At 44.2% G+C, this 135,612-nt stretch overlaps 1 protein-coding gene and 1 pseudogene across 1 annotated transcript; one reads left to right on the top strand and one right to left on the bottom strand.

The window, feature by feature from the left end:
• Positions 1 to 16,645: 16,645 nt before the first annotated feature.
• On the bottom strand, positions 16,646 to 109,086 carry LOC147420528 (uncharacterized). Its single transcript, XM_086503986.1, has 7 exons — positions 108,550 to 109,086; positions 89,180 to 89,317; positions 21,714 to 22,079; positions 21,395 to 21,637; positions 21,220 to 21,312; positions 20,893 to 21,093; positions 16,646 to 17,128 (listed from the first exon to the last, which is right to left on the bottom strand). Exons 1-7 carry the CDS (start codon positions 108,841 to 108,843, stop codon positions 16,913 to 16,915), a joined length of 1,551 nt encoding a protein of 516 aa, XP_086360112.1. The 5' UTR covers positions 108,844 to 109,086; the 3' UTR covers positions 16,646 to 16,912.
• Positions 109,087 to 126,392: 17,306 nt separating this feature from the next.
• On the top strand, positions 126,393 to 126,708 carry LOC147420527 (PHD finger-like domain-containing protein 5A pseudogene; annotated as a pseudogene).
• The last annotated feature ends 8,904 nt before the right edge of the window (positions 126,709 to 135,612 follow it).

The raw sequence follows: 135,612 nt of genomic DNA, 5'->3' as shown, positions 1-135,612 counted from the left end.
ACGTCCCCGAGGCCACGGGGAGAAGTAGTAAAATTTTATGTAAGCTCGTGTCGAATGTTAGAATCCTGATGAACAAAATGTGCTTTGCAAGAGTTCCCAAAAGAGGGGAACAGGGCATGCACTACATCCACACCCCTTTTTGCATGTGGAACGGGTTGTCAAGGAGAGGAGTTGAGACATTGGGAAGGGCAGCTTGCACAGAGGAAGAGGTGGACATTGACTCGTGTGGATTGGCCCACAAATGACATGGACAGGATCCCGAGCTCGATGGCTATGTAGTGGCGCAGGACAAGGTTTTCCCAGCAGCCGCTACGGTAAAAGCCGCCATAAGCGGACAAGCTCTTGTGACAAGAGGGTACCACCCCCTTGTCACAGGAGCTTCTCCGCTAGGGTAACAACCGCCATAAGCACACAGGCTCCTGTGACAAGAGGGTACCACCCCCCACCGAAGGAGAGAGGAGGTAGACTTGATTAAACTGAAGGAGACAAGACGAAGCTGCTAAGTTCACACTAGTGGAAATTTTCATGAGTTTGTTGTGTGGGATACCAAGCATCCGCAAAGCAGGCAAATGATCCAACACATTCACGAGAAGATTTAGAGATTTTCTCATGTAGGAAAACAAAGTCTTTTTCAATGTTTTTCATATAACATCATGAGCTTCTACTCGAGAGGCATCGCATACCTAGCTAGGTACGAGATGGGGCAGCCCTCCCCCCCCCCAACCCGGCCGGTGGTCCCTTGCACCCAATGGTACCTAGCTAGGTATGGGGTGCCTCCCTCATAGAAGCTCATGATGTTGAGGTAAGTCACAATGTGGGAATTATGGGAGAATTTATCCAAAACTTCTTGTGATTACTCAATGATGGATACGAATTCTCTTCTTGTAGGCATTCATGGAGAGCAAATATACACCTACGATCTGGTGAGAAAATGTAGTACTTGTATGTGGGGTTCTAGTAGTGAAGGATGCGGGAGGAAGTTTGATCCATCTTTTACACATCACTGGAAGCAAAAGCATTGTTCCAGAGTGTCTCAATTCAAGATAAAACTTGGTGATTGCATGGCTGTGTATGACCATAAAGTGGTGCCTCAAAGAGTGAGGCACAGTATGCAAGGAAAATAGTGGAATGCAACATGAATGGAAGTACAAGGTTGTGCCAAGGTTATGGCCCATTGGGTAGTCAAGATGTCTTTAGGATATTCCCCAACATGTGATGAGATTTGTAGCAGTGGGGGTGATGGTGAGGTTGCAATGGGTAAGAGTACGAGGGCTAGTTGGTATATGGCACTAGCCGATGTGTATTTACAACGATGAGCAGAAGTAAGACCGAACATGTGGGATCGGAATGGTCTCATGTTAGCGACACGATAATTGGAAAGTCTTAGCCATGTGGATGCTTCTATATAAAGATGTACAATAGTGATAACAGGACGCAAGTCGATCATGTTGTATGTTCCATGATGCGACGGGTTTGGAGTAGACGAGGTAGTAACATGGTAAAAGCATGTGCACCTACCAAAAGGTTTTGCCCATAGCAAGATCCTTTGGATACCACCATTTTTGAAAACTTGAAGGTAATGAATTCCTTTTTATGCATTGTACATCCAAATAGAAAAGCGACCCTCCTATAATAGAGGAGAAACAAATGTGACCCTTTGACATTGGAGGAGAAGCACATTGTAACCCTTCAACATTGGAGGATGAAAAAAGTATAGAGGGAAGAACACATTGCCTACGGGTTATAATAACAGGGTGACAATGGTGCCACATCTCTACTATGCATACATATGTTATGATCACAGGATAAGCTTTAAAAGGGTGAGATGATCACTTGGCTCTAGATTATTTTTAGCAAATACTTGTACTCCATGTATAGCTACGAATTGAGTTGAACCATTCCATGCAAAGTGATCATATAGAATTCTAAATCACCTCCCTTTTTCGGATATAATCTACATTCAAAGCGATCATTAATGTACATCTTGCTCAATGCTAAAGCAATCATGGTAAATAGACACTTATACATGAAACTTATAATGCTTTATATGCTTACTTTCTGCAACCTTTTCTATAATTATTTATGTGCCATTTACCAATAAATTCACATGGACAAACTATATCTAGGTTCACTTATGCTAAATCGATCATAATATTGCTTGATTAAAATGATTTTCTGCCTAGATAGTATCAAGTCCTCTTCTTTCAACTAATACAAAATCCTTTTATCTGACTTGATTCCATATGGTTGACAAAAGGTGGTGCTAAACTAAAATATAAAACGTCAAGTTCTAGGGGGGTCAATCTTCAAAACTCACACAACCCACTTATAGAATCCAACAAACTTTTTTGGCTAGATAGTATCAAGTCCTCTTTTTTCAACCGAAATATCTAATATAGAATCTTTTTGGGCAAGTACATTCCATATGGTTGACAAAAGGCTGTGCTCAAGTATAATATGACATCAAGTTTTAGGGTCGAATACCAAAACTCACACAACTACTTATAAAATTTAACAATGTAACAATAAAATAAATTACAAACATGTTAATTTTTTTTGCTTGGACTTTGCATGTTACTTTAGTTGTCAATCACTTTTATAAGGGACCATATTCATTCATATTACAAATCTTGAAAACTTGTTGCAGATGGACTTATGTTTGTTTGTGTTGTATACAAAAAATCTCTTTGTTGTGGGGCTTCAAAGTACATGATAACACACTAAAAAAAGAAATATTAGAGAGTACCTACATGTTTTAATATCTCTATAATAAGACAAAGCAAGCCTTTCCTAGCAACATGTTCCTTTAAATAGATATGTGTCCTAATTTGTATGTGCGTAGTAGGAAAATGTGGCACATTTCTCCACAAAATTGACTCACTTTTTGTTGCAATTAGGGTTGTACATATGCGCACACAACTTGGAGAAGATGAAGAAGCTCAATGCACACAACAAAGAGTGTATTGCTTAGTGCACAAATAGAAAGATAAGTTAGCCATAGAGTGATGGGCGTATATACAATGCATGAGGAAAAAGCCTCCTAGTGAGAGAAAAAGTGCCTTGGCAGTCCTAAGTGTGTTCACAAACATCACTACTACATATAGGGTAATAAATCCGGAGTGATGTAGTGAAGGAGAGTTGGCACATATTGTATACGGAAGTGCCATACCCTAAAGATATGATCAATCCACAAAGGGAACCAAAGCTTTGTGGAAAGCTTTGAACTTCTCACGAGGCACTGCCTTTGTGAATAGATCTCCACGGTTTTCCTGTGTCGGCACATAAGCCAAGCTGATCTCTCTAGCTGAGAGTCTCTCCTTGACATAGTGATAATACACCACAATGTGTGAGCATATAAAACTCGATTTCTCGCAAATGTCAATGCGGTCTGATTGTCAGTGTAGATGATGTTGGAAGTGTCATGTCTAACACTCAAATCAATCATGAGGTATATGAGCCATACACACTCAAGGATAGCTGTGAAGACTGTCTTGTATTCAGTTTCACAATTGGAAGTGACCACAATAGGTTTCTTCTTGCTCAACCATGATATACATGAAACATCGAGCATGAAATGAAAACCACGTGTGGACTCTCGTGTCATAAGAACCAATCCAATTTTAGTCTAAAAATGTATGCAAATCTGCGACAATGACCCGTAAAACAAACCAAGAGGTAAAGTACCACTCAAGTAGTGAAAGATTCCTTTAACAACCTGCCAATGCTTCGACCTTGGAATATGTATAGTTCTATTGACATAAGGAACTACAAATTGAATATCCGACCTTGTATTGCATACATAAATAAGGCATCCACCAACAACAATCTTCTAAAGAGTGACATTAGCAAGACCTCCAACATAATGAAGAATCAATTTAAGGCATGTCTTCATTAAAGTAGCAATAAGTTTGAGTCCTCAAGTTCAAACTTACATGGTACTGTCTCTATGTATCTTGCTCGACACGAAGCAATATGTCCATCATAGTGCTTAAACTGTATGCCCAAGTAACGACGCAGAAATATCAAGTCTTTCATGTTGAAAGTAGCATTCAATCTAGCCTTGACTTTAGCAATGTGCATTTTATTCTAACCAATAATAAGCAAATTGTCTACATTAAAAATGATGATGAGATATACATTACCCTCACGTTTGACATACAAAGTGATTTCTTTGGACTGTTCGAAAGCCTTGTTTAACCAAATGAGTGTCAGCTTTCTGATACCAAGCACGAGGAGACTGCTTCAACCCTTACAAAGCCTTCTTGCATTTGCACACTTTGTTTCTTGTTCTATCTTGATAAAACGCAAGGCTGCGTTACATATATCTCTTCAAATATATCACCATTCAAGAAAACAGTAACAATGTCTCATTGATGCACGTTTTATTCAAAATGAGCTGCCAATGCACATAGAAAACAGACAGCAATCACATGAGAAGTGGGAGAAAAAGTCTCTTCACAGTCAATGCCTTTTTGCTGTGCATAATATATTGCAACAAGTCTAGTCTTGTAACGATCAATCTCACCATTCGGCTTATGTTTCATTTTGTGAACCCACTTTGTACCAATGGCCTTTACATAAAGTCCATGTTTCGTTCTCTATAAGTGCATCATATTATGATCGCATTGCAACCATCCAATTTTTTGAACTCTGTGCTTCATCAAGAAAAAGAGGTTCCTCTTTATCACATAAACTAGAAACAACCAAAGTATAACAATAGGATCCATATGATGCATGGCAAGAACCTGAGCGAGTATGACTATAGGTGCATCCAATTCATTCACGCAAGTATGCACTAGCCATTTTGGTATACCTCTAGCCTCTTCATTCTCAGCCCTTTCCACATCAAGTATGTCATGTACATCTGCATCAGTAATAAGCTAATTTGTAACATTTTCAAAACCCCCCATAAGTTGTACATGTGCCTTATTGAAACATACATTCATGTTTCCACCATTAAAAAGAGGCAACAAATTGTCATAGATAATCTATGAGCTTTCATCATTGTATTGGTACATAATAACAAAGACTGAATAGAATCTTTCACAAATACATCATCTTATGAAACAAAGATACGTTTTGTCTGCAGATGGTATAACTTGTAACCTTTACTTTCAGGATTGTAACACAACAATAATGCCTTTGATAGCCTTATTATCCAATTTTTTGTGTTGCGTTTGTGGCACCAAAGAAGAAATTCAAACAACCAAAACGCACATGTGATCAATAGATGGCTTCTTATCATGCTATGCTTCATAAGGATTCATGGACTACAAGGCTTTGGTAGGACACCTATTTAAGTAAAAAAGCCAAAACGAATGTGGTAAATCTTGACCATACATTATGCCATCTCTGTAAGCGACCTATTTTTTCTTTCAACACCACCATTTGGTTGCGGTGTATACGACAATGTGCATTGGCGGTTTATCCCATAACAAGCCAGAAATGCATTAAAGTCATGAGACATATACCTTTCTCCTCCCCGCCCTCCTCCCCCGATCTGAACAGAGGGTGTCCATATTACATTTAGAGACATTTTCAACCATAATAAAAAATTGCTTAAAACACATAAACACTTCGAACTTAGCTTTAAGCGGACACACCCGTGCATGCTTGGAGTAATCATCAATGAAAGTCATGAAGTGGATGTAATTACCCAAGGATGGAGTTTGCATAGGCCCACAAACATCACTATGCACAAGCTGCACTGTGCACTTAGCTCTTACTAAACACGCCTTTGGAAATTTTGAACGCTACATCTTATCCAAAATACAATCTTCACAAACATAAGGGATCTCATTCACGTCTTCACGTGAAGTGTGAAGTGGTAATAACTCATGTTATTCACATCCCATGGAAGTGTTAATAACATCAAATTCATATTGACCTACTGAAACTAGGAGTTTGCGTTTTCTCGGCAGCATATTTGATTTGCCAGGCTGGGCCCCAACGGGCCACCTTCGTAGCCCGACGGGTGTGAAATTCCCTCCAAATTTTCAGAGAGGCGCCAAGTGTGGAGGGGCCTATATAAACAATGGCCCATCCTCTCAAACGCCCTTTTTGACACACTCGCTAGAGTCATCACTAGAGCTAAAACTTAGGTTTATCCTTGAGCTTTATCATGTAATTTTTTTTCGTGTTTTTTCCCTATAAAAACGGCCATGTATAGTTAGCTCCCTTGGGTGTTTATCCGCATGGAAGCAAGTTTGGATAGGAAGCATTCTCGTGGAGGGTTTAGGCAGTGCAAGTTCCTGGAGCTCATTTCTATTGTTGGAATGGAATGCACCTCATCACTACACCAGCGTAGTTGTATTTTACGACTAGTTACCTCCCTCGGGTGTCTATCCGTCACTGCATGGAAACAAGTTTGGGTAGGAAGCATCCTCATGGAGGGTTTAGGTGGTTCACGTACTTGGGGCTCATTTCTATAGTTGGAATAGAGCGCTCATCGTCATTATACCAATTTCACGCTATTTTGCTTCTTCTTCTTTTTTGCCTACATATCACTTTTGTCAGGGTATTAATGCTGGCAAAGGAGCCCTTGATGCTTCCTAGAGGGCCCCTCATGTTGCCCGGAGGGCCAGGGTTGTATCTTGAGGGCCCGAAGGGCTAGGACTATTTCTTGCAGGGCCTTAGAGGGCCCGGAGAGCTAGGGCTGTTGCCCGACGGGCTACATATCACTTTTGTCGGGGTATTAATGCTGGCAAAGGAGCCCTTGATGCTTCCTAGAGGGCCCCTCATGTTGCCCGGAGGGCCAGGGTTGTATCTTGAGGGCCCGAAGGGCTAGGACTATTTCTTGCAGGGCCTTAGAGGGCCTGGAGAGCTAGGGCTATTGCCCGACGGGCAACAACGACCCGACCATCTAGTAGCGTGCAAGCCACATGGGCCTTTTCTGCGAATTTGAAGAGTTGTGAATTGACAATTTCGTTAATTAACATTGTGATCACATAAAAAAACACATGATTTCATGAATTTGAAATCCCTGACAAACATGCTCAGAAGGTGCTTCAAGAGGTGGCACAAAAGCAACCATATCAGATTCTTACAAATGTAGCAAACTAAAAAAATTAAGATGCCTAAAATGTGTATGCCAAAGTTTGGTATTCAAAGCAACCTTTAAATCCACACGTACATTTACAAAATTCAGCCCACTTGTTATATAAAATGATCTTATATAGTCCATAGCACAAAGTGCCAGATGCAACAATTTCATCACCAAAACTGAGATCATGAGTTTTACATCTATCGTCCATAAATTCGACAACAAGACCAAGTCTTATAAGTGCGGATACAGATAAAAAGTCATTTTCTATCCTCGGTACATAAAGTGCAACAACAAGTGTGAAAGAACTGCCATTTGCAGAAATTAGCACAATCTTCTAACTCCCTTGACCGAATAAGAGGCATTGTGGTACAAGTGAGCGCATGCCCATGAGGGACAGCCTCGAGAGAGAAACAAATCATGATGGGAAATAACGTGCTTTGTAGCATCACTATCAAACGTATGACTCTATAACAACTTACGTACATCATGGACAAAAGAATCATAAGTACAATTTGCACTAAATGCCCACTCTGCATCTACATCAACATTGCAATCTCCACTAACAGAAGATTTTACGATAGCTACCCTGGTGGTAGATCTAACCTCTCTCTTGTGGGCTTCTTTTGCTCTCAACTTAGAACATTTCTTTATCAACCTTTGCAATAATGGCAACATATCTTTTTCTTGCCTTTTTCACTAGAATTTTCAAACGAATTGATGCCAACAAAATCACTAGATACATGTGATCTGCTACTCATAGAACAACCACGAGAAGTGACTGCATTACTGCCTTTTCTTTGAAAAGCAAACAAAAGCCTATTCAAGTGCACGCTATTTAGCATTGTTCTTTCTTGAAAGTGACTCCTGTAACAATGATGTGCATAATGTATCAAACTTGACAGCTTGAGGGTTTCTTGGGTTATAAGTCTCTAGGTACTAACAAAAATTTGGTAAGAGTCTCACAACACATCAAGAACAGTATGCACAAGTAAACTATTAGAAATACCTTCACCTGTGGAAATGAGTTTCTCATTGATATCCTTGATCCCAATAAGAAAAGTGTCCATGTCATCTTCCTCTTGCATTTTGACTCGAGCTCTTTACGTAACAATGCATGTTTTGCCTCATTGCGACTTGCATAAAGGCCAGCCAAAGTATTACAAACCTGTTTTGCTGATTTTACTGAGAAAACGTGAGGAGTAATAGTGCACTTCATAGATAATGCAATCAATGCATGAGCCTGCTGATTTTACTAAGCGAATGTGAGGAGTAATAGTGCACTTCATAGATAATGCAATCAATGCATGAGCCTGCATATCTCTTAAATCCCAACAAGATTGCTCAACTGTAGGCAACACAACTCTAGCAACAATAGACCTACTAAAACCAACAACATCCTCAACAGAAGCCGTATACACAGAAGATGGACGTACATCAATACCCTCCACAACATTCTAAACGTTCTTTGACGTAAAGACATGCGTCATCATGTAAACCCACATTGAGTAGTTACCCCTATCCAATTTGTCTTGAGTAGCAAACATGTGGTGTTGTTAGCCATAACGAGTGATTGTAGCTGACGTGAAAATTGATTCGAAAGAGGAAAAATGAAGTAGGAATAACATTTGCTATGTAGCATAATCTGAAGAAAACTGTAAGGGCTCTGTTTTGCAAAAATCGCACTTAACAAAATACTGCACAAAAGGACGAAATTGTTTGTGCAGTATTGCCTATAGTGGAAATGGAGCCTGAAATGAGCTCGAATCAAATTCTGAGCACACAGCTCTATGATTTCGCCCGAAGTATTACTCGATCTACTGACGCTCACCAAAGCTCACCAAATTCGAAGTGAGCGAGTGCTAACACTTTTCTACATCACCCTAGAAAGACTTGGATAGATAATGCACATGGTCTTTTCACAAGACAAAGATATTACACATGTTTAACTCTTTGCGCCAAACCCATGAGATTGACGTTACGTATTGATAAGCCTTCCTCATCAAGAATCTAGCCATAGCTTAAATGTCATTTACCCACAAAAATTGAGTCATTTGTGTAAATGATTACACATGTTACTTACATGTGTGTATATGTGTGTGTGTGTGTGAGAGAGATAGAGAGAGAGAATCTTCCAATTATTGACACCTCATTTGAAGTGATTAACACAAAATACTAGATAGCTTCATTTAGGAGAATTATTGTATCCAGTTTTGTACGACAAAGTTTGTACAAAAGGAGCATCATATAGAAACCCAAAAAAAAAAAAAAGTAAAGTATACATGGTAAGTCTATGTAAGAGCCATCAATCTAGTTTATCATAGAAACCATGATGCTCACTAGATGAGCACTATTCATAAAATGATCCCATAATAGATAGGACCTGTAAACTAGTTTGAAGTTTTGGAAACATGATGATGGTGAGAGAAATCAAGGCTCGCTTGATCTAATGCTAGGTTTATACTCCTAGAGTGACCTTAGGGTACTATTACTTGTAACAAGGCACTTGGAGACAGACGTTGCCACTACCTTTCACTTTGTTTTGGGGGGGGGGGGGATTGGGGGGGGAGAGAGAGAGAGAAGAAGAAGAAGAAGAAGAAGAAGAGAGAGAGAGAGAGAGAGAGAGAGAGAGTAGATTAAGGAAGGAGAAAAATAAAACTTGATTTTGAAAATTTGAAGGGTACTCCGTTGTACACAAGCTAAAACTCCCTTCGCATATACCTCCCTTCCTATCAAAAGGTAGTGCCAACAAAGTACACAAGATAATATTCACCACATTTTGTTCACGGGGTGCACTTTTTCCAAATCGAGTCTTCTAAATTCTTATCATGTATAATATTACTTGCAACAAAGTGACATACACCACGTTTTCTTCATGTTGTGCACTTTTTCCAGATTGAAGCTTGCCATAAAAAATGAAGCATCTTTTCTATGACGTAAAAAATCCTTGAAAATATTGGATATATGTTGCATTAACCCACATGCCAAATTAAATGTCTACCTTTGCATAGGGCATGGCATGTAACTCGACACAAGAAAGCATCCCCGAAGCTTTGCCAAATGACCCGAGTTTTGCAAACTCCATTTCATCCCAACAACCAAGGTAACCAAGGTTAGGGATCACACTAGCACTAAGGACCCTCGTATAAAGTAGTGAACAAGGCCTAGTCATTCCATAATGGATTCCACTATTCATCCTCTAAACTACCCTTCAAAATAGTGAGTGGAGAAACCATTCGACTACTTGAAATATCCTTCAACACTTCACAACACTCTTGTAGAAATCCATTTCTACCATTGTCATTGAACCTCCACATACTAAAATTATCATTATTCGCTTGAATGGATCTTCTTAGTTTTGCAAATGTTCGGACCTTTGTACTGGTTGGTGGGCCCAACCTCAAACATCACACACATGCAAACATTTGTGCATGTGCACGCACCCACCCACATGCACCCAAACCCGCCATGCATTTGTGTGCACACAGATACATCAATGCACGCACAGATGTGTGCCCACACCGATGCATGCATGCTTGTGCACACGCATACACGCCCACACCCACACGCGCACACACTCATGCACCCACACCGACTCGTGAGTGCGTGCACACATACACCCCCATGCACACGTATTCACATCAATGCATGCACGCACGGGCACATGTAGGCACAAATGCGTGCACACACTTTTTTTAATAGTAATGTCAGATTGAATTACTAATGGGAAACCTCAAATCGAGAGAAACCCATGGAAAATATTACAAGCCGTAAATCAAAACCCGTGAAAGTAGAGCTCGTAATGGCTAGAGGGAGCTCATCCAAGTCATAGGCAACTTTAAGAGATTGTCGAAGAGATGTTTTGAAGAAAGAGACACTCCACTTGAATCTGCCAAAACATGAGGAAATTATGTGCTCTCCACATTATCCATAGCACCCAGAATCTAACCCAACCGAAAAAGTATGCATACGGCTGAAGTAATGGCGGAAGCACTCCAAAAATCTAGAAAAATCAACCAAAATGTATCCCAGGGAGATGCATGGGAAGGACGTAGAGATGGAATCCACAAACTATTGCATACGAGAACAAGACCACAATAAATGTGGAATATTCTCAATGGCTACACCACAACGCACACATCGTGAGGAGGCTTATCTTTTGGAGCGCAAATATTTTGTCAGTTGAAAGAACCCTAATGATGCATATCCACATAAATAATCGCTCTTTTAAAGGAAGCTTAACATGCCACACTTTCATAACTTTACTTTGCCACCATGTAGCACCCTTATTCATATTCCATACCTTATTAAGTGCTCTTGTATCTAGGAAGATGACTACAGATGACAATACACTTTCTTTGCAGATATGGAGTGGATCGAAAAACCAATATAATGCCAATCACAAATTTGATCTTCTGTAACCAGCGACGAAACGGGAGATATGGATCAAATAGATCCTTAATGGTGTTCCACGTGTGTTTGTAGTGCATTCCAAGCCCAAAAGTAAGAGCAGCTTATCCAAATGAGAGCACCTATCCATTTGCGTAGATCACATCTTGATATCCTTTCAGTACCTTTCTGGGAGACCGTTGAACAAGAGTCTGATAAAAAACTCGACTCCAATACAAACTCTCCAATCTGAGTGAATTGCCACTCGTGTCATCTCGACCACGCCACAACAATTCCTTTATAACTATTTTCCAATGAGCTACAAGACTGGAAGCAAGGGGGCACTACGTATTGTAGCTTCAAATTTACCAAAAACTACATACCAATATGAAGGCTGCCAACGGCCAAAAGCTGGTGTAGAAACCAGCAAAGGTGTTTGAATTGATTTCTACGCATGAAATAAATTGGAGATTTACTAGTGGTTTTAAGATTCAGGGATTTATCCACTTTGGTTTTACTAGAAAACTCTACAGTTCCCTTCCTTTGTCTCTGCTCGAAGCTAAATCCCTAACTAAAAAGGCTCTTATCTTACCTACCCCTAGTGTCAACGTTATCAATCATATATACGATGTCGTATAATAAACGCTTATGTAGCTGCTACCTTTGGATAGAGCATTCCCATGTGAAACGGCACCGGTTCAAGTCCGAACACTAGAACACAAAAACGCAAACATCTGTGTCCACGTCTGCTTTTGCTCTACCAGTACCAATAACAAGGTGGCCTTCCTTGAGAAACAAATGTAGAATATTCAGACCACCACAACGCTTTGGAGTAATCGCACCCTTTTTTCTGGGAGCAAGCAGACAAAAAATGCCCCAAAATCCGAGACAAAGGCACGAAGACGACGGGGTGGCCAATGCAATAATGGCATGAAAAATTGTATATATGCCACCAAGATAAACTACACTATGCTCAATCTTACATGCAACAGCCAAGTCGACAGTTTCCAATAGTGCAATTTATACCTAAGTTTATTCTCAATCCAATCTAAGAATTTGGCATTGTTCATTGACTAAGCTAGCGGGTATCCAAGATGCCTCACAATTTGATCAACTTTCACTATCCCACCTGACCATAATACAGAATGCCAATCAATTTGATGCAACGACAACAATTTGGATTTTCGAAAGTTAACGTGTAGATCTGCAGCCAATCCATAAACATGTAGAGCTTCCATGATACATCGAACATCCATTGGTTGATTTCTAGGTCAAAACATGGAGTCATCAGCATACGCTTGCGCCACAAAATGATTACGAGAAGGTTAATCCAATCCATGTAGTTGGCCAAATACTATCAATGAGTCCATATATAACTTAAAGGGCATCCTTGCCTGATCGATCGATCAAGATCCCATAACTAAGTAAGCTCACCATCAATTATTCTCATAGATTGACTTTGCTTATAAAGAAAATAGACCACACGACACATTTGGACCCAAAGCCCAAGGCCGTCATTATCTGTGCAATGAAATCCCAATGAACAATGTCGAATGCTTTCTCTATATCAACTTGCATAATAAGTACATCTTGTCTAGTATATTTTGCATACTCAATGCGGATGAAAGCATTAGCAGTATTATCCATAATTTGTCACCGAAGAATGAAGCCATACTGAGCAGGATCTTTAATACGTGTAGCTATCATTTTCAACATCAATTTGTAAATGACCGGCATAAGTATAATAGGACGCCAATGTGAGAAGGATTCACAGTGCTTGCTTGGGCAACAATTTCACTAGTCCTTCTTTGTACGATTGCGGCAAAGATTGTGTAGTCCGTGTATGATTTATCATGAAAAGCAGAGGCTGCTTAAGGGACTCCCAAAAGCGGAGGAAAGATTCAACCATAAGACCGTCCCATCCAAGTGATTTCCAATGACCAAGATACAACAAACGACTGTACAATTCGACTTCAATAAAGCTAGCCTCAAAAGCACCTACATCATCCATTGTCAATATAGGATGTACATGTGACAACAATAACTGTCTGGCTTGGAAAACCTTACTTGAGAAAGCCTCAAGAGTGGCAAAAACCAGTTAAAAATGATTCACCATGGAATTTGCCAATTGAATTTTATTGGCCGTTTGTTGCCCAATATCGCCCTTAACTCTTTTAATAGCCACAAATTGCCTTGAAGGGTGCAAATGCTTAAAAAACTGTTTTGACAAACAACCTTTATCCATAAAAACATATTGTCTCAATCTAACCTTCCATTTTTCAAGTTTCCTCTTGTTATTATGCATCAAAGAGGCTTTAGCCGCCATAATTCCTCTTGTTCCAAATTAGTCAACGGTCTAGAATTTGCAAGACTTTCTAAGGCTTGACAAGTTGCCTTATCTTCATGCCTTTTGTCTCTTTGCTGATACATGTACCACGAACCATAATCCTTTACGACTGTCAGGATCCGCATGAAAAAACGATATCAACATCCACATCAATAAACATATGAGAGACAAGTGGGAGAATCACCGCTTCAATCAATCTTTGGAAGGCAGAAATATATGCATTATTAATATGTAATAACCGCTTACGGGGAAGAGAAGAAATTGCAGCCAATGCCTCAAGATGCACGAAAAACCAAAGACGAAAATGATTAGATAGAGTAAAGGAACGATCAATCCTCATATCACAACAAATATATCATATTGCGAAGTGCCCAGCAAATACCAACGATCCAATCGTGTTCTATATCCAGAGTGAGCATCATGAGTAAGAGTATAACTCCGCTCTGAAGAATGAGTAATGGCCCACAAATCCAAAACACATGTAGTACTGACCATAATATCCAAAGAAGAATGTTTAGAGCTCAACACATACAAATGACCAGATGTATTGTCTATGCTTGCAGGTGCATTATTAAAATCCCCACACCAAAAAGCATGTAAACGTGAGATGTATTTGGCTAAATGTTGCCAAAGGTGAGTTCTTTGTGCTGAGGTAGTATAAACATAAACACAAGCAAATTCTAGAATATTCCCTGGTAAAAGACAATGACAATGCCTCGCCAGGTCATTATGGGCTAAGACCGGCTGCAAATCATATCGCACTATCATCAAAACACCTAGAAAAAAACTAACACCAGCATAAGCAATCCAAAATCTTGCATAGTGCGAAGATTGACCAGTGACCTTGTGCTAATTATGCTCCTACAATACTACTATGTTTGCTTTGTGTGTATGTACATAATGCCAGGTTAGCTTCCACTTGTCGTGATTGCACAACCCGCACACATTATATGCAAAACATCTAAGAGGAGAATGCATATGTACAATATTTACAGGAGAACCACAAGGCATAATTATCAAGAGGAGTTGCCAATAGACACATCTACCGCCATACCAACATTCAATAAAGCAGACTCCACATGCGCTCCTTGCGAAGGATTTTGATGCATAGGCAATGACACACATGTGAATACAAGCTAAGCATCTTTATATGAGTAAACCACTCTATCCTACGCTTCAACTAGCGACTTGTGATCATGATAGGCAAATGCAAAAATCCACTACTTCTCTTATCTGAAACATGCACATAATTTCTTGCGACAGGTGAAACACGAGGTTTAAAAGCCTTCTTTAGAGTTTTGCCAACCATCAATGGAATCTCCCATTTTGGCTTTACCTTTGGTATAAGCCTTTGCACTAGGATGCACATTAGCCAAATTCTTAACTTTATCTTTATCCTGTTGGACTTGCATGTTTCCAGTAGAATCCCCCAACTTTGTCTTTATAGATGAAGAGGAGGGAGAGGCATCATGAGTTCCAGAGGTAGGACCAACAGAAGGTGGCAGTTTCAACAAAGGTTCTTGGCATTCAGTTTGCATATGGCCAAATTACCACAACTAAAACATGCACCCAAACTTCCCCCATGAATTTAAATGACCATTTGTCTACTATTGGATCACCAGAGTCAATTGTGATTCTTGTAGGCGTCGGTTTATCTGCATCCCACCATACACAAAATCTATTGAAATTAGTATCCAGCTTTGCCCAATTGAGTAACTAAAAGAGGTAAGAAATGCTTCCAAGCCCGTGAAAATCCGACTATTTCCACCTAAACTGAACACCTATGTCGTATCAAACTCTCAGTCTTTAGTAAGCGGTCATGGCAATATATGTGTCATTTGCATGTTCAAAAACAAAGGCGACATTTCCAACAATTGCAAACGAGCGTCCATGGCTGCCAGTAATACTTCATAAAAACCTTGGGCACCAAAATATACTCCTCGGATTGCCTGTCTTTAAAAAAAAAAAATCAACCCACTGACCTACGTCTTGTGCTGAGGACATCTTGCCAGGGAAAAACAAGATAACTGCATTCAATGCATATTGTGCAACCAGATCCATAAGCTATTGAACCGGCATGACCACTTCAATAGTGGATTGCTGACCTTCCCAAGCATTCTGAGCATCCGCAAAATCCTCTGACAAACACTCTTTAATGATGTTTGCAACATCCATCAAGGAGAGATCCACCTGTTTCCTACGCTTGTATACAACTTCTTCTGCCATAAAACAACCAACACGGCACCTTCCAGAATGCTTCAAGGACACGTTAACTGAGCACTCACCTTTTTTTTTTCCAAACTTTATCTCTGTACAAAACCCATAGAAATATACACAGAAATATTTACATAAAGCCTATCACTGCTCCAACAGAGGTCTGTACAAAACCAACACTGCTTATGCTAGCAGAGTACTTTTTGATAAACAGAACTTGCTGTAAAAGATCTGTTGAACAACAAACGAACGACTGCCAGAAGGAAGCCTTACTAACTGTTCTCAATGAAAATACTAAAGGGCTCGCAGCCTGTACAGGAACGCTCAACACAGACCAACACACGCGCGCGCGCACACACACTGACACATGCAGAGTCGCCAAAGGCTGAGTGTCCCTGCTGAAGTTCGCCCGCTGCAAAGCTTACGTGCGCACGCAAAACTGCTAGCTGATGCTGAAAACCCCTGCTGAATCTCGCCCGCTACTGTGGCTCGCGTCAGCTCTGATGGGCCATGTGCAGGCGAGGGAAATCTGCAGTCACTGGCACGCTGTGCAGAGGACGCGCAGGGCAGAGTTTGCGCGACAGAGGAACGGTCTCACACACACACACGCACATACACCCCCACGCCCACACCCACACCCAGGTTTGGAAAACTTTGGTTCCCTTATGTATAATGCATATAAAATTATTTTGAACTATCAATACAACGGAGTATTTTCCCACATCATCATCCTTACTACTATACAAGGCATCACATGCAAGAAAAAATTAAGAGGGCATGGGCAGGATGGCAATAGTGCCACTGCAACAATGGATCGCAGTTCAACATAGAGGCCCTTGGATTTGTACAAGATCATGCCTTTTCTAAGAATCAATGTCAAGCAGAGTTACAGGCCACACAAAGTTCCCCATGCACTAAAACTAGCACTGGTCTGGCCTGAAGTAATCGGGTGCTAGACTTGGACATTTTTCATTCATTTGGGCATATGGCTTGATAGAGTTGTAGCCAGGAAGCTCCATCAGATATTCACCCAACAACTGGCAGTATGGTAGATCGTTACCACTCTTAGGACTACACCATGCCGGCAATCGCAACTTATCATCTTCATAGAACTTCAGCATGTAAGCGTCTCTTATCTGGAAACAAAATTTCAAGATAAAAAGTCTTAAGTTGCAAGAGCATGAGTCCAGAAATGGGAATTGAAGATGAAGCGGAATGAAGGAACCATCAAGAACATTTCTCTCTCTCTCTCTCTCTCTCTCTCTCTCTCTCTCTCTCTCTCTCTCTCTCTCTCTCACCAAGCAATTGAACTGGGAAAATCCAGGCGCCCACGACTGCGAAGAACTACACAGCATCGACGAAGGCTACGACAGAAAATTCGGAGCACGCTGGCCAGGCATACACGACGCCCAGTCAGACTACTAACCATGGAGGAAATTGATGAGATTCGCCAACGACCGATGCTAGATCTCTTGTGATTCAGCTATCCCAACAAGCCGCCCATTATTCTGCTTAGTTTTTTGCCTGACTCACATCGACCAACTTAGGACCCCATAGTATATATCTTTGTTTTGTACCGTTGTTAGGTTATTTTGTTACTCTGACTTTGTATCAGATCCACCACTTTGTAACTTTCGGGTCTCATAGGTCATTTTGGCCTTTTGAAGACGTTAATATAACATTTCATTTCATTTCATTTCTCACACACACACACACACACAAGAAAAAGAGGCTGATTCTATTACTTTAGCCTCCTCGCTACAGGCTCCCATGCTCGAGGGTCATCCCATATAGGTTCTATGGCTGGGAGGTGAGCTTGATGTTCGTTCTCTACACTTGTCTGTGTGAGTATGGCTTGTGTCATGTCATGTGTGCATGATGGTACGTAGAAGAGACGGTGAAGATACTTTACCCTTAGCAGATCTTAGCACATAAGGAAAAGAAAGTTGAGGGAACGCTGGCCCAAACACACGTGATCAAGTTCAAGAATTACCCTGCTCTTAATGCCAAGTGGACGTAGGAATCAGGATATTCCACAGTTGAAAGAGCTTTATCTCACCGCTTTTGGTTTGACACCAACCACTCCAAGAGTTTATGCGGATTTAGCAGTTGAGTTTGGTGCAATGCCTTTTGCATAGAGGAGAGCCAATCCACTCTCTTAAAAACAGATAACTAGAATTGTGAATAGCGTCACCCAATAACGTCTGACATTTTTGGGGCCTTGAGTTGACAATACTCTATCTATGCCTTCTATATGTGCATATGAAGATCATAGTTGCGACAAAGATGTTTACTTTTCAAACTGGTGGGTTTAATTATGTGTGAGAGTAATATGTCTGCAACATTTTATCTATGTGCACCACTGTGGTGATGATGATGATCTATTGCATTGAAGACATCCATATAGAGGTCAGCATGGACTTGGTTGTGATAAGTAGATAGACCGAGCACGGATCAATGATACATTTGAGTTCTAGTGTGGACCAAGTCTCAAGATGTGAATGTGATTGATATTTGTTGTCCAAAATCCAATGTAAACTAGGATGCGCTCGTGCATGCTTTGAGACTCTACTGTCTTGAGTGGATGATCTACATGCCTGCATGAAGTCATTGTCTACTGATTTTTCATGCTATGTTACTTTTGCAAGCATAATCGAGGGCCATTACCCTTTTTTTGACGTGGAAGAGGGGGGGGGGCGGGTGGCTAATGTGGCAAGGGACCACTCTACGGACTTGACTAGAGCAAGCATAGAGACCTGGATGGTTGGCTGACTGCCGGATTTCATGCCACAAAACGTAGGCCTTTGTACAATGCTTACATGGAAGTATGTACCGCTGCTGACGTAGCATTTTTTTACATGGGTTTCTTATTTGGGGGCCAGTTCTACTCCTTGAGCTGATTTTGTGAAAAGCACATTATTTAAGTGCTTTCAAGCACAGTTCTAAATAGCAGATGATTTAAAGTTGCTTTTGGGGCCAGGTGCCAGGGCACCTTAAGTTGACAGATCATGTGAGTGGGCTCACACAGAACAATTGTCACCATGAAAGAAATACTGCAAGGAGCTCGTGTTGCGGGGCCAATCCGTCTGAGTGGAGAACTTGGCCCCTCCTTCTGTCTTGACAGAATTGGTATCTTCTAGTTCAAGTTTTCCGTTCAGTCAAGATGTTGTTCCATTATTTTACCGCCTTGTCAGGTGACTCGCTGATTTGAGTTGTTGATGTTGCCTGAAAACAATGGAGTAGATCTAGGCTTAGTTTCTAACTTACTGGTCCCTGAATAATTAACGGAGTATAATGTAGAACTATATGGGCCAGCCATTTCTCGGCCATCTCTGAAACAGGTGATACTCTGAGATTGAAAGTTCATCATTCTGAAATATCTGATTGTAATGTAGCCAGCTGATCACACTAGCCTACCTTACATATGCCAGACAGTCAGTAGTATGGTGAAACATGTATTTTTGACCTGCCATCTCTCGGCCATCTCTGAAAGGGTGATACTTTGTTCCCTACTGTTTTTTTTTTATTCCAAGAAAAAGATCCTTCTATTAGTTAATGAAACTAGAGAGGGCTACAACACTCATAAGGGGAGACTCTCCCAATGAAAAAACAGCATATGTACAATATGGAAATATCTGATTGTAATGTAGCCAGCTGATCACACTAGCCTACCTTACATATGCCAGACAGTCAGTAGTATGGTGAAACATGTATTTTTGACCTGCCATCTCTCGGCCATCTCTGAAAGGGTGATACTTTGTTCCCTACTGGTTTTTTTTTATTCCAAGAAAAAGATCCTTCTATTAGTTAATGAAACTAGAGAGGGCTACAACACTCATAAGAGGAGACTCTCCCAATGAAAAAACAGCATATGTACAATATGAGGCTAGATCAGGAGATGGGAGGAGGAAAAAGCCACACAGGTGGACGGTAGTGCCAGCTGAGCTCACCCCGGACCATGGTGAAGAAAGGCCCAGGGCGCCAGAGTCGTGAGGACTCCTCTCTGCGCTCCCGCATGTGGTCGGAGCTGCCCTGAACTCTCTCAAACTGTCCCCTGAGAGTATGGATCATACTCCAGCCAAAAATCTCGAACAGTCTCCACTGGTGACACAAGGCGAGCCTCGAAGATGCAGACCAGCTCCCAACACACCTCTCTCTCACTGCACCACTCCTGTGGGGTAAGCTCTGTAGTAGCAGGTTGGAGTGTAGGTCGACCCCCCTTATCACTATCATCCTGCTAGTGGAAGATAGCTCAAACTGTAATGCAGGGCCTGTGAGAGTGGACCAAGCAGCTGCCCCCCAAGTGTACTGCCGTGCAGTGGAAAGAACTGGCATCAGCCGAAGGACCCAAAGCCAAACCTGCTGTGCCATAGGGCAATCCTAAAGACAGTGACGCTGACTCTCCAAGGGATGGTCACAAGCTACACATGCTGCCGAGAGACCATTGTTTTTTGAGTATATATGTCCCTCGTTTTCCAATTTCTGACTGCAACTACAACTACTAAACTTACATATGCTAGGTAGTCACAAGTACTATGATGAAACTATCTGTGTCTTCAGATGATTGATGAGTCCATATATACTTATATTTAAGGGTATATGTTGTCAGTGGAATGGTTCTTCTGCATGATATAGTTCATAACCAAACCATTTAAGTAACGATTATTTTGCGCACCTCTTGGTAACGCCACACATGTATATTGACTGGTTTGTGTACAGAAGCATGTATTCGTGTTGATGTAGGTGCACACAAGCATGCACACTTACGCACATAGAAAAAGCACGCGTACGGCATGCATAGACATAAACACATATGCTATTTCCTTCTTCAATGACAAAAAGTTCCAAATATTTTGATTATGATGAGTAGAGACACACAGTTTTGAATTGGAAGACTGACCGTGAACTCTGTCACTTGGACAGCATCAGAAAATGGAGCAAATAGGCCTGCTGCCTTGTACATGGCAAGAACAAAAGCCACACATGATGTTGATTTTCCATCACTGTAAATCCACTCATCATTTTCAGGCATTGCCAACAGTATATCGAACGGTATTCCCTTTTCCTCACTTGCCATCAAAATGCTTGGCAGATCCAATCCCTGCACCCAGGTAATTTGTAACTGTTATTAGTAAGAAGAGGACTTATTCAAAAATTTGGCTTCAATATTACCGAGTATTTGTGAGGTTGCATTGATTTCCATGGACGTATCACAACAATTTATTACCTGTGTCCCTAGACGTTTGTTTAAAGCCTCATTCCACATGTTCGCTGCATAGGCAGGCTGTACCCTTGTCCACATAGTCATTAAAGACATGACCTGAGAACAAAGCAGTGACACTTTCTTTATTATGTGTATAGACCAAAATGGGAACAGCAGCTTGCCATAGGAGATGACTTACCACGTGAGCATCAAGTGGGGGTGGATAATTATCAATAGCAGTGTCTATCCAGCTAAAGATCATGTTATGGTAGCCATATGGTTTCCCTTCCATTTGACGAGCAAAGGCCAAGGCTGCACTAGAATTGAACCTTGCCCGCATATTAGGATGCAAAGGCAGAAGGGCCACGTGTGCATGAGCGACGTCATCCAGCTGGAGTTGCCACCATTCATTCCAAGGCATCAACGCAATGATCTCCTCCCCCTTCAAACAAAAAAAAGATACTTCAAGTTCAACTGAGCCACAAACATTTGGCTAGTTCCACAGTCAGAAGCCCTACCTTCTCATTTTCATGACCAGATTCACCAACCCAGAGTTGGTTGTTCTCATCTCTTAGACAAACAGCTGTATGACCAGCATAAGCTCCCGTGACCCATTTTTCTAAAGTTTCAAAACCTCCCCATCTTCCACGAATCTTTGAAAGGGCCAGGAAATCACCAGAATGAATATCATCAACAGAGAAGTTTGTGACCCGAGGTCCCATGCGTTTTATTAATTTTGTCCCCATGTGCTTCTCTAAGAAGGCAATGTTGGAATTTTCTCCCCATCCTGTGTTTGAAAATAAAGGCAATACATCCCAGAGTGACTCAACTGTCCCTAACATACCTGCTGGCATCAAGAACACAGAAACACCATGTTGCTTAACCTGAAAAAGAGTGATAGGTTTTAGACTCTCTCTCTCTCTCTCTCTCTCTCTCTCTCTCTCTTACCCATACTCTATCGCATTTTTTCATTTTTCCTTTTTCTTTCTCTCTCTCTCTCTCTCTTTTTTTTTTGGAAAAATCAGGGCTATATATTACTGAGTACAATATAATCCCCAGCGGATGCCAAAATAGCCTATCACGTGGGGTGTACAATCTGAATGGAAGGGTGAGAGCCACTATAGTGACAACTCGACTAGAACAATCTCATGGTGGTCTGTGTGATGAGTGAAGGAGAAGCCACTGAGGGGGGGCATAATGCCATGTAATCTGGCCACCTGTAAGTGTGAAGAAGAGTGGTGATCTGGCCCAACGCCGAAGGAAGGCAAATCGACGAGCCTCGGTTGCTCTAGAGGTATCTGAGGAAGAATCCCACTGCCAAATGAGGGTGTGAATGATGTCCAGCCAAATGGCCGTGAGGGTATCCTGAAGGAGCTGTGGTGCTGCACTAAGAATGTGAAGACAACGAGCTCTCCAAATATTCCATAGTGTAATGCTAGTGATGACTGAAAAAACTTCATCACGGGTCTGAGGATCCCCCTGCCAAGCGATCTGTGGTAACATAGCCAAAGTCCCTCGCCGATAACCAGTCGAGGTAAGCATAAGAGCTGGATCTGTGTCAGAGCCCTCGTAGAAAAGATGCGGCCCGGGCATCGGCATCAACAATGAAACAGATCCCCAAGTGAGAAATCCATGCTGAACACCGGCTCTGCTAAGTAAAAAGCAAACTGCTAGCCACACGATATGGGAAGAGGAGCATGACCAAAGACAGTGTGCAGGGGACTCGGGTAGTCGCAGAGGACATCGAGTACATAACGGATCATGACCCATAGTAGCTAGCCAAGTCCCAACTGGAAGTCCTGCATGTACAATCATCCACATGAAAAAAGAAATACGACGAGCCGCATGTAAATCCCAGATGGCTGACCAAAACTGCTGTAGATAGGCATGGGAAAGACCTGAATGTAACCAGAAACGCATACGAGTGGGCTGCTGTGGGTGCTGTCTCATCAATGCTAATCTTCCAATTCTGACAGTGTACTCAAAGAAAGATATAGGTGCACCAGTGGGGCTAGAGTGAGGCCAATGCCACTCTCCTGGGTCCCAATAAAGCTGAGATAGTGCATGACCCTCCCACACCCAAAGCCTCCAAAGGGCGGCATCAGCAGAAGCGAAACGGGGGTCAACACAACGACGCTTCCCACAGGAGCCTACTACTCGTATGGCCTCCCATCGAGCGCCGGGGTAGACAAGGTGCGGAGAGGTGGTAGCATATGTCAATCTAACATGAATCCCCTGAGAGTAGTCTGTATCAACTGTGAACAACATGGTGTCTAAACGAACTAATAAGAGAGTGCTCTGAGCAAAGAGACCTTCCCAGCCACTATGGGGAGGCATCTGAACCGTGCCTCGCATGACTGCATCCCACTGTGAAGGAACGGCGGAGTCAATCTCAAGCAGTCTGTCCGTCACTCCACGACCAATGTCATAATGTTCTGCCACAAAATCTGCATCCAACATACGTGTCTCATGAAACAACCGCATAGAGGCAGCAGGGCCAGTGTCCCAAGCAGCCCAATCAATGTGAGTCCTCTCTCCAAGCTGACGGGGAGGATTAATCGAAGAATCAAGAACTGCATCATTCCAAATGAGAGGTTGGCGCTCAATCTCCTCACGACATGAGGGAGGTGAGCGTATGATAGCCCTTCGCATGGAGACCCAAATCTGAAGGAGTGATTGGATGAAGGGTGAGAGAGTTCTGGTGAACAAGGGGGCATCCGTAAAGAGAAAACGATACCCTGTATGCCAAGCATGGCCATCTCTGGTGCCGCGGCGCGGAGTCGCTGTGGAAAGAGCAGTCTGAAGAAGCATCTTCCAAGGTTCTTGGCCGGGAAAAAGACCCCGAACAATAAGCTTGGTAAGAAGGGCGCGGCTCTATAATTCTGGATCAATAATGCCAAGGCCACCCTCTGATCGAGGGCGAATAATCGTGGACCAACGAACTCGGGCACGAGTATCAGTACTCCCATCTGTGCCACTCCATAAAAAGTTCCGCATGAGTCTGCGGAGTGAAGGGGATCGGGGAGCACCACAGACGGAGAGTGAGAGAGAGGAGACACACGACACACAGATATGGGTGGGGAGACTCAAAGAGTGGCAGCTCCCCCTATACAGTATACTCACTATAAGTATAGGGTAACAATGGGCGGGCGCCCATGACCTGGGCGACCGGTCAAGGCACATAGGCCTTAACCCCAACAACCTCCCACTTAAAGGCCAATGTGCCTTTAAGCAAGATCTACTAGTGTACAACTAATAGAAGGTGAGAGATTCTCTCAACCTATGCCCACTGACTCTCGATGAGCTAGTGCATCCGGCTCTACTGATAGACAAACATCCTGCTGCGGAAGCCACACAGAGCTAGCTCCAAGCTCTGCAAAGAGTCTACAAGAGCTCATGCACTCCTGCAAGTATTGGTCCAATACCTGCAAACCTCCCCTATGCTCTATGCCGAGATCAGTCATCGAACAACTAATCAACCCTGCTGCAAATGCTCCCACTGCAGCTGCTATGTCGGACCTCGAGATCAGCATCTTGTACATGAGACCACCGAATGCCGATGCAATGCTAGCGGGCCCTGCTAGCTCTACGGAGCATGCATCAACATATATATCCCTGGCAATAGGCATCTCTGACTGACAAGGCGTGTCAGCCACATGCATTTCCTGACTGTCCGCAAAAGACGCATCAACCTGTCGTGCAACCTCAGAGCAAACCAGCTGCTCTAGGTGTCTGCTGGAAGACATATCCTGCACAACTATATCCCCATGCTCACTGTCGAGCATAGAAAGGAATGATTGCATAATCGCTGACGTCTCAACCTCCTCTGCAATCATCCACTGCAAACATGACCACTCAATCTGTTGTGACTCGCTAGAGCTCTCATGCTCTAACTCCGTATGCATAGACTCTTGCACAACGTCCTCCTGTCGTGACTCACTAGAGCAAGACCGCTCTACCTGTCTATCCTGCATAGAAGTACCTCGCACAACTGACTCTCTGCTTTGCTCAGTCACTAGCAAAGCATGCATGTCTGACTCTGTCACCTCTCTGTGTGACTGCTCAAGTCGTGCCCCAACTGTGTGCACAACGAGCTCACTACTCTGCACTCCATGCAAAGCATCCTGCAACCCACAAGTAAAAGAGACTCGCCTGCTCTCGCTCTCTACCTGGCTGCGTGATCACAGAGACAACACCGTCTCTCGCGTGATCCACATGCAATGGGTAACCTGTACCACTCCTGGCACCTCTCGCAATCACTAGCGAACCCAAATGCATCACAAAATCTCGCTCTCGTAGCAAAATCTGACATCCACTATCCCGTAACTGTCTGACTGAGATCAAATCCCGTCTCAGATCTGGCACATAACGCACATGACGCAGGGTAAATCTCATACCACTGGGCAAGGACAAACATACGTCTCCTGCACCCTCAATGTCATACACAGCACCATCAGCCATGTGCACACAACCAAGTCTCCCACTAGAAAACATGCTAAACCACTCACGATGCGACGTGACATGGAAAGTAGCATCTGAATCTAGTAACCAATGTGAAGACAATGTGCAATCCGATATGCAATCCGTAGACATAAGGTCGTCTGAAGACAAGCTAGATGTAAATGTGACATCGCCGTCACAAGCATACTCAATAACCACCGTACTAATCTCACTAGCATCTGTCATGCCCAAATCTGCATCACACATCTGTCGCCTCCGTTGTCTCAAACGCCTGAAACATCGACGCCTAATGTGCCCTCTATGTCCACAATGCCAACATGTCAAGTCTCTATGCGTGTGGGACCAATCTCTCCCATGGACATAGAAGTGGGACTAGACTCCCCTGTAGACATGGATGTCGCGTACATAGCATGTAAACTCTGCCATAAAGCATGAGTTGTAGTCTCCCTCGAGACTTGCCAGTCAACAGATTCAACCAGATGCAAACGAATCGTAGACATGGCTAACTCATCAAGATCCTGCCAATCATCATCACGCATAGACTTGGGCTTCGCCGATAAACCACGCAAGGGTTTATCCTGCCCCAAATAAGCCAATGCAACAAGCATATGTTCCTTCCAAGCAACAAAATCTGCACCATCAAACTGTGTCAGACCATAACGCTGGAAGTCAAATGAAAAATCAGCCATAATGCTCGCAAAAGAGCAACCAACAATGAGTAGAAAATGTCAACCAAATCAGCCCTAAACTGGCTCGAATTGCATCAACAAAAGTCTGCAAATATGGTTGTAAAATACGGTTGCAAATCAGTCCCAAAATTCAGCTCTTAAACAGCTGCATAAACAAGTCACAAATGTGTCCCAAATCAGCCTACAATTGAGCCATACATGGACACCTGCAAAGAGGAAACAATGGCTGAAAATTCAGCGCCCAAATAAGCCCTCAAACCTGCTTGTAAACTTGTAAACCTGTAGCTGAAACCTGCTGAAAAACCTCAAGCCATTAGTGCTCGAATCCGGCTACCTAGCTCGTAGCCACACAAGCATACATCACAATACTCACTCCTGTGTGTGTAACCCGTGAGCTAATCACCAAGCCCACAATGTGCGGTATCGATGCATACACACGCACAAATCTCCCACCTGCAGAGAACACCGCATGCAAATGCTGAGTGCAACCCGCAATCTCTACCTAGATCGCATAAATGATATGCATAAAACTCCTGGGAAAATTTCGCCAAAGTTTTGACGCACAATGGCTATCAACACAAAATAACCATTGTCCTGCAAGCTCAATACAATGAGCAATCAATGCGCATCAAACTACACTCAATATACATGCATAAGCTCTGCAAACCTGTGTCCAACAAATGCTCACAAAGAGTACCACAGGTGATCATACATGTCATCCATAACCAACCTCTGCACTTGCTCACAAGATCTACTGCTCACCACTGAACGACTTTCTTCTGTGCTTCTTTGAGCTCATAGAAAGGCTCAAACTCACTTCCCACCTCGATGCGTGAGCTGAATGCATCAATCTCACAATGCTTCCATGTCTATGGAAGCTCCAAGCTCCAACCTGTCGCCGATGTAGCTGTTGCAAAGCTTGCCCGAAGAGGGAAAATGATGTACACTGTGGGCTGATCTGTAGAGGAACTCTGATCTGTGAGCACTAGGAAGCTCCTGAGAGCTCTCCTACAAGCCTCTGTGTATGCTTATGTGGTGAGCAGTAGATCTTGTGAGCAAGTGCAGAGGTTGGTTATGGATGACATGTATGATCACCTGTGGTACTCTTTGTGAGCATTTGTTGGACACAGGTTTGCAGAGCTTATGCATGTATATTGAGTGTAGTTTGATGCGCATTGATTGCTCATTGTATTGAGCTTGCAGGACAATGGTTATTTTGTGTTGATAGCCATTGTGCGTCAAAACTCTGGCGAAATTTTCCCAAGAGTTTTATGCGTATCATTTATGCGATCTAGGTAGAGATTGCGGGTTGCACTTAGCATTTGCGTGCGGTGTTCTCTGCAGGTGGGAGATTTGTGCGTGTGTATGCATTGATACCGCACATTGTGGGCTTGGTGATTAGCTCACGGGTTTGACAGGCGTACAGTTATCTTGGCACACTCACAGGAGTGAGTATTGTGATGTATGCTTGTGTGGCTACGAGCTAGGTAGCCGGATTCGAGCACTAATGGCTTGAGGTTTTTCAGCAGGTTTCAGCTACAGGTTTACAAGTCAGTGGGCGCCCAGACTCTGGGCGGCCGGGCAAGGCACAGGCGCCTATACCCCAACAACCTCCCACTTAAAGGCGACTGTGTCTTTAAGCAAGAGAACCTAGTCTAAAGACTACAAAAGGCTCTGATACCAATTGAAGGGGATCGGGGAGCACCACAGACGGAGAGTGAGAGAGAGAAGGAGACACACGACACGCAGATATGGGTGGAGAGACTCAAAGAGTGGCAGCTCCCCCTATACAGTATACTCACTATAAGTATAGGGTAACAATGGGCGGGCACCCATGACCTGGGCGACCGGTCAAGGCACATAGGCCTTAACCCCAACACGGAGCTGAGCTATCACTCTATAATGTAGCATCCAACAGGAGGCCGTATACCATACTGTAGCCAGAATGACCTGGTTGGCGACCAATGCACGGCCCGCCAACGACAGATGACGTGAAGACCAATGACAAAGCTTCTTGCGAATAGACTGCAGTACGGGTGCAAACTACTGCTGTGAGGAAACATCAAATCCAACCTGGAAGCCCAGATATCTGCATGTCTGACCTGGCTGTAGCCATGTGAAACCATCAGTTACCCCCCAAGTAGGTACGTCATCACTGCCAACCAATAACCCATAGGATTTATGCCAGTTAATGCGTGCACCACTGGCAATGCAAAAAACCTCCAGGGCTCCCCGCATGGCATCAAGAGCTGCTAGCAAATAGCGCAACATCAGCATAGTCTCATCAGCAAACTCCTGATCGATAAGGTCCGGAGCTGAAGGTACTGGCATGGTCAAGCCACGAAATGCATGAGTCTGAGCACGAAGAAAGTCGGACATACTCTCTCCCACAAACAGATACAGATATGCTGCTAAAGGGCATCCCTGACGGACAGATCGAGAGAGCTGAAAACTGCGACTGACACAACCACCAATAGTAATAGCACTGCTGGCAGTCCTGAAGAGAGCGAATATGCCTGAGATCCATCTCGAAGGGAAACCCATCCTGGCTAATGATCCTTCTAGAAACTCCCACTCAACACGATCGTATGCTTTCTCGAAGTCAAGGATGAAAAAAGCGAGAGGTTCAGAAGATGTTCTGGCCCACTCTACTGCCTCATAAAAAGTGAAGATATTATCTAGTATGCATCTATCCATGACAAAGCCTGTCTGAGAAGTGTGAATAATATCTGGTAAGAACGGTCGCAAGCGATGGCTGATCAGTAACGCTAATATCTTATATACCGAAGGGAGGAGGGTAATAGGTCTCCACTGGCGAAGCTGAGTGGTGTCACCCCCTTTCGGAATAAGAGATATGAGACCTGAACAAAGATCCGGATGCATATAGCCTGATGCAAAGATATCCTGACAACCACGAAGCAGTGGTGTACGCAATACATCCCAATAGGTCAAAAAGAAAGCTCTAGTGAGGCCATCCTCGCCTGGACAGGAAGATGGATCTAGACTCTCGATAGCAGCATGAAGCTCTGCAAGGGTGAATGGGGCCAACAAGATCTTTGCCATAGTGTCTGTACAACGACGTTGGGTGTGATGCCAGATCTGCTCACGGGCAAGTAAAACCTCAGTAGTGCATACATCAGCAGTGAACAATGCCTCAAAATAATCTGCAGACATATCAAGAATAACATCAGGATGCATATGAAGTGTTCCTTGAGCATCGCACAAAGTCCTGAGGGTGGTGCCAGGAGGGCGCTCTTTATGCGCAGTGAAGAAGTCCTTATTCATTCGATCAGCTTTAGCTATCCAATGAGATACTGAAGCATGATGAGTGAACTCAGACCTAGCCTCCTGTATGCGACGAATTTCCTGTGTGAGCTCTGTCTGTCTAGCAGCGAGATAAGCATCCTAAGGCCACTCCTCAAGCAAGCGCTCAGTGGAACCAAGAGGAATGTGGAGGTCAGACTCGCATACTCTCAACTGATGATGAATACTAGAAGTCTGATCACGGCAGTAAATACTAGACTGAGTAATGCAATGTGCAAGGAACTCTCCAGGGGGACCACAGTAAGAATCACCTGTGGACCACAAGTCACGAATCTGCTGCTGCAAGACTTCGGTGGTGAGAACACTGTCAGGGATGCGGCAGCCTCGTCTCTGTGCAGCGGATCTAGTGAAAGAGAGAAACAATGAGATGGGAAAATGATCTGAGAGGCTTGTCCCTCGCCAAATAGTAGTAAATCCACCTAGAGCTGTTGCCCAAGGGCCAATGTAAAAATGATCAAGTCGCTCTAATAGTCTTCCCTGCTATCTCTGAAACCCCCACGAGTAATGAAGTGTAGCAGGGTGGTGACCAAAAGAGGGTATGTGCCAAGCGTCAACACCTTGAATAGCTAGAAGAAATTGATCCCAAGCTGGCTGCTCATCTGGAGAAATGGATGATAGAACTGGAGGAGTGAGCGATCGCCAATCAGAGTCGCTCTCGACGTTGTTGAAGTCGCCTCCAACAACCCAAGAGTCCACAGCAGGTAGAGCAGCAATCAAAGAGGACCAAAAAGTAGCTCTCTCCCGAGGAGTAGTGGGTGCATATACTGACATAAAACCAATGGTAGAGTCCCGAATCCGAATAGAAACATAGACTGCTCTACCAGCGACAAGGGTGCCATGCTGCTGAACTGATGCTAAGTATCGTGGCCCCACTGAAATGCATACACCGCAACTCTGTCCATGAATGCCTAGAGCAGGCTCCCAAAAAGTGTGAGCCCCCGAGGGCATGAGATTACCAAAGGGAGAGGCAATCTTATGCTCCCGTACTAGTAATATATCCACAGTGCCTACTACATGAGCATGTAAATCTCTGCGAAGTAAAAGCTTACGTGAACCTCTTACCCGAGAAGTCTGTAAACCATTAGTATTCCAAGAAACTACATGTAAATCCATAGTCTGCATGGAAGAATTGGTAAAGCATCTGACTAACTGCGCATCTTCTTGGAGGCAGCTGGGCCATCCAAGGGATGAGTTTCTGGCGGGAGGAAAGCAACCCGCAAGCCTTCTCTAAAATATGGCGTCTCATTGCACCAACTGCGAACCTCAACTTGTTTACATTGCATGACCGATGCTGCAGCTTTGACACCCCAAATGCGCATAGACATAGGAAGCACCACATCTGAGGATACATGAATGATCATAGGCAATGAATAGCAAGCATAAACATCACTCCATTCCATTGCACCAATACAGGAAGGGAAGTGTGGAGACAATACATCTGGAGCGGAAGTAGACAACCATAAATTAAGCTGAGCCATAGTTTGTGCATGCACAAAATGCAGAACCTGATCCTCGGACCATTCTTGAGCTGCATGGAATGGAAGGAAAAAGGAATGGGTAGGCTGAGAGCGACTGCCTATTAAAGAGGGAACACAACTTGGCTTGTGGTGCATAAGGTAGAGCTGCACTCGCAATGGTCCTTCTGAGTCACCGCACATTTCAGCTCGATGAGTGCGCCATGAAAGAGGGCAAGAGCTGAGAAAACTGAGTGGGACGTAAGTATGAGCGGCGGAGGGAGGGGGTGGACCAGAAGGTGGAGGGGGGGGAGTAAGGGCGAGAGGGAGGGGAGGAAAAGGGAGAGGAAGCAACGGTGAATGATCCATCTGCATGGGAATAGGGATCTCGAGAATAGGGGAAGGAGCAGGCAAGGGAATGGCAAGTGATGGAGGAGCTGGTAGCAGAGGTAAGTGATCCTGGGCTGAAGAAGAAGAATGGCGAGGAGAAGCTAGGGGTAAGGGAGTGGCGGAAACTTGTGAGGGAGCAGGAGAGTTAACATTGGGGGTTGCTTGCGGGGTGGGTTGCTGACGAGGACGGAAGGAATGGTTACGACCTACTGTCTGCCATGCAGTCTCAGTAGGAACTGAAGCAGAGGGAGGAACATGGAGGGTTGAAGCTCTGGGAGCACCCTTAGGTTGCTGAGGTGCTCGAGTAGTAGTAGTAGGAACCGACTGTGGATGCTGACCACGTGGCTGAGTGTGGGTGCCTCGAGTTGGCTGTTGTTGGCGCCGATGGCGTGGCTGAGTGGGGCAATCGCGCGCCAAGTGTCCCATCTCGTGACAACGTAAACACTGTCCTGGGCGGCCAGTGACTACCATTCGGCATGAGTAGTCTCGATCACGCACAGCCACAGTAACTGTATCTAGTAATGAAGTATTCCCAAACACTAGGACCTAAATGCGAGGTGGACCAGAGGAGAAGATGCAAGATCCTGCAACTACTGTGCCAAAATGAGCAGCAATCATGTGAAGGAGATGCTCATCAATAAAATGGAGAGGCATATCCGGGAAGGAAAGCGTCAGAGGGAATCTGGGAATAAGATGCCGGCTGTCAAACTCCTCAGTAGTGAACTTTGGATACCACCTCGTCAAGTATATCATTCTGCGACCAGAGAGTATCGGAGAGCAAGCCAGGAGAGCTGAGGCAGTGGCGGGATCTGAAAGACGTACCATGAATATGCCTCTACCAAGTAATGTAAGTTCCGAGACCCGTCCCTGAGTAGTGCCTAGTGCAGTCTGACACCAATCACGTATAGAAGAGCGAGGTGGAGACTGTCCAATCATCCGGCCAACCAAGGCATGTTGTGCCAAGTGTTGAATTTTGGAGTCAATGCGTGTCAACAGGTCACCAGTACAATCCACGCGACAGGCAAGTGGTGATGGAGCGCCGTGTGTGGCACTCAAGACCAGCAAAGCCGCCATGAAGAATGGGCGAGACTGGCAAACGAGAAAAGCAAGACCCAATAGTGAAGCTTGAACTCTTTCACGCTCTCTCTCTTTCTCTCCCTCCCTTGCAGGTAGCAGAACGATGCACACTGTGAAGGTTTGAAACAGGTGGGGTTGGCGGACTGTTAGGGTTTCGGAGAATTAGAATTAGGGTTTCCAGGAAATTAGGGTTGCAGGAAATTAGGGTTTTGCAGGCAGCAGAGCGCGAGGAGGAACGCGTGGGGCTGCAGGTAGCATAGCGCGAGGAGGTGACGGGCTGCAGGCAGGGGACGCCGCGACTTCAGGCTGACGCCGTGACTGCAGGCTGCAGGGATGGGGGTACGCGGCAGCTGCAGGTGCGCGTGGATGGTTGCTCGTGATGAAACCGGCCTATTCAATCCAAAAAGGGCGGTAGACTTTACATTAAACCTTGATTTAGCTTTCACCCATTATTAGTCGTCTATTTTACCTGCGCTATAGTGACACAAGAGAGGGGAATGGGATACAGATGCTAGAATGCACCTGTATGAGAAGACCGACACCAGATTGGCCCCTAACTTAGGCGCCCCTTTCGGTATTTCTTTATTCTTTAAAAGAGGGAATAAATGCTGTGGATCCCTAAGAGCTGCCCCGCACAAACTTGGCTGAATTTCAACTGTTCCGGCCTGATTTCGGCAACATAACTGTACTAGGACCCTTCACAGTCAGTATTCTCACGCATTGACCGGACTTTCCCGACGCATACGGGCACTTTGCAAAACCTGGCGAGAATCTGCAGCACGCTGAATTCTCTGTTTTCAGCCCTGAAATTGCGCCAGATCACCTGTACAGCGGTCCCCTTGCGTCCCCGAACCTCCTGGGGGTATTAGGGTCCGTTTAGGGCCAAAACCCTAAACCTGCAAAAATACACAGCAGCCTGTAATTTACTGTTTCGGGCTCCGTTTCGTGTGCCGGTCGCATCCGTAGCAAGTCCTCGAGCTCCCGCACCTGTAGGGCTACTTGCCCTTTGAATCGGACGAGATTTCTGGCATGAAACCTCTCCAAATTCACCTGTACCTGCGGGGGATTAGCCGCTAGCTAATCCAGTACGTGTGCAAGAGGCTCTTGCCTCGGCAATCGCGCATGAACCCACACAACTGTACATTGGTCAAATGAAGAGCCCACTAGAGGGGCATAACATACTGCCAAAGGGGAGAGAGAGAGCAGTGCGTAGCGTGCAAGGCATCACTCTTGGCACCGCATTGTGCATAAGAGGGAAAGCAAGCACTCCATAGCTCTTAACCTGTGACAAAAACTGAAAATGAGGCTCTCCCCCTCCTAAATTCAGCGCCACTTCTTGTTGCATGAGGCAAGTGCACCAGAAGGTGCCACTTGGCACATTTATAAGCATTTTCCCGTTTCGGGGTTGCCGCCTAAAAATCTCCCAACCGGCTGCCCAGTTGACTTCACGGCAGAGTAAGAAAATGTTCCCTTTGTCATTCCGGAGGTAATGACGTCAACACATTTTCAGGTCCCAAAATAGCAGTTCCCTAAATTTTAGGAGATGCTGCCATTGTATCTTTCTAGGTCATCCGACCCTCTTTGTACACTGCGGCCACATCCAGAACTGAAATGGAGCGTCTGTAGCAAAGGATTCCACTTTGGCTAGTCAATGACCCCGCTTGGCTAACCGTAGTCCTTGTCCAACCTTAGTGCTCTCTTGCCCTCAGGCTTGGACTCCCTCTGGACAGTTCCACACTAGCTATGCAATGCAGGGCAGTTAGATTTCCCGAGGGGTGTTTCCAAAAAGTGAAAGTAAATAGATAATAAGAAAGAAATCAACAAAAAGGATAGATAGTAGTCACACGCTGGTGACATGCGACTGGCTGACGGTTCGCGCAGGGCTGGCTGCAGGTTCGCTCTCTCTCTCTCTCTCTCTCTCTCTCTCTCTCTCTCTCTCTCTCTCTCTCTCTCTCTCTCGATGGTTTTGACTCGTTAGATAGAGTCATGAGATATCAGGATCAAAGAATTCTCGGATTATTCCTACTTGAGATACAGAGACATAGAGACGCTCTATTGAGTGGGCAAAGACAGAGACAGTCTCAGAGACGCATCTCAGATTTCTTCAGCCCGAGTACCACAGAGGCAGAGGGGACACCACCATCACAGAGCTCAGTTCCCGCCCATACACATACCAGCCGTACTCTCATTGATCGAGCTATTGAGTTAGGGAGATCGAGATGACCACGACTGAGGAGGGGAGCCACGCAGCACCGGAGGAGATTGCAGCAGAGGATCCACAGGATTCTAGCACGACACCCAGAGTGTCGATCAGGATAGGCTTCATACTACTGCTATATTGTATCATGGTGACACTTATCCCCACTTTGTACCTTTATGGCATGATACCATTGATCAGCCTACCAACCACCCATAGGAGTCGGTAGCACTCCTATCAGTTTCTTTGTTTGTAGTTTTCTTTGTTTGTACCCAGACTTGGTACTAGACTCATCATTGTAATCAGTTGGTCTCATAGGTCATTTTGGCCTTTTGTAGACGTTAATATATCATTTCATTTCATTTCTCTCTCTCGCCCATACTCTTATCGCATTTTTTCATTTCTCCTCTCTCTCTCTCTCTCTCTCTCTCTCTCTCTCTCTCTCTCTCTCTCCCGTACTCTATCGCTGCCCCTCTCTTGGGCACAATAAACATGCTCGAAGGACGCCTGCTGATCCAAGAGAGTAAGATAAATACGCTGGAAGACCGAGTGATGACTCAAGATGAAGATATTGCGTCACTCAAGAAAGATCTCGCCGAAGCATGATCAAGAAACACACTGGAAGAGGGCGAACTGCAACCCTCAGTAATCGAAGAAATCAACAAGATCAAGGAGCAAGTACGGGCCATCAAAGAGGGAGAAGAGCAACACAAAGAACCGACGACCGGATGTTCTTACTAAAACTCAACAGAAGGCGGATAAAGCTGAGAAATGGATCAAGGTGGCCAAGAAAGGAAAAGGCAAGGAGATAACGCCCACGTCCACACCCACTATCATTAATCAGACACTAGAGGAGGAGCAAAGAAGACGGGTGCGCGCTTTACATGTGAGAATTTGCGGTCTTAGAGACAAAGGCAATGTGGACGTAGAGGTAAAAGAACTCATAGCCTTGATGGGGGTACATGAGCCGACGCACACAAGAGCATGGAGAGTGGGAAACATAAAGAAAAATGGAAGCAGTGGGGAAACCTCAAAAGAAAGAGCACTCATCCTCCGTTTTCTCTCCATGGAAGAGAAGAAGTCCTTCTTGAAAAAAAGACCAACTCTTAAAGAGATTGGCATCTTTCTTGGGGATGATCTCACCCTCTCGCAGATCGCTCATATGTAGGAAGTAATGCCGGAGATTAGAGCAGCAAGGGAAAAAGGCAAGATTGCCTTTTACCGAGATGGAAGAGTGGTAATACTAGAGCGACGCTCCACATGACGGTGCGAGACTTATGAGACCACACTCAAAGTGGCTGCCTGGAACTCTAATGGATCTATGAGTCTTGATGTGGGTGCTTTTGAGGATAGCTTTACTGGAAGAGACGTCATCTTTTACTCTGAGACACACCAGGCCCCTGGGCAATCCATGCCTCACATCAGTGGATACAGGTGGGAGACAGCTTACAGACAGGAGACACGCTCAGAGCACAGAGGACGGGGCTCGGGGGGAGTGGCAGTGTTATTTAGAGAGGATCTGCAGCCATTGATACATATAGCCCGCAGGGATGAGCAGGCTAGGTACATGTGGGTGAGATTGAAAGCAGAGACATGAAGATATCTCTACCCTGCTATTTGCTACTTTCCCCCGAGTACATCAGTTTATGCATCACCTAGAGGACAGTCCCCTTTCTCTATTTTGGATGAGACATATGGGAGTTCTCTTGGGATGGTGACATTATCATCCTAGGGGACTTCAATGCTAGGACTACCCATCACCAAACAGTGTTTTATGATACTTCAGAGGAGATGCTAAGAGAGCTAGATGTTGTAGAGACGGGCCTGTCCACGCTATCACACGATGTGGAATATACTGAGTATGGGCGACACCTGATAGACATGGGCACCGCACATGGATTGGCCATCTTGAATGGCCTACAGAGATTTCCTGCTGCGGGAGGTTTTACATGCTTCCCACACAGACATGGAGCCAGCACAGTGGACTATGTCATGGCACAGCCGAATCTCATCTCTAGTATCCAGGATCTCACAGTTGGGCCCAGACTGGTCGGGGTGGCAATGGATCATGCTTTGGTGTCGATGACCATCTCCTTCCAGTTCAATGTAGCACACAGGCCACGGGTGGTAGCCCCTACTCGCTACACCTTCACACGGGAGACGGATTCTGTAGACATAGACGGGATCTACAGACGCTTATGCACTGAGGACCCGAGGGACCTCTGGAGGAACTAACTACTATACTAACATAGACATTACATGATGCAGCAGCAGAGGCATACCCACACACCCAGCCTGAGCAGAGACGCCGATCAGGGAGCATGCCTCAGAACACTTGGTACGATGAGGAGTGCCGCCAGACTAGAGCCAGACGCCAAACTTCAGAGGGAGGTGCTTTTGGGGGACGTCACTCATAGACAGTCACAGATTGACTTTTGACGCCTGGTGCAGCGGAAGAAGAGTGCCTTTTTGGCTCGACTCGAGCAAGATCTATACCAGTTATTCTTGAGTCAGGACTCGCGTGAGGCGTGGCGGCTCTTTCATGAGCAGTCCCCCCCCCCCCCCCCCCCCCCCCCCCACCTTGCTATTTCCTCCATGGAGACCTAGGGTCAGTACGAATCATCTTTGTACACAGTACCCAGACAGCCGCCCCTTCCCAACCCCCCCGATCCAAGCTATTGACGGGATGAGGACTAGGAGAGCATATGATCATGATGGCTTAGTCGCTGAGTATTTCATGCATGCCAAAGACCTACCAGCAGAGCTTATAGCAGTTATGTTTAACCGGGCCATGTGTGAGGGCCTACCGGTCACTTGGAGCCTATCTACGATCATACCTATCTTCAAGTCAAGAGACCCCATGGAGCTTGGGAACTATCGCACTATCATGATTGGACACACACTGGCACGGTTGTATGCACCCATTCTTGAGCAACAGCTGAGTAGATGGGCAGAGAGGGAAGGAAGGCGTGCAGCTGGGCAGGCGGGGTTCAGGAGAGGCTTCTCTACTCTTGACCATATCTTGACACTCAGGGCCATCATCGAGGAGGGCAGATCTCATGGGAGACAGATCTATTGTAGCTTTGTGGACTTCCGCAAAGCTTTTGACACAGTACCCAGAGCTAGATTGATGCGCAGATTACAGGAAATGGGAGTACCCACAGAGCTCATTTGGGGGATCATGGCATTGTACAGATCAGTAGTAGGGCATGTACGAACCCCTGAAGGACTTTCTACACCGGTTCACTCCACTATTGGGGTGAAGCAGGGCTGCCCGCTCTCTCCTACTCTTTTCGGGATGTATGTGGATGAGGTTTCTGACTACATTGAGAGCGATGGTGATAGAGGTGCACAGTTGGCAGGGACATGGATTCCACTTTTGTTATATGCTGATGATATAGTGTTGATCTCCGAATCTCCAGAGGGAATGCAACGTCAATTGGATGCTTTGCATAGGTTTGCCCACGAAAGTGGTTTGGCTGTCAACCTTGGTAAAACCAAGGTTATGGTGTTTAATACCACCCCACAGTGGATCAGGAGGTCAGCACCTACATTCACATACGGCCAGGAGACTGTGGAGTACACAGAGGCTTACACTTACCTTGGAGTGGTTTTTAGCGGACCTGCATTCTCACTCAGAAGAGCAGCAGAGACCAGACTGACTAGAGCCCACGCAGCATTGGGTAGATTAGAGAAGATGTGTTCGCAGGTTCAGTTTCAGGAGCCCCGGACGAAGCTCTGGCTCTTTGACACTTTGGTGGCTTTAGCATTGCTCTATGGAGCTGAGATATGGGGACCTTCATTGGATCACCACGGGAGGCCGGGGCGCACAGATGGATGGGGGAACATGGAGAAACCTCTCGTCTCTATGATCTCGTGGCTCATTAGAGCCAAGGCATCAGTACCACAGGCCATTATCCGAGCAGAACTAGCGGCCCCCCCACTAGTGGTGGAGGCGCTCACCAGATCAGTCTCCTTCATAAACCACACATGGGAACTTCCTAGAGACACATATGCTCGCATAGCACTTGAGTCCTCTCGACAGTTAGCCACGCAAGGAGATACAACATGCTGGTATGGGGAGATGGCATCATGGTTTCAGGCGCATGGGTTCAGCATAGACAGGCTGCCACCATTCCAATACTCATTGGCTGCACCATCTCTCACTCTTACACAGTCAGAGATCACCAAGCTGATCCGCCAAGACCTGACCCAGCTAGACACCAGGAGGACATGGATACAGCCAACACAGGAATTGGGCACGAAGATGGCTTTCTACATAGACCACCTTCTCCAGCTTACGGAGGATGGTTTTGTGACGAGACCCAGATACATGGACACCCACTTGTTCCATGGGGTACGATGTGCTATTGGCCAGTTACGCACATCTTCTCACAAGCTGCGGATTGAGACTGGGAGATACAGCGGAGTACTAGCAGAGGCCAGGACATGCCCCTTGTGCGACATGGAGCCTGAGACAGAGCTGCATTATACATGCCGCTAGATACGAGACCGCTTCCATTGCTTGTTCAGAGAGGGTTTGGGACCACTCTCAAGAGTCATGGGATACGAGGATCAGAGATGCCTAGGTCTGTTCTTGCTCGAGCTACACAGACACAGAGATAGCCTGATGAGTGGCGAGGCTAGCCAATCTCAAAGACGGATCACAAACTTCTTCAGAGCAGACGTGGGACAGCCGCAAGAGCCACTCCCACAGCAGAGATCCCCCTTGTCTCACACCAAAGGCACACTGATCGACCGAGCGACTGAACTGGGGAAATCCAGGTGCCCACGACTGCGGAGGACCACACAACATCGACGGAGGCTACATCAGAATATTTGGAGCACTCTGGCTAGGCATGCACGACGGCCGGTCAGACTACTAAACCATGCAGGAGATTGATGAGATCCGCCAACGACCGATGCTAGATTTCCTGTTATTCAGCTATCCCAGCAAGCCGCCCCTTTTTTGCTTAGTTCACATCGACTAGTCTAGGATCCCATAGTATATATCTTTGTTTTGTACTGTTGGTAGTCTGTTACTCTGACTTGGTATCATATCCACCACCTTGTAACTTTCTGGTCTCATAGGTCACTATGGCCTTTTGAAGACGTTAATATAACATTTCATTTCATTTCTCTCTCTCTCTCTCTCTCTCTCTCTCTCTCTCTCTCTCTCTCTCTCTCTCTCTCTCTCTCTCGTGCAGATGAGGATGGATTCTAGTAGTAGTAGTATTTTTGTTCTAGTTCTTTTGTACCCAGACATGGTATCAGATTCACTATTTTGTAACAGATTTGTCTCGTAGGTCATTTTGGCAGTTTGAAGACGTTAATATAACATTTCATTTCATTTCATCTCTCTCTCTCTCTCTCTCTCTCTCTCTCTCTCTCTCTCTCTCTCTCTCTCTCTCTCTCTCTCTCTCTCTCTCTCTCTCTCTCTCTCTCTCTCTCTCTCTCTCTCTCTCCTCTCTCTCTCTCTCTCTCTCTCTCTCTCTCTCTCTCTCTCTCTCTCTCTCTCTCTCTCTCTCTCTCTCTCTCTCTCTCTCTCTCTCTCTCTCTCTCTCTCTCTCTCTCTCTCTCTCTCTCTCTCTCTCTCTCTCTCTCTCTCTCTCTCTCTCTCTCTCTCTCTCTCTCTCTCTCTCTCTCTCTCTCTCTCTCTCTCTCTCTCTCTCTCTCTCTCTCTCTCTCTCTCTCTCTCTCTCTCTCTCTCTCTCTCTCTGTGCGCATGCGCGCGGACCTTACTCAGCTAGATACCACCAGGACTTGGATACAGGGCACGAAGATGGATTTCTATAGAGAGCATCTTCTCCAGCTTACTGAGGATGGTTTTGTGACGAGGCCTAGATGCATGGACACCCCCTTATCTCATGGGATACGATGTGATATTGGCAAGATACGCACATCTTCACACCAGCTTCGGGTCAAGACGGGTAGATAGAGCGGAGTACCAACAGAGACCAGGACACGTCCCTTAAGTCACATGGAGCCTAAGAAAGAGTTGCACTACACATGCCACTGCCCAGTTTACTATGAGATACGAGGCCGCTTTCACTGCCTGTTCAGAGAAGACTTTGGATCACTCTCTACAATCGTGGGGTATGAGGACCAGAGATGTCTAGGATTGTTTTTGCTCGAGCTACACAGACACAAAGAGAGCTTGATGAGAGGAGAAGCTAGCTAGTCTAAGAGACGAATTGCAGACTTCTTTAGAGTGGACATTGGGCAGCCGGAGGAGCAGCCACCACAGCAGAGCTCACATTTTCCTAACACCAAAGGCACATTGATCGACTGAGCGACCAAGCTAGGGAGATCTAGACATCCACGACTGCGGAGGACTACACAACATCGACGCAGGCTGCATGAGAGGATTCGAGTCACTTTGGCCCGACATGCACGACGCTCGATCAAACTACTGGACATGGAGGGGATTGATGAGATCCGCCAACAAACGATGATGGATCTCCTGTGATTTCGCTCTTTTGAGGATTGTACATCCTGCTCATCTTGTACCAAGTTACCAACCTTTGTATCAGCTCTTACCCATTATATGCCCCCCCACACACACCCACATTGTGTTGTATTAGCTCTCATTCACTACTTTCACCCCCCCTACTCATATCCTACACGGTTCCAGCTAGCTGCTTAGTTCACATCTAGTAGTTGTGGATTCTCCCTGTTTTTAGTACCTTTTTTATTTTTGGTACTCAAACATTGTATAAGATTCACTGCGTTGTAACTTTTTGGTCTCATAGGTCACTTTGGCCTTCTGAAGACGTTTATATAACATTTCATCTCTCTCTCTCTCTCTCTCTCTCTCTCTCTCTCTCTCTCTCTCTCTCTCTCTTGCGCGCACCTGCTGCCCCTCACACCGCATGGACCCTCCACCCGCCTGTTGACCAATATTTGGCCGCTATCAAGCCTCTTCAACCACGTCTGCACCCATAAACACACACATGCGCGCACGCACACTTTTAAAAAAGAAAAATCTTGTTAATGGAATTTACAAGTGGGAAACCTAAAAGCAAGGAAAACCCTCACGGTGCTTGCCACAAGGCTGTGGCAACCACTAACCACTAACCTTAGTTATTAGTTTCTTTCCCTTGAGACATTGTATGGCCAGTGTGAAACGGCCCACGGCCGAAAGTTTCACCTGTAGTCGGGAAGGGCAGGTCGCCACGAGATGGTTGGGCACTCAACTCTGAGCAGTAAAAGAGTGTCTAGGGTCAAATCAACATCGTTTAGGCCCCTTGCTACACTTTATAAGTCGGTGGGTACTACGAATTTAACTCAAAAGAGGCAAAGTGGACACTTGACGACTGCACAGCAATTTGCCAAGTCTGCATGAAGAGGGGGCGCCCATTTTGAGAGTAGAGGCTGATTTTTGCTTCTAAGTGAACCATTGTGTGTGAGTAGTGGGTGCAGGTGATCACAATTTTAATGGAAAGCTTGCCGTCTCCCTTGCTCTATGTATTGCGATGGTTCCGCTCTCGTGTACCTCTTCCCCCCTTTAAATACAGAATCGTAATGCCCCGCTTGCGGGCTTTCCATCTGTATGTACAGTTGTGTGGGTTCATGTGTGTATGCCAAGGCAAGAGCCTCTTGTCCATATATTGGATTAGCTAATTGCTAATCCCCGGCAAGTACGTGTGAATTCGGGGAGATTTCACGCGAGAAATCTCATCCGATTCAAAAGGGCAGGTAGCCCTACATGTGCGGGAGTACGAGGGCTTGCTACGGATGCGATCGGCACGTGAAACAGTGAATTACAGCCTGCTGTGTATGTTTGCAGGTTTAGGGTTTTGACCCTAATTGATCTCTAATACCCCCAGGAGCTTCGGGGAAGCGACGGGATCGTTGTACGGGTAATCTGGTGCATTTTCGGGGGGAAAAACAGAGAATTCAGCATGCTGCAGATTCTCGCCAGGTTAGGGAAAGTGCTCGTATGCACTAGGAAAGTCACCTTTTGCATGGGGATTTTATCTGTGAAGCCTCCTACTGCAGTTATGCTGCCGAAATCGGGCTAGAGTAGGCCATTTTCAGCCCGGTAAAAGCGGGACAACTTGAAGGAACTTGCAGGATTTATCTCAAGTTTAATAAGAATAAAGAAATACCGAAAGGGACGCCTGTCTTTGGGGCCTACAGGGTGTCATTGTCTGCTTGGTAGCACTCTAGCTTCCGGGTCGTGGTTTGTTTAAAGTGTTAATTCCAGTCACAAGCTTATTCGTGAAGTTCCTTTATGTCGTTAAGTTCAAGTAAAGAATCGAGTGAAAGCTAAAGTCTACCGCCCTACGGGCCGGTTTCATGGTTCCGTCGCACCAGGACATAATCACTTTTTCCTTAGAGAGTGAGATGTTCCCAACGTCATAAGCGAAATGCAACGCTTGACCAAGCGACAATTTGAAATGGGGAAACCTGCTCAAATGCAGACTCTCCAATCGAAGGGAGTTGCCTAGAGAGGATTGTCGACCATGCCGTAATGCGAAGTGACAGCCCAACAATGAGAGAAATAGTAAAGGGACATCCTAGAGAGGTTCGGGAGGGGTAGCTATACTTTTCAGACAGGGACTCAGAGCAAAATATAGATTGCGGCATGGGACCCACAATCCTGTTACCTTTGGATCTGCTTTGAGCTATCATGAGACAGGATCACCTATATTGCCCTTTGCTACTTCGCCCCTTCAAGCTCCACATTTTCTACTATAGAGACGGAGAGGGATGGGGAGGAGAGACCATCCCCATACACATGATTGTCAAATGAGATTATGGAGTACTCTACACTCGGGGAAGTCTTCCTTATGGGAGACTTCAATGCCACGACATGCCGTGACTAGTGTTAAGACATACGACGCAAAGGAGCCGGTGGCACAACACGCCACACAGGAGGAGGCTACCATGAGAGACTCAACAGACATGGCTCGCATCATAGAGTACGGTCATCATTTCTTAGATTAGGCTCTCAACATTGTCTCGTTATTTATAACTCGATGGCAAAATGGCCCATTTTAGGGGAGCTGACATGCACACCACATGGAGTCACAACCCAAGGGGGAGAGTACCATGAACTACATGTTTTGGAGACAAGAAATAGCGCAAACTCTCATGATCGATGAACACTACAAAATCCGCTCCAAGTAGAAGAGTAAGAGCATGGATAACTGCCAAAAGCTCCTAATAAATTGGTGCAACCCGTTTTGTTCTAGAAAACATTCGGCTCTCATAAGCTACAACATGGCCATCCTGCATTAAGACCGCTCCCAGACTACAACCACAGGCATCACAATGTACCTCAATTGGCTTTTGCAAGTCTGGCAAACCAACACTTGGTCAGTTTGTCAACTTCTCCTTGAGAGTCTTGAAGGCTGCAATCTTAGATAGTCGTTATGCGAAAGGGACCCCTTTCTGTGTCGAAGCATGTAGAGGAGAAACAATCTCCACAAATCTTCGAATGAACCGTCGGTAGTAAGAGCACAATACCAAAAAGCTTTGAACTTCATGAACATTCTTCAAATGTGGCCAATCTATGATGGTCTCAACCTTGGCCGTATCCATTTTGACACCCTCCGCAGATACGATGTGCCCCAAAAAGTGGATCTCGAGTAAGGAAAACTCGCTCTTCTTCCCATTTACCACCAACCAATGTTGCCTCAGTGCTTGAAAAACCTATAACTGGTGATGTCGTTGTTTTGCCTCATTCTTGGAGAATACGATGATATCATTGAAAAAGGTGCTCACAAATGACCTGTACTCTCTGAAAATCCTGCCCATCATCTTGTTAAATGTTGCATGAGTATTCATGAGATCGAAAGGCATCACCAAATACTCGTACAAGCCAAGAGTCGTCCAAAATGTTGTCTGTAGACATCCCCAGGAGCAATTCAGATTTGATGATAACAACTCTTCGAGTCAATTCTGTTGTAACAAGTAAAACCCTGAAGTCTATCTAGTATATCATTGATCTTGGGTCTAGGAAATCTGTTCTTGATGGTGATTTAGTTGAGAGCCCTGTAGTCGATGCCATCTCCAAGACCTATCTTTCTTTAAGACCAACGACACCGGTGAACATTAAGGTGATGTACTGAGCAGACTGAGACCCTTCTCGAGAAGTTCTTTCACTGGGTTCATAATTTTCCTCTTTCTTCTCCGGAATTCTCTCATGACCTTCCGTCAGGTTCCCTTCATTCGTCGAAACCCTTGAATGCGCTTCCATTTGATTCTCATAGTACTGTTCTGGAATCCTATGATGTTCTGTCATCCGATTTCCCTGATTCATTCTCTTCATTCTCCTGCCCAAATGAGGTGGATACTATCCTGTCCATCGGATAAGTCAATGAGCCGGCATGCATTCCAAATCCTTGCTTAGCATATCCCAAAAGTCTTTGAATAGAGTCAGACTTCTGTTCAAGACAGTACTCTCAAATCTCTTTTTGGCAAACCTCAGCCAAAGCCGCTCAATCTAGTTTTCCAAAGTAATCTTCCGAAACGAAGACACTCGCAAATAAGTATCCCAAAACCTTTGGCAGTAGTCATCCAATGTATCATTCTCGAGGGATGCCAAGTTGTGATGACATCTCTTTCATATCGTCTGATAACCAAGTTGACATGAAAATTCTCTTGGATTTTTCCCGTCGCCGCAGATGCTTCTTTGCGTAGCAAGAGAGTAGACCACCATGTTTGTGCAATTCCTTTCAAGTAAGATGCCGCCCTTCGCACCTAAGTGTGTTTTACGACCAACCTCCATAGAAGGCGACATCAAACTGTTGTACAAACTCAAGGGATCGATGGGTGTCCCGGTAGCTTGAAAACGACTCAAAACTGACGGCCTGACCCCCTTCCTTGAACTCCTTGATCTTCTCGCTGATCTATTGACTTATAACTTTATAAGTCAGCGGGAACTAAAGAATTAACTCAAAGGGGCAAACTGGACACTTGGCAGGAGGAGAGCTGCCTGCAGGACACCTCAGCAAGAGGAGGCGCCCAAGAGAGAGGGGACTGATTTTTTACTCATAAGTGACCTACAGCGTGTGTGTGAGTAGTGGGTGAAGGTCAACAGCTTTAATGGAAAGCTTGCCTTCTCCTCTGTCTCATGTAGCGCGATGATTTTCTCTCGTGCATCTCTCTCCCCCCTTTGGCACATATGGTAATGCCCCACTAGTTGGGCTACTCAGATGAATATGTACAGTTCTGGGGGTTTATGCGTGTTCGCCAAGGCAAGAGCCTTCTGAACAGGAACCGGATTAGCTAATTACTAATCCCCCAAAGGTACGCACAGTTCCATCGAGAAAGATTGCGAGATTGGAGAGTTTTCTCGCGTGAAAACTCGTCCAATTCACAGGGGAACTATCCCATTGCGTGCGGGAGCCTGAAACCGGCCCGTAGGGCGGTAGACATTGGCTTTCACCCGAAATTTCTTTACTTTAGTCACACACAGAGTACTTTGCAAAGGTAACCCGTAACGAGGATTAACACCTAAGTACACACACGGCTTGGGAGCTAGAATGCTCCGAGCAGACGCCGACAACCTGTAGGCCCCAAAATTGGCGCCCCTTTCGGTATTTCTTTATTCTTTAACAGAGGGAATAAATCCTGTGTTCTCCTACAAGCTGCCCCGCACAATCTAGGCTAAGAAACACCTGTTCTGGCCCGATTTCGGTAACATAACTGTACTAGGACACTTCACAGTCAATATCCACATGCAATAGGTGACTTTCCCGACGCATACGGACACTTTGCAAAACCTGGCGAGAATCTGCAGCACGCTGAATTCTCTGTTTTCTGCCCTGAAAATGCGCCAGTTCACCTGTACAACAGTCCCCTTGCGTCCCCGAACCTCCTGGGGGTATTAGGGTCCGCTTAGGGCCAAAACCCTAAACCTGATAAAATACACAGCAGGCTGTAATTCCCTGTTTTGGGCTCCGTTTTCACGTGCCGGTCGCATCTGGAGCAAGACCTCGAGCTCCCGCACTTGTAGGGCTACTTGCCCTTTGAATCGGACGAGATTTCTGGCATGAAACCTCTCCGAATTCACCTGTAGCTGCGGAGGATTAGCCGCAAGCTAATCCAGTACCTGTGCAAGAGGCTCTTGCCTCGGCAATTGCGCATGAACCCACATAACTGTACATTGGTCTAATGAAAAGCCCACTAGTGGGGCATAACATACTGCTCGTAGGGGAGAGAGAGGGCAGTGCGTAGCGTGCAGGGCATCACTCCTGGCACCGTACTATACATAAGAGGGAAAGGAAGCACTCCATAGCTCTTGACCTGTGACAAATTGCAAATGAAGGCCTCTCCCAGCTTAAAAATCAGTGCCCATTTTTCTGTAGGAGGAAAGTCCATGAGAAATTGACACTTGGCGCATATACAAGCATTTTCCCGTTTCATGTTCGCCGCTTCAAAATATCCTGACCGGTTGCCCAGTTGACTTCGCGGCAGAGCTGTAAAATGTTTCCCTAGTCATACCGGAGGTAATAACGCGAACACATTTCTCGGCCCAAAATAGCAGTTCCCTAAATTTTAGGAGATGCTTCCATTGGGTTCCCACTGGTCTTCTGACCATCTATCCTCATTGGAACCGCACCCAAAAGTGCAATGTGGCCCAACTATCGGATACTTTCAGTTGGTAGTCACACCTTGACTTTAGGCCTTTATTGAGTTCACTTCCTAGTATCCACCAACTTGCTAAGTGCGACGGGGGGGACCTATATGATCTTGCTCTGAGCCTAGACATCCTCTTACCATACGAATTCCAGTGCCAACCACTACCCATCTGCGGGTGAAACTACCGTTCACATTGGCCATGCAATGTCCGACCGTTTGCTACTTCAAGAAGAGGGTCTCAAAAATAAAACAAAACCCCTTGGAAAGAAACCAACAACTAAAGTTAGCAATTGCCAAGTCCTCATGACATAGTTAATAGTTGCCACGTCCCCGTGACATACCCCCGTCTTGAAATCGCAAACGTCCTCGATTGCATACCATAAATCCACGCCACTGATGATCTTGTGCTATCAACACTCTTTTATCATCGCATGTATCCGGAAGAAAGGTCATAACATATAGATACAAATGACTTAATGAGGCCTTCATACTTTTGTCATTTCCATCTATTACACTGAATTCATATGTACATTTGATGTACTAGCTCTATCATTACCCCTCCTTTGCACACGTTGGGTTGGGGCATAAGTAGGCTGTAACCCAAAGGCTTCAAGGTAAAGCTGCAATACATTTGGTGACTGACAATTCATGCTCTTCCATCCACTTTGCATCCATAGGCGGATAGTTCTTGAGCTTCACCAAATAGCGTCTTGCAACTTGTCCTTTAACTTTTTTGTCCTTATGTGCCAAAACTTGCTCAGGTACCAGGATCTCATCAAGTTCCTCAACTTCTGGCTGATCCTCATCTGGCATATCTTCTGGCACATCACCCACGAAGGGTCTTAGAAGACTCACGTGAAACGCATTATGAATTTTCCACGCATCAGGCAATTTCAGCCTGTAAGCCACATTGTTGATCTTGTCAAGCACTTGAAAAGGCCCATAGTAACGCATGCTGAGCTTAGGAAACAACCGTTCCTTGCCCTTCATCTTCTTAAACCTTGCCTTTTCGAACCTTAACAGAACCCAATCACCAAGTGATAACAGCAATTCACGACGGTGACGATCAACAGCCTTTTTCTGTTTTGCCTGAGTCTTCTCCACGGCAACTTTAATCTTCTTATACATCTCATCCATGTTCTCAACATATCGATCTGCCTCAAAGATCTTGTCCTTTGTATACAAAATGGGAGGAACCTTTTTGCCGCCTTCAACAATCTCAAACGGTGCTTTGCCAGTAGACAAATGCACCGTATTATTGTACGCATACTCAAGCATAGGCAAATATTGTTCCCACTTGCCCTTATTATCTGACACATAGCATTTCAGCAGATCTAAGACAATAGAATTAGCCTCTTCTGACTGTCCGTCAGTTTGTGGATGAAACGAAGACGAGAACTTGAGCGTAGTGCCCATGTTCTCAAACAATCCTCTCCAGAACAAACTGGTCATGTGAGGATCACGATCACTGATAATCGATTGTGGCATACCACGGTACTTAAACACATTGTACATGAACAAGCATGCCATCTGATCAGATTTTATCTTCTTCCTGACAGGGATGAAATGGGCCTGCTTGCTGAACCTGTAGATAATGGTCCATATACCATCACTCCATGTTTTGGCGTCCTTGGAAGATCAAAGATAAAGTCCATAGCAATGCCTTCCCATGGCTTATCCGGAATCGGCAGTGGTTGTAACAACCCTGGTGCCTTTTGCCTGTCAAACTTGACCTTTTGGCAAACTATGCATGCTCGCACAAAGGCATCCACATCTTTCCTCAAGGTAGGCCAATAGAAGAATGTCTCTACCACTTTAACTGTTGCATCAATGCCACGATGCCCTGCATACGGTGGGACATGACTCTCTTCCATGACCTTATGTCGCAGTGGCCTAGTGACACAAAGTCTGCCATGCATCATCATAAAACCATCTCTGAGGAGGTAATGCTCGTGATGTTGCCCCTCTTGTAACTGTTCAAAGATCCTTGCAAATTCTTCATCAGCAGTATACTGTTCCTTCATGTCATCTAACTCATGATGATAAGGAATTGACACAGCTGAAATTTGTGGCTTTCTTGATAATGCATCAGCCACAACATTCTTCTTGCCTTCCACATGCATAATCTGGAAGTGGAACATGGAAAGAATGTTTGCCCATCGCATATGCTTTTCGGATAACTTTGACTGTGTCAAAGAAGTATAGCAAGGTCTGATCTGTTTGGACAACAAAATCAGCACCTAAGAGGTAATGCTTCCAGCTAGAAAGCGCATGAATCACGGCCAAGAGCTCTTTCTCATAGACTTGCATAGTCCTCTCTGGCCCTTGCAAAATTCGGCTTTCATAGGCTACTACCCGTCCATCTTGCATTAGCACTGCTCCGATGCTACTGCCACACGCATCACACTGGACCATAAATGACTTCCTGAGATCTGGCAAAACAATAACTGGATCTGAAGTCAACTTTTCCTTTAAGAGACTAAAAGATGAAATCTCTTTTTGGGTCCATTTGATAGTGGCCTCTTTCTTTTGCAAAGTGTGAAGAGGCGATGCTATCTCTGCAAAATTTCTGATAAACCTTCTATGATAGGAACACAATCCCAAGAAGCTTCTGACATCGTGCACAGTCTTCAAGTCTGGCCATGTCTTGATAGCTTCGACCTTTGCGGGATCCATTCTAACACCATCCTTTGAGACTATGTGGCCAAGAAAGTGGATCTCTTCAAGGAAGAATTCACTTTTCTTAGGATTGACAAGTAACCTGTGACTGCGCAACTCTTCGAACACAATGGTCAAGTGACGCCTATGCTCCTCTTCATTCTTCGAATACACTATCATGTCATCGAAGAACATTCCAACGAACTGTTGATGCGAGCGAAAAATCCGGTCCATCATTCTGTTGAACATGGCAAGAGCATTTGTTAGCCCAAACGGCATCACTAGAAACTCATTAAGACCAAATGTCGTTCTAAACGCAATCTTGTGCACATCCTCTGGCCTAATACGAATCTGATGGTACCCACTCTTAAGGTCTATCCTGCTGAAAATTGCAGCACCCTCTAAACGATCGAGAATATCATCAATTCTAGGAATAGGGAACCTATTCTTGATGGTATTCTTATTCAACCCACGGTAATCAATACACATACGCCATGAGCCATCCTTCTTCTGCACTAGGAGAAACGGGGAGCAAAAGGGTGAAGAACTAGGCTGAATCAGCCCTTTCTCTAATAACTCCTCAATCTGGCCCATAATCTCTTTCTGCTGCGCCGCACTAACCCTGTAGGGAGGTCTATTTGGTGGGCTACACCCTGGCACCAAATCTATCCGATGGTCCTCAGGTCTCTCTGGCGGCAATTGCGACGGTAATGAATCAAAAAAACAGTCACTAAACTTTTGCAAAAATGCTGACCTTTCTTTATCTAACACAGATAAATTTGACTGATCACTATCTGAGACATCACGTGCAAAAATCAAGTGCACAGAAAGATGATTCTTTATTACAAAAGTGATAGCAGAAGCAGATACAATAGGGACTGACTCTCCTTTAAGCTTTACATCCAAGATGTGAGTTTTGCCCCTATGCTGTACACTGATCTTTTTATTGTAGGCATCCAAGACTCCATGCACTCGGAACATCCACGGGATCCCCAACAAGGCGTCACAACCTTCCAGCGGCATGATGTAAAACTCTTCAGTGTCCACATACGACTGAATATGCAGACACAGTTTTCCAATGATGGGAGTAACACACTCTGAGTGGCCAGGACATGCCAACCCTGCCTCTGCTGTGTACCCCATCTCTTCAGCTCTGACGCCCAGCTTCATAGCTAACTCCGGTGAGATAAAGTTGGCTTTGGCACCTGGATCAAAGAAGATGAGTGCCGTCTGATCCCTAACTTTACCCCATGCCCTGCATAACTCACTGGCATATGTGATGGGCCTGTCACCCACCATGTCTGGCACTAAACCTGCCGAGGGTTTAGGCTTCTTGCCTTTCTGGTCTTCTTTATCCTCTGAGTCAGCTGGTCTTTTCCTTTGTGGACAATTGATAGAAAAGTGACCAGGCTACTCGCATATAAAGCATTTGTTCTCAGCCATTATGCTCCTCGAGCGACTTGCACACAAAAGGCTTCCTTTTCTGTTTCTTTGCCTACGCTCCAGAAGTCCCGGCTGAATCCTTGTCTTTGGTGGCCTTTTCTGACCCCTGTGACGCATCAGGAGCCGTTTTCACAAAGGGCTTGAATTTTTCTTTTGTTGCCCTCCTTTGTCACTGCTGGGAAATCCACTGTCCTCTCCTTTCAACAAGGCAAGACCAGTGTTCGCAACTTCTATAAGCTGAATGAGGGTAACCACTTTGTTCTTTGTACAGTAATCACGAAGCCCTTTAGGCAGCCCACAACAGTACTTCTCTATCTGCTCTGTCAATGGCACAAATCTGTAGGAGGTCATTGAGAGTAACGCTTTACAAAACCTCCTATTGTACTCCAGCAAGCTCTTGCACGAAGCTAAAGTAAGCTGGTGCCAATCTGTCATGACATCGACTTCAAATTCATTTGACAGGCAAGCAGATGCAAGCATTTGCTTGAAGTAAACCCAAGTGGCGGGTGCCTGTCCTTGCATTAACAATGTCGTCCACCATGTCAACGCATTGTCCTTTCAGAAAGTGGCAGCTTTCTTGACCTTCGAGGCCTCTGTAAAATTCCCTCCCGCATAAGCTGTATCAAACTGCTGGAGGAAAGTGAGGGCCTTTGTCTTATCCTCGAAACCACCGAAGGTACTGAACTTTACCGTTGCACCACCTTCTTTGTAAGCCTTCGGCTTCTCTAGTGCCTCCAAGTTGTCATACGGAATGGTCTGCAACATGGGCACTGTAGTAGGCATGATCGGCACATCTTGGCCATTCACATTTTGCGTCAGAGGTGCGATATCTGGCTGCTGTCCAGAAAACCAGCCATGCCAAAATGACCCTGTGGCACCCCAAACTGGCCCTGGTTACAGTGGAAACCTCCTTCATGCCGATACTACCATACATGGGGTTTGGCATGATGCCTTGCATACCCCTGAACATTGTTCCTGGCATGTACGGCTGACTTCCAGGTGCATAATCAGCCATACTTTGGAACACTGATCCACCCCCGAAATACCCAGGATGTACCGTGGGTGGTGGAAAAATTGAGTGCATAGCTTGGTATCCAGCTCCTTGTCCATTCAAGACAGCATGCTCGCTCTGAAAGGTGGCGGACTGAGCTGGCATAACCTGTGGGACAGGCGTTCTAGCCACCTGTTCAAGCACGGGAGGAACCTGCTTTGGAGCCCCCGACTCCGCAACATGCGAGTGTTCCCTTTCCTCCTGCGCCACATGAAGTACCTGGGCTTGAGCATCAACAAGCTCCGTACGCAGCGTAGGTTGCCTATTTTGCTGTTGCACTGGTGGCGCTTGCAAGAATTCCATAAACCTCGGATTCTGCACCAGTTGCGAAAAGACATTCACCGCGGCAACTAACTGAGTCTTGAACGCATCATCCTCAAATTGCCCAGTCATAAAGCCCTGTACTACTCGAGGGACATTCACGTTGACAGGAGGTACAGACTGATGTGGCCCTGAGCTCTCGCCAATCTCAAAAACCATAGGAATCTCCTGCCTGTCCTTTGAAGAGGAACCCTCTTCCATAATTCCCTTCCCCTTGTCGGCCATAGTGTAATCCCTGCGTTCCTGCACTCTCTGTCTTTACCCAAAACAATCCAGGATCACTCTTTAAGGAAAAAGTGATTGATGTCCCGGCAACGGAACCATGAAACCGGCCCGTAGGGCGGTAGACATTGGCTTTCACCCGAAATTCTTTACTTTAGTCACACACAGAGAACTTCGCAAAGGTAACCTGTAACGAGGATTAACACCTAAGTACACACACGGCTTGGGAGCTAGAATGCTCCGAGCAGACGCCGATAGCCTGTAGGCCCCAAAATTGGCGCCCCTTTCGGTATTTCTTTATTCTTTAACAGAGGGAATAAAACCTGTGTTCTCCTACAAGCTGCCCCACACAATCTAGGCTAAGAAACACTTGTTCTGGCCCGATTTCGGTAGCATAACTATACTAGGACGCTTCACAGTCAATATCCCCACTCAATAAGTGACTTTCCCGATGCATACGGACACTTTGCAAAGCCTGGTGAGAATCTGCAGCACACTGAATTCTCTGTTTTTTGCCCCGAAAATGCGCCAGTTCACCAGTACAACGGTCCCCTTGCGTCCTCGAACCTCCTGGGGGTATTAGGGTCCGTTTAGGGCCAAAACCCTAAACCTACAAAAATACACAGCAGGCTGTAATTCCCTGTTTTGGGCTCCGTTTCGCGTGCCGGTCGCATCTGTAGCAAGACCTCGAGCTCCCGCACCTGTAGGGCTACTTGCCCCTTGAATCGGACGAGATTTCTGGCGTGAAACCTCTCCGAATTCACCTGTACCTGCGGGGGATTAGCCGCTAGCTAATCCAGTACCTGTGCAAGAGGCTCTTGCCTCGGCAATCGCGCATGAACCCACATAACTGTACATTGGTCAAATGAAAAGCGCACTAGTGGGGCATAACATACTGCTCGTAGGGGAGAGAGAGGGCAGTGCGTAGCGTGCAGGGCATCACTCCTGGCACCGCACTGTACATAAGACGGAAAGGAAGCACTCCATAGCTCTTAACCTGTGGACAAATTGCAAATGAAGGCCTCTCCCAGCTTAAAAATCAGTGCCCATTTTTCTGTAGGAGGAAAGTCCATGAGAAATTGACACTTGGCGCATTTACAAGCATTTTCCCGTTTCGTGCTCGCCGCTTCAAAATATCCTGACCGATTGCCCAGTTGACTTCGCGGCAGAGTTGTAAAATGTTCCCCTAGTCATACCGGAGGTAATGACGCGAACACATTTCTCGGCCCAAAATAGCAGTTCCCTAAATTTTAGGAGATGCTTCCGTTGGGCTCCCACTAGTCTTCTGACCATCTATCCTCATTGGAACCGCACCCAAAAGTGCAATGTGGCCCAACTATCGGATACTTTCAGTTGGTAGTCACACCTTGACTTTAGGCCTTTATTGAGTTCACTTCCTAGTATCCACCAACTTGCTAAGTGCGACGGGGGAACCTATATGATCTTGCTCTGAGCCTAAACATCCTCTTACCATACGAATTACAGTGCCAACCACTACCCATCTACGGGTGAAACTACCGTTCACATTGGCCATGCAATGTCCGACCGTTTCCTACTTCAAGAAGAGGGTCTCAAATATAAAACAAAACCCCTTGGAAAGAAACCAACAACTAAAGTTAGCAATTGCCACGTCCTCGTGACATAGTCAACAGTTGCCACGTCCCCGTGAGAGAGCCCTTCGGACATGCGTAGGCGTGTTCGCTCCGCTAAAAACAATCCGAAACAAGTAATTACAACCTGTTGTGTTTTTCTGCAGGTTTAGGGTTTCGCACACCTAAACTGCAAGGGAACACCAAGGGAGCTGCAAGGGAACACCAGGGGAGCCTCATGAGAGCCTTGGGATGCGTGTACAAGCTTTTGGGCACCCGACAGTGAAAAACAGAGAATTACAGCCCGCTGAATTTCTGTGACAGCTCACCAGAAAGCTTCCAAATAGCGAGGGAATCCGCCCTAGACAGGTACTTTTGACCTATAGGGATTTTTGCGCGGTTATGCTGCCAAAATCAGGTCGAAAACCTACGTTTTCAGCCCTCGCCATGTTTGGACAGCTTTGTGAGTGGTCGGATCGTCTACCTTAAATTAATAAAGAAATACCGAAAGGGGCGCCAGTCTTTGGAGCCTACACGGTGTCGGTCTCGTGTGCGCAGTGACATTCTAGTCACTGGACGCAACTATGTTCTCTTTCCTTCTCAGTGCTCTGTGTAAAGTTAACAGGTAATTGAAATAGTACCGCCCTCTACGTTGTACAGGCCGGTTATACGGTTTCATTGCTCGGATAGTCACTTTTTCTTCAAAAAGTGCAGCGTGGATTGTTGTGGGTGAAAGCAACACAGAGCTTGTCGTTATGGCAGAGAAGAGAGACCAAGTACCTGAAGGGAGATCTTCCTCACATGGCACAGAGAAAATTCCTTCAACTCTTCAAGAAGAGGACAGGTTGTTTAGAGCTCAACTGCATTGCTGCATGGACATGTTTCAGCAGTTGGCTAACAACCAAGGGATGCAGGAGTTCTTACAAGTTCCAACACAGGGTTTTCAGCCTCCTACACAAGGCATGACTGAGCCGTTGCAAGAAAAGGAGACTTCCAATGCGCAGAGGACTCATGATGCTCGAGGGAAAGCCCATGTGGTTGAGCAATTAGCGGTGTCCAATGATCCAAAGCAACTTGCTTTAGTTGGACAAGAACCGTTTGTGAATGGTCAAGGGAGTAATGAACAGGCTATGCGTCAGACCCTTCCATTACCTAATACTTATCCTGGTTATTTTGGAGGTGGTTCAGTGTTTCAAGCTATGGCTGGACCTTCCACAAGTTATATGCCAGGGAATGTGTTCGGGACAATGCAAACAGGCATGGGTAACCCTATGTACACATACATGGGTGTCCAACCAGGTTTTCAGGGTGCCTATGGCCAATTTCGAGTGCCTAGAACACAATTTGGTATGGCTGGTTTTTCGCAACCATACGTACAAAATGTAGACACGACAGGTAAAACAGTTGATGCGAGCCCTGGAATGAACAATCATGGAGCACCACTGTTACAGGCACCTGTTTATGATAATGTGGCTCCTTTGAATCAACCTAAGGATTATAAGGAAGGTGGGTAGGAAGTGAAGTTTGAAACTTTCAGAGGAACTGAGGACCAATTGAAGGCTTTGACCTTCATACAGCAGTTCGATGCAGCTTATGTTGGAGGCAACTTCACGGAATCTTCAAAGATACGCAAGGCTGCCACTTTCTTGAAAGGGAATGCGCTTCAATGGTGGACCGCATTGTTGAACCAGGTCAAGCCCCAACAACGTGGGTCAAATTCAAACAACTTTTTGCGCCTGAATGGCTGACAAACACTTTTGAAGTCGATGTGATGACAGAATGGCACGAGTTGAATGCTAAACAGTGTGCGAATCTGGAAGAGTACAATAAACAATTTTGGGCCGCACTGTTGCCAATCACCTGTTTTTACAGGTTTGTGCCATTGTCAGAACAGAATGAGAAGTACAGTTGAGGATTGCCCAAGAAGATCAGGGACTATTGCACAAAGACTACTGTCATGAATATGTTTCGGTTGATTAAGAATGCAAGAGTGGCTAGCAATCTGTCGAAGGGAGATTCCGATGGATTTAATAGCCACAAGAAAGGGTCCCAGGGCAAACAGTTTTCAGCCAAGGGCAATGTTGCAGCAAAGCCTTCTGAGCCTCCCACAAAGAAGCCCTCCACTGAAGAAGCTGATACGTCCAAGAAGCAGTCTAAATCTTCTTAGGGACGAGGACAAGGACAAGAACAAGGACAAAAAAGGCATTTTTCTGGCAAAACCTTTGAAGAAAGGAAAGCTCTTAGAGAGGCCAAGAAATGCTACATTTGTGAATAGGAAGGACATTTTGCAAATGAATGCCCACAGAAGAAGTCACAGGATAAGGATGACAAGTCATACCATAAAGGGAAGAAGCCAAAGCGGAGTGCAGGACTTGTCCTAGATTTGGTTGGAGACCAACCAAACATAGATGCCACAGAACTATGTAGAGCTTGGGGCAAAGTTAGAGACCAGACAGTGCTGGTTTTCTTTGATCCACGAGCCCGTGCAAATTTCATATCACCAGAATTGGCATCAAAGTTGGGCATTCGTGCAAAGGAGATGGGTATGACAGGTAAGGCAGGTTTGGCACGCCCAGGTCATTCAGAGCCTGTTACTCCCATTTTGGGGAAGCTTCGTCTGCACATTCAGAGCTATGTGGATGCGAAGGAATTTCATACTCTGCCACTCGAGGGCTGTGATGTGTTACTGGGTATCCCATGGTGTTACAGGTTGCATGCTATGGTGGATACTTACAACAAAAAGATTACCCTTGTACATAGAGGAAAGACTCATGTCCTTGATGTAAAGCTTAAAGGCGAGTCTGGTCCAGTTGGTTTTGCTTCTGCTATTCCATCGGTAATAAAGAATCATCTTTCTGAGAAGTACCTGAAGTTGTATCTAATGTGTCTACCTTAGATAAAGACAGGTCAACTTTTTTGAGTGGTTTCAGTGATTGTTTTTCGGAATCTTTGCTAGGGGAGTTACCCCCTGAGAGACCTGAGGATCATACCATAGATATTGTGCCAAGTTCTAGTCCACCGAATAGACCACCATACAGGGTTAGTGCAGCCCAGCAGAAAGAGATTATGAGTCAAGTCAACGAGCTTTTAGAGAAGGGACTGATTCAGCCCAGTTCATCCCCTTTTTGTTCGCCTCTACTCTTAGTGTAGAAGAAGGATGGTTCATGGCGCATGTGCATTGACTATCGCACCTTGAATAAGAATACCATCAAGACCAGGTTCCCCATACCGAGGATAGATGACATTCTTGATCGGCTTGAGGGAGCATCATTATTCACAAGGATAGACCTAAAGAGTGGCTACCATCATATACGCATTAGGCCAAAAGATGTCCATAAGACTGCGTTCAGGACAACATTTGGTCTCTATAATTTTCTTGTCATGCCATTTGGTCTCACAAATGCTCCTGCCACGTTTAATAGAATGATGGACAGAACTTTTAGACCACATAGAAACTTCGTGAGTACCTTCTTTGATGACATGATTGTCTAGTCAAAGTCTGAAGAGGAGCATAGGGATCACTTGACCGCAGTTTTCAATGAGTTACGTAAGAACAGGCTACTCATTAATGCTAAGAAAAGTGAGTTCTTTTTTAAAAAGATTCACTTCCTTGGGCACATTGTTTCAAAGGATGGGGTACGCATGGATCCCGCCAAAGTGGAATTGTGATGCGTGTGGCCATGGTCTGTCTGGGTGCAGTTCTAATGCAGAATGGTCAAGTAGTCGCATATGAGAGCAAAATTCTTTTGAAGACTGAAAGAAACTTACAAGTCTATGAGAAAGAATTTTTGGCAGTAACTCATGCTCTCACTAGTTGGAAACACTATCTGCTGGGAGCTGATTTTGTTGTCCAAACAGATCATCAAACCTTGCGATATTTTCTCACACAAACGAAGTTATCTGAGAAGCACATGCGATGGGCAAACATCTTGTCAATGTTCCATTTTCAGATTGTGCATGTGCAAGGGAAAAAGAACGTGGTGGCTGATGTGTTGTCACGAAAGCCCCAAATTTCAGCAGTGTCAATTCGGTACCATTGTGAACTAGACGAAATGAAGACACAATATGCTGAAGATTCAGATTTTGCAAGGATTTATGACCAGCTTATTGATGGGCAACATCATGAGCACTATATGCTTAAGAATGACTTTCTCATGATGCATGGAAAGTAATGCGTTACTAAACAGTTACAGCCATAGATTTTGATGGAAAGTCACGCTCCACCTTATGCTGGGCATCGTGGAATTGATGCGACAGTGAAAGGGGTTGAGGCATTTTTCTACTGGCCAGCTTTGCGTCAAGATGTTGACACATTTGTAAGATCATGCTTAGTTTGCCAAAAAGTCAAATTTGACAGACAAAAGCAACCGGGATTGTTGCAGCCATTGTCGATCCCTGATAGGCCATGGAAAAGCATAGCGATGGACTTTATCTTTGATCTTCCAAGGATGCAAACAGGCAATGATGGGATTTGGACTATCATTTGTAGGTTCAGTAAGCAGGCCCATTTCATTCCTGTGAGGAAGAAGATAAAGCCAGAACACATGGTCAAGATATTCATGAGCAATATCTTTAAATATCACGGGATGCCTCAGTCAATTGTCAGTGACAAGGATCCACGTATGACGAGTCTTTTCTGGAAAGCATTGTTTGAGAACATGGGTACTACGCTAAAATTCTCTTCTTCGTTTCATCCTCAAACTGATGGGCAGTCAGAAGAGGAAAATTCTACTATCTTGGATCTGCTCAAATGTTATGTGTCAGAGCACAAGGCAACTTGGGAACGCCATCTCCCATTGGTTGAATATGCTTACAATAACATTGTGCATACCTCAACAAGTAAGGTACCATTTGAGATAGTGGAAGGAGGGAAGAAAGTCCCGCCCATTTGCAGACTAAGGACAAGATATTTGAGGCAGACAAGTATGTGCAAGATATGGATGAAACATACAAGAAGATAAAAATTGCTCTTGAGAAGACTCGGGCTAAGCAAAAGAAAGCTATTGATCGTCACCATCGTGAACTTGTATTTTCACTTGGTGATCGGGTGCTTTTGCGCTTTGAAAAGGCCAGGTTAAGGAAAAGGAAAGGCAAGGAACGTTTGTTTCCTAAGCTAAGTATGCGATATTATGGTCCTTTTCAGATTTCGGAAAAGATCAGCGATGTAGCTTACAGGTTGAAGCTACCAGAAGGCTGGAAAATACAAAATGCTTTTCATGTCAGCCTTCTAAGACCTTCTATTGGTGATATGCCAGAGAATATTGTAACAGACTTGGACACTCCAAGTCAAGAATCAACCGTGACAGTACCAAATAACAACTTCAAAACAAGTCACAGATCACAATAGAAGTACACTGGCCCGGCGGAGTTCCGTGCCTAGAGATATTGGCCCCAAAGACTGGCGCCCCTTTCGGTATTTCTTTTTGTATTAATCAATCATCAAAGTACAAGAGAGCGGTTAGGGTTTCACTCTCAGACTCTGCGTCCAGATGCTCTGAGAAGTGAGACCCTCACCACTAATTTAAAGGTTACAAGGGATGCCCAAAAGCAGAGCCCCAAAAGCTTCAAATCAAAAGCAATTGCTCTCTCTCTCTCATAGAGAGTCAAAACTTGAAAGCAAAAGCATTCTCTCTCTCTTTCTCATATTATAGAGAAAAAGCAAAATTTGCGTCGCTCATCATTTTCCAAAAAAAAAAGCCTCCGCGATTTTCGGAAATTAGGGTTTGCAAGAATTTTAGGGTTTCTATTGTCCGTATAGCCACGTCATCACTTTGTGACATACCCCCCTCTTGAAAGCATTGTAATCGACCGCAATTACGCCTGCAAAACCGACAAAAGCCATAAACCGTCTTAGCAGACACTGACTGTTAGTACCTACGTACTAGGAACACACATCTAGCACATGTACAAAATCGACAGTCACATCACACGACATCACATGACATCACCAGACATCACAGAACATCACATGACATTCAACATTCATTCGGATCTTAGACCATGATTTATTGGCAATGTAGCTAGCAATCACATCTAGGTCCAATCGGGACCTCATCGATGTCCGATGACTAACCCCTATTGCAACCATGTCTATTCGAGATCAATCAGACCAAAATGCTGCAATCATTTCGGCTATCAGTTCCTGCACTCACAAGAAGTCAAGAACAAATCAGTATCATTATCAGGAATTCCATTTCATAAAGCCATCCAGCAGAATACTATCAGCTATCAGTATCCCTGAAGCTCAAAGAGACATCAGTGACTTTAGTATCAAAATCGAGGCATCTGTTGACAAGGGAGCGGAGTGACTCCCCTCTTGTGCATCCCACTGCACCAGATCTCCGACCAAGCTGAATTCTGGGTTCCGTTTGGAGTAGACTATGCTAAACCAAAACATCGAGGTAAAGTTTCACAATCCGAGGAGTATCTGCTAGGTTCTCCTCCTTCATCCACTTTGCATCAAATGCAGGAAAGTTCTTGAACTTAACCAAGAACCGCCTTTGGACTTTACCTTTCTTCGTATCGTTATGTGCCAAACTCTGTTCAGGAACAAGGATCTCCTCGTTTTCTTCCACTTCGGGTTTCTCATCAGGCTCCCCATCATCAGGCACATCACCCTTAATAGGTTTCAAGAGACTCACATGCAATGCATTGTGAATCCTCCAAGTATCTAGCAGTTTCAATCGGAAGGAGACATCATTTATCTTTTCAGTAATCTGGAAAGGTTCGTAGTATCGCATACTAGCTTTGGAAAAAGCCTCTCCTTTCCCTTTTTCTTTCGTAGGCGTGCCTTCTCAAAACGTAAGAGCACCCAATCATCCTCCTTCAATTTCAAGTCGCGACGATGGCGATCCGCAGCCTTTTTCTGTCATTCTTAAGACTCCTGCAAAGTCTCGCGAACCTTGGCAAAAGCCGTATCCAAATCTCGCGAATATTCATCCGCTTCAAATATCTAATCTTTCGTGCTCAGGAAGGATGGAACCTTCGCAGCACTTTCAACAATCTCACATAGCGTCTTCCCCGTCGAAGAGTGTATAGTGTTATTGTAGGCAAATTCCACCAAAGGTAAGTTCTTTTCCCATTGAGTCTTCTGATCTAAGATACAAGACTTCAATAAATCTAAAATCACTGAATTGGCAATCTCAGATTGCCCGTCAGTCTGCAAGTGGAACGATGACGAGAACTGCAACCGCGTGCCAATGTTCTCCCAAATTGCCTTCCAAAACAAAATCATAAATCTGGGGTCTCTGTCGAAGACAATCGTCTCAGACGTGCCATGTAATCGGAAAATCATCGTGATCATTATGTGTAATCGGGAGATCAAAAATGAAATTCATTTCAATACTTTCCCAGGGGCAGGTGGGTATGGGTAAAAGGGTGTAACAATCCCGGTGTCTTATGCCTGTCAAACTTGACCTTCTGGCATACTCCGCACAACTCTTCCACGTCCTTTTTGAGTCACGGCCAAAAGAAGTATCTCTCTACCCCTTTCATGGTGGTAGCAATGCCGTGGTGACCCGTAAAAGGTGGACAGTGGCATTCAGTCATAACCTTATCCCTCAACGGCTATGTAACGCACAACATAGTCTTTCTCATCAAGTAACCTTCCCGAAGGGAGTATCCCGCTACTGTCTCCCCATCCCGTATCCGTGTGAAAATATCTGCAGAATCTGTATCTGTGGCATACTGATCGACCATATCCTCGAAGCTCCTATGATGTATTGCGGAAACAGCCATAACCAACGGTTTCCGAGACAAAGCATCTACCACCACATTCTTTTGTCCCTGCACATGGACAATCTGGAAGTGGAACTGTGACAAGATGTTCGCCCACCACATCTGCTTTTCCGAAAGCTGCTTCTGTGACAAGAAGTAGCGCAAACTCTGATGGTCTGTAAAGACAGTAAAATCCGCTCCGAGTAGGTAATGCCGCCACTGAGTAAGAGCATTAATAACCACCAAAAGCTCTTTCTCATAGATCTGTGCTGTCATCTCCGGCCTAGAGAACAAACGGCTCTCGTAAGCTATGACATGGCCTTCTTGCATCAAGACCGCACCCAGACTACGACCACAAGCATCACAATATACTTCAAATGACTTCTGCAAGTCCAGCAAAGTCAAAATAGGTCCTGTAGTCAATTTCTCTTTCAATGTCCGAAAGGCAGTCACCTCTGTGGGTCCCCACGAAAAAGGTACTCCTTTCTGTGTCAAGATATGCAAAGGGGAAGCAACCTCTGCAAACTTTCGTATGAACCGCCTGTAGTACGAACACAGTCCCAAGAAGCTTTTAATTTCATGGACATTCCTCAAATCGGGCCAATCACGGATAGTCTCTATCTTGGCCAGGTCCATTTACACTCCTGCTGTTGCTGACACAATGTGTCCCAAAAAGTGTATCTCTAGTAGGAAAAATTCACTTTTCTTTGCATTAATCACTAACGTGTGATCTCGTAATGCCTGAAAGAGTTGAAGCAGATGATCTCTGTGTTCTGTCTCATTCTTGGAGAAAACAATGATGTCGTCAAAGAAAGTGCCAACAAATAGCCTGTACTCTCGAAAAATCCTGTCCATCATTCGGTTAAATGTCGCAGAGCATTGGTTAAGCCAAAAGGCATCACCAAAAACTCAAATAACCCAAAAGTCGTCCGAAAAGTTGTCTTGTAGACATCTCCTGGCGCTATCTTGATCTGATGATATCCACTCTTCAAGTCAATCCTGCTAAAGCACGAGGATCCCTGTAACCTGTCGAGTATATCATCGATCCTAGGAATCGGAAATCTGTTCTTGATGGTGATTTCGTTGAGAGTGCTATAATCGATGCACATTCTCCAAGATCTGTCTTTCTTCAAAACCAACAACACTGGAGAGCAATACGGTGAAGTACTAGGCTGGACAAGACCCTTTTCCAAGAGGTCTTTCACTTGGTTCATAATCTCTCCATTCTGTGCTCGGCTCACACGGTAGGGTGGCCAGTTCGGTGGCGTGCTTCCACGTATCAAATCAATGGTCTGATCTTTAGGCCCTCTGAAAAGCAATTAGCATGAGTGTGGAGAAAAATCTTGGCGTTCTTTTGATCAAGTCAAAACATATTCAGCCTTTATCCATCATTCAGTTCTCTCCCAAAAGAATGGGTAAGACACTGAAGTTCATCAAGTACAATCTCTAAGCCCTTCATTTATCAAAGTCGCTTTCTCGGCCCGGTAGTCAACCACGGTGTAGTTCTTGTGGTACCAAGGGATCCTGAGTAGAACGTCACTTGCGTGCCCTGAACACCCTTGTCATTGCAAACGAAGTTTGCCAATGCTCGATGTAATGGCAACATCCCATCCGGGTGCCAATCGAACTACCTCCGCCTGTGGCGTCAGTCTGTCGGGCGTAATTCCAAATCGAGCCGCCAATTCCAAGTGAAAAGAAGTTGGCCTTGGCTCCTTCAAAAGAGCTTCCTAATCCTTCACTTTGCCCCAAAAAGCGGCAAAGTTTGTACTTTCATTCATTTCATTCGGTGCAAGTCCCATGCCATGTGGTACCAGTTCTACTTTTCTATCTGCCTTTTCTGCCACGTTCCTCAGCTGCTCTCGAACTCTCAGGCCTGTCGTCGTCTTTATCATTCTATTCTTTCTGTGCCTTTTTAGGGCACTTCGCGGAGATATGTCCCTGTTCCCCGCATCCAAAGCACTTCCTCTCTCTGATGAAGCGAGCTCTCTCCTCAGGAGTAAGCTTGGGTCATGCATCCTTTTTCTCTGGGTTGCTCTTTTTCTTTCTACTTTCCCAGAAGTCTGTTCAGCTCGTTGTGTCATGGCCTCATCTGTGGGGTAGGTCAGACTGCCAGAGTGAATGGCAAAGCCCCTCTTCGCATCACTCATCAACTCCCGAATAGAAGCTGACTTCTGTTCCAAGCAGTGATCTCGGATCTCTGTAGGTAGACCCAAGGTGAACCGCTCAATCTGTTCTCTGAACGAGATCTTCTTGAATGAAGAGGCGGGTAGAAAAGAGCTCCAGAATCTTTCACAATAAGCATTGATTGTATCTTTCTTGGTCATCCAAAGATGGTTCCAAGCAGCTCGTACATCTCGTTCATATTCTTGCGTCAACCAAGAAGAAATAAAAAGCTTCTTAAATTTCAGCCGTTTAACTAAAGCATTCTTGTTAAAAGAAGCGTGGACCACCAAGTACGAGCATTCCCCTTAAGATAAGAGGTAGCTCTCCGAATCTTGGAGTGCTCTGAATAGCGTCCTCCCACGAAAGCGATGTCAAACTGTTGTATAAAAGACAAAGCCTTTGAAGCATCTGAGTATCCTGAAAAAGTATCAAACTTGATCGAGTGGCCACCTTCCTTAAACTCTCGGAATTTCTTGCTTTTATCTTCGAGAAAGTCATACTGGTTAGCTTTGTAAACTTCTTGTTCGCATAAAAGTTTCCGTCATCGGAATCTGAGTTGTCTATAGACGAGTCCTCAGTAGAATTGTCAGTCTCTGGGCGAGATGTAGCCTTCTTTGCCTTTTTCTTGCCCTTTACGAAGCTTTGTTTCTTGCTTCGCTTTTTGCTTTTTTTTGTCTTCTTCGCTCGAGTCTGAAGAGCTAGAAGAACTGTCAGAAGAAGAAGAACTAGGTAAGCCTTCAAACTTGACACGCTTCTTCTATTTCTTTGCCTTGTCGAATGTCGACCGACGACCCAAATATCCCGGGAAATTATTGCCTTTCTTTTGCTTTTTTGCCGTGCTTTTTGGCTTTCTTTTGCGCCTCACAAAAAGCTAAGCAATCCTGCATCAACCACGTTCTCCAATTCCTTCTCCGTATATATCTTGGAAGCAGAAGGTTTCTTGAGAGCGGGTTTCCGGAGTGGTGTTGTGGTTCTTTGCCACTCCATGTGTACCTCTTCCAAAGAGGTCTGGTTCATATATTTTGCCATCTTCGGGTCCTTGGCAAAATTGAGCATCATCTTTGTTGCATCGCCAATCAATTGACGACGCTCCATCTCTATTTGCTCCGCCTGAGTAGGTTGAGGCGGGCCATACTCTCTGTTTGAATCTTCGTTGTGATCCCAGCCCGCATCTCCAGATGCAGATGGAGTCGACTGATTATTGCCTGAAGCCATAGGTGCCGCGGAAAAAAAATCGGGGATCGGATTTCCCGTAGAAGAGAAATCAGCCGTGCTCTGATACCACTGTAACAGACTTGGACACTCCAAGTCAAGAATCAACCGCGACAGCACCAAATAACCACTTCAAAACAAGTCACAGATCACAGATGTACATTGGCCCAGCGGAGTTCCGTGCCTAGAGATGTTGGCCCCAAAGACTGGCGCCCCTTTCGGTATTTCTTTTTGTATTAATCAATCATCAAAGTACAAGAGAGCGGTTAGGGTTTCACTCTCAGACTCTGCGTTCAGATGCTCTGAGAAGTGAGGCCCTCACCACTAATTTAAAGGTTACAAGGGATGCCCAAAAGCAGAGCCCCAAAAGCTTCAAATCAAAAGCAATTGCTCTCTCTCTCTCTCTCTCTCTCTCTCTCTCTCTCTCTCTCTCACACAGAGAGTCAAAACTTGAAAGCAAAAGCATTCTCTCTCTCTTTCTCATATTGTAGAGAAAAAAGCAAAATTTGCGTCGCTCATCATTTTCCAAAAAAAAAAAAAACTCCGCGATTTTCGAAAATTAGGGTTTTTGGCAAAAATTAGGGTTTGCAAGAATTTTAGGGTTTTTGGCAGAAATAAGGGTTTCTGTTGTCCGTAGCCACGTCATCACTTTGTGACAATATGCTTGATGAGGAACAACCCGAAGTGGAAGGATTGGATGAGATCCTTGTTCTTGAATAGATATTGGCACATAAAGAAAGAAAAGTTAGAGGAAAGGTTGCAAGACGCTATTTGGTGAAGTTCAAGAACTATCCATCGTTGGATGCCAAATGGATGGAAGAGTCTGAATTGGTTGATTCACCTCAGCTATTGCAACTGTATCTTGAAGCCTTTGAGATGGAACCCACAGTGACTTGATGTAGCCTTTTTGGAGCAAGGCAAGAGCATGGTTCATGATGCTCAACAGAGTAGTTAAGCAATTGTATCTACTCTTTCCATATAGAATTTAGCTAGAGAAGTCTCTGCTCGATAGTACACTAGAAGACTTCTATGCTTGATATATGTGTCGTAGCCAGGTTGGTGGGATTGTTTAATCATCCAACGCTACATTTCCGGAAGCATGTATATCTTGGATTCCCATCATTGGCATGCAAGCGAGGTCGCTTGCAGTATTTCAAGGGTGGGGTGTGTCACCAGGAGGTGTATTTTTTCTTGTTGCCTTCCGTAAATAAGTACTAGATATTTTTATTTTGACTTGTTTTCCGCGGAACCCTTGAAAAGGTGCAAGTGGACATTGCATGGCCAGTGTGAAACGGCCGCGGCCGAATAGGTTTCTCACATCGGGAGTCTGGGTCGGTCAATCTGGGGCTGGTCGGGCCAGTTAGCACTGAATTCTGATGAGTATGGAAGCCTGTGCACGCCAAATGAAGTCTGGGCCACTCAGAAGGTCACTTATAAATTTATAAGTCAGTGGGAACTAGAGAATTAACTCAAAGGGGCAATGTCACGTGACACATCCAACCCTATGTGTCTGTGGACAAGCTACAGCACGACCAGGGTTCAATCAGTCTAGAATAGGAAGTGATATGGCACTTTTGTGAGTCTGTTCGCAGACGGTGCATGTCCAGACACTTAGATTAGATGCATATCCTCTGGTTGCACACAGCATGACCATCAGATTCCAGTCAGATCCCATCAGTAGAATTTTCCAGTGCATTTAACCTATTTCCCTTATTTATTAAGTGACTTTTGTTGGAAAGTAGGTAGGGCAATTTTGCTAAGTTAATATATAAGCAAACCAAAGTTAGCACTTTCTAGGAGAAGAGGCAGCAGGAACACCTTGCTCAACAGGAACTTCTCAACAAGACCAACACCCGCAGTAGCCCTAGCGTTTTCAGCCATCTGAGGACCTAGCGTTTTTGCATCAGATCAGCCTTGGCGTTTTGTGCATAACAAATCAGCCCCAGCGTCATCACGACACAGCAGATCAGCCTAGCGTTTTGCATTTGCAGAACCACCGACGACAACAGGAACTTTTTCAGCCCTAGCGGTTTTGGTTTGCAGCACAACCTCAGCGTTTTTGCAAATCATCGCGACCAAATCAGCCATAGGACCAGCGTTTTCAATTTTCAGCCTTTAGCACTCGCAGAACAAGTCCCGAACCTCGCAGATCTCACCTTCCCGCAGCAGTTCCTCGCCGCACGGTGGGATCCATCGAAGTTTACAGTTCAGCCCGGAAAACGCAGATTTCAGCATCTTGTGTTTTCAGCGCGTCGTCGTTGCATCGCAGATCTCACCTTCCCGCAGCAGTTCCTCGCCGAACGGTGGGATCCATCGAAGTTTACAGTTCAGCCCGGAAAACGCAGATTTCAGCATCTTGCGTTTTCAGCGCGTCGTCGTTGCATCGTCGTCATCGCCATTGTCATCGACATAGAGTCAAAATTCAGCAGATAAAGATTTGCACATTTCAGCCCTTACAGTTTTCAGATTTCAGCCGTCTCTTTGTCGTCGACATCGTCGGCAAGTCCAAGCATTGTAGAGATTCGTGCAATCATAAGTAGACCGCTCTCGCCATAGAGAGTGGGGCTTTCGGAGGAGGGTTTTACAACGTCTCTCGTGTCGTATTCTCTTCTCTATCTTTCAGTCTCATGGCCTTCCATTCATAGTGTCCATTCACTTTGTTTGTGTCCATTGCACTCTCTCTCTAAAGGAACGGAAGGCTCTCCCTTCCGTAAGTAAAAGGAACCTTGAGCACAGTTCGGAGCACTCATCTTGAGCAAAGTTCAAACATTCATTCCGCTGCACCTAACAGGCAAACTGGACACTTGGCAAGAGGAGAGCTGCCTGCAAGACACCTCAGCAAGAGGATGCGCCCAAGAGAGAAAGGGGGCTGATTTTTTACTCATAAGTGACCTACAGTGTGTGTGAGTAGTGGGTGCAAGTCTACAGCTTTAATGGAAAGCTTGCCTTCTCCTCTGTCTCATGTAGCGCGGTGATTTGCTCTCGTGCCTCTCTCTCTCCTCTATGGCACATATGGTAATGCCCCAATAGTTGGGCTACTCAGATGAATATGTACAGTTTTGGGGGTTTATGCACGTTTGCCAAGGCAAGAGCCTTCTCAACAGGAACCGGATTAGCTAATTACTGATCCCCCACAGGTACGCACAGTTCCATCGAGAAAGATTGTGAGATTGGAGAGTTTTATCGCGTGAAAACTCTTCCAATTCACATGGGAACTGTTCCATTGCATGCAGGAGCCCTTGGGACACGCGTAGGCGTGTTCGCTCCGCTAAAAACGATCCGAAACAGGGAATTACAGCCTACTGTGTTTTTTGCAGGTTTAGGGTTTCGCACCTAAACTGCAAGGGAACACCAGGGGAGCCTCGTGAGAGCCTTGGGATGTGTGTACAGGCTTTTGGGCACCTGGCAATGAAAAACAGAGAATTACAACCCGCTGAATTTCTGTGACAGCTCACCAGAAAGCTTCCAGATAGCGAGGGAATCCGCCCTAGACAGGTGACCTACAGGGGTTTTTGCGCCGTTATGCTGCCGAAATCAGGTCAAAAACCTGCGTTTTCAGCCCTCGCCAAGTTTGGACAGCTTTGTGAAAGCTTGTACTAAGTGGTCGGATCGTCTACCTTAAATTAATAAAGAAATACCGAAAGGGGCACCAGTCTTTGGGGCCTACAGGGTGTCGGTCTCGTGTGCGCAGTGACATGCTAGTCGTTGGACGCAACTATGTTCTCTTTCCTTCTCAGTGCTCTGTGTAAAGTTAACAGGTAATTGAAATAGTACCGCCCTCTACGTTGTACAGGCCAGTTATACTGTGGTACTATTTTCATTGGTGACAAAACTCAAATTCCTATTCTCAGCGAGGGATCTTTGGATGCTTCGAAGCTCATTGGCTGCCCGATCTCAAGAGGAGGTTTGCTCCTGATTACACACGAGATCATCACCCGATTCACCCTTTTCCACTCCACCTTCGACGTAAAAGGGCACTTTGAAGTTCAAATCTTGGACCAAAGTAATATATATATCATAGCATATGCTTTGGGATGACGTAGAAAGCACCGACCTTTGAAACGTCCAAGAGAAGTTTCGAAACGTTTGAAACGTTTCGTGAAGTTTCTTAGTTGAAGAAACAAGTTTCTTGGCAACTATGCCTGTGACGCATCGGGAATACCTGTTACTTGTAATGTCACCTATCATATGACACATCCAAGATGTCTGTTCTTGATGGGTTTTATCAGTTCTTGTAGATCTACAGTTCCCAACTTAGCAATCCTCCGGTGCGCACATATTTAAATATCTTGATTTCATCAAGTAGAAATTACTCTGAAAATAAGAAAATAGTCAACTTAGCAACCTCTTGAAACCCAAGCTAGAGAAGGATGCCAGAAAATGTGATGTTGAGAATGAGAGTGTGCACTAGAGGAGGATGACTGTAAATGTGAGCATGTATGTGTGTGAGCAAGAGAAAACCAACCTACAATGAGTGTAGAAATGTACATGAGTGTGCAACATGTGCGTGCATGGGTGTGTGTGTGTGTGTGTGTGTGTGTGTGTGTGTGTGTGTGTGTGTGTGTGCGTGCTCTCCTTTGGTGTGTATGAGAGAGGGGTGTGGGTGTGTGGCGTGAGTGAGTGAACTGTCGCAAGAAGTACTCTCTCTTCCTTGTCGCGGCCGAGCCTGCAGCTGTAGGTCCCCTACGTGTCCTCCCTATTGCAACCTCATCGCCCACGGCCTCTTTGTAGCAGCTCTGCACGCGGTCGGTGCCTTCTGTACAACAGCCAACCATTGGTGCAGCATTCTGCTTTCATTGCAACTAGCTCTTTGCCTGGTTTGCTCAGTTTTGTCCCCGGCCAATGGGTGCATAAGCATCATCAAAATTGCATCAGAATCAGTACAAAGAGTGGTTTGCTCGAACTTATAGTGTAAATTTGTAGAGACTTGTTTGTGTACGCTCGTTGTGGCTTCATGTACATACTTTTGTGATCTCTCTACAGAGCTTCAAGGTGCTAAAAATCCACATTTCTTCGCAGTGCTTTTATCTAGGTGTTTGCTCTTTGGGTAGGGTGGTGTTGATATATGTCCGAATTTTTGTGTGTTTAAGTGTGAAAAAGCCATGGGAAGTTTCTCGGATGCCACTTCTGAGATCAAAACTTGTCTATATGAAGACTTTGAGGAGGCCCAGAAAGCTTGGAATGGTCTGGCACTTGTTCTCGAAGTGCATATTCTGTGCAGGAACTCCTGGACCTGGTTGCGTAGTATGCTATCAATGCAGTCATCTTGTTTTTCCCCAGGGACAACGCCTAGTGCGCAGGATGTTGGGCAATGGGTAAATTTTCTTCTCAAACGCAAGGCTTCGGTGGTGTTTATTTTGGTGCTTGTGGATTTTATGAAATCCTGTTGGCGGATATTGAGCTAGAAATCTGTTGTTGGAGATGTCTCTAGTCTTTGCAAGCATATTTCGGCACGACCCAGTTCCACGTGCACAGGTGTTTAATGCTCGGGTTCCTTTTCAACAGAGGTTATCAAGGCAATGCTCGCCTCTAGATATATGCCCTCTGTGGATGATGTATATAGTTTTGGGGTTTCCTTACATAGTTTAAAGTAAACAAAAAATAAAGCACAGTTCTTTGCAATGTACGTTCTGCTAGGCTTTCTTCTTTAGCCAGGGTTTTACTATTGCATGTCAGAGTTCCCGTGTGTGTTCAAGCCTCGGAAAGTTATGGATAATTCTTCAGAGGCCGCCTTGAAAATCAAAGCCTGTTTGTACGAAGACTTCGAAGAGGCCCGGAAAGCTTGGAATGGTCGGGCACTTGCTCTCGAGGTGCGTATTCCGTGCACGACCTTATGGACCCAGTTCAGCAGTATGCCATGACCGCAGTCATCTTGTTTTTCTCGGGTAAAATGTCTCCTCGGCAGGATGTGAGAGGGATGATTTTCTTCTCAAACGTCAGGCTGTTCGTGGCGTTTGCTTTGGTGCTCGTGGATTCTATGAGGTCTTATTGGCAGATACTGAAGCCAAAAACCTTTTGTTGGAGATGTCTCCCCTCTTTTTTGATACGCAAATGACTCATGTTCTATCGTGGGCACTCACTAAAGATTATCAAAGTCTTATCCATCACAAATGCCCGGTGCTGGGTGGAAATTGTGGATTTGCCTCGTACGTGGAGACATTTCCTACTGTTGTTGGCTGCGCAGCTTGGTAAGGTGATTTGCCCCCCAAAATTGGATGCGAACACCAATAGGTTTTGCATTCTTTGGGATACTGACAAACAAACCCCTAAAGGAATCATGGTTGATTCACAGGACCCATGGGTAGATACGCGTCCTTTAAAACTTAAATGGGGCAAATTTGCAAATTCCTATTTCCGATGTGGTAAATTCGGTCACATGCAATTTGAATGTATAGAACCAGTCTTGCAGCCCCCTCTTTCGGCAATTCCTTTATCTACCCCTGTCCAATAGGCAAATCTATCGGTGAAGCTAAGCACAATGGAGTCTCTACTACTAAGGTGGTTTCCAATGTGGAAAAAGGGAAAAACAAGACTCCTCATACTGCTGATCCTGGGAATGGGAATGCTGCGAAAGGTAAAAATGTTGGGTCTAGTGACGCTAACACATGGGTGGTGCCTAAAAAGACAGTGAAGATTCGCAACCCACCCTCCTCTCGTAATTATGTTCCCCCTGTTAACGCTAATAAGAATGCATCGTTCAAGCAACTTCCATGTAATGACAATCGCACGTTGATTGACGAATGGGAAAAAGCCATGCACTCTTACAACGATGTACTTCTTGGTGAGGTTTCCACTCCTCATGTAAATTACGTGGACATGTGTCACAAGACGGGCACCACGTACCAATAGAAAAGAACGGACTGAACAGACCTTTAGCACTTCATTAACAACTGAACTGAAAGAGAGAGAGAGAGAGAGAGAGAGAGACGACACGCGACACGGATTGGCGGAATTCCACCCCAGAGAGTATTGGCCCCAAACCTTGGCGCCCCTTTCGGTATTTCTTTATACTGCATCAACACAGTACAAGCCGGTACTCGAGACTCTGCACCTTCGCCAGGAAGCATGCCAGAGAATGAGCCCTAACCTCATATTTAAAGGCCCTTGGCCTAAAAAGCAATTACAGTGAAAAGCCTTCAAACTTAAAAGCATTTGGTCCAAAAAGCAATGCCAAAAGCTGCCAGCGTAAATCACGGAAATCTGCCTGCTGCCCTTAGGGTTAGGGTTAGGGTTTCTATAGTTTTAGGGTTAGGGTTTCCAAAATTAGGGTTTGCAGGTTTTAGGGTTAGGGTTTCCAAAAATACAGGTTTGTCAACGGCTGCAAATATTGGCTGATTTGCGGCCTTTGTATGACTTTAAAATGTCGGAGTTGTGTGAAGCTTGTGTGTGTATTCAACATAAAGATAGGCAGAAAATTGTGCACGCCCGTCAACACGCTTTTATGGATGAAGCAATTTTTTAAACATCCACATCATACAAGGGTCTCACAAGCAATTAAGCATGTTATGCTTCCCTCGGGTGCTTGGACTTCTTCAAAACAGGAACTTGCTGCTGATGCCATGGTTTCACATTATCGACAGGTGTTTGTTGCTCCTTCTCAGACATCTTCACCACATGCTCGTCAAGCACGTCATTTGTTGATTTCTTATGTTCATCCAATCCTCTCTCCGCAAGATGCACAATGCCTTGAGGATCCATTCACTGATTTTGAATAACGTTGTGCGTTGCTTGCATTGGGCAGTTGGCGATCTCCTTGTTGGGATGGGCTTATTGTGGAATTTTTCCTCTCCTTTTGGGTGGCTCTCAAATAGCCCTTGCTTTTCATGTTAAATGTGGCATGGGAGAAACAAGATTTGCCATTATCTTGGAAAGAGGGTTTATTTAAATTGTTGCCTAAGAAACCACTTTGCGAGTAATTCTTTCATTGGCCGCCTATTACTTTGATGCCTATGGTTTACAAGATATTGGCTAAGTTGTTGGTGAACCACATTCAAGACCACCTACTTACGGGTCTTTATCAGGCTCAATATGGTTTCATTCCACGTCGCCAGATCATGGACAATTTGGCTAATGTTATGATTGGCATGGAGTATGCAAAGTATATACCTAGATGAATCCAGGATATACCCATATTCCCCCTTGAAGGAAAGTGCAACGTATAGACTCATGGTAGTCACCCACGAGACAATATAACCATCAGCTCCATCATGCATAGTATTGACTAAATACCACGACATCCCCACTAACGTCGTCAGTGCCCAATAGTGGGTGTAGAACTAGGTACAAACATATGCTCCCAAACACAACACACACCACACGCACACACACATGAGCATACATCAACACAAAGTTCAGCGTGTTGAGTTTCTGTCATGACTCCGGAGATCAAGGGCAGACTCAGCCATAATGAAGCCTAGCACTAAGAGAAGCGTTAAATTGGAAAAATTAGCACAAAAGAAAAGGTAGTTGATAGGGCATACGCACCACAAAAGATAGAAAGAATTATCACAATATCAACTGGTCGTAACTCGGACGAAAACTTCACAATGTGAGGTCTGCATGTCCGCTATACGACTAAAAAATATACCTAGATGTCTGCAAAGTATACCCAACAAGATGTGCTTGTTATGCAAGTTGATATTCAAAAGGCTTTTGACACTGTGCAGTGGGACTTCATTGTTACCACGATGAGGCGTCTAGGGTTCGGTTCTAAATTGGCCAATGTAATTTATTTCTTGTACACTCACAGCATGTCTTCAGGGATCCTAGAAGGTGAATTGACAGAATCTTGGCCTCTTGGCTGTTCGGTTAGACAAAGTTGCCCCCTTAGTGCTCTTTTTATGCTATTGCCACTCCCCCCCTATTGATGTATCTTGATCACTTGACCTCTATTGAGCGTCTTCATGTTTTGCAGTTACCCTTGGGTCATACCTTTATTGGGCAGGCTTATGCCGATGACTCGTTGTTTATGCCTAGCAACCAGCAGGTTGATATCCAAGTGATTATGGAAGATTTGGAATTGTTTAGGATTGCGGCTGCTCTTAGAGTCAACTTTCGCAAATCGAAGCTTCGGCCACTTCATTCTTGCGATTGGCACAGTCTATTGTGGCTAGGTGAGATTGTTCCTCCGAATGTGATTGCCGGACATTTGGGGTATACAATTGGATGGAATCTCACTCGCACTCAAAACGTGGATTGGGCTATGCAACGCTCGAATGTCAAATTGCATTACTCGAAATTTACCACTTGGCCATTGCATGTTCGCTTGCGAATCGTTCAGAGTATCCTGATTGCTTATGTTCAATACTTTTTGCCACTGATGCATTGGCCTCGTCATTGTCTCGATTCTCTTATGTCAACCATTTTGTCTCATTTGTGGCAAACTCATGCTCACAAAAAAGGCTTGCGTTTGATGTCGATGGAGAAGCTTTGCACTCTTAAACGTTTTGGTGGTCTTAATATCTTGGACTTGTGCAGGCATGTTCTTGCTAGGAAGGCTATGCTATTGCCTACACTCGCGCAATGAATTCAACTCTGGACTCTTATGTTTGCGTACCTTGGTCAACATGTTGTTACGTCCTTCCACTTTGGTCTCTGCTTGGAAAGAGGTTACGATTCATCTACCATGGAATGCTCGACGGGAAGGAAATTCGCTTCGTTTGGAGAGTCTTCATCGGAGCCAGGCATTTAAAGTTGAGTACTTGTTTTAAGTTTTAGCCAAGTAAGCCGCGTCAACTTATTTTGCGCTTGCCTTTTCTATAAACATTTTTAAGTTAATCATGTTTTGTTTTATCTAGTTTTGTTTCATAGCAAATAAAGTGATTTAGTTTTTTTTTTTCTTATGCCCCTTGCTTTTATAGTTTAATGAGTGCTTTATTCCCTCTTATAATTCTTGAGTTCATACTAATCTGAACTTATGTATATATATATTCGCTCTTACTTTGGTTGACCGCTCACCTCGCCAAACATACTTCCTCTCTTGCCATAGCATTCGACACTTTTGAGTTTCCCTTTGCCGCTCGCCGTTTTAAATTGAACATGCATTACTATCAGTTTTGGAGAGAACTTTAGCACATGCTGGTTAATTTTTTGCCCATTTCACCTTGCCTGAAGGTGATCGCATGTCTCATTGGAATCTTCGGGAAACGCCTTTTCAAGATATTTCTGCCAGTCAAGTTTATGCTCTTCTCCTACCACAACCTTGGCTTGCTGACCATTGTAATGCCCTTTGGCACATGCACAAATCTGATGTCTGGTGGAGGAAGCTTCTCTCTACCCTACGGAAAAGCCACTTGCCTTTGAAGGAGCAATTGTTTCTTTGGTGTTGTTTGCTTGGAGTTCTCCCGGTGGGCACTTATCTTAGTGCACGTCACATCCGCCCTTCTTGTGTCTGTTGCTCGACTGCGGAAGAGAATGCTTGCCACCTGTTGTGGGATTGCTGCATTACTAGAAATTTCCTTTGCCGCATATCGGCTTGTATGCAGCTCCGTTTCCCAGCGGTGGTTTTCCACAAATGGTTTTGGGCATTTGGCATTTTCTCACCTATATTACAATGATTCGCGGTCTTCTTTATGTGGGTCAGATATTTGGCTTACTTGACCCTATGATGCCACCATAACGGCTATATGTCACAATCTTGGTCACCCCAAGGCGAGAATTTGGCACGACACACGAGAGAATCACTTAAAATACTTCACAACTTTAAAATCACATTTCAATTTGGTCGACACGGCCCGGCGTAGTTCCATGCCCAGAGAGATTGGCCCCAAAGACTGGCGCCCCTTTCGGTATTTCTTTTATATTAATGCTTGAGCAAAGTACAACTCCCGAGGGGACCTCTCCTCTCTCACACTGCATCCAGATGCTCTGAAGAGTGAGATCCCTTGGACCTATTTATTCTTACAAGGGATGCTGTCACCAGCGTGTGACTACTATCTATCCTTTTTGTTGATTTCTTTCTTATTATCTATTTACTTTCACTTTTTGGAAACACCCTTGGGGAAATCTAACTGCCCTGCATTGCATAGCTAGTGTGGAACTGTCCAGAGGGAGTCCAGGCCTGAGGGCAAGAGAGCACTAAGGTTGGACAAAGACTATGGTTAGCCAAAGTGGGGTCATTGACTAGCCAAAGTGGAATCCTTTGCTACAGAGGCTACATTTCAGTTCTAGATGTGGCCGCAGTGTACAAAGAGGGTCGGATGACCTGGAAAGATACAATGGCAGCATCTCCTAAAATTTAGGGAACTGCTATTTTGGGACCTGAAAATGTGTTGACATCATTACCTCCGGAATGACAAGGGGAACATTTTCTTACTCTGCCGTGAAGTCAACTGGGCAACCGGTTGGGATATTTTTAGGCGGCAACCCCGAAACGGGAAAATGCTTGTAAATGTGCCAAGTGGCACATTCTGGTGCAGTTTCTAATGCAAGAGAGAGTTGGCGCTGAATTTGAAGAGAGGAGGGGCTGTTTTGCAGAAATTGTCACAGGTTAAGAGCTATGGAGTGCTTGCTTTCCCTCCTATGTACAGTGCGGTGCCAGGAGTGATGCCCTGCACGCTACGCACTGCCCTCTCTCTCCCCTTTGGCAGTATGTTATGCCCCACTAGTGGGCTCTTCATTTGACCAATGTACAGTTGTGTGGGTTCATGCGCGATTGCCGAGGCAAGAGCCTCTTGCACAGGATTAGCTAGCGGCTAATCCCCCCGCAGGTACAGGTGAATTCGGAGAGGTTTCACGCCAGAAATCTCGTCCGATTCAAAGGGCAAGTAGCCCTACAGGTGCGGGAGCTCGAGGACTTGCTACGGATGCGACCGGCACGCGAAACGGAGCCCAAAGCAGTAAATTACAGCATGCTGTGTATTTTTGCAGGTTTAGGGTTTTGGCCCTAAACGGACCCTAATACCCCCAGGAGGTTCGGGGACGCAAGGGGACCGCTGTACAGGTGATCTAGCGCATTTTCAGGGCTGAAAACAGAGAATTCAGCGTGCTGCAGATTCTCGCCAGGTTTTGCAAAGTGCCCGTATGCGTCGGGAAAGTCATTTAATGCGTGGGAATACTGACCGTGAAGGGTTCTAGTACAGTTATGCTACCGAAATCGGGCTGGAACAGTGGAAATTCAGCCGAGTTTGTGCGGGGCAGCTTGTAGGGAACCACAGCGTTTATTCCCTCTTTTGAACAATAAAGAAATACCGAAAGGGGCGCCTAAGTTAGGGGCCAATCTGGTGTCCGTCTACTCATACAGGTGCAATCTAGCAGCCTGTATCCCTCTCCCCTTTGTTGTGTCTTGAAAGTACAGGTAAAATAGACGACTAATAATGGGTGAAAGCTAAATCAAGGTTTGAAGTAAAGTCTACCGCCCTTTTTGGATTGAACAGGCCGGTTTCATGGTTCCATCGACGGGATTAAATCACTTTTTCCCATAGAAGTGAGCCTTGATCAGTTTTGGACTTGAAGACACAGGGGATTATAGACCAGACACAGGGAATTGCAATTATGGCTGACAGACCAGATGATGTGACTGAAGAGGTTTTCTCTTCACAGGGTCAACAAACACATAAGGTGGGTGAGTCCTCAAGACCACCATAGACAGATGACGATATATTCAGGACCCAGTTGGCTACTGTTGTGGCTATGTTTACACAAGTAATGCAGAACCCAAGGTTTTTAGCCTTTCTGCAACCTCCTGTTCCGTCTCAGCAAGTTGGGTCACTGGATCATATTCAAAAGCCTGTTAAGGCTCGAGCACAGGTGATTCATACCGCACAGTCAATGGAGATACCTGTACACTTGACGGAGAACATGCGGTCTCCACAACCTGTGCCTAAGGTGCAAGAACAGGTGGCTGAGATGCCAGTCTTTCAAGCTGTACCAGTTCAGCCCGCCACCTTTCAACAGCCTATAGCTGGTTCTAATGGGCAGGGAAGCAACCTACAGGCTATGCAACAGGTCTTCCCACCACCTTCAGTACACCCTGGCTATTTTGGAGGTGGATCGGTATTCCAGAGCATGGCTAGTCATGCACCTGGAAATCAGTTTTACACGCCAGGAACAGTGTTCGGGGGTGCTCAAACGATGATGCTTAACCCCATGTATGGTGTCAAGGGCATGCTACCAAGGTTTCAAAGCACTCAGGGCCAATTTGGGATGCCACAGGCAAATTTTGGTATGGCTGGAATTACAAATCAGCAGCCAAATATGGCATTTCCAGGTCAAGTTAATAGCGGCCAAGGAACACAGATGAACCCTAATAGTGTTCCCATGTTTCAGTCACTTCCATATGACAATTTAACGCCGCTGGAGAGGCCAACTCCGTACAAAGAAGGTGGCAAAGGTGTGTCATTCACGACCTTTACAAGGTTTGATGACAGGAAGAAGGCTCTCTCATTCCTCCAGCAGTTTGACAAGGCCTATGCAGGGGGAAACTTTACAGAGGCTTCAAAGGTCCGCCAAGGCAGCCACTTTCTTGACAGGGAATGCGGGACAATGGTGGACAACTTTATTGCTTCAAGGGCAAGCTCCGTCCACATGGATTTACTTCAAGCAGATTTTTGCAGCAGCATGGTTATCTGATGATTTCGAAGCATATGTCATGACAGAATGGCACCAGCTAAATGCTGCCACTTGCAGAAATCTGGATGATTACAATCGGAAGTTTTGGAAAGCTCTACTTCCAGTAACTTCCTATAGGTTTGTGCCATTGACATAACAGATTGAAAAATACTGTTGTGGCCTACCCAAAGGATTGAGAAAATACTACACGAAGACAAAAGTCACTACTTTGACGCAGCTCATCGAGGTAGCAAACACTGGCAATGGTCAAGGGAGAAGATTGTGAATTTAACACTGGCGTCAAGGCTCCTAGGATCAGGCAAGAAAAATTCAGCCAAGAAGCACGTTCCCAATGAGGCTCCTAAAGGGACTCAGGAGTCAGCCAACGCAGGGAAAGACAAAGCTACGGCTGAACCAAAAAAAGGACCAGCAAAGAAATGGAAAAGATGTTTTCCTCGCAAGTCAGAAGAGCAAAAGAAGGTCCTGAGGACAGAAAACAAATGCTTTATATGTGAGCAGCCTGGCCACATTGCTTACAATTGTCCTACAAAGAAAAGGCCAGCTGATTCTGATGACAAGGAGGACAAGAAAGGAAAGAAGCCCATGGCTTGTCTAGTGCCAGATATGGTGGGCGACAAGCCAAATTCAGATGCAAGTGAGCTTTGCAGAGCATGGGGAAAGGTCAGGGATCAAACAGTGCTTATCTTCTTTGATCCAGGTGCCAAAGCCAACTTCATTTCCCCAGAATTGGCTTCAAAGTTGGGAATCAGACCTGAAGAGATGGGGTATACAGCAGAGGCAAGTTTGGCATGTCCTGGCCATACAGAGGCTGTGACACCCATCATTGGAAAGTTGCGTCTACATATCCAGTCCTATGTAGATGCTGAAGAATTTTACATCATGCCACTGGACGGATGTGATGTGTTGTTAGGTATTCCTTGGTTGTTTCGTGTACAGGGAATCATGGATGCCTACAACAAAAAGATCACTGTACAGAGCAGGGGAAAGACTCACATTCTGGATGTAAAGCTTAAAGGGGAGTCTATTCCTACTGTATCAGCTTCTGCTATTACTTCTGTAATGAAAAAGCATCTTTTTGCGTACTTGGTTTTTGCACGTGAAGTGTCAGATTGTGATGAATCAAATTTATCTGTGCTAGATAAAGAAAGGTCAATGTTTTTACAACAGTATAGTGACTGTTTTTCCGATTCATTACCGTCTCAATTACCGCCAGAGAGACCCGAGGACCATGCGATAGATTTGGTGCCAGGCAGTAGCCCACCAAATAAGCCTCCGTACAGGGTTAGTGCGGCTCAACAGAAAGAGATAATGGGCAAAGTACAGGAGTTGTTAGAAAAGGGGCTGATTCAGCCCAGTTCATCTCCATTCTGTTCTCCAGTGTTGTTGGTGCAGAAAAAGGATGGCTCATGGCGTATGTGCATCGACTACCGTGCACTGAACAAGAATACCATCAAGAATAGGTTTCCTATACCTAGAATTGATGATATTATGGACAAATTAGAAGGAGCAGCTATGTTTAGCAGGATAGATCTAAAGAGTGGGTACCATCAGATCCGCATTAGATCAGAGGATGTGCACAAGACTGCTTTTAGAACGACGTTTGGCCTTTACGAATTTTTAGTGATGCCCTTTGGTCTCACAAATGCTCTTGCTACGTTCAATAGGATGATGGACAGAATTTTCCATCCACACCAGCAGTTTGTTGGTACATTCTTTGATGACATGATAGTCTACTCAAAGAATGAAGAGGAGCATAGGCATCACTTGGCCATTGTGTTCAAAGAGCTACGCAGTCATAGGTTGCTCATCAATGCAAAGAAAAGTGAGTTTTTTCTGGAAGAGATTCACTTTCTGGGACACATTGTCTCAAAGGATGGTGTCAGAATGGATCCTGCAAAAGTTGAAGCGATCAAGTCATGGCCAAATTTGAAGACGGTGCATGATGTCCGAAGCTTTTTCGGACTATGCTCCTATTACAGAAGGTTTATCCGAAATTTCGTTGAGATTGCTTCACCCTTACATGCTCTTCAATAGAAGGCAGTCACCTTTAGATGGACACAAAAACAGATTTCAGCTTTTAATCTCTTAAAGGAAAAGATGACTTCAGATCCAGTCATTGTGTTGCCAGATCTTAGGAAGTCATTTGTGGTCCAGTGTGATGCCTACGGTAGTAGCATTGGTACAATGCTAATGCAAGATGGCAGGGTAGTAGCCTATGAGAGCAGAATTTTGCAAGGGCCAGAGATGACCATGCAGGTCTATGAGAAAGAGTTACTGGCTGTGATTCATGCGCTCTTAAGTTGGAAACACTACCAGCTAGGTGCAGATTTCGTTGTCCAAACGGACCATCAGACCTTGCGATACTTCTTGACACAAACAAAGTTATCTGAGAAGCATATGCGATGGGCAAATATCTTGTCCATGTTCCATTTTCAGATTGTGCATGTGGAAGGCAAGAAGAACGTTGTGGCTGATGCCTTGTCAAGGAAGCCACAAATTTCAGCTGTGTCGATTCCTTATCATCATGAACTTGATGATATGAGAGAACAGTATGCAAATGATGAAGATTTTGCAAGGGTCTTCGAGCAGCTAATGGATGGACAACGTCATGAACACTATCTTCTCAGAGATGGGTTCATGATGATGCATGGCAGATAGTGTGTCACAAAGCCATTGCGACGCAAAGTTATGGAAGAGAGTCATGTCCCACCGTATGCAGGGCATCGTGGTATCGATGCTACAGTTAAAGCGGTTGAGACATTCTTCTACTGGCCTACATTGAGAAGGGATGTGGATGCCTTTGTGCGAGAATGCCTAATATGCCAAAAGGTCAAGTTTGACAGGCAAAAGGCACCAAGGTTATTGCAACCACTACCTATTCCAGATAAACCATGGGAAAGTATTGCTATGGATTTTATCTTTGATCTTTCGAGAACGCAGACAGGAAACGATGGTATTTGGACCATTATTTGCAGATTCAGCAAACAGGCTCATTTTATTCCTGTCACGAAGAAGATAAAGCCAGATCAGATGGCACGCTTGTTTATGAGCAATATTTTCAAGTATCATGGCATGCCACAGTCGATTGTTAGCGACCGTGATCCACGCATGACAAGTTTGTTCGGGAGAGGCTTGTTTGAGAATATGGGCACCACGCTCAAATTCTCTTCGTCATTTCATCCTCAAACAGATGGGCAATCAGAAGAGGCAAATTCTATTGTCCTAGATCTGCTGAAGTGCTATGTGTCAGAGCATAAAGGAAAGTGGGAGCAGTATTTGCCATTGGTGGAGTATGCATACAATACTACAGTGCATTCATCAACTGGCAAGGCACCTTTTGAGATAGTTGAAGGTGGCAAGAAAGTTCCTCCCATACTGCATACAAAGGACAAGATATTTGAAGCAGATAAGTATGTTCAGGACATGGATGAAATGTACAAGAAGGTCAAAGTGGCCTTAGAAAGGACTCAGGCAAAGCAAAAGAAAGCAGCTGATCGTCACCGTCGTGAAGTGGTATATTCACTTGGTGATTGGGTGCTTTTACGCTTTGAAAAGGCAAGGTTAAAGAAGATGAAGGGCAAGGAAAGACTGTTTCCAAAGCTCAGCATGCGTTACTATGGGCCTTTTCAAGTATGCGACATAATCAGTGATGTTGCATATAGGCTGAAATTGCCTGACAGTTGGAAGATTCACAATGCGTTTCATGTGAGTCTTCTCAGACCCTATGTAGGTGATGTGCCAGAAGATATGCCAGCTGAAGATCAGCCGGAAGTCGAGGAACTTGACGAGATCTTGGTCCCTGAACAGATTTTGGCACACAAAGAAAGGAAAGTGAAAGGCAAGGTTGCTAGGCGTTACTTAGTAAAGTTCATAAACTATCCACCAATGGATGCTAAGTGGATGGAAGAAGGTGAACTTGCAGAGTCACCAACTGTGTTATCACTTTACCTTGAAGCCTTCGATTTGCAACCTACCTTGACCCCTTGAGTTTCAAAGCTACATGGATTGTCAGTGTGACAATGGCTTCTGAAACAAATGATGTACAAGGTATTTAAAGTGAGCTCAAATGAAATACCCGTTACATGAATGTTAGAGCTGTACTGATTGTCAGTTTGGCAATTGCTCTTATGGAATGTCCAAAAGTTTGGTTAGTGCTATAGAAGTGAGTATTTCTTGTCAGTTTGTCAAGGATACAGTGATTGCTTCTATTGAAGAGTACATGTGTAACTGCATTCTTAAACTGTCGGTTTGGGTATGCTCGAAAGTGTTATGGGATCCAACGTGTACTATAAGACAGTGGCAAAATGTGCAGCTACCATTTTGTCATTCGAAAGTTAGTGACTCAAAGCAATGGCAAAGTGCGAAGCTACCACTATGTCATTGGGACAGGGTTCACACGCAGGCAATACATGAGTCGACGAGGTGTTGAATACACCAAGGTTGACAATGAGCATGTATGTGTCGTATATGTGTCGACAGGTGTTGAATACATCAGTGTTGACAGTAAGCATGTACGACATAGATGCAAACGAGGACGTTCGAGATTTCAAAAGGGGGGTATGTCACCAGCGTGTGACTACTATCTATCCTTTTTGTTGATTTCTTTCTTATTATCTATTTGCTTTCACTTTTTGGAAACACCCTTGGGGAAATCTAACTGCCCTGCATTGCATAGCTAGTGTGGAACTGTCCAGAGGGAGTCCAGGCCTGAGGGCAAGAGAGCACTAAGGTTGGACAAAGACTATGGTTAGCCAAAGTGGGGTCATTGACTAGCCAAAGTGGAATCCTTTGCTACAGAGGCTACATTTCAGTTCTAGATGTGGCCGCAGTGTACAAAGAGAGTCGGATGACCTGGAAAGATACAATGGCAGCATCTCCTAAAATTTAGGGAACTGCTATTTTGGGACCTGAAAATGTGTTGACATCATTACCTCCGGAATGACAAGGGGAACATTTTCTTACTCTGCCGTGAAGTCAACTGGGCAACCGGTTGGGATATTTTTAGGCGGCAACCCCGAAACGGGAAAATGCTTGTAAATGTGCCAAGTGGCACATTCTGGTGCAGTTTCTAATGCAAGAGAGAGTTGGCGCTGAATTTGAAGAGAGGAGGGGCTGTTTTGCAGAAATTGTCACAGGTTAAGAGCTATGGAGTGCTTGCTTTCCCTCCTATGTACAATGCGGTGCCAGGAGTGATGCCCTGCACGCTACGCACTGTCCTCTCTCTCCCCTTTGGCAGTATGTTATGCCCCACTAGTGGGCTCTTCATTTGACCAATGTACAGTTGTGTGGGTTCATGCACGATTGCCGAGGCAAGAGCCTCTTGCACAGGATTAGCTAGCGACTAATCCCCCCGCAGGTACAGGTGAATTCGGAGAGGTTTCACGCCAGAAATCTCGTCCGATTCAAAGGGCAAGTAGCCCTACAGGTGCGGGAGCTCGAGGACTTGCTACGGATGCGACCGGCACGCGAAACGGAGCCCAAAGCAGTAAATTACAGCATGCTGTGTATTTTTGCAGGTTTAGGGTTTTGGCCCTAAACGGACCCTAATACCCCCAGGAGGTTCGGGGACGCAAGGGGACCGCTGTACAGGTGATCTAGCGCATTTTCAGGGCTGAAAACAGAGAATTCAGCGTGCTGCAGATTCTCGCCAGGTTTTGCAAAGTGCCCGTATGCGTCGGGAAAGTCATTTAATGCGTGGGAATACTGACCGTGAAGGGTTCTAGTACAGTTATGCTACCGAAATCGGGCTGGAACAGTGGAAATTCAGCCGAGTTTGTGCGGGGCAGCTTGTAGGGAACCACAGCGTTTATTCCCTCTTTTGAACAATAAAGAAATACCGAAAGGGGCGCCTAAGTTAGGGGCCAATCTGGTGTCCGTCTACTCATACAGGTGCAATCTAGCAGCCTGTATCCCTCTCCCCTTTGTTGTGTCTTGAAAGTACAGGTAAAATAGACGACTAATAATGGGTGAAAGCTAAATCAAGGTTTGAAGTAAAGTCTACCGCCCTTTTTGGATTGAACAGGCCGGTTTCACATGCCCCAAAAGCTAACAGAATTTGCGAAAATCTATACAGTTTGCCACGTCATCAGCTGTCAATGCAGTTCGCGGAAATCCGTACAGTCTGCCACATCAACCTATCAGTGCAAATCTCGGGCCTGTCCGTACAGCCTGCTGCCGCGTCAGATAGATCTTTAAGGTCTCTTGGGATAGTTTCCTACGACGTTAAAATTCTCTTCTTCTTCTTCTTCTTCTTCTTCTTCTATCCCGTGCAGTACTACCACGTCATCATTTTGTGACATACCCCCCTCTTGAAAGAATTGCAGTCGCCCTCGATTACGCCTGCAAAATCGAGCATAAGCCATAAACCAATTCAATAGACACTGACTCTCAGTACCGACGCACTAGACGACACATATCCAGAACATGTACGAAGACAACAGTCACATCACATCACATCACAATCAGATCATATCACATAGAGTCTAGGACCATGATTCCTGGCAACGTATTTAGCAATTGCATCTAGATCCGCACCGGACCTCACTCATGTCGGATTAACTAATCCCATATTGCGATCATGTCCATAGATTTCGTGATCTACGACCATGATTCATGGCAACGTATTTAGTAATCGCATCTAGATCCATCCCGGATCTCACTAATGTCGGAGTAACTAATCCCATATTGCGATCATGTCCATAGATTTCTTGAGACCAAAATATTGCAATCATTCCATCTGCACTCAAGCACAATCGTGTGCGAGTAATCATTTCTGGGGATCCCAATCCATCAATCAGACACTGAGTTCGTACTGAACATAGTGTTTCAATCATTCAGTTCTAGCTGTGTGGCCATCTCATCCCGCAGGAACTCTTGATGAGCTCAAACCAATTCCATTGAATCATTCCTCATGATTCATGATTCATGATTCTTTCCTTATCAGGTTTATTATGGAGCTGTCATTGCTCCGAATTCGTCATCATCATCGATTTCACCTGTTATCTGCACACAAATAGCAAGTTCTTCCAAAAAACATTAATTTCATACATGAATCACAATCACCTTCAAAAATTCCTATTTCAAAGTTCTTCGTTCACACACTTTCCTCGCTCCTAGTAGTTCCCTGCACATAGATAACAAGAGCTTCCAAAAACATTAATGCCACACATACTGAATTTTTTTGCAAAAACCCTAATTTTCCAAAGTTGTTGGATATAAGATCTGTTCATATCAATGCATAGAGCTTGTTGAGATAATCAACTTTGCCTTCAGTCACATATCCAAATTCTCAACCATTGAAGAGATTTTTAAAGGTCTTCTGGCAAACTTTCCTCCCGAAAATTTGTCGTATTCTTCATTCTTTTCTTCAGTTCCCGTGCCGGATTTCAACTTTTCTTTGCCAATCCACCGAGAATCTTTGTCAGATTTTCCACGAGAGCCCATGTGTAATCTAGGGTTTTTTGTGGCTTATGCCCTGTAAGACGAGAGCGCACCCGATGCACGATGAAGCAAGGGTGGGAGTGGCTAATAAGTCCGGGTCGGGACACGAAGATTTTCAATAACAATTTCCAAAGTGCCCAAGTGCCTTGTCTGCTCTTTGATAGGACCGGTATGCTTTGAAAAAAGCACACCCTGAAGCTCTGATACCACTGTCATAATCTTGGTCACCCCAAGATGAGAATCCGGCACGACGCACGAGAGATTCACTTAAAATACTTCACAACTTTAAAATCACAGTTCAATTTGGTCGACACGGCCCGACGTCGTTTCGTGCCCAGAGAGATTGGCCCCAAAGACTAGCACCCCTTTTCGGTATTTCTTTTATATTAATGCTTGAGCAAAGTACAACTCCCGAGGGGACCTCTGCTCTCAGACTCTGCATCCGGATGCTCTGAAGAGTGAGGCCGCTTGGGTTCTTACAAGGGATGCCTCAAAAACAGAGCCCCAAAAGCTTCTAAACTTGAAAGAAAATAGTCCCAAGAGCATTTGGTCAAAAATCTGCCATAAAAAGCAACCAACGCAAATTTGCGAAAATCCATACAACCTACCACGTCATCAGCTGTCAGCACAGTTCATGGAAATCCGTACAATTAGCGACGTCAGCCTGTACACACAAATCTCGGGCCTGTCTGTACAACTTGCTGCCGCATCGGCTTTTGTCCTGCGCAGTACTGCCACGTCATCATTTTGTGAGACTATATGTTCCATCGCATTGATGCAGATCCTTTCCTGTTCTTCAAGCTTTCTCTTAGGCAATCTTTACGGTTCGCTTTCGAAGTTGGTGATATCACCCCAAAAATACATCAGCTTTCCTATGAATGCTTTTAGCCGTATTGTACAACCAAACACTTCCGTGTTCTTTCCCTTGTACATGATCTTGTCGGTGGGTTTTCTCGCTTTGAGGTTTCCCACTAGTAAATTAATCAAACTGATTTACCAACAAAAAAGTGTGTGCGCGCGCATGTGCGTAAGAGTGTCTACATATGTATATGTCAAATCACCTTATCCAAATCTGGACCAACTACGTTGTCTAAGCATTAAATATATCAAGGCAAGCTTTATCACAAAAGAGGGCACAAGCCAAAAACATCGTCACAAACGAGCTCACCAAATACTCCCCACCATCATTAAAAAACAGGCGGATTACCTCAGCTACTTGCTAAACAAGCGTAACAAACATAAAGCATGATACTTGCAAGCAACCATACACACACACATGCACATGCATGTGTGTGTGCACACATGTATGTGTGCATGCATGTGTGTGCGTGCACTATGTTTGTTACGTCACTATAAATATCTTGTTTAGCAAGAAGCTGAGGCAATTTTTGTGTGTACATGGATGTCTATATACGTACGTACATACATATCTGAAAACACACACACAAACACGTGATATTTCTATGTGCATATATGCCGAGTGTGCGTAAATGAACATGTGTATATGCTGCATACATTTCTTTACACATGTATGTATGATTCAGCATTGTCTACACATGCGTGCAGTATGTATGTGTGTGTGTGTCCGCCCTTCATCTTGTGTCCGTTGCTCGATTGCGGAAGAGGACGTTTTGTCACTTATGGTGGGATTGTTGCATTACTCGAGATTTCCTTCGCCACGTATTGGCGTGCATGCGGGGCTCCGTTTTCCCACGACGGTCTTCCATAAACAGTTTTGGGCATTTCGCATTTTCTCTCCGACGTTGCAGCGCTTCACGGTCTTTTTCATGTGGGTCAGATTTTGGGCTTACCAAAGCCTATGGCGACAGCGTAATGGCTATATGTTCCATCACATTCATGCAGATCCCTTCCCGTTCTTCAAGCTTTCTCTTAGGTAGTCTTTACGGTTCGCCTTGGAAGTTGGTGATATCACTGCAGAGATACATCAGCTTTCCTATGAATGCTTTTAGCCATTTTGTACAGCCGAACACTTTTGTGTTCCTTCCCTTATACATGATCTTTTTGATGGGTTTTCCTCGATTTGAGGTTCCACATGTAAATTTATCAATTTGATTTACAAAAAAAAAGTGTGCGAGTGCGCGGGCAAAAGGGCCTCAACTTGCATTTTCTTGCAACCTTGCAGAAAATGCACAATCAAGCAATACAGATACTTAATACGAAAAGAAAGATTCCACAATAAATTAATTACAAAGTTATTTTTGGAGTTTCGTTTAGTTATAGTTAAGTAGAACAATACAAACTTGGAACAGAATTTACCAAAACAGTTAACCAAAAGAAATGACATCACTGTACCCTTTACAAAAACTAGACATTAAAGTTAATCAGTTTTCCTGCTTGACATTATAAATACTGTAGCTGTCATAGGAAATAATTTAGCTTTGGGGAAGACATACATAGTCAAGCTCGCCCTCCTCCCACTGACCAAACTGCATTGTATGATTGCGTGCTACATAGTAGTAGTCCCATGTGACTCTCCGTGAAGTGGCATATATGTACAAATCCATGCAAGTCCAGCTGATAGGTTTTTGAGTCTGTCAAATATTGGAACAAATACAAGAAAAATCAGCCACAATCCCAGAAGATGTCATATCCAGAAACTTCAGCTCGAGATAAGAAAATTAAGAAAATAATTATAACAAAACCCAATGAGGTAATTGAAATTTGACATGACAACACCAGATTAACGGCACCATAAAGTGTGATAGTTAGAGCAAACATAATGAAGGCAAAAGACGAGTGAGCAAGCTAAGGAGTCCGCATGGAAACCTCAGATTCATCCGTCTGCATATCAAATTAGATAGGTGGATTCAAAAGCGAGAGGAATATATTCTGGATGCATCATCAGAAGGATAACTAGACCATTCTAGACAGAATACCATCATAGATTTGGTGCATTATCCCTGGTGGATGACTAAAACTGACTGGCACTGGTGGAACTGCACAAACTTTATACTCAATTAAACCTCCAACAATTCAGAACCCTTGCAAGACACGGCACTCAAGCCTCTACGGTAGACACCCCTGGTGGTATATCTTTTTTATACTAATGTTTCAGCAAGATGATACAACTTCTCTATGCTCAAAGAGAGTCGAAACTACTCCCAGATTAGCTCCAAGAGGTCATAGTAAAATAGTTCTTGTTGACAGAAGCAACTTCTAAACACCACTGAGCTCTTGAAAAGAGAGAAGCCCACATTGAGTTTTTTTTTTTTGTTTGAGGGGGGTTTGGGGGGGGGGAGCTGATTTTCAACTCTGAGAGACAGTGGGTTGGATTGTCACAAACTGCTAACGTGTCAAGCCATTGAAGACCCGGCAGGTTAGCGCTCCCCAAACCTAACCCTAGCCAACTCGCAGATCCCAGCCGAGGGGTCTATATCCTAGCAGAAGAAGAAGAAGTTCCTACCAATTTACAGTTCCTCCCCGAGTGGCCCAAGCAATATAAAAGATCTTCCAACTTATGGGACTCTGTCCGATGGGGCTCAAGCTAATAAAAATAGAGCGAGTCCCTCACACACACAAAAACGACTTGCATATCAACTGATGACATGGCAAGCAAGCTATAAGGACAACCGCAATTCGCGTTGACTGCCATGTGGCATTGTCACAAACTGTTGATGTGTCAAGCCACTGAAGACCTAAGCCGACTTGCAGATCCCAACCGAGGGGCCTAAACCCTACAAGCGACAGAAGAAGAAGAGGTTCTCACCAACGTGCAGTTCCTCATCGAAATGACCTTTGAAAGAGTTTTACTAACATATGGGTACCCCGTCCAATGGGGCCTATAATAAAATAAAGCAAGACCTACACCACACACAGAGGAACTCTTGCACATACAGATGATGACGTGGCACAGTTGTACGGACCTTCCGTGTCTTGCGCCGACATGCCATGTGGCACTGTACGGACTGCCACGAATTGCACTGACATGCCCTGTCGCACTGTACGTGGCAGATCATACAGAATTTCATGATTTTGTGCTACCAGATTTTGAAGACCAGATGCTTTAGACAAGATGCTTTTAAGTTAAAGCTTTTCATGTAACTACTTTTCAGGGCCAAGGGCCTTTAAATATGTGCCGAGGGCTCACACTCTGGCATGCTTCCGTGTGAAGGTGCAAAGACGTGACGCTGTTGTTGTACTGAGTTCAAGCAATATAAAGAAATACGGAAAGGGACGCCAGGGTTTGGGGCCAATGCTCTCTTGGGGGGGAACTTTGCCACCCCGCATCTCGTGTCACGTGTGTCCTTCTCTCTCTCTCTCTCTCTCTCTCTCTCTCTCTCTCTCTCTCTCTCTCTCTTCAATTGTTTTAAAGTGGCTAAAGTTGTCTCGTCGGTTCTTTTCAGTTGGCAAGTGATGCCCTCCCGTTACAGTGGTATCATAGCTCCAATGGTGTGCTTTTTTTAAAGCATACCGGTCCTACTAAGAACAAATAGAGCACGATGGTGTTTATGGACTTGACAAAGTACCTGCAGTTTCTTCTCGACGAGCTTTGTGACATACTTTCGCGACATCCGTAGTAGCAGAATCTCCCGATGTTGCAGAGTCTCCACCAGTTTTTTAATTACATGTTACCCCCTCTCATGCCTAGGTGGTTTCCCCTCCTCCAGCACCAGAAAGTGCAAGAGCCTCTAACCGGCAACCTTCTCAACCGTCTGTTCCGATTGGGGGAGTCTTCAGGAACATGGTGCAACCGACTGACCCTCATCTAGTGCAACCGCCTCTGCCGCCGCCGTGGCCACCACCTCCCCCACCACCACCACCATTTGGGTACGATAGTTGGAGCCCGTATGGATATTCTTACTATCGGTATCCAGGGTACGCACCTAACCAGCCAAAGGCTTTCAAAGATGATGGCACAACAATAAAAATTCACCTTTTCTTGAGTGAAAGATCAAAAGAAAGCTTTACAGTTCCTCCAACAATTCGACAACATCTATGCTTTGGGGAACTATACAGAAGAATCAAAGATTCCTCAAGCAGCGAGATTTCGTAAAGATGATGCTATGCAATGGTGGAGTTCAATCACGACACAACCACATGCTCCACGGACATGGCAAGCTTTCAAGACAATTTTTGCACATAATTATATGACTTTCCTATTTGAAGTCCATATTTTGTCAGAATGAGGCAACTTGAAAATGCTTGCCATAGAGAACATGGAAGACTATAACCCAAGGTTTCTCGACATCTATCTTCCGATGTCTTTCTTCAAGTTGATTCCCTTGGAGGACCACTACGAGCAATACACAATTGGCCTGCCATCACCATTACAAGAGTATTGTCTCTCTAAACAAGAGTACTGTCTCTTAAACAAGTATCCACAATGCAAGAGCTTATGGACCATGACACAGTTGGCTACAAACTTATGAAAGGAAAGCTCGAGTTTACTACAGAAGCAACTCTAGCAAACAATCAGAACTCCCAGCAACAACGAACAAATCCTCCGGAATCTCGTGAAAATCAACCTCAAAGGCCTCGTTTGACACAACGTCAACGAGAAACCCTGTTACAAGAAGACAGATTCTTTGAATGTTTTCAAACCGGGCATACCTTCAATAATGTCCTCAAAGAGCCTCGATCTCTTTAGAGAAACCTCCTGGTTCAACACAAGATAGATCCCCAAGACCACCTCCGATTAAGAGAGCTAGACCTGCTATTGGACTAGTACCTGATATTTATGGCCTAAACCTCGAAAGTTCAAATGAATAGTGTCGAGCCTATGGCAAAGTCAACGGCTTGAAAACCCTCATCTTCTTTGACCCCAGAGCTACCAAAAACTTCATCCATCCATAATTCCTCTGGCAAATGGATTTTGACTACGATGCACAGGGTGGAGAACTTGAAGCCGATCTAGCCACAGGGCAAACCTAGAAAGTGGTACCGCTCATTGGTGCTCTTCCAATGACCATCCACGGTATCACGTGACATCCAACCCTATGTGTTCGTGGACAAGCTACAGCACGACAAGGGTTCAATCAGTCTAGTCAGTCTAGCTTAGGAAGTGTTCTGGCACTTTTGTGAGTCTGTTCGCAAACCGTGCATGCCCAGGCACTTAGAGTAGATGCATATCCTCTGGTTGCACACAGCATGATCATCAACATTACCATCAGAATCCAACAAAATCCATCAGGAGCATTTTCCAATGCATTAAACCTATTTTTCCTATTTTTGACATTTCTCACTTATTATTTTAAGTGACTTCTGTTGGGAATTGAGTAGGGCAATTTGGGTAAGATAATATATAAGCAAACCTAGGCTAGCACTAATTGGCAAAAGAAACCAAGAGAGCACAAGGCAACCTTGCAGTAGGCCCTCAAGGTGGATCCTCACAAGAACCCCAACGTTTTCCTTCAAGCAAAAACGCCAACACCCATCAGCGTTTTCAGTTTGCCTGGCGTTTTCATCAGTGTTTCCAGTCAAGGTCTGCAGCAACAAACTCAGCACATAGAGCTTGTTCTCTCCAGTGCTGCCTAGCGTTTTTGGAGGAGCCTAACACCAGCGTTTTTGGACAACAAGTGTCAGCCTAAAACAAGCGTTTTTGACAGCAGATTTCAGCCTTATAGCGCTTTTGGACAGCAGCAGCAGATCAGGTTTTTCAGCAGCCATAAGGGACCATCAGATCAGCGTTTTTCAGCGATAGCCTCAGCCAAAACAGCGGCTACTTTATACCATTTTCAGCCGAAGAAGAAGACAAGTTGTCGCCGTCGACATCGTCCTAGTTGCCATTGCATCGTAGTCTTCAAGTTCATCAAAGTTGTACGAATTTGTGCAATCAATAGTAGACCACTCTCGCCATCGAGAGTGGGGCCTTTGGAGGAGGGTTTTACAACGCCTCGGGTGTCGTATTCTCTTCTCTCTCTAACTCTCAGTCTCATACACCTTCACGCACAGTGTCCATTCACTTTGTTCGTGTTCACTGCACTCTCTCATTAAGAACGGAAGGCTCTCCCTTCCATAAGTAAAAGGAACCTTGAGCACAGTTCGGAGCACTCATCTTGGGCAAAGTTCATCATTCATTCCGCTGCACATTACTCTCATTAAGAACGGAAGGCTCTCCCTTCCATAAGTAAAAGGAACCTTGAGCACAGTTCGGAGCACTCATCTTGAGCAAAGTTCATCATTCATTCCGCTGCACATTACATTGGTATCAGAGCTTTGGCAGTGTTCTGTATCACTCAAGGAAAGAACCACAGAATTTCTTTTTTCTTGTTGTGGTCGCACTAACCCAAGTTCACTTGGGCGTGTCGATTCCTAATCGTGTTTTTGAAGAGTGACATGAATCCTAGGAAAGAAGGGCTTGTCTAGCCTCCCCTTGTGCCTCTTTTCACTCATTGAGAGCGGACCGTGCACTTAGCGGCCGACCAATCGACGTGAGGTGGGAAAAAGCAACCTTGGTGTGAGCACAAGGCCGCCAAGGGGTGTCGGTGCACCCGCGGAAAAGAGCAGAAGTTGGGTGAAGAGAAGATCCTTCTCTAACACGGATTGCAAGCGAAAGAAGACCCTCAAGAACCCAAGTTCCTCGTGAACTTAAGAACCAAAGATCACAGTGCATGGTCGTCACCCGAAGCGGAATGGATACTTCGCGTGGAAGTGATGGGCATGAAAGTAGTGAAGAAGAATTTCCACCATGGAGGTTTTCCTGACCCTCCCTCTACGCCATCTACGCCCGGGATTGCACCAAATCCTATGGAGGCCTTGGTCAAATCAGTGATGGGCATGATGGCACGACAAGAAGCAACTCGCATTGCCTTGGACGCGAGCGCGATGAACGAAAAGAAAGAAAAGCACAAAAAAAGGAGGAAGCCGAAGCAAGGCGAGCGGCCTTGGAGGCCGATCGGGAGGTTCAGCGGGACCTCCGCACTTAAGAATTGGTTTGACAGGTTCTTGCCTCGAAGTCTGAACCAACCAAAGATGTTGGTAGTTCCTCTAGTGGTGCAAGCCGCAATTCGGACTCCAACAACCCAGTCACAGAGAAGTTGACTTTCAGTAAGTATGATGGTAAGATGGATGCTACGGTTATTCATTCTTGATTGCATCAATTTAATGCTTATTTTGCGACAACTAAGAAGACACGAAATAGCAAGGTTTTGACCGCAACTATGTATCTTGCCGATGATGCCATCAATTGGTACCACGCATAGCAAGAGGCACAGTTAGCCGCGCACCTAGAGGAAGCCGACGAATTCACACCCCTTTCCTTCAATTGGGTTGATATCCAAGACGAGCTCAAGGAGCGGTTTATGCCACCTCAATACCTCGCACGATTGGCGCGCTCTCAAGCAAAATGGTATGCCAGTTATGTCTTTCTCTAATCGTGTTTTGCAGCTCGGCACTCAATTACGCAAGTCGGATGCGGAGCGCAAGGAGCCATTCCTTTATGGATTGGACGAGTATATCAAGTTTGATGTGGAGGAACTTGATCCAATCAATCTCAACAAGGCGGTAGTGATTGCTCTCGCACAAGAGATGAAGAACAACAAGGGAAAGCCTAAGGAAAACAAGACTTCTCGAGGAACCCCTCAGAATTCTCATAACACGCAGAATGGTAAGAATGATAACTCTTCTAGCCCATCTTCCTCTAATTCTTCGGAAAAGAACTCTAACAATGAATATAAGGGTAAAGCTAAAGCACCTGCAAAACCTAAGCTCACCCCGGATGAAAAAGTTGCACAAGGAATTATAGGAGGATACATCAAGGCTGAAGAACAAGTGATTTATGCTAAGGAAGGTAGATGTTATCAATGTCACGTCAAGGGTCACATTAAGAAGGCTTGTCCTAAGACAGCCCCACCAAAAGAACCAAAGGCACCCACAGCAACCACAAGCACCTTAATGAACCAAGCTGAATCTTCTCATATCTCTGACACACACATTGATGAGTCTCTCATGAAGTGTTATGGTCATGTAAAGGGTCAGCATTTTATCATATTGTTTGATCCAGGCAGTATACATGATGTGATTAGTGCCTCTCTTGTTGAGAGAGCCCGCCTAGAGGTTAGTCAAAAATCTCCTCTCGAGGTTTCTGGCTTCACTCCTTGTATGGACTCTCTCATCACGAAAGAGTGCCTTGATGTGATGTTTACAGTTCAACAAGCTGCTTTCCATAGGAAATTTATTGTGTCTCCTCTTTCAGGATGTGATATGCTTTTGGGAATAAGATGGTTTCGTGAGCATAACCCTCTCATTGATTGGGAGGCTAACACTCACATTAAATGCCAAAACTGACTCCCCCATCATCATTCATGTTGAGGAGGGTTTGCATTCTTTGCCACTCATTTCTCATGTACAGGTAAAGCGTGAATTACGACGAGGAGCACAAGCGGCATTCATCTATGCTGCTCCAGTTTCCCAGAGCATTCAGGCTCCAGCTAAGTATTTAGATTTGTTTACCAAGTTTAAACATCTCTTTTTGCAGGATTATCTTCCACCTCGTCTCCCACCCGAGCGGCCAGAGGACCATCGCATCGAGCTTATGGAGGGGGCACAGCCTGTCAGTAAGACTCCCTATCGTTTGAACAAGACACGGGAGGAAGACTTAGAGCGACAACTCACGGAGTTGGTGGCTAGAGGATTCATACGTCCTAGTGTAAGTCCTTTTGCTGCTCCTATTTTGTTTGTTCGCAAGAAAAATGGTTCGTCTCGTTTGTGTGTTGATTACAGGGCATTGAACAAGATGACTGTCAAGAACAAGTTTCCGATGCCTCGCATTGAGTATATCCTTGATAGGCTCAATGGGGCAAAGGTTTTCAGCAAGGTCTATCTCAAGAGTGGATACCATTAGGTACGGGTATTCAAAGGCGTCATCTTCAAAACCGCTTTTCGCACCAAGCGAGGGCAATGGGAGTATATTGTTATGCCTTTTGGATTGACAGGTGCCGTGGGTACATTTAATCGTCTCATGGTAGGTCGTTTCGGAGATATGGTCGGTATATGTGTGTTCATCTTTGTAAGGTGCAGCGAATGATTGTTTGCGCTTTGCTCAAGATGAGTGCTCCGAATTGTGCTCAAGGTTCCTTTTTGTTCTTATGGAAGGTAGAGCCTTCCGTTGTTAATGAGAGAGTGCAATGATTACAAACAAAGTGAATGGACACTGTGCGTACAAGTGAATGAGACTGAGAGATAGAGAGAGAAGAGAGATGCGACACCAGAGACGTAAAACCCTCCTCCGAAGGCCCCACTCTCGTCGGTGAGAGTGGTCTACTTATGATTGCACAATCTGGTACAAACGATATACATGAGACTGATGCAAGTCTAGGCTATGTCGACGACGACGACGGGGATGACGAGACCGACACTAGAACTGAAATCTGCAATCCTTTACCTGCTGTCCAAAAACGCTATGGGATGAAATCTGCGGCTAGTCCAAAAACGTTGATTTTGGGGGCTGTTTCTGTAGGTCTTTGTCGCTGAAATTCTGCAGGTTTAGGGCTGAAAACTGAGGTTCTTAAGGCTGAAAACTGATGGTCTATCTGGGCTAAATCTGCTACTTCTTTATCGGCTGAATCTGCTACTCTTCTATTGCTGAAAATCGTTGCATGTTGAATCTGCAAAGGCTGAAGTTGGGACCAAAAACGCTAGAGGCTGAAGTTCCCAAAAACACTAGGGAAGGTCTTCTGCTGGCGAGGATGATGATGCAAAAACGCTAGGCACTGGGGCTTGCTACTGGCGATGGTGTGCTGGTGCAAAAACGCCAGGCAATGGCTGATGTAGAAACGCTAGGATGGGGGGGATCTGCTGCTTGGAGGGAATCCACCAAGGCTTGGTCTTGCTGAGAAGTTGCCTGCTGAGCTTGGCTCCTGTTGTCTCTTCTGCCATTTAGTGCTAGTTTAGGTTTGCTTATATACAAACTTAGCAAAATTGCCCTACCTACTTTCCAACAAAAGTCACTTAAAAATAATAAGTGAAAAATGTCAAAAATAGGGAAAATAGGCTAAATGCACTGGAAAATAGGCTAAATGCACTGAAAATCCCCCTGAAGGATTCTGATGGGAATGCTTATGATCATGATGTGTGCAACCAGAGGATATGCAACTACACTAAGTGATTGGGCATGAACGGTCTACGAATAGACTCACAAAAGTGCTAGATCACTTCTAATCTAGACTGATTGGACTGACTGAACCCTGATCATGTTGTAGCTTGTCCACGGACACATAGGGTTGGATGTGTCACGTGACATCTCCTCCTTTTCAAAGTGAGGTACTGGGACCGAACTGTATGGAGTCGAGGGAGATCGCCAACAACATCCGGAATCCTCGAAAGGACTCTTCGCCGACCCACTCTGAGGTGTGGATCGTGTGATACTTGAACTTCATAAAGGTCTGCAACGCTTGCTTCTTTGGGCCGCGCCGAAAGCGACACAAAGTCTTCTGTGGCTCCTTCAATGCTTCAACTTCGTCGAGAGTCATGCTTCTTTCTTCTTCAAGAATCTCCATGGCTGAAAATTCCTGAAACCATTTCCAACACAAAACCATAAGCATACCCATTCCATGTAAAGTGAATGCAAAAAATCTTGTCTTTCTCAAAGACTGTGCATGCAATGTAGATGAACAAAGAGACGGAGTGCTAACCCATTCACCACACACATGCAAACAATGAGATCGAATCTTTCTCTTACGATCTAGAGAAATCAGCTGTGGCAATTCACAACGGAAATGCCCATGCTTGGTGCTCATACTTTCATGTGCTTGTTCTACGAGTGTGTCATGCCAAGGAAGAGACAGGGAATGTGACTTCCTTGAATGCATACTTTTCACCTTTTCATGAAAAATCCGCATACATTTGTGCTCATCCATGAGTGAAACATGCTCAACATACAATATGGCATGCCTAGGCAAAGGGATCACATAAAGACGCTGACTAAAATACAAGAAACGATCACGAATGAAACACTCGTACAATGCGTGCGTATCATTTCATGCGAACACATAATACTTCCTGTGAGGGTTCTTTGGACCTAGGCTCGAGAGCCAAGATCGGTTCTTCCTGAGGGGGTTCTTTGGACCTAGGCTCGAGAGCCAAGATCGATTCTTCGTGATTGATCGAATCTGCAATGAGGTTAGATTCACTAGAGAAAGTATCAACTAACACATCATCCTTCTTGTGAACAATCACATCTTCTTCATGCAACTCATCATGCTTGTGAGAAATCACATCTTGATCATGCAAGTCATCATGCTTGTGAGAAATCACATCTTGATCATGCAAATCATCATGCTCATCCTTATCATCCAAATCATTATGCAAATCATTGTCATTCAAATCATCATGCTCATCATTTTCAATCAACTCATCATGCTTCTCATAATCATGCAAATCCTGTGTGTCATGCTTTGGAGAAGAAGAGACTGAAAGAGTCTCCTTTCCCCAAATCTCTTGCATCTGTGCCTGAACTTGAGAAAAGAGTCGCTAGAACTCTTGTTGTGTCGGTCGCTCTGTTCTTGTCTTGCTTTGGCTTCCTTTCTTTCTGCTTCTCTTTCTGCTCTTCTTTCTGCGTGTCTGCGTTCCATTTCTGCCATTCTTTCTGCATATTTTGCTTCGCGTTCTAACTTCCTTTTCATAAACATCTGCTCCAACTCCTCCAAAGGAGTTAGTGCAATCCTTGTCGTAGATGGGGAAGAGGGAGGGTCGGAAAAACCTCCTGGTGGGGAAAATTCTTCTTCGCCTCTCTCATGCTCATCACCTCCAAGCGAAGTATCCATTCCGCTTCGAGTGATGACCATCCATTGAAGTAGGGGGTTCTTGTGGGTTCTTGGGGTCTTCGGTTCTTAAGTTCACGAAGAACTTGGGTTCTTGGGGGTCTTGGTTCTTGGGGTTCTTGAGTTCTTGAGGTTCTTGCGGGTCTTGAGGTTCTTGAGGTTCTTCTTTCGCTTGCAATCTGTGTTAGAGAAGGATCTTCTCTTCACTCGAGTTCTACTCTTTTCCGCGGGCGCACCCCTTGGCGGTCTTGCGCTCACACCAAGGTTGCTTTTTCCCACCTCACGTCGATTGGCCGGCTGCTAAGTGCACGGTCCGCTCTCAATGAGTGAAAAGAGACAAGGGAAGGCTGGACAAGCCCTTCTTTCTTGGGATTCCTGTCACTCTTCAAAAACACGATTAGAGATCGACACGTCCAAGTGAACTTGGGTTCGTGCGACCGCAACAAGCAAAAAAAATTCTTGTGATTCTTGTGGTTCTTCCCTTGAGTGATACAGAACACTGCCAAAGCTCTGATACCAATGTAAGGTGCAACGGAATGATTGTTTGCGCTTTGCTCAAGATGAGTGCTCCGAACTGTGCTCAAGGTTCCTTTTTGTTCTTATGGAAGGTAGAGCCTTCCATCCTTAATGAGAAAGTGCAATGATTACAAACAAAGTGAATGGGCACTGTGCGTGCAAGTGAATGAGACTGAGAGAGAGAAGAGAGATACGACACCAGAGACGTAAAACCCTCCTCCGAAGGCCCCACTCTCCTCGGTGAGAGTGGTCTACTTATGATTGCACAACCTGGTACAAACGGTATGCATGAGACTGATGCAAGTCTAGGCTATATCGACAACGACGACGGGGATGACGAGACCGACACTAGGGCTGAAATCTGCAATCCTTTATCTGCTGTCCAAAAACGCTACGGGCTGAAATCTGCGGCTAGTCCAAAAACGCTGAATTTGGGGGCTGTTTCTGAAGGTCTTTGTCGCTGAAATTCTGCATATTTAGGGCTGAAAACTGAGGTTCTTAAGGCTGAAAACTGATGGTCTATCCGGGCTAAATCTGCTACTTCTTTATGGGCTAAATCTGCTACTCTTCTATTGCTGAAAATCGATGCATGTTGAATCTGCAAAGGCTGAAGTTGGGACCAAAAATGCTAGAGGCTGAAGTTCCCAAAAACACTAGGGAAGGTCTTCTGCTGGCGAGGATGCTGATGCAAAAACGCTAGGCACTGGGGCTTGCTGGCGATGGTGTGCTGGTGCAAAGACGCCAAGCAATGGTTGATGAAGAAACGCTAGGATGGGGGGGATCTGCTGCTTTAAGGGAATCCACCAAGGCTTGGTCTTGCTCAGAAGTTGCCTGCTGAGCTTGGCTCCTGTTGCCTCTTCTACCATTTAGTGCTAGTTTAGGTTTGCTTATATACAAACTTGACAAAATTGCTCTATCTACTTTCCAACAAAAGTCACTTAAAATATTAAGTGAAAAATGTCAAAAATAGGGAAAATAGGCTAAATGCACTGGAAAATTCCCCTGAAGGATTCTGATGGGAATGCTTATGATCATGTTGTGTTCAACCAGAGGATATGCATCTACACTAAGTCATGCACGGTCTACAAATAGACTCACAAAAGTGCCAGATCACTTCTAATCTAGACTGACTGGACTGACTGAACCTTGGTCATGCTGTAGCTTGTCCACGGACACATAGGGTTGGATGTGTCATGTGACAATCTTTTTGGATGATATTCTCATTTTTTCTGCATCGTGGGAACAACATGAAAGGGATGTCGAAAGGGTACTAACACGTTTGGTTGAGTGTCAGTTATACATTGCAGCTAAGAAGTTTGAATTTTTTCTTACTGAAGTCACTTATCTGGGTTATATCATTTCTGCAGAAGGCGTCGAGCTAGATCCCGCGAAGGTGGAACAGGTTCGTAATTGGGATTTGCCTAAAACTACATATGATGTGCGTTCTTTTCTTGGTTTATGTCAAGCATATAGTTCGCACATAGAGAATTTTGCACGCATTGCTGCACCTATGACTGATGTTTTGAAAAGGGTAAAGACTCGCCATCAGCGCGTAGACTTGCCTGAAGCAGCCATTGAGGCTTTCGCAGCTCTCAAGGTTGCGGTGACAGAAGCACCTTGTCTTATCCTTGCCTCTTGCGATGATCCCTTTGAGGTATGGACGGATGCGAGCAATGTCGCCATAGACGCTGTGCTTCAACAACATGGTCGTCCAGTAGCTTTCCTTAGCCGGAAACTCAATAGTGCAGAAAAGAATTATTCAGTTTATGATAAAGAACTTTTTTCTATCATTCACTCTCTTAAGCATTGGAAGCATTTTCTTTATGGTAGAGAGTTTACAGTTCGCACAGATCATCAAGCCCTCAAGTGGCTCCAGTCTATGCCTAGTGCACATTGCAGTGATCGCCAAGCACGGTGGTCACAATTTTTTGAGCAATTTGGAGGTTTGATTGAGTATGTGCCTGGAAAAGCTAACCCTGTTGCAGATGTGTTGAGTCGCAAAGGACAGATTTTGGCTCTTGAGTCAAGATCCACATTTTCTATTCAGGGTGTGTCTTTCGACAGCATGAAGGATCAGTATGCGGATTCCGAGTTTGGTAAGCATTGGTTGCAGGCTCTTGCTTCCCAAGGGCCAAGCAACTATCTCATTCGTGATGGTTTGTTGTATTTTCGTCAACGTTTATGTGTGTTGCCCTCTCTCAAGCCAACCATATTGCATGATGCACATGATTCTCTCATGGGTGGACACAGGGGAATGAACACCACTTTGAAAAAAATAGAAAGATTCTTTTATTGGCCTAAAATGCGAAAGGATGTGTTTCGTTATCACACAGTGCACTATTGTCAAAAGGTAAAAGCTCCTCAGGGTAAGCAGCAAGGCCTCTTGCTTCCACCGCCTATTCCCAATGGACCTTTTCAACATATTTCCATAGATTTTGTAACTAACCTGCCACCAAGTTTGCATTCAAGGAACACTCAATGTTTAACAATTGTTGATCGTTTCAGCAAGTTTTGCATGCTGATTCCTTGTAAAGCCACAGTCACTGCACAAGATATAGCACGGTTGTTCATTAAGCATTGGTACCCCCTCTGTGGTTTGCCAAAATCAATTGTTTCATATAGGAATGTTAAGTTCACGTCCAATTTTTAGCGCGCACTCTTTGAAAATTTTGACACTAAGTTTAATTTTCATCGGCTTTTCATCCACAATCAGATGGTCAGACAGAGATTTACAATCAATTGGCTTTTCATGTTTTAAAGTCATATGTGCATGATCAGCAGTCTCAGTGGGAGGAGCTCTATCTCCCATTGGTTCAGGCTATTTTGAATGACTCTTTTTCTTCTGCCATTGGTCGAACTCTGTATGAGGCAGCTTTTGGCCGTCGGTTCCAGTCACTTTTGACTCGCTCGGTCAGTCAAATGCTTAATGCCAATGCTAAAAGTCAGTCATTGGATGAGATTTCTGAGAGTGTGAAGCTTCGGCTAAGCAAGGCTCAAGAATCTTATTCACGGCAGGCTAATAAGCATCGTCAAGATGTTTCAATCAAGGAAGGAAATTGAGTGTATTTAAGAATCATCTTAAGCAAGTTGGAAAGAAATGTCCCAAGTTGTCTTTTCGAATGTATGGTCCATTTCACGTCATTAAAAAGACAAATGAGGTTTCAATTGAAATTGCAGTTGCCTAACTCATGGTCAATGCACAACGTTTTCCATGTTTCTTGGTTGAAAGTGTTTCAGGGAACACCTCCAAAGGACATTTCGGAAGAAGAAGAACCAGAGATTATCAATGAAGCTGAAGTCATGGAGACGGAGCAAGTGTTGTTGCTTCGGTTTCGACATGGTTCAAAGAAGCAAGTGAGACAATACTTTTTGAAGTTCAAGGATCGAAGGACCACGAAGCGGTGTGGGTCGACGAAGAGTTTTTCAAGGATTATCCAGAGTTGTTGGTAGACTACAAGGAAGCCATGCAGCTCGGTACCAGTACCTCACTTTAAAAAGGAGGGGATGTCACGTGACACATCCAACCCTATGTGTCCGTGGGCAAGCTACAGCACGACAAGGGTTCAGTCAGTCCAGTCAGTCTAGCTTAGGAAGTGTTCTGGCACTTTTGTGAGTCTGTTCGCAGACCGTGCATGCCCAAGCACTTAGAGTAGATGCATATCCTTTGGTTGCACACAGCATGATCATCAGCATTACCATCAGAATCCAACAGGATCCATCTGGAGCATTTTCCAGTGCATTAAACCTATTTTCCCTATTTTTGACATTTTTCACTTATTATTTTAAGTGACTTTTGTTGGGAACTCAGTAGGGCAATTTGGATAAGATAATATATAAGCAAACCTAGGCTAGCACTAATTGGCAGAAGAAACCAAGAGAGCACAAGGCAACCTTGCAGCAGGCCCTCAAGGTGGATCCTCACAAGAACCCCAGTGTTTTCCTTCAAGCAAAAACGCCAACACCCATCAGCGTTTTCAGTTTGCCTGGCGTTTTCATCAGCGTTTCCAGTCAAGGACTTCAGCAACAAACTCGGCACATAGCGCTTGTTCTCTCCAGTGCTGCCTAAGGTTTTTGGAGGAGCCTAACACCAGCCTTTTTGGACAGCAAGTGTCAGCCTAAAACCAGCATTTTGGACAGCCTAAAACCAGCGTTTTTGACAGCAAATTTCAGCCTTATAGCACTTTTGGACAGCAGCAGCAGATCAAGTTTTTCAGCACCAGCAGATCAGCGTTTTTCAGCGATAGCCTTCAGCCAAAACAGCGGCTACTTCAACACCATTTTCAGCCGAAGAAGAAGACAAGTCGTCGCCGTCGACATCGTCCTAGTTGCCATTGCATCATAGTCTTCAAGTGCATCGGAGTTGTACGAATTTGTGCAATCAATAGTAGACCACTCTCACCATCGAGAGTGGGGCCTTCGGAGGAGGGTTTTACAATGTCTCTGGTGTCGTATTCTCTTCTCTCTCTCTCTTAGTCTCATACACCTTCGCGCACAATGTCCATTCACTTTGTTCGTGTTCACTGCACTCTCTCATTAAGAACGGAAGGCTCTCCCTTCCATAAGTAAAAGGAACCTTGAGCACAATTCGGAGCACTCATCTTTAGCAAAGTTCATCATTCATTCCGTTGCACATTACACAGGGATACAAAGGAAAAGCCGATTTCCACATCATGAAGTTGGGCAACTGCGACGTTCTCTTGCACACTCTAGATCCAGAACCATACCATTACATTGATGCAAAAGGACAAGCAAGTCGTCCTCAAAGTTCAGCTGTCCGCACAAAAACCGGAATGAATTTTCTAAATGTATTGTATTTAGATATACGCTTTGAACTTTGTCTAAGAAAGTACTGTTTGGAATTTGTTTGAAATGGATGGTATCTGTTTTAAACATGTCTTGGTGCCGATTTGAGAATTGTTTGAGTCTCATTTCAATACTAATTTCAATGATTTTACTCCCGGGTGGAGTAGTGAGAAATGTTGTTTGATCATGTGTGAACCTCGGGACGACGCAGACCGGGAGTCTGGGGAGCGTTTTGTTGTACGCTGGAAAACCTCTGAACAACGCAGACCGGGTATCTAGGGAGCGTTTAATTGTATGCTCAAAACCTCTTAAGCAACGCGTGTTGCGGTCTTGGGAGCGTTTGGTTGTATCAGTCCTTTGAATTCATGGCCCGGACCTTTTTAGGTTATTTGCAAGGGAGGGACGAGATAGTCGTTGAGTAGCTTTATGCCGTAGACCGTCTGTCTAGGAGGAATGCTCAACGGCTCTGTTCGTTGTCTTGTAACATGCATAAGTGAGAATTTGTGTTGCGTTGTGATGTGCCAACCACTGAATATTCCTAATTGGGTGAGATTGCCTGGGTATGTAATTTTAGTGCATCAAGACACCTATTCAAAATCAACGCAATCTGGGTGTGATGGCTAATTTTGCTATGCTAGAATATCAAGAGCTCATATATGAAATGAGATATACTGTAATAGCGGACGATTACTCTTCTTTCAAGGAAGGATGTCACAAAGTGCTGGCGTGTCAAGCCACCGAAGACTTGAGCGAATTTGCAAATCCCGGATAAGGGGCCTAAACCCTAGAAGCAACAGAAAAAGAAGAGGTTCTCTCACCAGCTCGCAGTTCCTCGTCGAAAAGACCAATCTTTAAAAGAGTTTTACCAACTTGTGGGTACCCCGTCCAATGGGGCCTATAATAAAAATAAAGCAGAACCTACACACAGGAACCCTTTGCGCATACAGATGACGATGTGGCATAATTGTATGAACCTTCTGCGTTTTGCGCTGACAAGCCGCGTGGCACTGTACGGACTACCATGAATTACGTTGGTTGCTGACGTAGCAGATCGTACGGAATTTCCTAATTTTGTGCTACTAGCTTTTTGAAGACCAGATGCTTTTAAATTTAGCTTTTCATGTAATTGCTTTTCAGGGCCAAGGGCCTTTCGATATGTACTAAGGGCTCACACTCTGACATGCTTCTACGTGATGGTGGAGATACGTGACGCCACCGTTGTACTGAGTTGAAGCAATACAAAGAAATATCGAAAAAGACGCCAGGGTTTGGGACCAGTGCTCTCTTGGGATGGAACTCCGCCACTCCCCATTTCCTCTCTCTCTCTCTCTCTCAGTTCAGTTGTTTTCAAGTGCTTAAAGTTGTTTCGTCTGTTCTTTTTTGTTGGCATATGGTGCTCTCCCGCTACAAGCATTGTACAGACAGTCCCGCCTTTTGCGCTACCGGTTGCTAATGTGGCAATGTACGGAATTATTGAATTTGCGTTAGCTTTTTTTTTTTTAGCGCTGACTTTTGGAGACCATATGCTTTAGCCTTTTAGACTGTATGCTTTAGGATGGGCCTAGAGCCTTTAAATACTAAGGGTGGGCTCTCTCTCTGGCATCCTTGCGGCAGCAGATGCGGAGCAGAGCTACCACCATTGTACTAAGTTGAAGCAATATAAAGAAATACCGGAAGGGGCGCCAACGATTGGGACCAATGCTCCGGATGCTACAAAATTTTCAACAGTTTTTGAATTACTTGTTACCCCCTTCGATGCCCCAAGTGGTACCCCCTCCTCCGGCACCAGAAAGTGCAAGAGCCTCTAAACGGCAACCTTCTCAACCGTCCGTTCAGATTAGGGGAGTTTTTAGGAACATAGGGTAGCCATCTGACCTTGATCCAGTGTGATCGCCTCTCCCACTGCCGTTGCCACCACCTTCCCCACCACCATTACCACCTGGGTATAATGGTTGGAGCCCGTATTGATATCCTTACTATCCATATCCAGGGATTGCGCCTAATCAACCAAAGGATTTCAAGGGTGGCGACACGGTAGTCAAATTTTTCACCGTTTTGGGAGTGAAAAATCAGAAGAAAGCCTTGCAATTTCTCCAATCATTCAACAACATCTATGCTTTGGGGAACTACACAGAAGAATCAAGCTATGCAGTGGTGGAAGTCAATCGTGACCCAACCGCATGCTCCAAGTATTTGGTAAGCTTTCAAGACAATTTTTGCACGAATTTATATGACCTCCCTATTTGAAGTCTACATTTTGCTAGAATGGGGCAACTTGAAAATGCTTGCCACGGAGACCATGGAAGATTACAACCAAAGGTTTCTCGACATCTACCATCCAGTGTCTTTCTGTTGCTAAATGGACTATTTCTTATTTTTTTGAGTAATTTCTATTTATTGAAATTAGGATATTTAAATGTGTACACTTGAACCGTAAAGGTTAGGGACTGTAGATCTAATAAAATTGATAAAAGCCATAAAAAACGGACAACTCTGATGTGTCATATGATGGGTGACATTAAGCATCGCAAAGGGTTAGTTCGGTGGGAGAGATTGAGAAGCGGATGTTCTCGATGCGTCACATGATGCGTGACGGGAGCATTGGAAAGGGGATATTCCATTGGTCTGGCAAGAAATCCGAACTAGAAAGGGAGTACACGTAAAGGCGAAAGCACAAGAATAAAGATAGATTCTGAGAAGCTTTTCTTAAAAAAGCGAAATATTTTTAAGTGCTGTCCCACAATGAATCTGAGACCTGGCGGCAAAGTTGGCCACGCAAGAGAGAGAGAGAGAGAGAGAGAGAGAGAGAGTACAATTATTTTTAGCCCAAGGCCAGCGTTGGTCTCTTTTTTAGAGCCTTGCTTTTATTTTAATCATTGGCTACCCACTTATTAAGTGGGTGGCCTGTCATTATTTTTTAAAATCGTGTGATTGATCGTAGCCGTCATGTGTTTTGTAGGATACATCATCAATTGGTCGAAGCAAAGAGACTAATTAACTTGAAAGGGGAAGTAAGCACTCTTGAATTGTGACCAAGTCTTGGGAGCAAAGGGTTTGGCTATAAGGGCACTCCACCATTGTAAGAAAATCGAGAACTCTAGCAAGCTTGGAATCATAAAAAGTTTGATCGTAGTCGTCATGTGTTTTGTAGGATACATCATCAATTGGTCGAGGCAGAGAAACGTGAAACGGGAAGTAAGCACTCTTGAACTGTGACCAAGTCTTGGGAGCACAGGGTTTGGCTATAAGGGCACTCCACAATTATAAGAAAATCAACAACTCTAGCAAGCTTGGAATCTTCTGTGTACTCCCAAGGGCCGATATTAAAACATCAAATTATTGGAAAAACTGCAAAGCTTTAATCTATCATGAACTCCATGGAATGTGTCAAAGGAATCTGCAAAATAGGATTCTCGTTTGGTCATGATGCGGAAAACGCCTCCCAGCAAGAAAATTTGAATAGGAGCAAGAGAAGTACAAATTGGAGGAAGGAAATGTTTGGGTCCAGACTGATCAGCCTTCATAATCCATCTACTTCATTTACGCACAAATTAATGAATATCTTTCTTCTCATATAACGTTTTGGCAACATGTTCCTCTCTCTCTCTCTCTCTCTCTCTCTCTCTCTCTCTCTCTCTCTCTCTCTCTCACACACACACACACACACACACAAGCAAATGAAGGTGCCAACAGAAACAACTGACAACATAAAATCATCTGCCAATCAAATCAGACAAAGGCTCAACCTGGATGTGCAAGACACCTCCATTTTCTGTATATTCCATATAGGCATTATTCTCAGAAAAGCAGGCGCCCTGCCAAGTGGTAGAGTTCTGTTGTTGAGTAGGGCCAACGTTGGATACAAACTGGGGCAGCAGATCCACAGCACTGCTGAAGGTGTTGAGGATAGGCCAAGCCAAATGATGAGGGAGGGCGGGAAGGAGGTCCTTGGGATGAAAAGGGGAGAAAGACCACGTCGCCTGGCAAGCACCCACCCAAATCAGCAGCAACAAAAGCATACCAGACCCACAATGTCCCATCTGCACGTTGCCTGAAAGGGATCGGATTTTCTCTGATAACGTCTTACGCTGAGCACAAGTCCTCCTTCGCCAGGCGAACGAATTTTCCTCTGTGTGCGAGCTACCACTCCATCAAAGTGCCCAATTCAGCAGGCTTCCCATTGTTAAGCTAGTCTAACTTAATACGCCATGCAAAGGCATTGTGCCTAAAACATATTCCCTAGTACGGCACATAGCCGAAACACGTGGATAGACAAGCCATTCCTTTCAAAGCCAACCTGGTTGACCTTTAGCCCTAATGGAGATGGGTAAACGGGTAACCTGTTCGTTTTTGTTAACAGGAATCTAGTAGTATTCTTAGGAAAGCATGTTAAAAGGGAACATGGGTAAAGGCAAAGATAAGGGCGGATTCACAAACGTCCGTGGACAAACTCCCACTATAAAAGTTATCGAATGGCAAAACTCCACATAAGCGGACATTCTTAAATTCATTTGACAAACAAAAGAATGGGCGTTGCGTGGACTGCCACCAACACACGCCCCTCGTGGTTTGTTTTTGGGCGACACCCTCCCCCTCGCCCAAGTGATGGGCACAGCTTGCGAGTGGCTCTACGTGACTCCCGCCAAGAGAATTTTTGAAACACTTGATAAACGAAGCACACCATCATTTCCATCTCGCTATCACACAGAGTCATTGTTGTTGGGTTGAGCTTCCTCCAGGTAATGAACATTAGTTTTTCTGTTTGAATTCTATTGTAGGTTGGAGAGAGAGAGAGAGAGGGGGGGGGGGGGGGGGGGGGGGGGGGGGGGGGGGGAGAGAGAGGGAGGTACACTCTCATCAAGCACCCTTGTCTATTCTGATTCAGTGCATAAAGTGACTGCTTCATATGTGTGTGTGTGTGTGTGTGTGTGTGTGTGTGTCAGAGAGAGAGAGAGAGAGAGAGAGATTGAAGATGGATTCCGCTGAGATTGTGTTGTATAGTGTATGAAGAGGAGCATTGTGTGTTGACAAAGGTTGAAAACATGCATTCAAATAGTGTTGTGTGTCTGTTTTGAAAGAGAGAGAGAGAGAGAGAGAGATGATTGAATTTGATGTATGTTGTGAGAAGTACATGAAGACATGTACATGTTGAGAGGGATGTCGTGCTCCCTATTTTTGAATCTTAATATGGACATGCATTAGATAGATAGATAGATTGGATTATCGTCCACGGAGGTCATATATGACCTATGGGACCAAAAACACAGACATTACAACGATTCATTCTCAGTGTGGGTTGATACATATCAGTTAAGGACTGAGGGTCCATCAAGAGGGTAGGGTAGGAAAAAAGGAGAAAACAAACAAAAACCTAAGGGTCGGTTGTGGGGAGGGTTGGTTTGGGATTTCGAAATTCTTGGATGATCGCTTTGCCACCTCGATAGACTGCCCATTTGCCTTGCTTACGTGCTTCATGCACCTTCTTAAGCTCGTCGCTCGCTTTACTCTTGAGTTGATTCATGGTCAATTCTTCTGCAATCCAAAGCTTGGTTTCTTTGAGAAGGCGGGATTGACGTAGAAACTTTACCCACTCCTCTTTGTGCTTGAAGGTAAGGACACAATGCTCGGGACGTACAAGACGATGTGTGCCATTGATCCAAGCGACATTCTCTGACTCGATGTTGACTGGCTCAATAATATTGTTGAGTTTGATGAGAGAGAGAGAGAGAGAGAGATTGAAGTTGGATTTTGTTGTATATTGTATGAAGATGAGCATTGTGTGATGAACAATGCTTGAAAACATGCATTCAAACAGTGTTGTGTGTGTGTTTTGAGAGAGAGAGAGAGAGAGAGAGAGAGAGAGAGAGAGAGAGAGAGAGAGAGAGAGAGAGATTTTGCTAGTTGAACTCGATGTATGCTAAGAGAAGTACATGAAGACATGGGCATGTTGAGAGGGATGTTATGCTAGCTCTTTTTGAATCTGAGTATGGACATGCATGCATGTGTGTGTGTGTGTGTGAGAGAGAGAGAGAGAGAGAGAGAGACCTTGTCCCTTGCAATGTGAAGAGTGATGGCCATGCAATGATTGTTGGATGCTGAGAACCTTGACAAGGAAGAGGTACACTTCACGGAGCTCAGTCAAGTTTCTTCGATACCCAATTCCTCTTCATTCACTCAATCAGGATTTTTAAATGCCGGATTTGCTCCAATGATGACCTCCACCTCGCACTTGTTCTGGGGTGTGCCGCCTACGCCTACTCCAGCGCAACACCACCACCACCACCACCACACCCAAGAAGCAACAATGGTCGGGAATCCCAAGAGGATGGAGCAGGTAATGTGAAGCGACGAGCTAGAAAAGCTGGGAGTACTCAGGAGATAAGCACGGACGACAATGCAATTGCAGCAAAGCCATCAGCAAAGAGACGGAAAGGCAAGACGACAAAGGTGGATGCAATAGCTGAGGAGGGTGAAGAAGCGAGCATGAAGCGAGAAATGAGAAAGATCATTGGGTGGTCAGTCTTTGCCATTGCGAGGTGCCCTACAGGATGATTTCAACAAGCCTCAAAAACAGGGAAGTGATTTATGGTCCAGGATAGCTAATAGATTGTTAGCCTTGTACTCAGATTTTGACAAGGATAGTGAGGCATGTAGGAAGAAGTGGAGTCGTGTGTATGAATTGTATAAGGCAGACAAGCTCCACAACTCCATTTCTGGAAATGACACACAAAGGGCATGCAAGTGGTATGATATTGTAAACGAGTACATGCATGATCGGGCTCATGTTAAGGTGTATAGTCATGCATCTACTTCAGGGGAGCGAATAGGAGATGTTGGAGCATCACACTCACCAACAACAACACTTGAAGGAAAGGATGGAAACGAATTAGCATCAACCACCATCGGCTCGACGAGCGGTCCTCAAGTAAAGGTGCGCGGTGGAAGAAAGGATGCACAAATGGAAAAATTTATTGCCCAGGTTAAGGAGAATGATCGCGGCATCTTGGCGTTTTTGCAAGAGTCTGCCTCCAAACGTGAGGCTTTGCTATCTGCACAGCAAATGCAACGGAGTCTCGAAGTTTGGATATTTTGGAGGGTTTGAGTGCTGCCATGATTCAATACATGCGAAAGTGAGGATAATGTGGAGTCTAAATGCTGATGTAATTGTATCTATTGTTTGCAAGGGAAGAAAGACAAAATTGGAAAGTTGTAATTGTTTGCTGGTATTAAACTTTTTTTGTGGATAGACGAAGTTATCAACTGGTTTTTTATTTTGTTATGAGTCAATCTCTTTGGTTAAATTTTCATGTGCATTTCAACTCTAGTGTGTTGTTTTTAAAGATGGTAGTACGTGATGTTGTTTTATACCTTGTTGTGTTTACTTTTTCAGCCCTTGAAATGGACGTGGATAATGCCGATGCAATCTTCTTTCTTGCTTTGTGTGTTGTTATGGTAGGCTTGCTGGATGAGAGGCGAGACTTGATGGAAGATGATCTTGAGCTAGCAGTTGGTATGCATGATTTGTACCATCAGCAGGCTCGAGTATTGCAAGCTACAAAAGTTAAAGACGATTGCAAACGGCATCTCCAACGCACTTGTTGGGCATACGATCGTCCACAAAACTATATGGAGAGATGCTTGTTTGGCTCCTACTCAGATGCAATGTTCAAAGCTCGCTTGTGTGTGAGCAAAGACACGATGAAATTCATTTGCATGAAGGTGGCCCCACACATACAACGAAGGGACACACATATGAAAACTGCGATTCCCTTGGAAAAGCGTGTATGTATCGCCATGCAAAGGCTGGCCACTAGAATATTGCTCCAAGAGCTTGGAGATATGTATGGATGTGCCACAAGCACTGCATGCGGCATTGTCATGGACTTTTGTGCAGCCATCAGGAAGTCAGGATTGCACAATCATACATAAAATGGCCTGATGCAAGATGTATGCAAGAGATCTCTTTGGCTTTTGAGGTTGTGCGGGGCATTCCATATGTCATTGGGGCAGTGGATGGCTCCCATATCCCAATCATCCCACCAAAGGAAAACCCAGCTAAATATTACAACCGCAAAGGATTTCACTCTATTTTGCTACAAATGACAATCATGGCTGATTGTCGGGTTTGGGATTTTGATATTGGTTGGGCGGGATCTCTTCATGACTCTGTGATGTTTTCTCGCAGTGAGCTTGGCCAAGCATGTAAGCGAGGGGACTTTGGACACTACCGTCTTCTAGGAGATTGTGCTTATCTGGCTCGAAGCTATATGCTGCCTCCATTCAAGGGAGTTATCAAGAGAGAAAATGCTTTGGAACTTTGTGCAGTCTAGTCCTCGCATGCCTGTTGAAAGGGCTTTTGGCATGTTGAAAGCTCGATTTCAAATTCTATTGAAAAGATGTGACATGGATCTAACCAATATGCCACACATGGTTGCCACATGTCTTGTTTTGCATAACATGTGCATTCTTCACAAATGATATGAGTTGGATTGAAGAGGCTTAGGGCGATATAGCTACTACTTGTCAAAGGTGCGAGTTGCAATCGTTAGCACGTTCATTGCTTCGTGAGGTGGAAGCAATCAATTGAAGATGAAGTCGATATAGTACGGCGAGGACAAGAAGGAGCAAATACAGTTGAGGAGGAGGATGTGGATATATCTGGTTCCAAAATTTGCGATAATCTCGCAAAATATATGTATAGAGAGTTTTTGAGAAGACACTTGCATGATAACAATGCATCTGAGGAAGAAAACCCTGATGCAAAGCATGAAGGTTGTGTCAGCAGCTTTGCCATCAAGGCTGTGTCAGCAGCAAGCTGGTGTCTCACTCTTGCCTAGTAATAGCAGCACTGATCTTTGATTCTTGCCTCTTCTGGGGCTTTCTTGCTTATTTCAATGTATGCTTGAAAATATGGATTTTATAAGTTGTAATAGCACTAAAAGCAAAACAATCTTTTTGTTTATCGTTGGTTTGTCAAGTAATTGTGTTTATGGCCAGATTTGTTACTCGCAGCAGTCATAGATCCTTGTTGTGTTGTATGTTGGTACAAAGCTAACATGTGCGAGAAAGATGATATGGTCATCCAGCTTATGGAACACGCTTGTTGATGACAGTTTACTGTTTTGAAAATACAGAGCTGTGGGGAGAATGTGAGATAGAAAAGAAAAAGTGTGGGTGGCTTTTTGTGAAAGCTTCATGCATGTCCGTGGACAAATAATGCACTTTTTGGTGCCACATAGGAGGACATGTTGAGGACGTCCGCCAGCTTGTCCGCGGACGTTTGTGAATCCGCCCTAAGGTAAGGTAGGGGGTGCACATGGCACGAGCACAGATGGGATGGTGGTAGGGGTCTGACAGCGGCGCACGAGGGAGGGTGCACATGGCAAGAGGACGGACACAATGGTGCAAGGGGTCTGACAGGCGGCTAGCCATACGCGAGTGCGAAGAGCATGGGCTAGGGGAACATAGCTGCGTAGCTTTTTTTAAAAAAATTGTGAAGAAGGCTGTAGTCTCAGCGAAGCCGTCGTGGAGGAGTGGCTTAGTGCAGAGAGAACAAAATTGAAGCCGTGGGCATGGGTTCGATTCGGAGCATGTCTGCATTTTTTACTCCTCGAAGTTGAGCAAGGGGAAGCGATTCAAAGAATCTACTGAGAAGATTCCGCTTAATGAATTGAAGGTAGAGCGAAGTAGGATAAGAGAACATTATACTTGCAAATCCAAGGATGTTCGAAAAGTTAAATCAAGGCTAAACATTTACTATCTACAAAAAACAAAGGGTTATATTCTATGTAGTTGCATTTCCATGGAACCATGTAGGATAAGAGAACATTATACTTGCAAATCCAAGGATGTTCAAAAAGTTAAATCAAGGCTAAACATTTACTATCTATTAAAAAAAAAGGGTTATATTCTATGTGGTTGCATTTCCATGGAACCATGAAGGAGGTCATCAACCGCTAGCATTTGGCTAGCGCTCTCTCTCTCTCTCTCTCTCTCTCTCTCTCTCTCTCTCTCTCTCTCTCTCTCTCTCGTGTGTGGGGGGCAAGTGTGTGCCCAGTGCCCACTACCCACTCTCATAGAGAGCACTCTTTGAGTCTCCATTTGTGTACACTATAAGTAGGTGCCCACGGACCCAACAAAAATTGGCATCCTGGAGTGGGATGAATCATGAGCCTTTTGACTAGATGGCTACACCTCAACCTATTTTACAAGTCTTACCATTTGATGCGAGTCTAGTTTCTCTCATAAAAAATCATCTTCAATACGAATTGTTCTCTTCTTTGTTAGATTATGGGATGCATCTAGGCCATCAATTCTTTTTTGTTCTATTGTTTTCGTGCAACCCTTTCATTATATGCACTTCCCTCTCTCTCTCTCTCTCTCTCTCTCTCTCTCTCTCTCTCTCTCTCTCTCTCTCTCTCTCTCTCTCTCTCTCTCTCTCTCTCTCTCTCACAACAAAACCCTCTCCAATCAACTCCGTCGATGAGATTGGGTGAGCAAGGGGATGGATGATAAGAGGCGAGCTTCCCTAGCAAGGACTAAGGATGTGGAACAATCATCTTTGTGAATATAGGCCAAGAAGTAATCCGTAACTACAAATCTTCAAGTCATGAAGGGTGCAGACCTCCCAAGCAATGCCTGCTTGGGGAGATGCCAACTATTTTTGCTTGAATGAAGCAAGTTGTAACACACCCTAGAGGTGAGTGTTGTGTTGGGTTGGCCACCTCCGCAATAGCAAGGCTGCTACCAAAAGGTAGCAGGAATGCAAAATCAAGGCAAGGGAAGGGCCATGGTGGTGAGTTGAAGAAGTTTGAACTCAAGCGGCATCAAAAGGCCACTTGCAAGCTCTTTATCGCTCTTATTGCAAACTAGTAAAGCATCCATGAATTTTTTTGTCTTCTCTATCTCTCAATTGTATGTAGTAAAGGACAATGGGGATTGGATGATTGTTACTCATAAGCATGAGCTTGCACGAATGTTGAATCTAGTAATGATTGTTTGGGTTGTGGGGTAGGATCAAGAGAAAAATATTGGCAAGAAAGTTGTGTCCTATTGTAGTGTTCATGGGATGCCACGGAGAAGGTTTGCAATGGTGTAAATACACCACCAATAGAGTACGAAGTCAGTTTTTTTTCTAGAACATGACCCAACCGAATGTTGATTATAAGTTTTGGAGATAGAACTCATACTTTAAAATGGAGATAGAGTGATACTCTAGCCCCTTGCACAGGTTTTGATTGCAAGTGAGAACCCTTTCCTTAATCGGATGTTTTTCCCTTGAAGAGTTTTAATATCACATAGCTGAATGCAACTTACTAGATCAAAAATATTATCAACCCTTTGCATAGTTTGATGGCAAGGGAGTACCCTTATCTCAATCAAATCCTCTTCTCTTGAAGAGTTTTAAAGTGATTCTTTGCCTATTAATAACGATATGTATCCCATAGTTGGATGCTTCTTACTTTAGTGTTAGCTTTCATGTCAATATGGCTCTTCAACATACGAATCCTAACGCATGTTTCAAATTGCATTCCATATTTAGTCCTCGTTTAGTCCAAAAATGGACTCCAACAACATGTGTGTGTGTGTGTGTGTGTGTGTGTCACGCGTACGCATGAGTGAAGTTGTATAATAGACAATACTTATACAAAAAATATTATGTTCAAAAGATGATTGGCTTTAGACAACTGGAAGATGTTTGCACAAAAATGTTGGAATTATGGTTGCAGGAGAACACACATAGCTTGGAGAAAACAAAGGAAGCTCAAGGCACACAACAAAGAGTGTATTACTTAGCGTGCAATGGAAAGATTTATAGCCCTAGAAGGATGGGCATATATACAATTCACGGGGGGAAAACCTCCTAGTGAGGGAAAAAATGCCCCGACGATCCTAAGTGTGTTCACACACAACACTACCACATATATATGGTAACAAATCCCCCTTGGGAGTGATGCGGTGAACGAGAGCTGGCACATAGAGTAAAGGGAAGTGCCATGCCCTAAGGACATGATCGGTCCACAAAGGGGAGTAAGCCCAAAGCTTTACGGAAAGCTTCAAACTTCTCACGAGACAATACCTTTGTGAAAAGATCTGCAAGGTTGTCCTATGTTGACACAAAATCCAAGCTGATCTCTCTTGCCGAGAGCCTCTCCCTGACATAGTGGTAATGCACCTCGATGTGCTTTGTGCAAGCATGAAAAATGGGGTTCCTTGCAACTGCAAATCTGTTCTGACTGTCAGTGTAGATAGTGTTGGCAGTGTCCTTTCCAACACCCAAATCAGCCATAAGGCGTCTGAGCCATACACACTCAATTGTAGCTATGAAGACTGTCATGTACTCAGCCTCACAACTAGAAGTGGCCACAATAGGTTGCTTCTTATTCAACCATGATATACATGAACTGCCAAGCATGAAACAAAACCACTTGTGGACACTCGCGTGTCAAAACAACTAGCCCAATCTAAGTCTGAAAAAGCATGTAAGTCTGGTGGCAATGATCCCCCCTTGGAATAAAACAAGCCAAGATGTAAAGTGCCACTCAAGTAGCGGAAAATCCTCTTGACAACCTGCCAATGCTTAGACCTTGGGCTATGCATAAATCTGATGACCTGTGAGACTACAAACTGAATTCCAACCTCGTGTTGCATACATAAATGAGGCATCCATGGTAAAGAGTGAAATCTGCACAATCACTAGCATCATGAAGAATCAATTTCAAACATGTTTCCATTGGAGTGGCAAATAAGTTTGCAATCTTCAAGTCCAAACTTACATAGCAATGTCTCTATGTAACTTTTCTGACACAAGGCAATACCACCATCACACTGCTTAAATTGTATACCCAAGTAATGATGCAACAGCCCCAAAATTCCATGCTAGAGTGCCGCATCAACTCTTAGTTGGTTTCCGACCTACAGATTCCTCTTCCTTCTCCTTATATATTTAAGAACATCAAGCACAATGGCAACATTTCTCTCGATGATGTGAATGAGATTGCCCGTGTGATGCGTCCCCGTTCAATGGCAAAGGAGCTTCCTTCCATAATAAAGAAAATTCTTGGTATTGCGTTTCGGGTTGCTCTGTGGATAAGAAGGATCCCAAGGATTTGCAAACAGAGATTGACGATGGGGATGTTGAGATTCCAGAGAATTAGCTTAATTAATCTTAGGTAGGTGCCTCTCTGGAATGTAGCGTTGCTAAAGTAAGTTTTACTCTGTGGTAGTGCTGCTGGGTTTTTCTCGCAAATCATTTTTGGACAAATGTCAGCTTGTTATATTTCTAATGAGTGTATGCTTAGCGTGTTAGAGAGAGAGAGAGAGAGAGAGAGAGAGAGAGAGAGAGAGAGAGAGAGAGAGAGAGAGAGAGAGAGAGAGAAAGAAATCACATACCTTAAAAATTGGAAAAATGACAGCCAATGGATGGATGGTTTGACAAATAAGGTTGGACATAAAGTCTCTAAAGCCTCTTGTAACAATTTTTTATACTACTTTGAAGGTTTGCTAGACATGCAAAATAAGGAGGTTTCTGTGAAGGTATTGAAACGGTGAAAACATTGGCATGTGCTTGTTTCAAAAGAACACAAATTGGTTACCTACCAACAAAAGAAGTCACGATCTTTTGATGCAATAGCATTTTGAAGAAACAGGTTTCTTCTATATAAGATTCACACAGACTAAGAAATTTTACGATAGTTCTAAACTAATAAACTTTAAGTACGACATATATCAAAATTGATAGGTTCTTTGACACTTGTAAAACTTATCCAAGGCTAATAAATAAGTTGTCTTGTTTACATGAATGCAAGTGAGAATGCTATCTTTGCTTAAAGTGGGTTAGTTTTTGTTGAATGACTCTGAGGATGAGTACCTATTTTAGTCACAATAACAATCACAATTGCAGTCCTAATGTATAGGATTATTGGATTGACTTCTCATTGTACCAAGACGAATCAAATATTGAGTCGTCTTTTGTGCAAACATCTTCCAAATGTCTAATGACAATAATCTTTTGAACGTAATTTTTATTCTCAATATTTTGACCATATTGTACAAAAATGAAAGCATTTTTTTGTTACCATTTACATGTGGTAGTGATGTGTGTGAACACACTTAGGACTGCTAGGGTATTTTTTCCCTCACTGGGAGGTTTTTTCCCCGTGCATTGTATATACAACATTCATTCTAGGGCTATCAATCTTTCCATTGCACACTAAGTAATACACACTTTGTTGTGTGCCTTGAGCTTCCTTCATCTTCTCCAAGTTGTGTGTGTTCTCCTGCAACCCTAATTCCAACAATTGGTATTAGAGCAGGTTGCATACTCCCGGGCTTAGTCGCCAATAGCTCCAGCACATGCCTACTCACTTTCTCTAATTTTAGTGAGCCTTGGTGAGTGTTCGCAGGTCGACAAATATTTTGGGAGAGCTCATTGAGCTTAGTCTATTCAGATTTCTGATTCGGGCTCATTTTGGCCTTTGTTTCCACTACAGTCAGTACTTCGCAGGCTATTTCACCATTTTGTGTACAAATTCTATTAGTTCCGTTTTCTGCATAACAGGTCCCTTACAGTTTTCTACGGTTTTTACTATATAGCACGTGTTGTTCTCATTTTCTTTCTCCTCTTTTCGGACAGTTTTCACATCAAGTGCAGTATTTACTATGGCTGACAATAACACAGATGTGTTCAAGATGTTTGCTACTAAGGATAGATTGGATGGGGACAATTACCCTATGTGGGCTTATATGATGCAACATGTTCTTGTATCGAAGGAAATTTGGATCATTGTGTAGGGCATTGTTGTACGTCCTGGTTCTAAGGATACATGCGATGTTGAGAATGGTGCAGGTCTTGTTGCTGTTGTTAGAGATGTTTTGCCTATGGATGAGAAAACACGTTGGGATGTAAAAGATGTGCAGGCTCATGCATTGATTTCGCCTCTGTGAAGTGCACTATTACTCCCCACATGCTTGGGATATCCTGGCAAGTCGCAATGAGGCAAAAATTGCATTGTTGCGTAAAGAGCTAGAGTCGAAGATTATGCATGAGGAAGATGATATGGACAGTTTTCTTATAGGTGTGAAGGATATCAATGAGCAACTTATTTCTGCAGGTGAAGTCATTTCAGACAGTTCTCTTGTGCAGACTATTTTTTATGCCTTTCCAGATTCTTACCAGACTTTTGCTAGTACTTGGAGACTTATGACCCAAGGAAATCCTGAAGTTATCAAGTTTGATGCATTGTGCACATTGTTGTTCCAAGAGTCGCTTTCCAAAAAAATAGGACTAGACAACGTGCAGTTGAATAGGATTGCTGCTCAAAGAAAAGGTGGTAACAACAATGCAACCACTTCTCATGGTTCTTCTACGAGTGGAAAATCACATGTTTCTAATGCTTCTATTGGCAACAATTCTTCTGAGAATTCGGGTGGGATAAGGGCAAAAAGAAGATGCGTTGTCACATTATTGTAAAGCTAATAATCATTTGATCAAGCAGTGTCCTAAGTTGAAGGGCAAAGAGGCTAGTTCCACTACTAATGCTCGTTCCACTACAAATGCAGCTATTGTTGAGTGTTTTGTGAAAGGAGACTGTGATGCTGATGTTGATGCAAAATGGGCTTTTAGTGCAGAGTGTATCTATAATCCTGCTGACCATGATGCATGCATGTCAGTTGCTGCAGATTCACATGTGTGGTATTTTGACAGTGGTGCTACAAATCACATTACCTCACATCGTGATTTGTTCACCTCTCTATCCCTCATGGGAATTCAGTTACTTGTGCTAACAATGCCTCTTATCCGGTTCAAGGAGTTGGAAAGATTGTGCTTACTACTGCAAATGGCAGTTCTTTTACACTTGTTGATGCACTTTATATACCTGGGATCAAGAAGAATCTTCTGTCTGTATCTACACTTGCTAGACTTGGACTTGTAGTCAAGTTTGTGGATGACAGATGTACAGTACATGAACTCAATTTTGGTGATGAAATTGTTGCATCTTGTATTTTATGCTGTGGGCTGTATAAGCTCACTTTGTATGACAAGTGTGAGCAAAATTTTCCAAATGCAGTTGTGGATTCTAAGGCTATTTCAGATGCAAAACTTTGGCATGCAAGTTTTGGACATCTGAATTTTGCCAGTTTGCTGCGTTTGCAAAAATATGATCTGATTGATTGTTTGCCGCGCGGCCTCTTGAAGCACGTGTTAAACATGTTTGTGAAGGCTGTATTTTGGGTAAGATGCAGCGTTTAAATTTTCTAAAGGATGATCCAATTAGGGCCACATGCAGGTTGCAGCTTGTGCATGATGATGTTTATGGACCCATGCAAACTCCGTCCTTGGGCAATTACCTTTACTTTGTGACTTTCATTGATGATTACTCTAGGCATGCATGTGTATATCCGCTTAAAGAAAAGTCCAAGTATTTATGTGTTGCAAGAATTTTTTTGCTATGGATGAAAATGTGCCAAAACGTACTATGCACACCCTCCGTTTCGATCGAGAGGGGGGGGGGGGGGGTATAGGTCTCATGAATTTAATTCATTTCTGGCTAGTTGTGGGATAAAACACCAATGTACATTGCCTTATACACCTCAAGAAAATGGTGCTACTGAGAGAAAAAACAGATCACTTACAAAAATGGCACGATGTATGGTCAAAAGTAGAGCTTTGCCGCATTAGTTTTGGCTTGAGGCCGCTTGAGGCCATCATGTGTTCCACTTATGTACTAAACAGGTGTCCTATGAAAGCTTTGGAATCTATGACTCCATATGAAGCATGGCATGGTAGAAAGCCTTCTATTGAGCACATGTGTGTTTTTGGTTGTTTGGTATTTGCTTTGGTGCCACAAACGCAGCGCAGGAAATTGGATGATAAGGGTGTCAAATGTATTTTTGTTGGTTATAGTGCTGAAAGCAAAGGTTATAGGTTGTATTATCCACAAACAAAGTGTATCTTGGTCTCACAGGATGTTGTGTTTGTGGAAGATTTTGTTCAGCCCTTGTTGTCATGTACTAGAGAAAGTAATGTAAGCTCACAAGACATTTATGACACTTTGTTGCCTCTTTTCAGTAGTGGAAGTTCGAATGTAAATTCCAATGAGGCAAACGTACAACCTATGGGGGTTTCTGAAAATGTTACAAGTCAGCCTATTACTGATGCAGATGGAGGAATCCCAATCCTCGAGCGAGTACTTCCGAGCGAACAAGAAACCGAGCAAGCATAAGCAGTGAAAAAGATTAGATCAAGATCTCAATAGTTACTCTATAGAGTATAGTGTAGCAAAGTAACCATGTTGCATCTCAAATAGTCTCAAACAAAAAATCCATACTCTTCCTTTATGTGTTCACACACATTAAAATAGTCTCAAACAAAAGATCCATACTCTTCCTTTAATGTATTCACACACCCATTGATACATGCACAGTCATATCCTTGCTTCTGAATCATCTTGTTGAGCATATTCCAAAACTATATTTGTGGAAACTTATTCTCCATGGTAAATTCACATGTTGCAATTGTTATAAGTTCGTCCACAAATAGATCAAAAGATGGTAACTCAAATGTCACATGTCCATCATAATGCATAGGTAGCTCTTGAACTTGAATGATATCCTTCGCTCGCTTGAGTGCCATGTGTAGGCTACTTTGTGAAGGCATTGCATGTAGTATACCAACTACTCTCGAGGGACCATCGGACTATTACTAGTGTGTCCTTCATTCCAATGCCTTGTGTGCTTTCAATAGCAATGTGGACCTTCTAGAATTGACATTGGCCATGATTGAGAAGGAATATTTGTTCACCACTAGCAAGTTCATTAGCCTTTATCTTCACCTGCTCTCCCATTAGAGTTAATGGATAAAAATTGAATATTAGTTATTTCATAATGTTGTATCACAAAAGAGATAGGAAGTGCATAGATGCTATCGTCAAACAGAAGAACACCCTTGTAGCCACATTGTCGTCCATAAATGGTTATGTGCCTAGCCATGGTTGACTGCAGGATGAGAAATTTCAAACTCCAAGAAAATCTTTTCGAGCAATCATAAAAAAGAGCCAAACCCCACAAGATACATAGAACTTAAATTATAATAAAAACATTTAGCATCAAATTACATATTACAATTTATCTATCATCGTCTCTAAACTTCTAAAGCATTCCTTATGGAGACTTTAATCATCCACCCTTATATTAACTCCTTGATTATCCAAGGTCATATATATGATCCCTCTTATGAATCACATCTTGTAGTCATCAATATTAAAGCCATGGTAGATGCTTGGACAAGTAAAAGTGTGTGCGTGTGTGTGTGCACATGCAATGTAGTAGAGGGGGAGGGGGGGGAGGGTACGTTCTTCAATACATAAGATTATGGCAAGTGCTTCTAGGGAAGTTATAGAAGAAGTAGATTTGGTAGATCATATTGGTAGGTTGGAGCCAATATGAACAATGTGTATTTGCAATCTTTGGTGCTAGATTGTACCTTATTGAAATTGGAGATAAATTTTTTGGGGCAAGTGACTCCATTTTGTCTATCTCGCAAAAAATATCTTTTAGCGTATATTCATGACACTTGAGAAACAAAGAGGAAAAAGAAAATATCCTCCACATCACATACTTGAAAAGAATAGTTTTCATAAACTACGGACTCTTTTAGAGTTTTCATGGTGAGTTGCAAAAGAGGAGGCCCCAATCACGAGGACTTTGTGGCCAAGGACGGGAGAAGTGATGAAGATCACAAGGTACTATCAACATGAACAATAATCACCACTTGCATGCAATCTTTCAACGAGAACAAAGATGAAGAGTTTGGGGGTGTGTGTGTGTGTGTGTGTGTGTGTGTGAGAGAGAGAGAGAGAGAGAGAGAGAGAGAGAGAGAGAGAGAATGAGGTTCGTCTTCAAAGCTTCCCAACCCTTCGAAGTCAAGAAGCACATACAGACAGTCTAACTCACATCTTATAGTCATCCACACACCATCCAGTATGCTACCAGAAAGATGGTTAAGAAGGCAGGACTTGCCACCGCTCTGTTTACCCATGGAGGATATTACTTTGACCTCTCCTTTCCATCCAGCCAAAATGATATCAATATAGGGCCCAAAGCGCAACAGGGATGCCAATGAAACTGCATCTGAGAAGGTTTCATGTGATGGGATCTGTAGGCCATTGACCATTGGTTGTTTTCTGCTCGGGTAATCTGTAGTGGCACCAGACACAACAGCCTTTGCATCCATCTGCCCAATCGGCCACTCTCACTGGGAATCCATACTGTCAGAAACTGCTCAGTTTCTAACAAGATAGGATCTGTTCTGAATGGTTTGAATTAACACCTGCATTTTCAGTATATCGAACACTTTACCCTTCTTTTTGAGCTTTTAGAGAGAGAGTGCAATAAGTTCTTCGCAGTTCTAATTCTTGGCTCTGTGATCCTCCCAGCGGGGGCAAGAAGGGTGCAGCAGGACATAGAAACCATGTTCTCTCTCTGCGGAGCAAAGTGGAGGATTCACTGCAAGCTAGGAGGGAGAAAGGAAGCAAACGGGTGTGTGTGTGTGTGTGTGTGCACGCATGTGTGCACGCATGTGTGCACGTGTGCGCGCGTGAGAGAGAGAGAGAGAGAGAGAGAGAGAGAGAGAGAGAGAGAGAGAGAGAGAGAGAGAGAGAGAGAGAGAGAGAGAGAGAGAGAGAGAGAGAGAGAATTGATACTGCAACGCCCTCTACCTGGACTGCTTGGATCTCTCTCTCTCTCCCCCCCCCGTGAGCAGGCACTCTCTCTCTCTCTCTCTCCCCCGTGAGCAGGCAGTCCAGGTAGAGGGTCTTGCAGTATCAATTCTCTCTCTCTCTCTCTCTCTCTCTCTCTCTCTCTCTCTCTCTTTGTACGCACAATCCATCATTTGCACAACCCTTCAGGGTCAAATGGAAAGCCTTGAGCTCCCCCTTGCATGTTGTGAACTCCACCTTGATAAAAAATAAAACAACCTGATTGCCATAAGCCATAACTGTTAGGCTATATTGGTCACGAGGCTTAATTATCATTTGTAGATAACTAAGCCAACTATGCCCAGACACAGCATTAAAGCAACCTGACTGCCATATGCCATAACTCTTAGGCTATGGTCCCGCGAGGCTTAATTATCATTTGTAGTTAGCTAAGCCAACTATGCCCAGACACAACATTAAATGAATAGTAAGCCTCTTGCATGGTCACGCGAGGCTTAGTTATTCATTCATCCTCCCAACTAAGCCTTGGACTTCACAACTATGCCAGAATCGACATAGTTACAAAGGGTTGACATAGTTATTCAATTAATGCTCCTTTTTGTGTGTGACCAAAAATAAGGCTTAGTTATTTGTTCAGATAACTGATAACTAAGCCTCGCGTGACCATAGCCTTACTCATCAAAAAATAAAGCAACCTGCTCGCCATAAGCTACTCATCTGCAGACAACATAATCTTCTCTTTGCTTCATGGTCGAATGGATTTCCTCAACCCTTGCTACCGACCAGCCTGTAGCTTACGACCCATTATAGCAACGTCCCTTCCGGCCACTCTCCTATCGACCCCTCAAAACATGCAGGAGCTTCACCCCTTAAAGCTTGCCACAATAATTATGCTTTCTTTATCCTTTGGTTGCTGCCCACCTCAGGCCTTTTTTGCTCCTGAAGGCAAGGCTCCTCAGCCCCTCCTCTTTCTACGTTCTCTCCTTCTCCTGGAGCTCGCGGCCTCGCCTATGTCACCAGCCGGAGGCCAAGAGCACTCCTGCATTGATCGGGCTCCCATGCAGCCAGCGGACTGCACCATCAAGTAAGACTCCTTTTCTCGGTCCCAACCCGGTCATGGCCTAGCTCACCACCAGCGACCCCTTCTCCTCGTTGCACTCAGCCCTCCTCTCTTCTCTGCTCTCCGCTCCTTAAACTTGATCTGGCGACTCCAGTTTTTAGCAGCACTTCCATGCAGTTAACGCCGCCCCTCATGTAGCCATATTCGATTTTTTTCCCCCGTTCACTCCAAAATAACTCCAAGTTTCTCCAACCTTTAAAAAGAAAGCTCTTGGTGCTTCGACTGATGCCGGTTGAATTCCACTTTACACCTCCTCCCTTCTCTTTTCCTTCGCATCATTGAACTTTCTCAATTGATCCATGAGGAGCTGGCTGTTGATCACTTGCCGCATTGCATGACATGAGAGAGAGAGAGAGAGAGAGAGAGAGAGAGAGAGCCGATTTCACTGCAGCGGCACGGCGCCTGGGACCAGCACCCTGTTAGAATCTCTGTCTTGGCGGAGGCGATGCTATCATGGTCTACAACGCATGTTGCACCACTACCGCCCGCTGCCTGCTTATGGACTTGCGATCGACTGGAAAAAACCTGCTGAGGGGGCGTTGAGGGGGCAACTGCTTCCTTTTCATCGTGGAGGTCTCTCTCTCTCTCTCTCTCTCTCTCTCTCTCTCAAAGAGCGCGCGCCGGAGTTTTTTTTGTGAGAGAGAGACTCTCTCAGCACATGTGGCTCACGAGCAGGCATGGCCAAGCATCATCCTGATAATGTGTCACAAGCAGCCGAGCATCGCTATAGGGCGACTCTGCGAGAAGTGCGATGGTAAGTGACGAGGAGGCATGGCGAAGCATCATCCTGATAATGTGTCGCAAGCAGCCGAGCATCGCTATAGGGCGACTCTGCGAGAAGTGCGATGGTAAGTGTGTGACTTGCGATTCGTACGTGCGCCCGTGTACTCTGGCTAGAGTGTGCGATGAGAGCAATTATGGCTCCTTCAAAAAGCGTTGCGTCATCTGTGGAGGTGACGCACCCAACAGGAGAAGAATAGAGATGGTTTTCCAAAATTGTGAACCTTGACAATGCTAAAACTGATTTGTTCTATCAATGTAAGAAGTATGGTTTCAAAAAAAGATAGGTCAGTACACTCTCGTAACCTTCTGCTTTGTCGTGCCTTATGAGGTTGGGGGTTGTTGCATACATACAACTGAGATGTGTCATGCTTATTGTGGGCTATGATAGCATGTTATTGTAGATGTAAGAGTGCAAACAATGGCACTTTTTGAGGTTTGCACCCATTCAGGTAGACATATTGTATTGATGTTAAATTATCTCCTATTGGCTGCATAGTTATTTCAAAAAAGGTTTTTCTTTTGAGAGAGAGAGAGAGAGAGAGAGAGAGAGAGAGAGAGAGAGAGAGAGAGAGAGAGAGAGAGAGAGAGTAAAGTGAGTGAGGGCAATGCAGGGTTGCGGGAGCAGAAGCAGAATCAGCAAAAAGAAATTAGGAGAGGAAACCAACAAAGATGCCGTCCAAATTGGATCCCTTACAGAACGAGGAAGGGACCATAATGACCTTGGCTTGACAATCCTGGACAGTGAGCTTGACGATAACACGCAGGCCCTTCCAGCCCTTGGTAGTCTCCTTGGCAATGTCGTCTTCTTGGGCGACAGACCGAGAGGCCCGATCTTGGGCACCAATGATGGGTAGCTCCAACTTTCCCTCTTTTTAAATGAACAAAAACCACCTCCTCATATTCTTGATGCCCTTTCTTTATCACCATTGCATCTTCATCGTGGGTGCAAAACATGCATCACTCAGCTTCATGTCTACCATCTAGTGGAGTTTCCGGGTGGCTACCTCAATGATGACACTGAACTAGAGCAGGGGAGCAATTAGCACCGTTGCCCTTGTGCTCAAAGCCCTCGAGGAGCAAGAGCACGATAAGAAGAAGATGAATGTTTTGCTACAGCTGTTGTTCCTCACGGGAGTGAAATAGTAGCTAAACGTGCTATAATCGTTGCTCAAGAACGAGTACTGTTGTGGTGGGCGCATGTGCTCTGGTGTGAACATAGCCTCTGAAGACAACTAGAGCTGCTCATGATTAGTGCTATTAAGGGCCTTGTTAATCTGCTCTGTGTTTCGTGCAACAATTATCTCCCTTCCTAATCTCAAAGAGGGCGAGCTTTGATAGTCAGATTCCTGCCCATTTTAATGGTAATTAATACCACAATGATAAAGCCAACTGATAGAGGCAGCAAAGATGCCATCATCTGCATTTATGACATTGCAGGCGCTCCTCATGATTGTTGGCTACTCTCATAATTGCATTGTCAAAATTACTCCTATTAATCTGACTATGCAAGCCACTGTAGCACTCAATTTCCTTTTTCAAGTTTCTTCTTTTGCTTGCCCCTCAATCCTAGCATTGGCGACAGGGTTTTGCCCACTTAAGTTTTAGTCCTCATGAAAACCAAGCTAGCATGTGAGCACAACCAAACTACCTTGTAGGATCATCTCTCTCTCTCTCTCTCTCTCTCTCTCTCACACACACACACACACACACGCACGCGCAAAACTCTCTAAAAAAGTATGCGTCTCTTTCTATGTTTAGATTTCAAGTCTGCTAAACTATAGTGCTAAGAGCCATTTGAAAACTCAAAACAACCAATTGAAGGGAGGGAAAGAAGGATAGAATCCGCTTTGAAAATTCAAGAAAATAGAGTTTAATTGTAAAAATGCCATTATTTTGAGAAATTTCCTCTATGGATGTTTGTGAAATTGTTTTTTTCCAAACACTGTCTGAAGCATGTGAATCGGTGCTCTCTCTCTCTCTCTCTCTCTCTCTCTCTCTCTCTCATAATTAGAACCAACTTTAGAGTAAAAAGACTAGTAAAGAGATGATAGAACAACAAGTTAAATAAGTGTACAAAAATGTTTTCATGAAAAAGCCCAAAGCTTAGTAACTAGATAGAATAATGGAATCAACAAATAGGAGTCAAGCACCTAAACGTAAATGAAGACAGAATGCAGGCAACAAACATTAGTACCAATAAAAAGGAAAAGCCAAAGTAGGGGTCCATAGCATGCATTTCTTGCTATATGCATTGATGATGATGGTTAGAAAGAATATGAAAAACATTAATCTTTTAATGAATTTTTCCCACTCTAAATCTTTAGGGAAAGCACATTTATCATTCCCATATGTGAATCCTATCCTTACAACTTGTACGTGTATGTATCAAAGCATTAGTAATTGTTTTTTTTTTAAATGACCATCATCTAATTAAAAAGCTCTTTAATCCTCAACAAATAATTGAGCCCATCTTGAGAAATGTCATCCGGATTACCATGAAATGTTTCTTGCCCAACTAATCTTCCCAAACTTAGGGGCATCTTTGTAATCAAAATGCATCAAGATCAAGGTCAAGATCACCTAAGTCAAGCAACCTGTCAATGATAGATCTTTTATCAAAGGCCTTACATCATTCAATTATAGCCAAAAGTATTCACTAGGAAAGCAACAATATGTGTTTTGAACCATGAAGTTTAATGTAAACCATTCATCTGAGCAGTAATTGCCTTACCAAATAGTTTTTTATAGATTCAAAATTTGGAAGAACCAGAAGACAGTAAAGGCCTTATGATCCTGTGGGACTTAAAAGTATCAAATTATATAGAATTAATAAGGTTCAAAGTTTTCAAGTGCATGTCTAGCCAATAGCCCATGCATTACAGAGCAAGAAAAACAACATATAAACCACAACAACTAGCAAGAACAAACCATATAATGGTTCAAATAAAGTTTTAAAGGTTAATTTTAGCAAGGAGATCCCTATTAAGTTGTTCAGCTAGTAAGAAAGGAACCAATATTTAGTATTATCAAAGAGAAACATTATTGCAAGAAAGACAACCATTAATTAAGACTATCACAATGGGGAAGTGACTGAACTCAAAATAAGGTAAGAGGCATCTACCAAAACCAAACAAGGCATAGTTATACAATATGTACGTCATAGGTATTTCTCAAGGCCAGAGTCTACTAGGTTCTCAATATGAGCAAACACAAAACTCCAAAGCTAGTATGAGGCAACAAAGAAAATTTGGAAAATGAGACCGGTAAGGTTGTGAAATTCAGAACCCTGATATAAGATCCATTAGTGTTTCCATATACTAATCCTTGCTAATAATAATAAAAGATCTTGTGAAAACAAGAGCGAGAAGTGATGCATGACACCAAGTTTCCAATATCTAGAAAATTCAAAGTAGGACCTGAGAGGGAGATGAATCCTAAGTCAAAGTCAAAATGAGGCATCAAACCATCCATAGAAAATCAACAAGGCCCATGATTCTAGATCATATTCTAACAACATGAGTGTCACAAAATACAAAATGCTTGCCAAAGAAATTTCATGAGAGCTACTAGCCAAAAGGGATAAAAGCCATCAAGGTTTAGAATATAAAAAAACCAGCAAAAAGGTAGAGCCACATCAACATCACCAGGTAAAGTACTAACAATCATGGATTAAATTACAGGTTTGCGTCTCTTATGAGGAGGAAGCTCCCAACATAAAGCCCTCAAGGGACATTAGCAGATATAATTGAAATTTTATTAAGAGGAGCCGGCATCAATTTTCCATTTTACTAAATTAGGAAAACATCAACAATATCATTTTATAGCAACTAGACAATTGTCCCTTTTTTAAGGTCAGAAGAGGAATTTATGATTAGTCACGGAAAGGGCACCATAGCTTGAGGTTATAGAGCTCCAAAAAACCATACACTACCAAGCATACCACATTCCATTAATCAGCCTTTGAAGCATAATCTAAGTACAATTATGAAACATAATAACCAAAATGAGAAAAAATAAGAAACCTGTGAAGAGGAAGCACTCAAAAATAAAAAACATAAAAGCTGTCTGCTCAGGATTGGTTATGCATTCGAGTTGAGTAGGAGAGGAGAGAAGTGTAGATAGATAGAAAGAAAGAGCTACATCTCAACTTCAAGTTTCAATACCTCAAATACACACACTCTGGGAAGAAGAGAGAGGAGATTCGACTAAAGGAGAGAGGGATTGTGTGCGTATTTAGACACACGCACACACACGCACGCGTGCACACGATTCTTGGCATTGGTAACCTGTTTTCTTGGCTTGCGGCATCAACGACTGCTCCTCTGACATCTTGACATGCACGGGTGAGGTGCTTTCTTCCATAGAGGAGTGACACCCCACATCGGCATTGACTTCAGCAACATCGACTACAACGAGAAAGGGAGACATGTTACAAATTGCTTGCAACAATTCTATGCATTTTATGAGAGTGGATTTGGATTTCCATATGCTTGTTTGGCCATGATGTATGTTCTCTATGGTACTGCTTATGTATAGCCATTTACATCTCCTTAGAGATAGCTCTCAGATACAATTTTCAACACACACAGATAGTCATAGGTTCTTTGGACACATCAAATTTGCGAGCATCTTTGGTAGCGATAGCCATTACAGTTACAATGGGAGTTTGGATGCATACGGTTTATGGGTGACTAGAACTTGAGAGTGCTTGTGCTCTGTTGAGAGAATTTTACTTCCCATAGGGAGCTAATAATGTGCTTTTTCTTGCATACTCATTGGTGCATATTTGAGCACGTGTCCTATGATTTTGCAGTGACACTTTCATGTTTTGGATGTACATTGTGTTGCAAATAGTACCATTGTACGACGTTGTGGGGCCAATTTTCGCATGTTTTGGTAATCTTGGCCATTTTTGAGACTCTGTCTGGAAGAGACCTTTCTAAGATTGTGGCTAGTCGTGTCTGCATAACGTTTTGTGAGGGTTGTTGCATGAGGTTTTTGGAAGCTGAGCATTGGGGGCTTGGTTACTCAGTGTGAGGTGGATTAGGTTGTTGGAGACCCCTATTCGTGGCCTCGCCGTAGAACGTGTATAGATGGGTATAGGTGCTTTGATGTCAAGTTGGTAGTCATCTTATAATTTCTTTGAGTAGTTTATGCCTGATAGTTTCTTTGAGTAGTTTATGTGATTTGATGCCCTACCAGCACTCTTTGTTGGTTTATGCATTGGTTTTTGCTTAGTTTCACTATAGATGTTGATCTACGTATAGAAGAGGCTCTGTCGAATTTTTCTCATGAATCCTCTAATTTGCCTATAGCACTCTTTTGCATTGACCTTACAATGATTTTGCCGAGTTTCTCATTGAGATTGTGATATCTGAACAAAGGAGAACTTTACCAAAATTCCCACAAAAAATTCGTCATAAATTTATAGTCTCACTCACTTGCATTTTCTCTTGTCAATCATGGCTATAAATTTTGAAAAAGAAGAGTATTATATCAAGAAGTTTGATGGTACAAACTTCACAGTATGAAAAGAAATGTATGCTTGAGGTCTTGGTCAATAAGGGCCTTGAAACTCCATTGAAAGAGCATAAAGAGTGTCTACGTTGATGATGAGTGGGAGGAGCTTGATGCTCATGCTATGGCGGCCATTCGCCTACACCTTGGTGAGTCCATTTTTTTAACAATTATGGGCAAGACTATTGCAAACAAATTAAGGGAGTCATTAAGCTCAGCTTGGGATGGTAAGAGTGCATTGAACAAAGTGTTTTTGATGAAGAAGCTTATGCAATCAGATATGAAAGAGGGTAGTAGCACTGTCAGTTTGCATTTTTTCAATAGCATTTTCACACAAATGACTTCTAAAGGGCTAGACTTTGATGATAAAATGAAAGACATTTCTTGCTATGCTCTTTGCCTACATCATGGGATACATTTACCATTGCCATTAGTAACTATGCCCCTCATGGCAAGCTTATTTTCAGTGATGTTACTAGTTCTTTTCTCACAAAAGGCGTTCGAGGTAAATCTCTTGACACTAGTGGGCATGGTGATGCATATATGGCTAGTGAAAGTAGCTAGAAAAACCAAAAATGGGAAAACTGTCATAGTCACAGCCGTGGTCATTCTCAAGATCACAAGAATGCATGTAGTACGAGTCATGGATGTGACACGAGGAACATTAAATGCTACCATTGTCACAAGAAAGGACACATGAAGAAAGATTGTCATTTATTGCAAAGAGAAACGGGTAAAGCCATTTTCGTAAGTCCCGCACCTCCTAAAAGCAGTGTTAAGATAGAGAAGCTCAATGTCATTGAATCTTCACATGTTGATGGTGTTCTTGACGTGCCGCAACCGTCAGATGTACCAATCTTCACTTTTGATTCGAGTCGAGAGGACTTATTAGGCTCTTGATGGATGCTATGTGCAGAAATGGATCATTGACTCAAGGGTCAATTTTCATGTTACTCCTCATAAGGAGTGGTTCCCCACTTATGCTTATACACATGGTTCAGTTAAGCTGGGTGATACTTATCAGATTGAGATACATGGCATTGGAGATGTGAAGTTGTGTATGCATAATGGTATTGAGTTCATGCTATGAGGTATTAAACATGTGTCAAAGCTAACTATCTCATCAGCTTTAGATATGTGGCATTGGTGATGTGAAGTTGTGTATGCATAATGGTATTGAGTTCATGCTGCAAGGTGTTAGACATGTGCCAAAGCTAGCTAAGAGCTTGGTTTCAGGAGGACAACTTGATGATCTTAGATACACTACAGTGTTTGGCAATGGTTCCTAGATAAACTGAAAAGGTAACTTGGTCATACTCAAAGGCCAAAAGTCTGGCTCATTATATTCCTTGTATGTCCCTTTTGTGAAAGAGAATTCCGAGTTGCCTTCTACTGAGTCATGCCATAGCTGGCTTGGTCATATGACTCAGAAGGGAATGAAGCAAATGCAACATTCTGACTATATCCCTGTGTTAAAACTATTCTAAATTTAGTTTGTGTGAGCATTGCATATACGGGAAACAAACTAGGCTTACCTCATCGCCATTGGATATAAAGTTAGGGAATCCTCTAGGTTTGGTTCATAGTGATCTACGTGGACTTTGCAATACTCAACCTCTTTCAGAGGGTGTATATGCATCTTTGATTAATTAAAGATCACTTATGAGCTACGAATAACAATCGGAGATTTTGGGTGCTAGAAATGATAACCCATCTTTCCATGTATAACACCATAAACAATGAAGATGCATTTGTGTCACTTGGGGTCCAGCTTCTTTCAAAGCTCTTTAGGCACATATGAGAATGCCTCACACCCAAACACACATTATCTATCATAATTGAGCTTCTTGTCTGTCCACATCTCCTATGGAATCTTGTAGTTCAATGGTGTACTAGGCAATCTATTGATTATATGCACATGTTTAGTATGGTTGGGTCTAAAAGTCCATGGTCATCAGTACCCAGAAGACAGCAGTAATCCAGATAAGTCCTTCAACCTTACTATGCCATTGAAAAATACCCAATCGACTTCATATGGACCCAACCCAAGCTATCTTTAAATTTGGTTTCTTAGGGCCCAGTTTGGATTGATAAAGCAAAACTAAGTCTCCATTCTGGCACTTCCTAACCTTGATTCTTCTATCATGCCAGTGCTTTCTCCGTTGCTAAACAATCTCCTATTCCTTAAAATCTAATCCATATTCCACCACCATTCTAAGACTGGAAATCACAAATTCAATACGCACTACAGCTTGAATACCATACACCATTCTGAAAGGTGTCATTCCAGTGGTGACTTTATAAGCTGTTCTTTAGGCCCATAGAGCAGTCGGGAGCTTAAGACCCCATTGGTGTGGTTCCTTCTAAACAATCTTGGTTAGAATATTCTTGATGGTTTTGTTACCGCTCTCTGCTTGACCATTGCACCTAGGATACTAAGGAGTTGATTTCCTGTGCTTTAACTGAGAGCATCTCCATCAGAACTTCCATGGTAGCAATTAATAAAATGTGTCCCTTGATCATACACAATCTCAATGGGGCATCCATAGCAGAAAATAATGTTTTCAATATGAAAACAACAGTGGACTTCACAGTATTATCTGGAAAAGCCTTGGCCTCTACCCATTTAGTGACATAATAGGTAGCCATCAAGATATACCGGTTCTTCCTAGGAGTGACCTTCTTGAATGGTCCCATGAAGTCCAGACCCCATTTCATAAATACTCCTTGTGGTTGAATTGGAGTAAGTGGAGTCATCTCAACTGCTATTGGTCTACCCATTCTCTGACATGTATCACAAGTTTTGCAAAAACTTCAAATATCCGCTATCAGAGTTTGCCACCATATTCCAGCTTGCAAAATCTTCTTATAAGTAATATCAATGGAGAAGTGTCCTCTAGAATCCCCATCGTGTGCTTCAGAGATGACTTGCATCCTTCCTTCCATGGGCACACACCTTCAAAGAACACCATTGACACCCAGTCTATAGAGCAATCCTCCTATGATGGTGAACTTCAGACTCTTAATAATTAGAGCTTTCTTCTGATTCTGAGTCCAGCTTTTTGGGAATCCCCCCTTTGAAAGGAACTGATATACATCATACCATTGTGGATATGTATTTTCCTCATATGTCACCTGAAACAGCTCTGCATCTACTGGCTCGGATATTTTGGAGTAGCCTTCAGTACTTCTAGACAGAAAATCAACACCACAATGAGATTTACCGAGCTTGTGGAATATGCGGAATTCAAACTCCATCAGGAACATCATCCATTTGATCAATATTCCTTGGATAATAACTTTGTTAATAAAAAATAATAATGCTTGATGATCCACATAGAAATGAAATAGTTTGCCCAATAAATAATGTCAAAACTTGGTCGCACTGAAAACCATTCCTAAGGCTTCTCTCTCTGTGGTAGTATATCCTTGTTCAGCGTGACTGACTCTTCGACTGGCAAAATACAATGGATAATTAGTTCTCCCATTTGGTTGAGCCAGTATTGCTCCCATTGCCAGTCCCGAAGCATCGACATGCACATGGAATACAACATCCCAATCCGGTTGTGTCAGAGTATGGGCTTACTGATAATTGCATTTTTAAGACATTGGAAGCTCTCCTCACATTCAGCAGTCTAGATGAACTTACTGGTTTTCTTGGTGAGCTCATG

Source organism: Adiantum capillus-veneris, chromosome 28, assembly GCF_014529385.1.
Source record: "Adiantum capillus-veneris isolate H3 chromosome 28, ASM1452938v2, whole genome shotgun sequence".
In the NCBI taxonomy this organism is placed as follows: Eukaryota; Viridiplantae; Streptophyta; class Polypodiopsida; order Polypodiales; family Pteridaceae; genus Adiantum; species Adiantum capillus-veneris.
This window is presented reverse-complemented; position numbering and strand designations above follow the sequence as displayed.

Excerpts from the sequence above, each read along its gene's own strand:
- LOC147420528 (XM_086503986.1), bottom strand. The coding sequence starts at position 108,843 with ATGGGACATTGTGGGTCTGGTATGCTTTTGTTGCTGCTGATTTGGGTG. Across the intron at positions 22,080-89,179 it reads AGGAGGGCGAGCTTGACTAT|GTTAAGCAACATGGTGTTTC; the intron begins GTATGTCTTCCC and ends ACTCTTTTTCAG. Across the intron at positions 21,094-21,219 it reads ACAAACGTCTAGGGACACAG|GGATTGGATCTGCCAAGCAT; the intron begins GTAATAAATTGT and ends ACCTGGGTGCAG.